The sequence below is a fragment of the Sminthopsis crassicaudata genome, chromosome 6 (assembly GCF_048593235.1).
Source record: "Sminthopsis crassicaudata isolate SCR6 chromosome 6, ASM4859323v1, whole genome shotgun sequence".
Lineage (NCBI taxonomy): Eukaryota > Metazoa > Chordata > Mammalia > Dasyuromorphia > Dasyuridae > Sminthopsis > Sminthopsis crassicaudata.
In genome coordinates this window covers 34,507,411-34,651,589 of record NC_133622.1, presented here as the reverse complement: position 1 = coordinate 34,651,589, position 144,179 = coordinate 34,507,411, and the positions used below count along the sequence as shown (strand labels likewise).

Here is a 144,179-nt window from a genome sequence, read left to right as displayed (position 1 = left end):
TCTCTTGAATAAAATGAAATAAAATGGTTTTGTTCAACTTTAAAAATCATTTCTATTTTGGCCCAATTAATTTCACCCTCATTTTATTTAATTTAAAGAATTTCCAGTGCAAACTAATTATCTTGCCATCATCTACAAATGACATTCTCTATTTTATCTTCTTGCCTTTGCATTGTCCATCCTCCATGTCTGTATTCTACTTTTTTTCATCTCTGCTTAGAATACTCCCTGTGTTCTTATTTATTCTATTACCATGTTTCTTTGTATTTTTCCAAATATTCTCATTTGATCTCAAAACATTGTGTGAGGCAGGTGATATTAGCTTTTTTTTTATTATCATGGAAATGCAGTAAACATTAAATGACTTGCCCAGAATAACACAGTTGGTAAGTGTCTCAATCTGTATTTGAATTCAGGTCTTCCTCATTCCAAGGTCAAGGCTCTATCCAGAGATCCCATGCTGAATTTGCTTAGAGTCAGAAAAGCAGGGACATACATTTATAACATCTCAGCAACTTCCCCATATTAGAGAAATTTGTACAACCATAGGAAACAACATATTTTTTGGCATAAGACTGAGATTTAGCCAGTCCTTTCAGGTCATTTTAAGGACATACAAAAAAAGTAGACTTCTGATGTACTGATAATTTATTGAATCTACAAGGAGTGAATTTTCAAGCACATTGAGTCAAAGTTAAGATGACAAAACCAAACATTCTTAATGAATGATGCTAAATTTTCCTAGTTATAAATAAAGCTTACTTTCAGCTCCTAGATCAGAATCCCTATCCCAGCACTACAGCTAGAAACAAGACTGGATAAAATGAATCGAATAAGTAATTTACATTTGTATGTACTTAAAAGCCAATTTCTTCTGACAATTCTGCACCTGTATGTGTGGGAGTAATCAGAAGAGGAATTTGAAGCAATATGGTCTATGTAGCTGACATTAGTGTCAATAATACTTAAATAGCTGACATATATTTCCTATTAAGCAATTAAAATAAAGTAAAATTATTTGATCATGAAAGGTTTGAAAGAGTCTTTCAATAATATATTATATAAAATCATCATCTCTTAGATTACATTAAAGATTATGGTGATTCTGAAGAAATAATCAGAATGTTCACAGTGTTAAAACTATTTTCCCAGGAGCCTTAAGCAACATGTTTCAGAAGATTGATTTGGGTACATAATTAGAGACTAGATGAGGTTCACTAGAAAAATTTAGTCACAAATTCAATCCATTCAATGTATTTTATTTTACGGAATCAAAACAGTCTCAGGGAAGAAACTACCAGATGCTGTTTGAATAATGTTCTACACAATTTTACGTTTATACAAAAGATATGGAACGAAGCTGATATTAGACAGGATCTGGAAATAACAAGTACAAAAACAAATCAATGATTCTGTCACTATACAATATCCTGAACCATGGAATTTGATAAGGCCCAATGAGCTTATCAGATAACTCAAGTGGAATTAACCAACCATGTCATACATCCTAGATATAAACATGTTCTTATCAGACTAGGAATTGTGGATGGAATTAATTTTTCTGTTTGTTAATTATTTAAATATTAACAACTTGATAAAAATGAAAATGGCTGCTGAATTAATATTTAAAATAATCTTAGTATTTTATAGCCTTCAAAACAATTTCGAGGACATCATAAGGCCCAATTACAAGAATATTCTAGTTCTGCCTCATTGATATGCAGTGGACCTAATCATCTTTCTCTTTTATTGTTTTATTCTTTTACAAGATTAAAAATGCATAAATAAGCTCACTGACATTTCCCCACAAACCTGATATTCCATAGGCCTGGGAGCTAGGAATTTCTATGTGAATGACAAGGATTGCCATATGAGATAAAGAAATAGACCAGATGACCTCTAAGTAGGAAAAAAGAAGCTAGAGAGAAGGGATATCATAACTATCAGAAAACTATAAGACTATATAAAACCATATCATAACTATAAAATGCAATAGCTACTTAATGAAAGAGACAGATTAGGCATGTTTTACCAGATCACAGATGGAAAAGTAAAGAGAAATGAATAGAAGATACAGCATCCTAACAATAAGGGTTATCTCAGTGTATGATGGGCTAAGTCTTCAGGTGGAGAATGAATGTCTTTTTATCAGGGAGACTAGATAGATTTTTTGCTTAATTATTGACTGTACTATCTCCTCTTTCAATTCTTACTGCTGATTTGTTAGATATGGTGGAGTATGTGATGATCCTCCTACTTTGCAGCTGCAACTCAAAGGAGCAACTCAAAAGACAGCTGATTCCCTTAAGACCTCTACTCAAAGTTACTAAGTTAAGAAGATGGAAAAGTCCCATGATTCTCTGGTTTACCAGTGTTATAAAGTGTGAAGGTGAGAGTTTATTGCAGTAAAAGCCAGATAATTTTTATAGTGATTTGTCCATTTGGCAAAACAATCACAAGACAGCATATATGTCAGGATTTAAGTATGAAAGGAAAGGTCAATAACAGGAATTTACATAGATAAGGATAAAATAATAGGGAGCTTTATGCCTTCCTTAATTTCTGGCTTCAGCTCCTATAGAAGTACCATGTAAAATTGCAACCACAATTAGTCATTTATTTTAATGAAACTATACTGGAAACAATAATGGCAGCAACAGAATACCTTCGCTCACTGGGACTGACAGAATAGAAGGGAAGGGAATTGAATTTTCTTATTGTCTTATTGAAATTGGATTGTAGTACCCACTTGGCTTTATTTCAATTTAACCATAATATGTATGTGAGGATGATTAGTATAGCAAAAGAATGCAAAAATAGAAAACATTGTGAAATATTTCATTGGAAAAACAACTGACCTGGAAAATACATTCAGGAGAGATAATTTAAAAGTTATTGGACTACCTAAAAGCCATGATCAAAAGAATAGCCTAGACATCAACTTTCAAAAAATTGTCAAGGAAAATTGCCCTGAGATTCTAGAACTAGATGGTAAAAATAGAAAATGAAATAATCTACTAATCACCTCCTGAATGATGTAACAATATGAAAACTCTTAGGAATATTATAACCAAATTTGAAAGCTCCTAGGTCAAGGAGAAACTATTGCAAAATAATGAAACAAGTTTCTCAAACATATAGGAAACTGAGGCAAATTTATAAAAATTTGAATCAATTGATGAAGGATCAAAATTTATGAATAGTCTTTTAAAGGAAGCTATTTCTAGCCATATTGAAAAAACAAAAACAACAACAACAAAAAACAGTGCTCCATTATTGGAGAAAAAAAAAATTCTACTTTATACCTATTGAATTGCGTAATAGAGCAGAGGAGAAAAATGGCAAATGTTGGAGGAAAAATTGTGTTATTAATGGAGTTGCAAACTTTTATCCAACCATTCTATAGAACAATTTGGAATTATGCCCAAAAGACTACAAAATCTATGCATGTCCCTTAACCTAGGTCAGATTCTCAAAAGAAAAAAAAAAAAACATCAAAAGGAAAAGGACCCATCGGGACAAAAATATTTACACCAGGTCTTTTCTGGGGTCAAAGAATTGGAAATTTATAGGATAGCCATCAAATAAGGAATTGCTAGACAATTAAGTATGTGATTAAGATGTGATATTATTGTGTTATAAGAAATGATGAACAAGATGCTCTCAGAGAAAGACTTCCATTAGTTTCTACAAAGTGAAATGTAATGTGTAAAAAAGTAATAGCAAATTGTAAGATTATTAGCTGTGAATGGTTTGACTGTTTTCACCAAAACAATGATCCAAGACAACTCTGAAGGATTTATGATGAAAAGTGCCATCCATGCTCAGAGAAAGAACTGATAGTGTCTGAATACAGATTGAAACATACATAATGTTTTAATTTTTAAAATTTTTCTTAAGGGCATTTTTTGATTGAGAAAGAGGTCGATATTTTCTTTCATAACATGACTTTTATTGATATGTTTTACATAAATACAAAGGTGTAGCCTATATAGAATTGCTTGCATTCTCAATAAGGGAGATGAGTAGGGCTGAAGGAAAAGAATCTAGAACTCAAAGTTTTAAAAACAAATATTTAGAATTGTTTTATCATGTAGCTAGGAGAATAAAATGCTAATTTAAAAAAAAATCACACAGCAGGTAAATAACTATTTGGTTATTTTGTAGTTTTGAAGGTTCATTCCCATTCTAAATCATTTCGTCTTGATCCAGCAGAATCACTATTAGGTCTGTATTCCAAAGGGATAATAAAATGCGAGAAAGGACTCACATGTACAAAAATATATGTAGGAGCCCTTTTTGTAGTGGCAAGGAACTGGGAATTGACTGGATGTCCATCAGTTGGGGAATGGCTGAATAAGCTATGATATGTGAAGATAATGGAATATTATTGTTCTATAAGAAATGATGAGCAGACTGATTTCAGAAAAGCCTATAAAGATCTACATGAACTGACGTTGAATGAAGTGAGTAGAACCAAGAGAATATTGTACATAGTAACAACAAGACTATGTAATTATGTGTGATGGACTTGGCTCTTCCCAACAACGTCATGATTCAAGGCAATTCCAATAAATATGTGATGAAAAATGTTAATCACATCCAGAGAAATAAATATGGAAACAGAATGTGGATCAAACCATAGTATTTTCACCATTTTTTTATTTCTCTTTTTCCTCCTTTTGGTCTTTTTTTTGTACATCACAATATGAAAATATGTTTAAAAGGATTACACACATTTGACTTATTTCAGATTGCTTACTGTTGTAGAAAGGGAGAGGTAAGGGAAGGAAGAAGAAAAATTTTAAATCAAAGATTTAAAAAATGAATGCTGAAAACCATTTTATATATATTTGGAAAAACAAAATACTATTGAAAATAAATAAATGAATTTATCATAATTTTATTTGGGCCAAATTATTCAATATATACCCTTAAAAAAACTCTAGCAGTAGTCAAGTGTTCAATATTTTATTTCTGTGGCATTACCATGACAATCAATAAATGTGTATAGGATATTCTTGCATCAGAGTTAACTATGTAGTTTTCAATTATATGCAAAAGAAATACAAATGACTGATAGAGTCATAAATGTTATTTTAGAATGAATGGACAAATGAAAAGCATTAAATAATTACTATGTTCCATAAAGTATGCAAAAACCAAGGGAAATAAGTACATAAAGAGGCTGTTCCTGCCTTCAAGGAGTTTGTATTCTACTGGAATTCATATGCATAATGAATAAGTACATACATATTTTACTGCTATCATAATTGTTGATAACTAACTGATAAGTCATTGTGAGGAATAAATCAATTAAAGATAAATGGCTGCAGATTTGCTCTGAGCATTTCTGAACATTCTGTTTAACTTCCTCAAAGCAAAAATGTCTTGTTTTGTAACTACAACAAAAGAATATTTTCTAATAAATCTCTCTCTCAGGGAAGCAACAACTCCAAAGCTGACCATGCTAGAAAACACTAAGGAAACAGTGCCCTTTACTAAGATGAGAGATTCACATCAGCTTGTCCCTGATGACTCAGAACATTCCAAATGGCAAAGAAAAATCCCAAGGCATTTTAGGAAAGAGGACAGAATTCCCAGGTCTATTGGCCCACATTTCTTCCTCAATATGATAAATTCTAACTTCAAAGAGTCTGTCAGCTCAGAATCTGGGTACCCTATTTTACTGTTCAGATGTGGGAATGTTGCCAGTACAATCAGAGTCTGCTCTGAGGCATGTGGGCACTGGATAATGTAATCTACAACTGAATGATGTATCTTCATCAGACATATGACTTCCCCCCCAAAATTCTGCTGAAAATATGGTTGTTCAAATATATACATACTCTGTCAAAGAATCTTTCTAATCAGTGTGTAGAGTTCAGCATCTTAGTCTATCATTCACCAATAACAATAATAAGAGTTGGGGTCTAAATAGCATTTTAAGATTTGCAAAGTTATTTATGTATGTTTTCTCATTTGATTCTCACCACAACCCTGTGATGGAATATGTTTTTACAGTTTTAAAAATAAAGAAACTGAAGTTGACAGTGATAAAGTATATTAATAAGAGTTATAGAAATTGTAAGTGGCTATGGTAGGATTTGAACTTAATTCTTCTTGATTCCAAATCCAGTACTATGCACTGCATCACCCAGCTGCTCTAAATCAGCATCAATTGAGCAAACACTACATGGAGAATGTTATACTAGGTTATAAGCAGAAATAAGAAATTGGAAACAAGAAGCTAATAAACCAACTGAAGTGAGAAAAGAAAAACTCAACTTGACCTAGAACTAGTAATAAAGAAACCTATTGAATATAAACAAATTTAGAAGCTACAGGTTTAACTAAATGCTGAGAAGTATCAAATTAAACTATAATAGTAGGCTTTATATAACTCTACATGTTGTAAAGAAATTTTACAGTCATTATCTCATTTGATCCTTTTAACAACAATCTAAAAAAGGTATCTTCTCTCCAATTAAAAGATGAGGGAACTGAAGATCAGAGAGATTATGTGATTTACTTATAGTCACATAGTTATTACTCATAAGAGGTAGAATTCAAATACATTTTGCTCCTGCTTCTAATTCCACTGTTCTTTCCAAGACCTTGCTGCCTATTTGGAATCTATCACATTATAAGGATTATATATTTCTCATTTATGAGAACATAGCGGCATTTGAAATTCATATTTGTCAATTTGGGCAGTATGTGATGAAATTTTTGGAGAATGGCATTTGGAGATGGTAGGAGGAATCTAAGCTATTATTTAGACACAATAATTATTATCATCCTGACAAATAATCTCAATAATATAAAGAATCACTATTACTCCACTAATAAGGGATAGGGATGGGGAAAGAATGAGAAGGAATAAGCATTTATATAGGGTCTACTATCTTCCAGGCTCTGGACTAAAAGCTTTACAAATATTATTTCATCTGATCCTCATAATAACTCATTGATATGCAGGTTATCTTTATCTACTCCATTTAATAATTGATAAAACTGAGATTAAGTGGCTTTCCTAAAGTAACACAGTGTTAGAAACTCAGATTTTCTTGACAACAGGGCCAGTGTTCTCTCTATTGTATCACCTAGCTGCTTTTCATTCAGAACAGCAACTGATAAATTCACAGTGTGAATTCCCTACCACACTGTGAGGTTGTCATAAGGAATCAAGCATGACTGTAAGGTTTCTTGAGTGGTACAATGGTTGTTTAATTCACAGGGACACTGAAGATAAGAAATGAAGGTTTTAGGTAAAGTGAATTAAAGGTGATAAAATGAGGTTCAAGGAGAAATATTTTATTGAGTTTTTTTTTCCTTAACAAAAGTACCAGGAATGAAAATGGAAATTTGGGAATCCATCCTTATAAAACTGAAGACATGACAGTGGAAAGGAACTCTGAAATATGTCATTCAACCCATCTTCTTAGAAGACAGGCTTTCCTGATTAACATGGAAATAAAACTTAATGGCAATAAAGTATTATTTTAAAATAGCATATTTTGAAAAGTCCAAAATGCTTATATTTTCAATATTTCAATATTTTTAATCTTTCATCTAAAGAACAGAGCAAAAAAAAATACTGGTAGTCTTCATACTTTTGTTCTGGTCCCTCATTTATTAGTAATTTGCCAGGTTATTTTGGATAAGTTACTTAAAATCTCCTTCTACATCTGATTTTTCATTCATTAGGCTTTGGAAAACTTGATCATATCAATACAAGAGCCAAACAAAATATTCACAACAGTATTGCTAAGAGCTTCCTATAACCAGTACTTTTCATGCAGAATTTTTGATTAGCAAACTTTTCTCTAAACACCTTTAAAGTGCTAACTGGATTATACCCAACAGTCTTCCATCACACTCTTTAAGATGAAATAGTTGCTGCTTCCAAGGTTTACTCCTATTTTTACTCCAGTCATCTTTCTTCTTGTATGATAGAAACAATTTCAGAACATAACAGAACTTGATAGTTGCTCCAATTTGGAAGGATAAAATTGAACACAAAGTGGTAATAATAATGATAACAATAATACATACATTGTTAGATGCTCAACATGTGAGAAAAAGCTCTGCTAGATAAACAAGTCAAGTCTTCCATCATCATTTTATCATGCTCCCTTATCAATTCCAAGAATGTGATTTCTGAACTTATCTATTTCTTTTAAGTATTATATAGTAAATTCTTGTAATATGACCATTTTTGTTTTGAATGCTATTGATTTTCACGTAAATTTACTGTTTTCATAAGTACATGATTTTTATAGATTATAATATACTCCATTCCTGTTTAATTTCTCTTTCTTTTGAATAAAGTATATTCTTAGAAACATTTCAAACATACTTCTTAACTTTATCAAGGATTGGTTCAAACTATAAAGTTAAGTTTGTCTTTTTGATTAAGGGTCACTACAATTTCTCGTCTTTATTTCCCACAGTTTTGGCACTTATGTAAGGTAACAAACTTTATTGTCTTGATTGTCTTCTTTCACTATGGATTTTCTTTCTGACATTAAATCAGGGCTAGAGCTAGGAAATTACCTATGATTTCATAGGTAGAGGGAATTCTCTGGTGTAGTAACTTTAACTCTGAAGATCAGAACTTCCCTATAATTTATAATCTTAACAGGGAAAGATAATGCAGAATGTTGGAGAGGATGGGGGAAAACTGGGACACTGATACATTGTTGGTGGAATTGTGAATACATCCAGCCATTCTGGAGAGCAATCTGGAACTATGCTCAAAAAGTTATCAAACTGTGTACACCCTTTGATCCAGCAGCATTACTCCTGGGCTTATATCCCAAAGAAATTTTAAAGAAGGGAAAGGGACCTGTATATATAAGAATGTTTGTGGCAGCCCTCTTTGTAATGGCCAGAAACTGGAAACTGAGTGGATGCCCATCAATTGAAGAATAGTTGAATAAATTGTGGTATATGAATATTATGGAATATTATGGTTCTGTAAGAAATGACAGCAGGATGATTTCAAAAAAGCCTGGAGAGACTTACATGAACTGATGCTGAGTGAAATGAGCAGGACTAGAAGATCATTATATATTTCAACAACAATACTACATGATGATCAACTCTGATGGATGTAGCCATCTTCAACAATGAGATGATCCAAATCAGTTCCAATAGAGCAGTAATGAACTGAACCAGCTACACCCAGCGAAAGAACACTGGGAGATGACGATAAATCACTACATAGAATTTCCAATCCCTCTTTTTGTCTGCCTGCATTTTTTATTTCCTTCACAGGCTAATTATACCATATTTCAAAATCCGATTCTTTTTGTACAACAAAATAACTGTTTGGACAAGTATAAATATATCGTATTTAACTTATACTTTAACATATTTAACATGTATTGGTCAACCTACCAAATGGGGGAAGGGGTGGAGGGAAAGAGGGGAAAAATTGGAACAAAAGGTTTTGCAATGGTCAATGCTGAAAAATTACCTATGCATATATCTTGTAAATAAAAAAGTATAATAAAAATGTCTAAAAATTTTATTGTCTAAAGTTGCCACGATAACTGAACTAAGTTAAGTGATTTAGCCAAGATCACTCAAATAGCATGTGTCTGAATCAAGATTCGAAACCTATTCTTTCTGATGTAAAGATTTGTTCTATAGCAAGCTGTCTCTTAGCATTTAACTTGATGAATATAGTTTCCTTATTTCCCTCTTTGAATTTTAAGATGTTGTGATAAATTTTTTAGGACTCTAAGTGGTTTTAAACTCACATTAGAAATGGGGGCCACTCTAGAAACTTGAAGATGAATGGATGTCCATCAATTGGAGAATGGTTGGGTAAATTATGGTATATGAAGGTTATGGAATATTATTGCTCTGTAAGAAATGACCAGCAGGAGGAATACAGAGAGGCTTGGAGAGACTTACATCAACTGATGCTGAGTGAAACGAGCAGAACCAGAAGATCACTATACACTTCAACAATGATACTGTATGAGGATGTATTCTGATGGAAGTGGAAATCTTCAACATAAAGAAGATCCAACTCACTTCCAGTTGATCAATGATGGACAGAAACAACTACACCCAGAGAAGGAACACTGGGAAGTGAATGTAAATTGTTAGCACTACTTTCTGTCTGCCCAGGTTACTTATACCTTCGGAATTTAATACTTAATGTACAACAAGAAAATGGGATTTACACACATATATTGTATCTAGGTTATACTGTAACACATGTAAAATGTATGGGATTACCTGTCATCTAGGGGAGGGAGTAGAGGGAGGGAGGGGATAATTTGGAAAAATGAATACAAGGGATAATGTTATTAAAAAAATTACTCATGCATATATACTGTCAAAAAATTTATAATTATAAAAGAAAAAAAAAAGAAAAAAAAAGAAATGGGGGCCACTAAAGTATGTTATAGGTACCCTTAGGGCCAACATTGACTTAGAAAAACACATATTAAAATATATGTTTTGTAATCATGTTAAATATTTTCTGATTACATTTAGGTCATTTAGACCTTAAATACATAAAAAATAAAGATAATATTTCCATGTACACTGCATTACCTAAAACTATTAATTTACATTTCATGCTGTTTAATTTTAATTATATAGTAAATACTACTTATCACCCTCAAAGCTAATCTGTTGTCCATGCTTTCTTTTATATAGTCTTTCATTCTTTGCCATGTACTTTTTTTTTTCCCCTGAGGCTGGGATTAAGTGACTTGCCCAGGGTCACACAGCTAGGAAGTGTTAAGTGTCTGAAACCAGATTTGAACTGGGGTACTCCTGAATTCAAGGCTGGTGCTCTATCCACTGCACCACCTAGCTGTCCCCTGCCATGTACTTTGTATATTTTCCTCTGCCTCCTTCCTACCCTAGAGATGTCTGCCTTTAGTCTGGGAGTGTGTGTATGTTTATGTGTGTGTGTATGAGTATGTGTGTATGTACATATATATGAGAAAGTGTGTGCACATATGCAAACACATGCCTATGGAAAATAATTTTATACATACCTCTATATGTGATTTTCTTTTCTGCATGCAGGTAGTGTTTTCCTTCATAGTTTCTATGAAATTAATATGATTATTTATAATAGTCAAATAATTTATTCCCTCAAAGTTATTCTTAAAACAATAATGCTGAGAATATAGTACTCTCTATATTCACTCATCTCACTCTTTATATCTTTCCATATTGCTTATAAACCAAGTAGGTCATAATTTCTTATAGAAATAGCATTCCATCATGTTCATATACTACAACTTGCTCGGCCATTCCCCAGTTGATGGGCATCCCTGCAAATTCCAGTTCTTTGCCACCACAAAGAGAGATATTTAAATGTTTTAGAAGACAGGTTCTTTGAATTTTTCTTTAAATCATCTTGGGTAATAATGGTACTATTAAGTCAAAGTGTATAGGTAGTTTAATCACACTTTGAGCATAATATAAATTGCTCTTCAAAATAATTTGGATTATTTAGGGAGTCATCATCATGGAGAAAAATCTGCAAGTTGTTTGAGCTCTCCTCAATTTTCCACAAAATACATTTAAATCAAGCCTTAAAATAAATTCTGAAATGACAGAATCCACAAAAAGACAGAATGAAACCAATTTCTAGCCCAAGACAAGTTATAAGGACTGCACAATAGGTTTATGTCACTTGGGTAAAGAGGGATAACAGCTCAAGGAAAGCATTGTCTAACAAGTCATCAGACAGCCCCTAGTCCCAGCAGAGATCAACAATGAGAACAAAAGTATCCTGACCATAGAAAGAAAAAAAAGAAAGAAAGAAAGAATTTTGGTTATTTTCAGGACAGGGTCTTTCAAGAAATTATCAAGGAAAATTGCTCTGATATCCTAGAAATCAGAGGGCAAAATATTAATTGAAAAAATCCAACAATTACCTGCTGAAAGAGATTCTCAGAACCATAAAAGGCAACTTCCAAAACTCTCAGGTTTAAGCAAAACTACTGCAAGGAACCAGAAAGAAACAATTTGAATGCTGAGGATTCAGTCAAAATTAGTATATAATATAGCAAATTCTACTTTAAAGGATAAAAGGGCTTGAATTATCATATTCTGGAAGGCAAAGGAATTTGGATTAAAACTAAGAAATCAACTGTCCAGCAAAGTTGAACACAATCTTTCTGGAGGGATAGGGATGAACCTTCAATAAAATTGGGAGACTTTCAAACATAAGTGATTTTTGAAAAGACCAGATTTGAATTGAAAAGTCAATTTTCAAATAAAACATGCAAGAGAAGCATTAAAAGATAAACAGGAAAATAAAATTATTCAATTAGTTAAACTGTTTACATCCCTACACAGGAAAATGGTTCTTGTATTTCTTAAGAACTGTATCTCTATTGGGGTAGATAGAAGTATAAATATTCAAAGAGTATGGGTATAAGTTGACTTTATTGAGGTGAAACAAAAAAAATCAAGGGATGAAAAATAGAATTGTAGTAGGAGAATAAGGAAGAGAGATAGACTGGGATAAATTATATCACATGAAGGGAAAAAAGACTAATTACAGTGAAGTGAACATTGTTTGAACTTTCAATAAAATTGACTCAAAGAAAGAATGATATACAGTATTGATTGGGTAGAGAAATCTATCTTACTACAGGGAGTAGGAGGGAAGGATAAAATGTCTGGATTACTTCACAGTTCTACCAAAAGAGAATTAGTGTCCTGATTTTTTAACATCTACTTCAAGATTTGTTACTTTCCTCTTCTATAATTTTGGTATCTCAAGGTTGTTTTAATTTATATTTCGATTTTTTCACATGACTATATATTTTTTTGGTTTCTTAATCGGAAAACTGCCAGTTTATATCCATTGACCATTTATCAATTGGGAAATGACTCACTGATTACATTTTAATATGGTTTGAGCACTCAGGAATGTTGTGTATATGTTAAATGTGGCTCATAGTCTGTGTGTTTAACACCTCTACACTAAAAAAAAAAAAAAATTCTTACTCCTCAACAGCACTACTTTTACATGTTATATTTTATTATATAGTTACTATATATTTTATTATATATCATATATTAGCTCTGGCTAATAAAAAAATCACTCCTGTATTTTAAATTATAGTAAAGAAAGCCAAAACTATTCTTTAGGTACCATCTTCTTAATCAATTAATGTTTTATAAATTACTTTTTTTTAAAATCCTTTGCTTTTTTTGAGAAATGAGGGAAACACCACCTCTGCATCTTTAGGTCCTAGTACTCCCAATAGTGTAATCTTTTGTAATTGCAGATAATATGAAAGAAATTAATAAAAATGGATTTGTAGTTAGTACATATATATATATATTTAAATGTAATTTAACACTTATATAGCATAAAAGAAATTGGAATTTCTGTTTATATGTATATATATAGCTTATGAACTTCCCCTCAAATTCTGTTTTCATTAGTAATTTACTTAGCAAATGCTGCTTCATAGATAATCAAACAAAAGTAAATTTGTGGCTAGGACCATTATGAATCATAAAGTCTAAATTAATACTATATTTATGTTTATATGTGTGTATCTAGCTACATTTTTCTCTAAAAGACTCTCCATGTTAATTAATAAAATATATAGAATGGCATCACAAATACAATTTAAAATAACTTGTTATTTGTTGATGCATATATATTCTAATTTTAAAATAACTTCTCAATACATTTCAAAAATTTTAATTTATTAGAAACTAGTTTGAAAACAAATAAATAGATATTATGAACTTTATATAAAGGTATTATTTGGAGAAATCTCTAAACTTTAAGGAAATTCAAAAATACTTTAGAAAGCGTATGATTTGCAGTAAATCTAACAAGAAGCATTACAGTTGGATTTGTAGATATCAAGAGGAGAAGTCTTCTGAGCAAAAGAAACCACATGGACAAAAAGGCCAAGAGTTGAGTTGGACTGAAGAAAAAGTTTTTTTTATTAGAAAGCTGTAAGAGATAATGGTATAAAAGTCATAAAATTTTAAAAGTTATTGGGACTTTTTTTTACAAAACCTTTTATATCCATTACCTCAAGAAATGGAAAAACTCATAAAAGTCACAAGTTGCTATAGCATATTACAAAAAATTGCATGTATATAAGATGTGGTATAAAGGTACCTTCTTGGACATTTACAATAGCAAAAGGGGATGGATTCAATCTACCATGAAAAGGCATCAACAGATAGACAAAAAATGTTATGCTAGTAATTTCAAGATATCAACAGCCCAATGAAAGTCTCTATAATGTTGGATGGATTGGAGTGTTTATGGAAATACACAGAAAAAAAACAAACAAACAAACAATCTATCAAAATTTTGGAATCTGCATTAGTGGAGAGACTATTTACTCCCATAAAATTATATATCCATAAATGCATAGAAAGAAGGGAAAACATTTAATAAAAGTTTCCAAAATTTTCAGCTTATAAATATTTACTTTCTTCTGTTATATTATTTAGGTTACAAATTTATAAATTAATAGTTTTCTGAGATATAATTTTCTATGACCTTAAAACTGTTCTATTCACATGCTCCATATCTGTAAAATGTTAGTAGAGAGGAGATAGAAGAATGTTTTTATCTACCTCAAAAGCTACTGTTTGACTCATGTATTCTTTTATTATATTGCTTCCCATTTCCTCTGATCTTTCCTCCTACAGACTGGGTTTTATTGACTGAAAAAAAATGAAGAAAAATATTCAATGGGTATGAAATATAATTGAGAGGATATGGTTACAATGAGACTTGAGAATCAAGGCCATGAACATTAAAGAAGAGATGCATTCAGTCGATCAATCCCAATAACCTTGATGTATACTTTCCTTCACTAATACTAACTTTGGTCCTAGATAAATTAATGAGCAGAGAGGACAGGAAAACCTTGCCATAAAATAATAATAATTTCCTGCAACACTGAAGTTTAGAAAGACAAAAAATTAACCAAAAATCCAGAGAGATTTCATTCCAAAGTATGATTCTCATTTTCTTTCCTTGGTGGAGTAGCACTACTACAAATGTTTTGGTGGAGAAAATTTCTCAAACCTCTGAAAACTTCCTGAAATGCAGGTAAAGTCAAAATGGTACAATTTTTAAACTGGAAAATATTTCCGTTTATCTCATCAAACCTATATAACACAAAATATGGATTCCACAATTAATCAAGGTTAGGATGAAGTGTTTGGGCATTCAGCTAAAAAGATCTTGACTTTTTAATACCTCAATTCAGATTATTTTGGGAAATATAAATGTCTACCCACATTTTGGAGGAAGATTTTTCCCTTTAAGTGTTTTCACATGAGGCAAAAATTTTACGTGATGTATAATTTACAGAGTCCCCAAAAAGTCAGGCTATATAAAAAATCCAAAGCATTATTAAAATCCCTTTTCAGAAATGCTTTCTATATAAACTATTGCTGAGTCATGTCCCAGAAAGAAAAACGCATCTCTATCTCTGCTGACAACTTACATGCTTTCAATTCAAAGCAATTTAAGCTGCCTGAAAAATAGGTTTATGGTTTATAATAGAAATGGAAAAATTCTATTCACGAGCATTCCTTAACCAACCATTAAAAGATGGTATCAAAAAACTGGAGGAAACATTTTGAAATCTGCTTTGGTATAAGCTGACTAATAATCTCTAATGAAATCACCAAGTTTATGTGATATGAAAGTACAATTTCAAGGAACATATGATTGCCATATGGAACCCTTATGAAAGGATAGTGATGAAAGATTTGGAGGTGCACCAATTTTCATTTGTTTCTAATTACGGTTTATGTTAAAGCCCTAGTACCAGCTGTTGATGAAAACAGAAGTGATTTCCTACATTGAGTAGAAAACTTTTTTCTGGTAAGAAGTGAGAAAATACTCTGTTCAATTTTGTACAAGGTACTGAGGGTCTAGAAAAACTCATTATTCATTTTTCATCCTTTTTAAAATATTAAAGTTGATAAAAACCAAATATTTTAAGTATTTCCATACATAATGTATACATAAAAGTAGACTTATTTATGAAGCTGGAAATCTATTTTTCATCCAGTTTGTTGTTCATTTTAAGTATATAAAAGTTCGACATTTTCTTTTCAAAGTTTTCTTGATTGTTTATCATTTTTATTACTCTTCATTCTCTTCTGTGGTCCAGATAGGCTTCAATGACTCCTTTTCTTACTTTTCTTTTTTTCCATTTTTGGGGGTAACTCTATTGCTATATAAATACATACTTACATAGAAAAGTTCTATAGAATTGCAATTGTTTTCAAATTTAATTTGAGCTCTGTATAATAATCTTTCTCTTTGCTAAATAAACTACATATTTAATTGAGCCATTCTTCAATGTTTCCAAAATGAAGTTTTTGATTCAGTGACTCTTGGGATTGAAAGGTGACTCGAATGTAGAATCCTAGGCCTGAAGTCAGGAAGAGTTGAGTTAAAATCCAGATTCAGACATTTGCTAATGAGCAGGGCATTTAACCTCTGTTTACCTTAATCCACTGGAGAAAGTAATGGCAAACCACTCCAGAGTCTTTGCCAAAAACAGACAAAGAAATATAAACAAAGAACACACATGTTTGAGAAGAGTCAGATTGACAGAACAACATATTCTTCTTCCACCTTCTTCATTTCATATTTACATTTAAGTGATGAGTAAGTTCCTTTAAATTCTTATTACAGATCCATAGATTTGACATTTTCAGGCTTTCCGGCAATAATGTTTGATTGCTAAGTAGTTGATTCATATTAAAATATTTATGAAAGTAATAAAGTAATTTAATAATCAGTCAAAATGATTATTTTGTAGTCCTAGAAAAACAGGACAAAATTGGGCAAAATTCAGTTGAGCCTCTGGGTCTTAAGGAGAAATATGGCGATGCAAAAAGAAAGTACAGTTTATGTTTCGGGAAATCTGGCCCTCCCTGACCCCAATGAGGTGGGTAGTACAATGATGGCCTGGGTTCCTTAGAATGGTGAGGGAGGGACAAGGTCATACCAATGACTAGCAGGAGACCATTAAGAAAGATTTGCTGAAGAATGCCCAAAAGATATTGGTGGGAAAAGCTTCATTCTTCCCAAGCTAGTTATATATCTGCAAAAATGGAATTTTAAACAACATATGTTATAAAAAAAAATCATGAACTAAATAATAGGTTGTTCCCCACAATTGCACCAAGGGCTCTAGACCTATGATTATCAAATATAGACTTCTAACTTATAACAAAATTATTACAACAACCTCTTGTTGGAAGGGGTCCCAACATAAAGTAAAATATCATATTCATGAAATTGTGAATTTTGTCCAAAATTCTCCATAGTTTCAAGATCATAATTTTTAAGACTTAATTAAATTACTTAGAAGCATGGGGAATCAACTCACATGTAAGGAATGCAGTATTCTATTTACTCCCAATTTTCAGAGTAAGAAAAACTTCTTGACTCTCCAGTTGGACATGGACACAAAGTTAAGGTGGAAGTTATCACTTATATCTGCCAGGGACTTATGCAACTACGTTTTTGGGGAATCCTGATAACCATCCTAGCAGAAAATAGATTAGGCTCAGTGCTGGGCTTCTCTATTAATGATGCTGGAAGATTAACAATCATCTGCTATGTCTGCAAATGAATATGAATGTCTCAAATCAGAGAAATCACTTTGTATTATCTGCTTACACATTAGCACAAATAGCTTTTGTCCATATTACATCAGTGATCAAATCTATTTTTGAGAGTATATGCTGTCAATTCTTTTCAGTTACATTTTCACTCAGTTCCAGCCACCCTTTCTCTAACCTTTTCTACTTCAACTCTATATAATATATTCATGTCCAGAACTTGCTTTACATACATTTCATACTTTATAGAGCATTACCAAGATAATATATTTTCTATATCATCAGTTTGATTAAAGAGGACAAAATCCATCCAAAAACAAGTACCAAATGTCTAAAAAATCATTCAATTATTCTTCACTAATATTGTCCTTTAATTTAAAAAAAGGAAATCAGGAGCAGCTAATTGGTACAATGAGTAGAGCACCAGCCCTGAAGTCAGGAAGATCTGAGTTCAAATTTGGCCTCAGACACTTAATACTTCCTGGATGTGTGGCCCGGGAAAGTCACGTGTTTTTGGTAATTTCAAGGTGATGTGATCTGTGAGAGATACGTCCACTACCCTTCTAGTTTGCACCCTAGTCTTTATTAAGGAAGCCCTTAGCTCTCTTGCAGCTGCAATTTCAAATGTCTTCTCTGCCTTGGAACTAAGACCCAGAATTGCATATGGATTCATTGTGGGCCAGAGATTTGGTTCAATGAGGGATGAACATTACTTTTGATCTTCTCTTTATGAAAAGAGAAAGAACCAATAGCAAGCCTCACCCCATACTGAGCTGGCAAATCCAGCCCGTATTCTACCAAAAATGACTAGCAATTATAAACATGAATGCCACATAATTATTTCTTTTACTTTTCTCAGTGACTCAATAGCAGCTACTACTTGATAAAGACCCTTGGTAAAGGCTAGGTGATAAAGGTGTCTTCCCCTGAAAAGTAGCTTCACTGGATTTAGCAAAAATCCTCACTACATTCACACCAGAATGAAGAATGTCTCATTTGTAATAATTCTCAAAAGTAAGATACAGTGAGGAAGGGAATGGAATTTGGAATTAGGGGACTTGGGTTTGCAAACTAACTTTGTTATTTATTGCCTATGTGACTTTGGTAAAGTCAGAATCTTTTTATTCCTAAGAATATTCTTTGTCCATAAAATAAAGGGATCAAACTTAATGACCTTTAAAATCCACTGAAGCTCTGCATCTATGAACATCTAATCATCATTGAAGATCATGACCTATGACATAGAGGGAAGATCCAAAGCAGATTTATAGATCCATAAAATATTAAAATATTAATGCATTAGTTTAATTCATCGGAGCAGTAATTCATTTTTGTCATGGAATGGACTTTATAAGTATCTCATTTAGATTCAAGAGCTTTTAAATAGTTTTTTTTTCCCCCAGTAGTTGGTCTATGCAAGCACCTATATGTTCATTCCTAGATATTTAATCAATAAAACTATCCAGAAGGCTAATACCACTTTAAATATTTAAGAAGGCTCTTTAAGGATGGTCTTATATACAGAAATTAGTTGTCCTACTTGTGGAAGAGTAGAAAGAACATTGGCTCTGGAACATATGAATCACGTTTATGTCCCAGGTCTGATGTTTATTTTATCTGGGTAATATTGGCTAAATCACTTAATTTCTATTAGTCTCAGTTTTCTTCTGTAATAAGAGGTTAAGATAAATGATTTCTAATGTCCCCTCTACTTCTAAATCTGTGAACTAGCAATTTAGGTTTTCTTCCTCTAATGCAGGACAAAGATCTTTGAGAACTTAGAAAGAAAAAAAATCTGTTAATCCATTATTATTAATAAATTTAGGTTTTTATTTTTAATTATATTCATATCTTTATTTTAGTATCACCTATATACCTCCTTGTCAATTTATATCATCTGCTCCATTTATAGCTACTTATAGATAAACTCTGTAGTGTATTTGTTTCAATACATGTTGAAGTATAGGTGACTGACATAATTCAATCACATTCTTTTCATGGTGCACAGACAGGTCAAATTCCTTTGAGTAATGGTGGATTATTTTTCAGTATTTGAGTAAGTTTTTTTTAATATTTTTTAAAATTAATTTTATAATTATAACTTTTTTGACAGTACATATGCATGGGTAATTTTTTTTACAATATTATCCCTTGCACTCCCTTCTATTCTGAATTTTCCCCTTCTTCCCTTGGTGGATTTTTTTAAAAGGTGCTATAATATCTATCAATGCAATCAAAATAATGTTATGTGGGAAAAGGAGCATCTAGGAAACTGTCATTAACAGGAACTTGTTCCTTGATCTGAATTCTATATGCAACCTCCTCTATCAGAGATTCGAATACTTTTGGTGAGCTTATATCTTCCTATTTTATCTAAGCTGATTTTAACATTAAATGGTGATTGAACTAAAAAAAAAATTACAGTTCAGCAAAAAATACACAATAGATCAATGAAGGCTGACATTATGTGCCATTTTATTGTATTACTACCTTTTTGCTAAGAAGAATAGTAGTGAATTTTTAAAATGCAAATGGCTGGGATATGATAACTGAGTGCTACATTTAAGGTAAATACCAATTCCTTACTTAGTCTGCTAAGTTGTACACAAGGGTTTTCTTCTACCAATGTAGATTTAGGTAGTGTTTTTTTCTAACTCACCCACTTTCTTTCCAGTATGGATTTAATGTCCAATTCGAGAAATGTAATTTAGGCATTCAGAAAGTTCTTCTGGTTTATAACTTTTGTTTCCTTATGGTTGTGTTTTTATTTTTTTCCTTCAACTTTGCGTGAATGTACAGTTAAATCCGCTTACACTAGGAACTGTATCTTTGAAAAAAAAGGTACCTGCTGGAGAGAGTTCCTTTTGGATAGTAGGACACAAGTAATTTTCTGTCTCCATCATAAGCTTTTTAAACTGGATTATATCTACCATAAATGTGATGTCCATAGCCAATCATAAAAAACACACAATAGACAATCGATATCCCTTTGGATATACTGCTATACATGTAAATTGACTGACTTTAAAATCATAAAAAAAATAATACTTTATTTTGGAACACAAATTTCTTCATCTTCTTAGCAAAGACAGTCTGAAGTAGGACTCTCACCTTTTCCTCATTACCTCTTTTTGATAGGCAAAAGCATAGTCAGCCAGCAGACTAGTCTTAGAGTTCAGGCTCCAGATCCTATATTAGCTGTATGACACTAGGTAAAATCCATTAATCCTTTGAACCTCAGTTTTTTCATCTATGAAATGGGGAAAATAACAGCTGTAGTCTCTACCAGAGAAGTCAATCATGAGACTTAAGTGACACAATTAATGCTTCCCAATTTTAGAGAATTATATAACTTGCTGTGATGATATCCTAAATGAGCTGTTTCCTCTGTCAGCATTGAATGCACATAAATGATCTCACACACACACACACACTCACACACACACACACACACATACACACACACACACACACACACACACACACACACACACACACACAAATTAGTTGATTAGTTTTTATTTGTTTTTAAGCTCTGTCTTGTCCAGACTGGAAGTACAAGGGCTTACTCATGAGTTCTTTCTTATTCTGGTCAGTCAGGGAGCTTTGATCAGTTCTGTTTATCCTTAAGCTTTTTCTCCCATCCATACACAACACAGTAGCTTTCTTTTGTCAGGGAATTATCACATAAATGTTGAACTCAGTAAATATAGAAGTCTCAATTTCCTCATCTGTGAAATAGAGATAATGGCAACTAATTGGGGAAATTTTGAGATGTTGAGGATCAAATTAGATAGGATACACAAAGGTCTTTGTAAGCCTTGAAGGGATGTATGCATGTAATATATATGGAATAGCAATGGGTATAGGTATAGTAGTATGTATATGAAAAAGTACAATGTGTTCGTTATTATATAGTTTCTTTGGTGCAGAGATTATTTCCACCTAACCCCAACTGAAATAATTATATGACAATAAATATTCTTTGAGGTTTACTGTGGCCAAGAATTACTTATTCCCAGGGCAAATATTACCATTAGTCTCTGTTTTCCTTCTGGGAAGAATCACAGGTAATGAGGGCACCATGATATGATGGTATACTCAAGTAAAGATCTAGAGCACTGATTGTGAATTGGGGCTCTGCCAACTTTAAAAAAAAATATTCAACAAAATGGATTTCTTCTTACACCATTCATATTTTATAGTATTACATTAATAAGTACTGAGAGAAAAGGGCCCCTTGGTCTCACTCTCACTGCAATACTAAAGGTATATTAAAGAAGCTAAGAACCCCTGGACTAATATTTGCCTTTGCCCTTATATCAATCTCAATAATGAGACCGTCTGAATGGAGCTGTACTTGTTCTCACACAAAGGATCTATATAGTCTGTGACCAAGACCAAACCTGACATCTACTAGGCTGGTAAGCCATGCCAGAATTTATGGCATGTTGGCGTAGCTTTAAAAAATCCAGAGAAGAATTAAAAAAAAAAATTAATGCCCCAAGAAGACATGATTTTGGTGTGTGAAGAATAGCTATTAAATGAAATATCCATTTGAAATATTAGTAGATTTTTGTCTAATATTATTCAATATACAGGAATAATAATTGAGCAGCTATGTTAAGGAGTTCATTTTTTTAAATTCTGGAAAATCTAATGAATTGAGTAAACCATTGTACAAATATAAACGTAAACAAAAACAAACATAAAGCACATGATTAAGACTGAATGCATGTATACACTTAAGTATATACATTATAGACAGTTGGTTGGCATAGTGGCTAGAAGATATATTCCTGAATTCAAATCTGTCTCAGACACCTAAAAGCTGGGGTGATCCTGAGCAAGTCCTTTATCCTTATTTAGCTCAATTTCCTCATTTGTAAATGAAATAGATAAGGAAAGGACAAATCACTTCAATAATTTTTTTTCATAGAAAATGGAACACAATTAATATATACATTACAGATGCACTTTTGTGGAAGATTTTGGGACACTCTCTGTGTGTATGCATACACATACACACACACACACAGGTGCTATTTGCCTATAGTTTGTATATACATTCATGTATACGCTTGTGTATAGTATAATACACACATACACTTTAAAACTTTATGGTTTGCAAAGCACTTTATAATTATTATCTCATTTGATTTTACAGCAATTCCATGAGGTAAAGCTATGCAATCTGCAGCTAAGGAAACTCTGGTTAAGAGAAATTAAATGCCATGCCCAAGGTCAAAAAAAGTAATTCTAGTTTGTGGGAAGACAGAGTCAAGGTAGGATGGCTGTGATCTTTTTCAACTATGTAGAACAGATAAATTTAGTTCAAGTATTGATTTTGTTTAGACTCTTACCTTCATTTCATCAAATAATTTCATTTTTTGCATATCTGAATTGAGAAAGGCATAGTAGTAGAGTGCTAGAGTCAGGAACACCTGGCTTGAATATTGACTCTAATGTTTTTTTTAGCTATGGAATACTAGCAAGTCTCCTACTCTCTCGTGTCTCATGGAACTTTTAGGATTCATTTAAGTCATTAATTAGTTCTGATCTCTATTATTCAGCTTGGTTAGTTTCTTCTTACACCATTTGCCTTTTCCCTTATAGCCATCTTACATAAGGAGACCCTCTGAATGAACCTGGACTTGTTCTCATACAAAGGATCTATAGTCTGTGACCAATACCAAATCTGACATCTTCTAGGCTGGTAAGCCATGCCAGAATTTATGCTTCTCATACTGATGAAATGAGAGGTCTTTCATATATTCTAGTACTTGAGATTATACTAAAAAATTTATTATTTTTATTATTTATTCTAATATCTTAATCAATACACAAAACAATCCCATAATTCCTTTAAGTGAATTATATTGAACGATTTAGGTTATTGAAAAATACCTTACACACACACACATACTATATATAGATATAAATATATGTGTATATATATGCATATATGTATACACATTAGTATATATACAAAGCAAATGATTAGTTTAATATGAAATAGATGAATGCTGGTTTGCCAAGGCTTAGCAGGCAGATTTCTGGGAATATCTGAAGTGCAGCTACAGTCTCTAATCACAAACCTCCAAACATTGATAATTTTATACCATAATAAAATAAGAAGTTTTACACATAGCATGAATTAAATGAATACTTGTTTAGGTAATTTTTCTAAAAAATTCATTTGTTTCACAATTGCATATAAAAACACTTGTTTGTATTCATTTTTAATTTTTTGTGTTCAAAATTCTCTATCTCCATTACCTTCCCTCTCACTGAAAAGGCAAGCAATTTGATATGTTATACATATGCAGTAAGGCAAAATATGTTTCCATATTAGTCATGTTGTGAAAGAAAAACATACAAAAAAAAAAAAACAAGAAAAAGGGAAATCTTAAAAAAAATTACGCTTTGATCTGCATTTCTATTAGTTCTTTCTCTGGAAGTGGAGAGCATTTTTCATAAATTCTTCAGCTCTGTCTTGGATCTCTGCACTGCTGAGCAAAGCTAAGTCACTTACAGATGATCATCATACAATAATGTGGTTACTATGTACAATGTTCCCTTTCACTTTGTATAAGATCATGTTTGAGACATATGGGATGTCTAGCACATCTGGTGTAAAGACTCTCTGGTTTATTTTTGGAATTACACATCCACCTTTGGCATCTACTTGATTCACCCAACTCTTAGCTATGACTCCAAGACATGGTAGGATGTAGAATGAACACACCTGTCAAAATTATCTTGGCACCCAGATTAAAGAAGGACCAGGATAATCAACAACCTCAAGCTTCTTGTGGAGTTAGAAAGATGTCCACCACAAGCAAATGAAGACTTCTTTGGTGGGATGGTCAGATGAGAACGATTTGTTCCAAAGGTTATAAATTAAATTAAAGAAAGTGCTATAGAATTTGCTTAGCACTTGGTCAGTTACTGATGATGCTAAGGTCTTCCACTGCATCCTGGACTATCCAAAGACATCTTGACTTTTGTCCTTTGGACTTGAGGACTTTGATAACTCAGAGAGAGTAAAACTGAGAAGTATGTGCAACATTACCTTATTTAAATCCAATTCACACACAAGTCAATGATATCTCTTTGATGTCTTAATCCTCTTTGAAAAGAAAGGACAACCAAGAAACCTGGGTAAGTCTTTCCCTATTATTTTTTTTTTCCTTAAATCAATTTCATTTTCATTTCTTAAAGCCAACAAGTATGCCATCATAATCATGTACCACAACTCGGTCAGTCATTCCCCAATTAATGGGGATCCCCTTAATTTCCAATTCTTTATCACAAAAAAGGGATAGTATAATATTTTGTACATATAAGTCATTTTCCTTTAAAAAAAAAAAACATCTTTGGGATATAGACCTAGTTGTGGTATTACTGGGACAAAAGGTATGCACAGTTTTATAGCCCTTTCAATATTTCCAAATTACTATGTCAAATGGTTGGATAAATTCACAGTTCCACCCAAAGTGTTTTGGGTTCAAATTTTCCCAAATCCCGTCCACAATTTGTCATGTTACTTTTGTGTCATATTAGTCAAACTTATAGATGTGAGTTGGGATTTCAGAGTTGCTTTAATTTTAATTTCTCCACTCAATAATGATTTAGGACATTTTTTCATGTGATACTAGACAGCTCACTTTTCTTTGAAAACTACCTATTCATATGCTTTGGACATTTTCAATTAGGGAATGACTTGTATTCCTACAATACAATTCTCTACACATTTTAGAATTGAGGCTTTATTAGATAAATTTGTTATAATTTTTTCCAATTATGATTACTATTTCCCCCAGCCTATTTTCCTCTTGTTTATATTTCTCGCTCTTTCTACTTTTATCTGTCCATGCGCATAAATGTTTTGTTCTGACTCTCACCTATACTAATCTATGCTCCTTTATATCAGTCTTCACCTTTCTTCTTAAATATTCCTTCCTTCTAAATTATCTTCAAGGTAAGTAAGGTTTCTGTATCCAACTGACTGTATAAGTTATTCTCTTTGAGTCAATTCCAATGAAAATAAGATTCAACTACTGTCCACCCCTCCTTCTTCCCTTCATTTGTAAAAATGCTATTATCTCTCTTTTATATGAGTGAATATACCCTATTCTAACTCCCCCTTTCCATTTACCCAAATGCATTCTTCTTTCTTATCTATCAATTTCATTTTTTAAAGATACCATTTCATAACAATCATCCTTCTTTCTCACAATTTACTTTTTTCTAGTCATTGGATATTATAATACTCATATAAAGTAAAAGAAGGGCTTTTATAAAAATAAATAGGTCCAAATCTAAAATCAAGGCAGAAAGATATTTTGAATCTGAGCAAGATCCAAATATCATTATCCTTTTCCATCATTCTATAAAGTAACCTTTTTCAAAAACAACCAAAGGTGTCAAGGACTGAAATACATGTTCTTCCATATGAAAAGAATGCACATTCCTATCAAAGTTTCATAGACAGCATTGAATGTCACCTCAATGTCAGCATTGAAAATCCATTTAGCATAAAGGTCATCTTCACCGAATGTATGTTGTAAAACTCTCTATTTTTATCTCCCCATGGTTCTAAGAACCAGAATGTTCAGTCTGGGTGATCATGTAAAAAAAATACCCAATTTTTTTTTTTAATTTTTCAGTTTGATAGACTGAACCAAAAATTGAACTTAATACATATATTTTTCATTAGTATATTAAAATTTATAAAATATAATTCTTTCTAAATTAAATTTTTAAAAAATAAAAAATCCAACTAATCCTTCATGACATGAAATTTCATGTTATTCAGTTAGTTACCATTAAAACTCAAATTTGAGCTCTTTTTAATTTTTTTTAAACTTTAGCAAGTATTTATGTGCTTTCTGCCACTTTGCCTACTCTCTTACAAAGAAAATATGCATAGCTAAACTTCTGAGACACATGAGCAATAAACTGATGAAATATTAGACTTTTTTCTAATACCCACAGATTTTCAAATATGGTCAAAACATAAATAAACCACGAAAGATAAGCAACTTCAGCTTTTTCCATTATTTATGGCACACAGAGCATACTATGTCCAGTTATATGTTAACCAAATGAGATTGCAAATAATAAAATAAAATAAAGGAATATCATTAGTTAAATTCTCTGAAAAGCAGATGAAAAATTTAAACCAATCTCAGAAAGGGAGACAATTTAGCTAGAAAGGAACTAATAATGAAAAATGTCCTGGGCTTAATTAATTCACAGGAGAATTCTATCAAACTTATAAAAAACAGTTAGTACTGATGCTCTCTTTTTATTTTCAAAAATTGAGAAGGGAAAAATACCCTCTTAGATTATTTTGTGAACTAATTATGATCCTAGTACCTATACCAGGTTAAAGATAAAGCAAGAAATAGAACTATAGGCCAATATCATTAATAAAATATATATATATATATATATATATATATATATATGTGTGTGTGTGTGTGTGTGTGTGTGTGTGTGTGTGTGTGTGTGTGTATACCACAAATATTTAAACAAAGTAATGATTCTTTTTTAATTCAGTTGTTTTTGTTTAAGTTGAATTTTACACCAAGGATGGTTTCAATAGTGGGAAAATAATCAGCAAAATTAATCATTTCTATTACCAAATAAGAAAGTGATAAATTAGAGAAAAAGAAAGTTTGCACCAATATCACTAACAAATTTTATCATAAAAAAGTTAAGCTAAAACATAGGAACAGTACAGTAATATTATTAAACTTTTTTTTTCTTATGACCTAGTTGCAATAATTCAGGAAAGAAATTAATTATTCAATGATGGAAAAAACATTAGCAAATTTAATATTATATCAGGAAGTATATTGGCTCTGGAGTCAGATTATCTAGGTTCAAATGTTACCTCTGACATTTAAATAGATATGTAACCACAGGTAAGTTCCTTAACTTCCCTTTTCCTCAGACTTCAATCTCCTTATCTGTAAAACACAGATATTAAACTAAATGGACTCTGAGATGCCTTCCAGCTAGAGATTTTTCCTCCTGCATTTAAATAGCCAAATAGTTCTATGATATTGTTGATGTCTATATTCATTCAAATCATGAAAATCAATTCATCCATGTCTTCACAACTATCATCCATATTTTGTATAAAACATAATTGTTTCTCTGATAAGAAGGTGAAAAATACCATCTTTCATGATAACTGCCACATCTTTACATTGAAAATAGACACTAGGTAACTAGATTTGCAGTTGGAATCTGTTCATGATCAATTGATTATGGAAAAGTGGTAGCCAAAATATGATTTTTTAAATGTTGGGGAAAGTGAAATTTCCCTTTTTCCTTGTTTTCTCTCTCCTTATTTTCCAACTTCCATATTGCCCATTAAGAAAATGAGGTATTTATCAAGAGGATATTTTTCCCATTTTATATGAAGAAATATATAAGGCATTTAAAGGGAGATGAATAATGGAAGTGAGTTAAAATAATTTTACTATGATAAAAGAAATGTCTTGCTTACACTTAGTGTAGGGTTTTATAATGGTATATTTTCACTTAGTGTAGTTAATATTCTTTTCTAATTTAATCATTTCAAAGAAAATTATATCATGCAGGATTTTTCTATGTCAATGACTAAAAGCAACCCTATTTTCTAATTTTTCTTAAAAATGAATTTCCCCAAAACTGAAAAAATATAATGAACAGTCAAATGGTTTCCGGGGTTTCAGTATTTATATGGAATCTCAGATACTAAGAAATAGATTAATGCTGAACTAAAAAGATTTGGTGATAAAACTCGTATCCCATGACAAGAAATTAGACTTAGAACTACAAGGGATTTTAGAAGGCATCAAGTCTGATTCTTTCATTTTGTAGATGAGAGACTAATATAGCAAAAGTTTGACTCTAAATTTTGAGCCTTTTCCACTGGAATAGATTAACTTCGTGAAGAAGTGCATCCCCTGTTAATTGGAAATAAATAAAGGCCTATCGTTTATATAGATTTACCAAAAAATTCAGAAGTTGACCCAATGATATTATTATAATACTTTAAAAGATGCATAATTTCATCACTAGTAATGCCCCATCCTCAATACCTATGTGATTCACAACCTTTGCAAGTCATATTTCCACATCATCAACCAATCAAGGGAAAGGAACTACTTAAGTCTTTATCTTTGTATCTTCACAGTTCCTAATACGTGATAGCCTTACACATAATATGAGGTTATTAAACATTTCTAGAATTATACTTATTAAGCTATTTTCCTAAATCACTGTATTTATTATCTGGTAGCAAACCATATGGCAATGAACCTTTCTATAATTACATAGGCTGATTCTCAAACAACAAATGCCTGCCATACATAAATCTTTGAAGGGCCAATAGGACTTCTCAGAGAATGTGACCCACATAAATAGTTTTCAGGATATCAGGGAAATCCACCCCCACCCCCTACTCCTTCCATGAAATATCAGAGTAGAACTTCAGTGAATGTTTAATAATATTAATATAGATCTATCAATATCAAAGATCAGCAGAAGAGAATCAAAGGCTTTAAACAATTATTTCTTCCTGAAGATAAAGCACCATTTTCTGGACTATGGGAACTGACTAAAGCTGTTGACTATTTGAATAAAAGCTACTAAAATAGGTTGATAAACTGTAATCCCAAAACCTTCAGATGTGTTGTCCATTCTTTCCTAAATATTTATCCTTCATGATTATAAAAAAATAGGAATTTAAGTAAACTATGCAATTTTTGTGTTGGTTTTATAAGAATAGTGTCAAGTGGGTAAATTCACTTGTATCTAAATCTACTGGATTAAATTGTGATTTAGCTGTTAGATCCAGTAATTTACTTCATCTGGAATCAAAAATATGCAATAAAAGTTTGGGGAAGAGTGGGAGTAGATTTTCCATTGGAGTGCTGACAAAAAGTCACTATAAACATACTTCACCAATCTTATAACTTCTAAAATAACTGTAACCAGTTACATAGCAAACAGAAGATTGACATGTCTAAAAAGCTTCTTAACTAAATTCTCTGAGAAAAGCTCATAGCAAAAACCCTTAATAATTATATACACAATTCCCCTATGTATTTAAATGAAGTAGCTAATTAAAGATATGTGATTTTTTTTCCAGTATGGATTATACCAGATGGACAGAGAGTATCTCCACCCTTATCTTTGTTCTTCCATTTTTGAGATTGTTACCTGACATTTAGACATATTAAAATGAAAACTAATTGCTTGCAGCAACTGGAAATGCTTCCTGCCCACTCTGTTTCTATGGAAACTGTTCAAATTTATTCTGAAAACCTCTGAATTATTTCAATTAAATTGAAAATAGTGTTATCTGTTCAAAAAATTCCATGCTTGATTTTGTATCTTATAAAAACAGTGCATTAGGAATAATGTCTGCTATGTTACTGATTTGTATGGAACCAATAACATCTGTATTTTTCCTAAAAAGGTTTCTCTTTATAGGTATTTACTGTGGCAGATGTTCATCTTTTCTGGTTGTTTAAATCAGTGATGTTTCTGTATGTATTATATCTCCCCCTGCTCAAACATTGAAGGTCATAAAATTGCTTTATAAAGAGCCTGCTAAAGTGTGGTTAAATAAATGAACTCTCAAGCAAAAATCTCAAGCCCCCAGGGTACCCTGGCAAAGTGCTCTCTGATTGGCAGTCACTTTGTGCTCACACTGACACTGCTCAGCCCCACCTCTGATTCTGGGGGCATGTACTGTGGATCATACCCTTATGCAGTTCTAGCTTTCAACTGAAATATCTCCTGTGAGTTTAAATAGAATTCCAACTGGGAACAATTTAGGGAACTTATCTGCTATTTCAGGTGGTATAATAGAAGTGGTACTGGGTTTAGAGTGTACAATACTGGCAGGAGTTAGCAAATCACTTAATATCCCTGATCATCAATTTCTTACTCTGTAAAATGGGTTTAATGATATTTGAATTATTGTTATAAATATTAAAACATTTAGATAACAGTTACTGCAAAGATTTTATTTTTATTTTTGATCCAGAACTAAAATTTCATCGTATGAGAAATTCCTGAAGTGGAAATCAGTATAACATTTATCAGTGCAATAAAAGGTTAAATGACTTGTTGAGAATCATAGGATCAGTACATATTCAAAGCAAAACAAATTCTGGAAATTCACTCCATGCAAGTAATATGAAAAGGCAAGGCACACTAGTGGCTAGGGAACCAGTGTAAGAGTCTGGAACTCCCTTTTATATATACTAGCAAAAAGCTTTCTCCTCAGTGCCCCAAGGAATGCTCTAAGACCTTAAGTGCAGTCCAATTACTGAATGAAAGGAATTTACTTTCAGAGAGTTCTCTATATGATTAAGCCACAAACACAAGATCCAAAAAAAAAAAAAAATCATCAATGATAATTATTATTTATATATTGGCAAGGTCAATGTCACAAAATCCTGTTCCTAAGTATAAATGTAGAAAAAGTCTTAGATTTCCATTTGATATTAAAATTTTAAGGTACATTTCCAATTCAAACTTTTTTAATAATGCCCAGTAATCTTTACATTAAGCACATTTCAAAATGTTCATACTTCTATTCTAAATATAGAAAATCATCTTGCCATTTATGACAAGCATAATCATTTGCAGTGCCAGAGTGGCTTGTTCAGTATAGACTTCAGAGGAACAATTCAGGTTAATGTATTCTGACAATTTCCCAGTTTAGGTATCTGAGTGCTTTTATTCCTATTGTGTCCAAATCACGACAAGGTTTTGCGAAGGTCCAAGATCAGGTTTAAATATCCTGAAAACATCAGCTCAAAACACTCCCATTCCCATGTTAGCATTTTTTCCCCTTTTCTGAGCAGAACTATGCTACATATTTCCTTTGTATTATGTTGGCACATCTGCATTCTACCTCAATTGGATTCAGAATACTTAGCAGCATAGCATACAAAGAAAAAAAAAAGCAATTACCTATTTAGTCAAGGTAAAATACAAATTTCAGTAACTGAAACCATAAAGCATGATTTTCTGACTCTAACTCATTTTCTCCTACCTACTGCTTGGTTTGATGATTAATTTTACAATCCTCAATTTCATGTCTTTTGCTTTTCTTTGGTCTTACAGAACTTTATCATCCATGCTAGGAAGTATAGTTATAGAGCAAAGAAACTCTTGTTGACATCATAGGATCACTGGAATTTTGCAATAAATTTTATTCTTATCTCTTTGCACATCGAATACTTTTCCCTCATCATAAAGGAAATTGATGAAATTTAACTTTTTTTAGAGGTGATCTTTTCATTTACATTGTTGTAGTTATGGTGGGTAGTATTTTTAAAAAGTCTTCCCATTCTTCTGTGAATTTTTATAGCTGTCATTTTTTATTATATATTTTTCCATTCTATTTCTAATTCTTACAAACTCTGAAGGCCTTATCCCAGCTCCCACACTTACTCATGAGTCACATATTTCCTTTTAAGGTTCTGGAGCTAGCATTGATGGCTTGGGACTGTTTCTCAAATGCTATTGACTTTAGTCCCCTACCTTAGAGGGTACTTGTCAGTCAGCCAGGATCAAGTAGCTTTCAGCAAAAGGTGATAATAAGGTGGTGTAGAAAGAACAATAAGTACACAATACCCCCCACAATCTGTAGCATGTTTTCCCACTAGTACATAGTCAATAAAGGGGAAAGCAGTAAAACATGTATTACTCATTGATTTTAGTTTCAGAAAGTATTTTTCTCTTCTACATGGAGTATTTTCAAAGTCCTCCTAAAACATAATGTAGTTTCTTGCATGGGATCCTTGTAGAGCTATAATCTACTTTTTTTATGCCCTTGGTTATAATGCAAAAAAATCATCAGCTGATTCTCAGAAAATGCTAGGACACGAATAGTATTGTAAATTCAAGGTAATCTTCTGGTGAAAAGATAACAGAGAAAAGAAGATCTAGACCAAGAACAAAAGTGAGACTTCTTCCCTGAGATGATTCCTCTTTCAGGATATTATCTGAGGGCTCCCTTTGTTCCACTGTCTTAAATGATTCTGGTTGTAAATAGCTTTATAATTTATAGATAATGTCTAGCATCATACCAAATTTCTTCAGCCTATCACACTTGCCACACTGTGGGTATGAGGTGACTGATTATGCAACATTATTCCAGTTCCAAATACTTGTCACCTTTAGTCTAAAGCTGATAAAGGACTTGAGTAACTGTTTTCACCTAATCAAGATATTAACTCATCTTCTTACTTTAAATGGAGTTGAGTTATCACTAAATCAATCAATAAACATATATTAAGCACCTACTATGTGCCAAACACTGTGCTAAGAATTAACAATACATACTGATACACCATGATTTGTTCAGTTATTCACCAATTGGAACATATTTGTGCTAGAGATTGTCTCATTCAATTTCTTTTCTATGCAGTAAAGAATGACAGACAGACTTAGAAACTATAAGTGGATGAATCATATAATGTATAGGAGATGAAAACCATGTTCTCTCTCTAAATCTGTTGCCCTTTTCATTATATCATCTTATTTTAATTACCGATTCTTTCTGCATTGTACCATTTCTAACACAAGATATAGAAATATAAAGAGATGATTCTTGCTTAATGAAACAAGATTAAAATGTCTAATAATTTTAAAAGACAGAATAATTTATTTCATAGTTGGACCTTTATGAGCTTTAAATTTTTTCACATATCAAGAACAGAATTTAGGTGAGAGTATAAACAATAAATTGTATACTAATTAAAATACTAGTACTAAAGTTTGTTGTAAATTAAAATTTTCATGGAAGCTAGGTGGCACAGTGGATAGAGAGCCAGCCCTGAAGTCGGGAGGACCTATGTTCAAATTTGACCTCATTTGAACTTAACATTTCCTAGGGGTGTGGCTCTGGGCAAGTCACTGAACCCCAATTACCTTGGCACAAACAAATAAATTAAAATTTTCCCAGGTGAATTCTAGTTACTGTCACTTGGATCAAACATCCTATTACCCGAGGATGGCCAGAGCTGAACAGAGAAGACTAGAGACAGGAGAATCAGCTCTGGAAAATAGGAAAATATCTTGATATTTGCTCTTTTAGCTAAAAAGAGAGGGATCTGAAAGATTCCTACCCTTATGGTCAATAAAGGACAGACATAAAAAAGCTAAGGTGCCACAAGAGGCCAATTGGATCTGAACAAGATGATATATGAGGAGTTATTTTTGTGAAGGGATCTAGGGGAACTGTCCCAAATATCTGCTAGCAATTATTTGCTTGCAAGCAAAAAAGAGATGGGATGGTGGTCAAGAATGTAGAGCAAGAAATTGCCAATATATGCTTAAATCAGAGCCTTGGTGGTTGGGTATTGATCTATTGTTTAATAGATTTAGTATTATACTTACAAATTTTTTATTTATATAAATTTGCTGTAAAAGGAAAAAGAGGGATTTGGTTATATGTCATATATCATAATAGTAAAGGGTGGAAGAAATGCATGGAAAACATCCTTAGTTTTTTGTTTTTGTTTTTTTGATCCAGGCATGAGTCATTGTTGAGAGTCATTATATAGTCACACGATACTGAAAAGCACCCAACCCTAAAACTGTAGCTGTTGGGGGACCAAGTCCTACATCTAGCATTTGCTTTGCCTTGCTATCAGGAATTAGCACCAATGGGATGGTCTTGGCCACAGCCACCTCAATCCCTGGGATTCCCCCTTCTACAGCCAAGTAACCTCTGCTGCATCCTCCCAAAGCCCAGTCAGTGTCAATGGAAAGCAACTACTTGGTTTGTGGACCTGCACTTTGTTCTTTCTTCCATTCCTCCTTTCATATATCAGGGAATATCATAGGCCTTATCAGGGCTAATTTTTCTGCCTAGATCTTGGATGCCATTTATTCTTATAGAATCGTACTTTCCTGCTTCTCTCTCATGAGACTTCAATCTTACCCCTTCTACTAGTTTCTGCTTCTCTGTCCACAAAGTTTCTCATCCTTCAAACAAATAAAAATTGATTCTATTTTATTAAACTAATATGATCCTATTTTCTTTCTTTCTCTATTTACTTTGCAAAATTGTCCACAACGAATGACTTCCTTTTGAATTATTACATGGGAAACTGCAAGCTTGTACAATCCAGCTATTACTGCCATGATTCTGCTGAAATTATTCGCTGACCATGAGTTTTCTCAACTGTAAAATGAGAGGTTGGTCTACACAGATTATAAGATCCCTTTTATCTGTAGATCTATTATCTTCCCTTAATTTAATTCTGATATCCTATCAACTAATGAATCCCATTGCTCACCCTCTATAAAGTCTCATTTTTGTTACTGCTCTATATATATTTTTTCCTGCTGAGGCAATTGGGGTTAAGTAACTTGCCCAGAGCCACACAGCTAGGAAGTGTTAAGTGTCTGAGGCCAGATTTAAATTCAGGTCCTCCTGACTTCAGGGCTGATGCTCTATCTATTGTGCCACCTAGCTGCCCCAACTGCCCTATATTCTTAATGCTATTCCTATTATATAGATCTATACCCCATACCCTTCCAACATATCCTTTATTTAACATTCAGCATAATCTTGCTTATAGATACATGTTCTCATATTGCTTCTTTGCTGTAAAATATTCAGTGTCTTCCTATTTTTAGTTCATCTTCCTTTGTGTGGCACATAAAGCTTTCCATTAAGTATTCTTACATTCTTTGAGTTTTATTTCATGCTATATATTCAAACTGATCTATTACCCCAGATATAAGTGAATTCGCTACCCTCTTATATCTAAACATTCTATATAGTCTTATTTTTATCTTACCATAAACAAAAATGGATCTTCCCAAATATATGGAGCCTTCTTTCATTTTCTCTTGACATCGTAAGGCTGACAAAATGACAACTGATTATCCCTCAGTCTTGACACAATATCATACCATTTTCTTTTTCAGCCAAACATTTCACTGATTTCACCTTTTATTTCTTTCATTTTGTCCTACCAAATTAATTTTTAATATTCAAAATGTAGTATTCAATATAAATTGAATTGTTTTATTGGAAAATATGCTTATTATGGAATATCAATTTTCAAAATTCTATTTCCCTCCTAATATTAGAATCAAAAATGTTTCTTATATATGAATCATTCTCATAAATATTTAATATAGGTGGAAAAGTAGGCATCAGTGTTTTGCAATATTCTATTTCATGTTTTTAAAAATTAATATTTGAGCCTTCTTGAAATTGTTTTACTTTAATATTATGAAAGTACACACGGATATAAAAACTTAAATGAAGTGATAAATGAAATAAGCAAAGTCGAGAAAATGTTCCATAATACTAGCAGTGTAAATTGGGGGGAAACCCATAAAACAATGAAAAATGAATATTGTAAACATGCATGTCTCAAAGAAGTGATTTCAGGAAAAACTCCATCATATATTACTTTGTAGATATGGGAGGCCCACTGGTGTGGAATGTATAAATATTTTTAGGGGTTTTTTCCAGTGTATTGATCAGGCTTTTTTTTGTACTCTTTGACTTTTTCTTTAGGAAAAAAAAATCTAAGACGTATATGAACTGATGCTAAGTGAAATGAGCAGAACCAGGAGATCATTGTACACAGCCACAAGAATATATGATGATCAATTCTGATGGACATGGCTCTCTTCAACAGTAAGATGATCCAGGCCAGTTCCAATGATCTTGTGATAAAGAGAGCCATTTACACCCAGAGACAGGACTGGGGAAATGAGTGTGGTTCACAACATAGAATTTTCACTCTTTTTGTTACTTGCTTGCATTTTATTTTCTTTCTTATTTTTTCCTGCTTGATTTGATTTTTCTTGTGCAACAAGATAATTGTATAAATATGTATGCATATATTGGATTTAACATATATTTCTGTCATGTTTTTAAAAATAGAAAAAATCTCAGTATATAAGATAATCCTTTAGGAGGAAGGGAGGAGAGGTACAGGGGGGAATTTATATGTCAATATATATTTACAACTTTTTAAAATTGTGTGTGTTCTGGTACAGTCTTGTTATGTACATGGACTATTATGTTGTCTTCCTATCTTTGTTGTCTTCAGAGCCTCTATAAGTATATTCAGGACTATGATGTTATTTGGGTCCCTGTATCGTCCCAATGTCCTAGATGAAAAATAGAGTTTTTTATAAAAATCTCTTTTGAATTTTTCAATCCTTCATGTCTGTTTGCCTTCTTTCATCCTTAAGTGGCCTTAGGATGGTGTTATTCAGTTTCTTCTTCTCTTCAGTTTTTCCCTTTACATGTTTTATAAATTAGCTTTTATTTAAAACTGGTATTGCCCTAGGTTGCCATATTTCTCTGCTTGTCAGCTAAATGTTTGCTTGATTAAGAAGGCTATGTTTAGGCACTTCTGTTCTCCTCAAAACAGTAACTGATTTGCATAATTTATACTGCTGTATGAAATTGTTATAATCATTACTGATGTCCTTTCATCCAGTTATTTGTTTCCTTGTATCTCATATAAATCCATTTCCCATCCACATCTCATGTTACTTCCCTCCAAACACAGTTTTAGGCAAAATGCTGCCTTCTGTCTATAAATACAATGTGTCCTCTGGTTTTTATGTTTTGCTTCAATATGTTCCTTATACATTCAATGTCTTCCTTACTCCTTTTTATATGAAAATCAGTCTCAAAAGCTACATTTTCAAAGAGATTATGATTGCTTAACCTTCTACCTTAAACCTCACTTAAAGTATTGTTCCTTACCTTCCTTATGAAACTAGCCTGTAAATAAAGTGACTTGTAGGTATCTGAATTTGTGTCTTATTACATTCTTAGATTATCAGCTACATTCTAGTAGGAATATTTCTCATCTAAACTTTATTCCTCCAATACTAGCTATTTACTGAATACTTGTTGAAAAAATAGTTTTGATATAATTATAGGTGTGAAACTCAACTGGAATAATATCAAATGCTCAGTGAATCATCAATGCATATATATTTTAGATGAGTAAACATGTGTAGCACCCTAACTCTATCTACTCTACTTTTAAGGCCTAACTTCTCACTATCAAGGTTATGAAATGTATAGCTTTAGAATTGTTCTGCTTTCCCCAGTTCTCAAACTGCTTATTCTTACAAAGAAAACAAAGAAGGGAAGAAATCATTGGAATCTTCCAAATTCATCTCCAAACAATTATAAGATAGTGCTTCTGTATGAATTCTACACTCACAGGACTAACAAAAGGAGGTGATAAAACAATTTTCTGGAGTTGAGACCCAGATCTCTTAGAATCAGCAGGAGTCAGGATAAGCAAGTCTTTATTGTTGGTCTTTTGCAGTGCCGTCAGGAGATTAGATCTAGCATTCTCCACACCTCCTTCCTCTCCCACCAAGAGAACTGAATCAATCTCTTCCTTCTACTCCACCTACTGATTTCACTTCCCCTTCTTTGTCCAAACCCACCTATGGAGCCAGCCCAGAATAGTTAAGTAGGGTCATCCTCCAAACATGTGGTAATAGAGAATTGTTCAATTGGTAATTAGCCTTAAGTGTCAGGTTACCTCGCATCTGCTAAGGTCTAACCCTCTACATTCTGGCCCAAGACAATTTTAAAGGTCATTGGAAGGAAAGATCTATCTCACTCAGAGAAGGGCACAGTGCAATCCAGTGCAGGTAATATCCAAACAAGATAGTAGCAGGCCCACAGTCAAACAATCCTACAGCAAGATCCTGAGATTCAACATAAGTCAGTCAAAGATTCAAGCCCTAGGATGGATCAGCAGCAAGGTCCCACAGTACAGCAGTCGGATGATGGGGACCCAGGGCTAAGCAAAGCAAGCCCATGTCTAGGTCCTGCAACCCTCATATCAGTAGCAAAGCTTTATACCTCCAAGCACAAGAAACATTTAACAGTGTCTTCTGCACCTCAGGAGCAAAGTTTAATTTTAACACAAAAATTAAAAGACATAATGTAGACTAGAAAATTTTTAAAAATGAACCCTGATTACAAAAAGTTACTATGGTGACAAGGTAGATTAAAACACAAACTCAGAAGAAGACACCAGTATCAAAATATATAAATGTGAAAACACAAAAGGAACATATGAATAGGTCTCAGATACCAAAAATGAAGATTCCTAGAAAATCTCAGAAAGAAAAAAATTAAAATTATGTGAGAGAAGCAAAAAAAAAAAAAAAAATGGGGAAAAGAAATGAAAGTCCATGAATGAGAATAATGGGGAAAGAGTCAACAGCTCAGCAAAAGAAAAACAAAAATATGGGGAAAGATTTGCAATCGTTCACTGGAGAAAACAGCAGAGAAAAACAGAAAACTGGAAAAAGAAAATTGACTAGAGGATTTATAAATATTCACTGAAGAAAATAATTACTTAAAAATAGAATTGGGCAAAAGGAATCTAATGACTTTATGAAAAAAGTATAAGAAAATGTAGACTATTTTATTGGGAAAAAAACATATCAGGAAAACAGATAAACAGATCCAAGAGAGAAATTTTGATAACTAATGGACTAGCTCAAAGAAAAATTTTTAAAAGGGTCTGAACATATTTCAAGAAACTATCAAGGAAAACTTTTCAGAAAGCCAAGAGCCAGTAAGTAAAATAGAAATTAAAAGAAAAAAAATTAAAAGAATAAAAAAGAAATTAAAAGTAAGTAAGAAAAATTAAAAGAATTTAAAAAAAATTCCAAAATGAAAACTTCCAGGAATGCTACAGCAAGGATTTAGAGCTTCCAAGTACTAGAGAAAACACTGCAATCATACAGAAAAAATAATTTAAAATATTGTGAAAACACAATCGTGATTAATGGGATTTATCGGTTATTATATTAAAGGATTATAGGGATTAGAATATAAAATGAAACCATATGATCTTTCTGGAGGAAAATGAACACTAAATAAAATAAAGGATTTTTATTCATTCCTGATGAAAAGACCAATAATGAACAGAAAATATGATTTTCAAATACAAGACTAAAGAGAAGAAACAATATTAGGACACCTAGGGATAGTTTACCTGTTAGGTTTATGGAGAAGGGCAGAATTTATTATCAAAAAGTAGATAGAGAGCATTATAAAATACCAATTATATAATTTGTATTATATAAAATTTAAAAACTTTTGTACAAACAAAATCCATGCAACCATTATCAGAAGCAAAACATTATCAGAAGAAAACTGGGGGGAAATATTTTCAACAAGTGTTTGTGATAAACACCACCTTTTTCAGATATATAGAGAAGTGAGTCAAATATATATGAATATCACTATCTACCTCCAGAGAAAGAACTGATAGAGTCACTGATTGCAAACTGAAGCATGTTATTTTTCATTTTCTGTGTGTGTCTGTATGTTTTTATATTTGTTTTCTTTCACAACATGTTTAATATAGGAATATATTTTTGCATTATTACATGTGTATAATTTATATCAAATCAATTACCATTCTGGAAGGGGATTAAAGGAAAGGAGGGGGAGAACTTGCAACTCATTTTTAAATGAATGTTAAGAATTTTTACATGCAATTGGAAAAAATGCTCAAAAAAGTAAATATACCATGTCCTATAAATTTATTTCTTTCCTTTTACCTCTTCAGACAAATTGGTGTTTTTGAAGACAAGGAAATTATATTAAGATAAAAAATGCAATTTTCAGCCCCACTTATCAATGGCAATCTGTGTTAATGACTAAAAATAATCAGAAAGTTATTTGATCTGTAATAACTATTCTGTTCCATCCCACTCTGAGCTTTTTATAATAGTTGAGGCCTTTGTTAGTTTATTGTGAATACATTAAAATGATGATGTTTAGATACAGGAAGTTCAAAATTTGTTATTTTCACTGGGAGAAATTGAGTAATGCATTGATATCATCTAAGATAAAGATGAAATAAAATGACAGCATTTGTTGTAACAAATTACCTTAAAATTTGGAGGTATGACACCATAAACTTGTTATCAACTTTATACAAGACTTGTCTTTGTGTTTCTAGAAAAAATAAGAAAACATCAATAATGCCTAGGATGATTGATCCATGATTTTGCCTCTTGTTCTCCATTCTGTTATCAATTCCTTTATAATAAATACTCATTTTAAATATGACAAAAATCAACTTACTTGACAAAACTTTTTATAAAATTATAGATGGCAAACATTTAAGATTTAGAGAGAACAAAAAGCTTCACAAGTTATGGGATAAAACAGCAAAGCATCAGAAGAAGAAAAAAGAAATAAAAAACACCTGGTCCTATTAATGTCAATTATTAGGAAAATAATAAAACTGGGTCCAAAAATCACTCCTTAAGTGTCTCAGTATACTAATTAAAGCTTAACTTGCAATCAGCTGACCACAGGTGTTTATCATGTATCCACACTTGGATCCATCTCCTTTTTGGGAGCATCAAAGTTCCCCTGATATTTTTTGTCTTGTACAATTTTCTCCTCTAATCATTCTTGAGTATCATTGTCCAAGTGAGAAAAACTTTGCTAATAAAAGAACACACATGCGTGTATATGTATGTACATGTGTATAAACACATATACATATATTTACATAACTAAACACATATGTAAATATATACATTCTACATATGTCTTAAATTTCTAACTCATGAATTTCTATTCATTCATCTATACTAAAGTTTAAATTTTCTGCTATAATAAGAAGTCTTACAAAACCTTAAAAAATTAACAGAATAACAAACATATTTCCAAACCATTTCTATCGCCAAATGGTTTTAAATATCACAACATTTTCAAATGCTAATTGCCATAATGGCAATCGATCTAAAAAGTAAAAAAGGCAGGTAATCTTATTGGATCTATTAACGAATCTTGGAAAAACCATGTAAACAACTCTTTTTTTAGAAGCATATGAAATGAGAGAGTAAAAATAGAAAACATTCAGTCCCTGTAGAACTATGTGCCATATAAGTCTTTGCCATAATGGATAAATATTGTGTGTGAGGAAGAATCAGCAGGCTGCACATGAGAAATGTATTAAAGTAAATCCACAGTTTCTAAAAGGTTACAACAGTGCTTGTTACTGACCTCAGAAGAAAGATCAATTTCCACTGATGGTTTTTTTAAGGTGGCTGGATATATAAATGAGAAAGTCAAAAAAACACACTTTTTTCTAGGCCTCTCATCCCCAATTATCTTGTATTCATTTTTGTACATAATTCACATTCATTGTACATATAGTATCTCCCCCTTATAGAAAGTAAGGTTTGGAAGGCAAGGGATGTTCTATATTTTGTCTTTATATCTCTAATACAATACATAATATTTGGCATGTAGGCAGTAGGACTTGGGTATAGGAAGATACCGAAAAGGAAATTCTTTTTAGCAATTTTTGTTGCCATCTTGTCTGCCCTGAGTCATCATCAAAAGAGATAATAACACATAATACTTTGTTAACCTTGAGATGTTGCATACATGGTAGTCATTCTAATTGTTGTTGCTGTTGCTTTTATTGGAGTGACCTACAGATTACTCATCTAGTATCACAAGGTCACTAAGTGCCAGAGAAAGAGCCTGAATCCAAGAACTCCAAGGCCAGCCGTCAGTTCATTATACCTGGCTAGCAAATGGGAGGTTCTTAAATAAAAACTTAGTGATTAAGTATTTTACTAAATACTCTCAAAAACATAACAAAAAAGGATCATATTTTCATAGATATGCTAGGACTATGGACATGCTACTAGCTATTATCAGAGAATACTTGTTGCCATGGAATGAGTTGGATGTTTTCAAAAAGCCCAAGTTTCATTTCAAAATACAAAATATTTTTTAAACAAGTCAGTGAACAAGCCCTACAAAATAAACTTAAAGGAATCAGAAATGTTTAGTGATAAGAAAGCTGACATGCAATCCATAGTTGTCTTTAAATATGAAACATACTCTGGTGTAGGAAAATGTTTTTCTTTAGTTTCTTAATTGACCAATCAAGAAACAGAGAGATTATGATTATTATTAATTATATATTAATTATATATTGAGATTACCAAGATGAATTCAAGAAAGTCAAGGAAAGAATTACCCAAAATCCCTATTTATTAGGGTGACCATGTTTGGGGATGGTGGGCTGATAGTTTGGTATGCTAGTACATTCACTCCTTACCACTGATTACCAGTATATCTTTAGGCAAGTAGTTATAAAAGGCCTATTATTTAGAATAAGAGATACCTCAGGGGATTTGTACTACTACAAGAAATAACTTTCTTACAGTGTTCTAATCAGGAAAAACCTGGTATATTTTCGGGAAAATGATCTGACATTTCAGTTTTCAAACCAGTTTCCTGTGGCCATGTCTCAAATGATCAATATAAAAGCAATTGCACAGAGGCTTTGGGGGAAAATATTGCAAACTATAGAATTGGTGGGCATGGTTCTGGCAGGGCTTCCTGTCCTAGGGTTTCTCATCAGGGGCTGTTTAATTGGCTGAATCAAATTGCCAGGATGAAGCCACACAGCACATTCCCACCACAGGACATTTGCAAATTGTGCCTTGTCACTCGAGGACAATCATATCACCAAGATTTGGAAATTCAGCTAAAAATGTCATTATAGAACTTGTCCTGAGTTCACTCACCTAAAAGAAAAGAAGCCAAACAAATATCAGCTCAATTTTAGTATATTTCAAGGATGTATTTTACAGTGAAAAATACCAATTTATCTTTAATCATATTTTAAATGTTTTATATATGAACACATATATGACATAGAGTGAAACTATAAAGGTACATAGTGTAACCCAAATTCTAATTCACTTATTATGACATAAATATTTTTCTTAAAATAAACCAGAAATCATTTAATATCAGCAAAGATTGTACAGAGTTAGAGACTTCAAGGTTTGCCAATTGCTTTACATTCCTAGTCTCAGTTGAACCATACAATGCTCCTGATCTGTGCTTTCAAGAAGCTTCCATTCTAAGAGGATATATCCCCTAAAGAATTAGTGGTCTCTATAATGGTAGATGAATATAGGGACTTTCGTGAATTTGACATAAAGATTGGAGTCGGTAATCACAAAGTAATTAAAATTCCTAAATAGTTTCAAATGCATTAACTTGTTTAACTTTTACAACTGTTCCATGAAACAGGTAGTGCGTTGTTATAGGAAACTAACTTAACAAGTGACTGACCCAGAGTATCACAGCAAATAAGTTGAGGGTCAACAATCAAATGCAGGTTCTTCTATTCCAAAGGTAGCACCATTTAATTTACCTGTCAATTAATCAATAAATATACCTCACAAATCACCTTTAAATCATACTTGATTTTTTTTTATTTCTAACCCTTTGAAAACAAGATATAAAGATGGAAATATTATATTTTAAAAGTCAGCTTATTTACTTCTTTGAACTTTAAAATAGGTTTGATTCAAAAGTCACGCTCTCCCCTTTATTTACGCTGTACTATTTTTATGGATTTAAAAAGGAAATATTGTCTAGAAACATTATAAATCTTTTCCTGAGATGATGTTAGGGGGAAGCAAAGTATATCTTGTGAGCATAAAAAGAATGAGTTGACAGGTGCATGGGAAATGACTTTCACTAATTGCATCCTTTTATATTGATCTCAGAAGCAAATTTAGAGGGGATTCAAAATCCAATTGCATTTTGCAGTTTTGTTTGTATGTCTATGATGACATAATAAGCTAAAAGAATTGCTATGATTTGGGGAACTCAAAGAATTTTAAGGCACAATTATGCCTACAACTCCTGACTGAAAATAAAACACTGCAAAAGCTTGTGGTGGTTGACAAGTCAATCTATACATTTCAATCCAGATAACAGAGTCCAGCATGACAGCTTTATTCTCTAAGAGGTCTTACATCAATGAGAATCCATTCTTTTTTTTTTTTTAATTATATATATATATATATATATATATATATATATATATATATATATATTTTATAATATTATCCCTTGTATTCATTTTTCCAAATTACCCCCCTCCTTCTATTCCCTCCCCCCGACGACAGGCAATACCATACATTTTACATGTGTTACAATATAGTCTAGGTACAATACATGTGTGCGAATATCATTTTCTTGTTGCACAATAAACATTAGAATCCGAAGGTACATGCAACCTGGGCAGACAGATTGTAGTGCTAACAATTTTGATTCCCCTCCCAGTGTTTCTTCTCTGGGTGCAGCTACCCCTGTCCATCATTGATCAACTGGAAGTGAGTTGGATCTTCTTTATGTTGAAGATTTCCACTTCCATCAGAATACATCCCCATACATTATTGTTGTTGAAGTATACAGTGATCTTCTGGTTCTGCTCATTTCACTCAGCATCAGTTGATTTAAGTCTCTCCAGGCCTCTCTATATTCCTCCTGCTGGTCATTTCTTACCGAGCAATAATATTCCATAACCTTCATATATCACAATTTACCCAACCATTCTCCAACTGATGGACATCCATTCATCTTCCAGTTTCTAGCCACAACAAAAAGAGCTGCCACAAACATTTTGGCACATATATGTCTCTTTCCGCTCTTTAGTATTTCTTTGGGATATAATCCCAGTAGTAGCGCTGCTAGGTCAAAGGGTATGCACAGTTTGATAACTTTTTGGGCATAATTCCAGATTGCTCTCCAGAATGGCTGGATTCTTTCACAACTCCACCAGCAATGTATTAGTGTCCCAATTTCCCCACATCCCCTCCAACATTTGTCATTATTTGTTCCTGTCATCTTAGCCAATCTGACAGGTGTGTAGTGGTATCTCAGAGTGGTCTTAATTTGCATTTCTCTGATCAGTAGTGATTTGGAACACTCTTTCATGTGAGTGGATATAGTTTCAATTTCTTCCTCTGAGAATTGTCTGTTCATATCCTTTGACCATTTATCAATTGGAGAATGGTTCGGTTTCTTATAAATTATGGTCAGTTCTCTATATATTTTGGAAATGAGACCTTTGTCAGAACCTTTGTTTTTTAAAATATTTTCCCAATTTGTTACTTCCCTTCTAATCTTGTTTGCATTAGTATTATTTGTACAGAAACTTTTTAGTTTGATGTAATCAAAATCTTCTATTTTGTGATCAATAATGATCTCTAGTTCTCCTCTGGTCATAAATTCCTTCCTCCTCCACAAGTCTGAGAGGTAGATTATCCTCTGTTCCTCTAATCTATTTATTATCTCCCTCTTTATGCCTAAATCATGGACCCATTTTGATCTTATCTTGGTATATGGTGTTAAGTGTGGATCCATATCTAATTTCTGCCATACTAATTTCCAGTTTTCCCAACAGTTTTTTCCAAATAATGAATTTTTATCCCTAATGTTGGAATCTTTGGGTTTGTCGAGAATCCATTCTTGATTTGTTTTGGGTAAGGTATTTGATAACATATACACTCACATTGAAAGGGAAGAGTAGATTTCTCTAATTGCTATTTCATAATTTCATTTTTTCTTGTTCTATTAGTATAAGTAGAAAAACTGTTAGGCATACAGTCAGAAAACCTAGATTCAAATCCTGACTCTGATGTTTTCAAATTATTTTAGGTGAGACTTTTCAGTATTCTGTTTCCATATCCTCATCTACCAAATTACACTCCCTTTTATGTTTATTGTCTCTAAAGTGCTTTACATACTTCAAGAATTGAGTAAATGTGAATTCTTATTATCTCGGTAATTTTGAAAAGCATGAATTGATCTCCTCATAACAATTAAGAAACAGGCTTATGTTCAGTCTTCCCCCCCCTACATTTTTGAAATTGGTAAAAATTCAAAGGAAATATAGTCACTTTGCGAATAAAAAATAAAGGTGTGATGTGGTTTGCCACTACAAACTGAAAATATGGAAATCCTGAAATTCTTTCTTTTCTTGGTTCCAAAGTAGAAATTTGAGAATTTTATAGACCATAATCTTCATATAATTATAATGTGAAGGGATTTGAAAGAACATCTATATCAACCCTCATTTTACAGATGAGGAAATAGTGTCCAAAGAAGCTAAGTGACTTGGTTAAGTTCACCTAAGTGGTCAGATGTAAGGTCAGAATCAAAACTCTGTTAATGAAGCTCCAGATTTAGTGTTCTTTTCAGTGTATTACTTCTAAATTTTGATCATTCTTTCCTCCAAATAATAAGCAAATTTGAGACAACAAAATTGTATTTCCCATTACTCACTGTTCTTACTAAATGCTAATGAGATAATGAGATATTAGGTTCTTACTAAGTGCTAAGTCGGTACTTGACAATTCTCTAGTTTCGCCATGACTGGGAGTTTTACTTGTGAATTCCTGGGGAAGAGCTTGCATGCTTAGGAGGAGCAAGTTCATTGGTTGAAGTAATTTTCCCCAGAAGCCCTTGTTTTATCCCATGCCCATTCTCTGGGAGGATAAAAGAGGGCAGCTCTGGAGGAAAGGGAGAGTTATGTCTGGACGAGACTTGAGGCTGCTCTCTGCAGGAAGGGAAGTCGGCTCTCTACAAGAAGAAGAATCTGTCTGAGAGATTTGAGTTGACACAGCAGATCTCCTCCCAGAGAGCAATCAGCAGCTTCTGGAGACGACAGCACGTTACAACTCACCATCAGATAAATTAAAAGGTATTTTCATGACATGATTTTATTTATTCTTTAAGAGAAGAAACCACATTTACAATACCACTGAGTTCATTGGGTTCCTTGGGCCTTTCCTCCTTGCCCAACTGTAGCCTTTCCTGCCACACCAAAATTTTCTGTTCTCCTTCTTTCAAAGCAAATGAAAAAAGGAAAAAGAAATAATAATAATAATACTAATAATAATAATAAAAATCCTCTTCACAGTCAATAGTTCCCAATAGAAGTAAAGCAATGCAGATCAGAGCTACAGATCTGTAACCCAAGTAATTATGGGATGCTAGTGCAGGAGAATGAAGGGAACATTCTGAAAGGATAAATCAGCAGTGGTGAATAGTGTATGGCAACTTTAGAATTTCAACTGATCAATTAATCATCAATTTCCTTTTCATCCTATCATACAAGTCTTCTGTCCTGACAGATTTCTCCTGGGATTCCCTTTTCAAGTCAGCATAATGAAGAGGAATCAAATGGATTGTCTCTCAGAATCTTATCTTGAGATTTTCTAAGAATCTGAATGCAAAGGTTTAGTGAAATCATTTGTTTTTAGCCAAATTCTTGCATGATTTAATGGCTCTATGCTTAAACTTTAATAGACAAGGTTATCCAAAGAGATAAGTTCTTTTCCCATTGCCTTACATTTGAATCAATATTTCTATGCTGGGGCACAGACAAAAACTTAATCACTTCTTTACTTCTTCAAATATTTACAAAGACCTGGCTAATTAAGACTCTTCAATGATTTTTGCCTGAGTAATTCAGCCTTTGAAACCCCTGTCATCTATGAGTGTGCTAATATCACAGAGTTTCCTGTTTCATTTTTCTCTAATTGTATCTTATACTGATTGCACATAAAAACTATCTTTCCCTCTACTAGATTGTAAGAGTTTAATACATCTTAATGTCTTCCATAGATGTAGGAGCCAGATGTGTAAACTCAGTAATCATAGATAGCTAGGTAGGACAGTGCATAAAGCATTGCTTACTAGCAACGTGGCCTTGGATAAGCCATTTACTTGTTTGCCTCAGTTTCCTCAATTGCAAAATGGAAATAAGAACAACTACTTAGCAAAGTTGAGGGTTGAAATTTGTAAAGTGGTTTAACATAGATTCTGTCACATAGAATGTATATAGAAATATTCCCTTCCCAATAAGAACACCCACTCTATTAGTGCAATTCAGTCCTCCTTTTGCAATTTATTGCTTTAGAGATTTGCATAGGACATTTAAAACTAAAGTGATTCCCCAAGTCATACAATCACAATGTGTATCAGAGTCTACACTTGAGCTTAGAACTTCCTCACTTTGAAGCCAATTCTGAGATACTAAATAATGTAATGTCTAATAAAGTAGATATTACAAGAGCTCATGGGAGAGCCTTGGGTTATAGCCATCATTAGTGCATAGAACATAGTAATGAATAAGCTAGTAATTATTGAATTAAATAAAAATATTTGATATTACTACATGGTATGGTTATAATGTATTAAAGAAATCATATTTTTAAAATGTGTGTGACTTCATTGTATAAGGAATGTTCCTGTATGTTTATAGAGTCTGTAATGTAGCAGGACAAAATGAGTGGCAGGAAAATATTAAAACTAATTTTAGAAGGAAAAAGAGATTCTTGATTCTTTTTCAGACATCCAGCAAAAAGAAATCTTTCGTCCCTCAGGTTCTGACACAAGAATATCACTTTATCTCTTAAAATATTCAACCTGAGAAGGGAAATGAATATTTTTGATGATAATATTACAAGAGAATCCAGAATGGACCTAACAGTGTAATACTAGGTATCCATTTCAAATAGCATTGCTCATTTCACCAGTCCACACATACCACTGACACAGCTCCAAGAGGGAGACTCATCTATTCCTTCATTCGGAAGGTAGTAATGATTACTACAGGCTAAACTGGGAATACACAGATAGGAAATATTTGCTTTTTCTTATAAGACAACAACAATATTCCAAACAGCTCATTCAATGGCTTTGAATCTATATGAAAATTATTCATCCCCACAGAGCTCATTTTTATATCATTCTTTGTATTGCTTTTGCTTCCTACTATTTTTATTTTTATTACTATCACTTTGATCAATCTAGGAGCTTGAAAGCATACTAAAAATTCAAGGGATTTTGCTTCTATCCTGAACTCATTTGAGTTAGTTCATTTTATTGGTCTCCATGCCCATAAAATATGACACTGGTATCTAGTCTCAACCTATCTCAGAGGAAAAATCTGATAATCCTGAGCAACAATGTGAGGGGCAGCAGTAATGGAGAAAAAGGGTAGATCAAGAAAGTTCTTGTTTAATCAGTCCCAAGAGAACAGTAATGAACTGAACCAGCTACACCCAACGAAAGAACTCTGGGAGATGACTATGAACCACTACATAGAATTCCCAATCCCTCTAATTTTGTCCACCTGCATTTTGGATTTCCTTCATAGGCTAATTGTACACTATTTCAAAGTCCAATTCTTTTTGTACAGCAAAATAACTGTTTAGACATGTATACATATATTGCATTTAACTTATACTTTAACATATTTAACATGTATTGATCAACCTGCCATCTGGGGGAGGGGATGGGGGAAAGAGGAAAATGTTAAAACAAAAGGTATTTCAATTGTCAATGCTGGAAAATTATCTATGCATAAATTTTTTGTAGAAAATAAATAAATAAATAAAAAGAAAGTTCTTATTTCAATAAAAAGCAGAAGAGAGGAAGCAAAAAAAGCTGTATCACACTCTAACATCTTAAAGAGTAAGTACATTGCCATTCACTGCCACTAAGCATTTATTAAATGCCTACTATTTGCCAGGTACTGTATTAAGCCCTAAGGATACAAAGAAAGGCAAAGGACAGCCCTATCCTCAAAGATCAAATAACCTAATGAGGAAGGTAAATGCAAACAACTATGTGCAAACATATAAGAAAAATATACACATATGATAAACTGGAGGTAAGCAGAGGAAAGTCACTAGAATTAAGAGTATTAGGAATGGCTTCTGGGAGGTTGATTATTAGTTGGGACTTTAAAGAATCCAGGAAATCCACAAGACAGAGATGAGGAAAGAAAGCAGCCCAGACATAAGAACTAGCCAGAGAAATGCTTGAAATTTCTACTTAAATGAACTATAAGGACATATAATGAAAGAAACTATCTTCATTCAGAAAAAAGAACTAAGTAAAAGTATATACAAAGTAATTTAACATACATATAACTCTTTGTATCTAATAGTAGCCATTTCCAGATTGGGGGAAAAAGGGGAGAGAAATAAAAATAGTAATACATTTACATGATGATTGTATTATATATTTTAAAGGAAAAGCAAGTTGTACATAAAAGATGTACAGTTTCATGTGTAATCATTTTTTATTATACTGTTATGGAAATTTTGGGGGTTTTTTCCATAAATTAAAAATAAGTATTTTTTAAAATAGGAAATGTCTAATATTGGAAAATAGAGAATTGCACGATAATCACTGGGAATGATTATAACAACTCAAAATGTTTTAAGGATGGAGAAGACATGAGCATCCCAGAGAAAGGAAGAGATTAAAGATTAGAGAATGACAATGACATTGGAGATAATAGACTAGAGAAGAGAGTGTGTAGGAGTGAGATCAAAGCTTTATTTTCAGGTGTTTCTTTGACAAGAGGCATGGTCTCCTCTTCATGGGAGGGAAAGGAAGAAATAGCCAATGAAGATGTCTAAGGGTTACAAGGAAAAGTGAAATGAAAATGAAGGGCTTGATGAATGATCACTATTTTTTTTCCAGTAAAACATGAAGAAAGGTTCTCAGCTGAAATGTTTAAAGTTGAAGGTGTTATGGAAGACTGAAGGAGATAAGAAATAAGAAGCTATGAAAAAAATACAATATAGGGAATCAGGCTAAATCAGCACAAATTGGCAAAATGGCATGAAACAAGTATATAAGGCAAGGTCAAGATCAGAATTTAGAACTCCAGTCAGAACAGAGATAGGACAAGAGTATTTATAGCGTCTCCTATTCTAGTACATACAGGTGGATCCAAAAGAATACTTCAGCCATGATATGTTTGGAGAAAAAAATTCTAATTCAAATTTCAATTCAACAAATATTTATTATGTATCCACTGTGTGCCGGGCACTGAGCTTATAACTAAGGATACAAAGGCAAAAATGAAAGTCTCTACCTTCTCAGAGCTCATATTTTATAAGGTCAAAAATTTGTTGAAGACATATTTAAGTTCATAACATAATCTACAAAAGAAGATTGCTTCTAGACAATCAATCAACATTTATTAAGCACCTTTTACGTGTCAGATACAGTGCTAAATGGTGGGGATAGGAAAAGAAACAAAAGACAATCATTGTTTTCAAGAGGCAGTGACTTTTAATGTGTCTGAATTTGTGTATTTGATGCATTCTTTTGGAAATCTGGCAAAGTCTATGAATGCCTTCTCAGAATAATGTTTTTCAATGCATGAAATGAAATAAGTTTAATTACACAGGAAACCAGTTATATTGAAATGTTATCAAAATATATATTTTTTTTAAATTCAGGCACTTGAGGTTAAGAAACTCTTAATTCAGCTTTAAATCCATGATTTTATGATCCTCAGGTGCTTACAATTAGTAATTACAATACAAACAAAAGCTGGAGACTTTTTTTTAATATACCATAACCAAGTTAGATTTATGTTATGGATTCAAAGTTGGTTCAATATTAGGAGGATTGAAAACATAATAGATATTAACAAATTTTAAAAAGTTATCAATAGATATGTATAAAAGCTTTTTTTGACAAAATACAATATGGAAATGTTATATGGGGAAAAAAAACAATGCCTAAAAGCATAAATGAATCTCTTTTTTTTTAAATTATACCTTTTTTTATTTTCAAAATATATACATGGAGAGGCAGCTAAGTGGTGCAGTGGATCGAGACCAGCCCTGAAGTCAGGAGGAACTGAGTTCAAATCTGATTTGCTCACTTAACACTTCCTAGCTGTGTGACCTTGGGCAAGTCATAAACCCCAATTGCCTCAGCAATATATAATATGACTGTGAATGGATATGAGAATGTATAATGCAACAGAATCCTGTCCTTTGTGCCATCAATAGGACTCCAGTAATCTTTTGACCAATTGTCCAATCCACTTACCATCTATAGGCTGCAAGCTAAGGAAATCACACTGCTGCCACTAATTCAGTCAGGCAGTAGATCTGCTACTGTTTTGCTGGGGCTCATTTTTGTGCTGATAAAACCTGTGCTAGATTGAGCTCCACTATAATAATGGTTTGGCAGACCTTTCCTGCTGAGCTTCTAAGTTGTCTTGGACTGGAAAACTATCCTTTTGATGAGTTCTGTGTTCCAGAATTTATATTGAGGTACTACTTAAAGTTATTTGAAAGGGAATTTTGGGAGAGCTCAGTCAGATCTTTTCCTTTTCTCTGCCATCTTGGCTCACCCTCCAAATTCAGTTACTTTTCATTCTGTATTCGTTGTTCCTACTTTTTCCCTTTGTAGCTAAGCAGAAAAAGACAAATCCCTCTTTATGGCAATAGTACTCAAATATTTGACAATAATTATTATGTTTTATTAGAATTTCCCCAAAGATCCCCACCATTCTCTTCTCTAGATTTAACATCCCCAGTCTATGTTATTGATGCCTAAAGTGAATGATTTTGATGTCTCTTTCAATCATGATCAACTTTCATTTGATTCCTTCCATCATTCTTAAAATATTGAATGAAAATTGAAGGTAATACTTAAGCTGTGTGTGAAACTTTGGATAGAGAAGGAAACAAGTTTTCATTAAGCATTATATATGCTAATCACATTACAAATATAATCTCATTTGGTCCCCACAACAACCCTTGGAAATATGAGATGTTATTATCTTCATTTTACAATTAAAGACACCAAGGCAGACAGGTGAAGTGATTTGTCCAGAATCACACGACTAGTAAGTATCTAAGAGAATATTAGAACTTAATTCTTGTTAACTCCAGGCCCAGCACTCTATCCACCTTGCCAAATTAGCTTCTCTGGGCCTGATTTTTTCAATCTAAAAAATGAGACACTTGGATTGGACAATTTCTAAGATCCTTTTCCATGCAAAAGCTCCCAATCTTATGAACTTGGAATGAGAGTGACAACAGAGCAATCCTTTCCTTCAAGGAGCTCATCTTAGTTACTGTCCTCATAAACAAAGCAGACTACTCCTATTTCCCTTAAGTCTTTCAGTACATTGAATTTTCTCAAGTTTCCCCAGAAACAGACTTGAATAATGAATTCTGGGAAACTTGGGTTTTAAGATTTTCAGACAAGCTGGCCTAGCAAGAAGCTTCCAAACCTTCTGGGGGAGGATGACTCACCTGGAATTCAATGTAAGAAACAGACCCTGAGGGAAGAATCTATCAAGTGAGGAATCTGTAAGGCAGGTGGAAGGGAGAAAAGAATAGAATGTGAAGCATAAGGAAATGTGGAATGGATAGAACAGGTCGAAAGCTTACTGATGTTGGGGAATAAATGGAACAGAAAATTGATTGCCTTGAGTAGAGAGAATATTGAGATTGAAAAAAGTATTATTATGCAGAAAAACTGTTGAAATAGAAGTAGAGGGGGTTTTTTGGGGGTGGGAACAAATGCTCAGTGGAAGAAAATTTTAAAAAGGCTTTTGGATATTTTTAAAACCTAATGTAGGAAAAGGTTAGACTCCAACAGGAAATGCATATTTCTAATTCATTAGAAAAAGTCCTAACAATCCACGTAGAAAAAAAGGATGATTTAACATATTCATATGCCTATGTTCCTAAGAATATGAAACTAAGTGTGTATGTGTTGTGTTTGTATGTATGTGTGTGTACAGAGAGCAAGAAAGAGATATAAAGAATCAAAAAGACAGATCAATATTGTGAATGTATGTGTGTGTATACACACACATATTGTGCTTCACTACTAGAACACTTTGTAAATTTTAAAGTGATACTTTTAAGAGTTTTTATTATATCATCTAAAATGGAAAATAACAGGGCATGTCTATTATATACATATACACATAGATACACATAGATATAATACACACAAAGAACATATATACATGTATGTTTTATTTTCCATCTTAATTCACATGTATATATATATATGTATATATATACTATTTTATTATGTGTGAGCTTTCTGTTCTCTTCCATATTAAATCATTTATATAATACCTTACAGTTAAAATACCATTTTGAAGTTTAAAAAGCTCTTTTTCACAGCAAAACACAGGAAATGAACATTATGTTTCCCATTTCACAGGAAAGAAAACTTAGGCACAGAGATGTTAAACTATTTGCTACATGGCTATACAATGAACAAGAGGAGTAGTAGTGGTAGCAATGTGACTCATAATTTTTGTTATATGGAATGATAGTGTGGATTATATATTTATCCATCATGAATCCTATCAAGAGGAAGCAAATAGTGTTGGTCTTAGAGTCAGGAAAATGCAGGTTCGAAACTTGCCTCTGAAATTTCACCAATTCTGGAACCACAGGAAAGCCACTTAACCTTTCAGAATCATACACATTAATAAGCCTTAGATGGACTATGAGATGCATCGGTGAGAGAGTTTTCATACTGATGGGATCACAGGGGTTTTACATATGAATTGTTTTTTTTTAATTCTTTTGAGATCTATAGTTGCATCTTATAATGACTCCTATCATGGGATTAGCCAAGAGTAATTTTCATAGAAAGCGGACTGCCATTTTCATCTCATTTTTCGTTGCCTGGTAAATGATAAGGGAAACATATGAATTGCTCATTCAGAATCTCAAAATTTTTTCTAGTTTAGGAAAAATTAACAAAAAGCCTTTAAATTGATGGGTAGAACCAAGATGGTGTCAAAGAGAAAATACTGCAAGTAGTCAGAAAGAAGCAATTCAAATATTGAGAAGGCACAATCAAGATTACTCAGAACTTAGCAGCTTCCACATTAAAAGATCAAATTACCAGGAATATGATATTTCAGAACACAAGAAATGTGGACCAAAACCAAGAATAAAGTACCCAGCAAAATTGAACATTATCTTTCAGGAGAAAAGATGGATGATCAATGAAATAGAGGATTTTCAATCATTTTTAATGAAAAGACTAGAATTCAACAGAAAATTTGATCTTCAAATTCAAGATTCAAGAGAAGAATAAAAAGGAAATATGAAATAAAAATGTTATTTAAAGGTTAAACCATTTACATGGGGAAATAAGGAAGCAAAACTATCACTTTGCAGATGATTTGATGGTATATTTAGAGAATACTAGAATAATCAACTAAAAATATTGCTTGAAGCAATTAAAGTAAGCACATCTAAGTCATTAGCATTTCTATATATTTCCAACAGATAATCCACAAGAATTAAAAAGAAAAATCCCAATTAAAATAACTGTAGACAATATAAAATATGTGAGAGTCTACCTGCCAAGACAAAGCCAGGAACTAAATAGACACAATTACAAAACACCTTTTTACAGAAATAAAGTCAAATCTAAACAACTGGAAAATATATTAATTGCTCATGGGTAGACTAAGCTAATATAATAAAAATGAAAATCCTACCTAAATTAATCTATCATAATTTGCAAATCAAGTTGCCAAAACACTATTTTATAGAGCTAGAAAAACTAAAAACAAAGTTTATATGAAAGAACAAAAAGTCTAATATATGAATCAGACTAATAGGGAAAAAATGCAAAGGAAGGTAGCCTAGCACTACCAGACCTAAAACTGTATTTTAAAGTGGCAGAAATCAAAACCATTTTGTATTACCTAAAAAATAAAGTGGTGGATCAGCAGAATAGGTTAATTACACAAGACACAATATTCAATGACTATTGTAATCTACTGTTTGATAAACCTGTAGTCTCCAGCTTCTAGGATGAGAACCTACCATTTCACAAAAATTGGTAGGAAAACTGGAAAATAATGTCAGAAATTAGGCATAAACAACATTTCACACCATTTAGCAAGATAAGGTCTAAGTGGGCTCATGATTTAGGTGTACAAAGTGATATCATAAGCAAATTAGGAGAGCAAGGGATAGTTTTCATGTCCATATTATTGGAGAAAGGAGGAAATCATGGTCAAAGAAGAACTAGATAAAATTATGAAATGAAAAATGGGATAATTTTATTAAATTAAATTAAAAAGCTTTTACACAAACAAAATCAATACAGTCCAAATTAGAAAGGAAGCAAAAATTTGGTAAACATTTTTTTTACAATTATTGTTTTTTGATAAAGACCTCTTTTTTAAAATATCTGGAACACTGAGTAAAATTTTTAAGGAAACTAGTTATTCCCCAATTGATGAATGATTAAAGTATATGAACAGACAGCTTTCAGATTAAGAAATTTAACAGAGTTAAAAATCAATCAATTGGCTAAAAATATGAACAAACAATAGAAAGTTGCTATGTTGACAAGGTTAAACACACATTCAGAAGATGATAATAATGATAAGTCCTCCAAGAAAAAAATATTTGTCATAAGTCATGGACAAAAATGGAATGTTAAAAATCAAGAAAGAGAAGCAGAGGAAAAACTGAGGAAAGAAATGAGATGGATACATGAAAAACACACACACACACAGAGTTACTGAAGGAATCAACACCTAAAAATAGACTAAGCCAAATGGTGAAAGAAGTACAAAAATTCAATGGGAACTAAAATAACTTAGAAAGCATAATTGCCCAAAGGGAAAGAAAGGCCAAAAATTTCTCTGAAAAATATTCCTTGAAAAGTAGAATTGGTCAAATAGAAAAGGAGTTGCAAAAACTCACTGAATAAAATAGTTTCTTAAAAATTAGAATTGAGAAAATGAATGTTAATGGCTTTATGGGAAATTAAGAAACAACAAAATAAATCCAAAATAACAAGAAAAAAAAAAGAAGACATTTTGAAATAATTAATTAGAGTAAAACAAAGGATCTGGAAAATATACATAGGAGAGAGAATTTTAAAATTATTGGGCTACTTGAAAGTCATGAGCAATTAAAAAACTTAGACATGATCTTTCAAGAAATTAGCCATCAAAACTGCACTCATATTCCAGAAATATAGGGTAAAATAGAAATTTAAAGAATCTTCCAATGATATCTTTTTTAAAAATTTTATTATACTTTTTTTATATACAAAACATATGCATGGGTAATTTTTCAACATTGACCCTTGCAAAAACTTATGTTTCAACTTTTCCCCTCCTTCCTCCACACCCTCCCCAAGATAGCAGATAGTCCCATACGTGTTCCAACAACCTCTTAAAAGAGATCCCAAAATTAAAATGGTATTTTAACTGTAAGGTATTATATAAATGATTTAATATGGAAGAGAACAGAGAGCACACACTTAATAAAATAGTATATATACATGTGAATTAAAATGGAAAATAAAACATACATGTACATATGTTCTTTATGTGTATTATATCTATGTGTATCTATCTATGTGTATATGTATATAATAGACATGCCCTGTTATTTTCCATTTTAAATGACATAATAAAAACTCTTAAAAGGGAGGGAGTAGCATACACACTCAATTAAGTAAATAATTCTATCTTACCTCCTATTGTAAAGTAGAAGAAGAAGGGCATAAGAGAAGGGAAGGAGTAGTTAAAGGGAGGATCGTTTGGGGGAGGATTAGAAACAAAAGACTTTTGAGAAGGGACAGTGTAAAAGGAGAGAGAGTAAAATAAATGAGGAGTGGAAGGATATAGTTAGCAATAGTAATTGTGAAAAAATAGTGCAAATTTCTCTGATAAAAGCTTCATTTCTCAGACACATAAAAATATTAGAGTCAGATTTATACAAATAATAGCCATTCTCCAACTGATCAAAAGATACAGTTTCAAAATGAAGTAATCAAAGTTATCTATAGCCATATGGAAAAATGCTCTAGCTCAATATTGATTGTAGATGTTCAAATCAAAACAATTCTGAAGTAATCACTCATAAATCTATTAGATTGATTAATATAGGACAAAAAAGGAAAATGACAAGTGCTGGAGGGAATGTGGGGGAAATTACACATTATTAATTCACTATTTTTGAAGTTGTAAACTAATCAAAACATTCTACAAGCATAGTTTGAAATTATGCCCAGAAGACTATAAAAATCATGTAAAATATTTGTCCTAGCAATATAAATATTAAGCTTATTACACAAAAAAGAATAAAAAACAAAAATGAACTACATGCACAAAAATATTTAAAGAACATTTTTTTCTGGAGGCAAAGTATTGGAAATTGAGGAGATCCTTATCAATTGAGAAATGATTGAACAAATTGTAGGATATGATGGAATACTATTGTGCTATAAAAATTAAATAAAAATTATATATATATATATATAATATATAAATAAAAAAATAAAAATAAATAAAAAAATACACAGTAACATCAATAATATAAGATGATCAGCTGCAAATGATTTAGCTCTTTTCAACAATACAAAGATCCAAGACAACTGTGAAGGTCTTGTGGTTAAAAAAATATTATCCATACCCAGAGAAAGAACTGATGGTGTTTAAATACAGACTGAAGCACACTTTTTAAATTTTATTTTTAAAGTTTTTTTCCTTTTTTTTTTTTTTTTTTTTTTTTTTTTTTGGTTTGGTCTATCTTTTGTTTTACAACATGACTAACAAAAATGTTTTGAATGACTACATATGGAATTGTTGCCTTCTCAAGTGGATGGGGAAAGAAGTAAAGAATTTAGAACTCCAAGTTTTTTAAATGAGTCTTAAAATTATTTTATATGTATTTATATTTATATATATGGAAAGTATAATACTAAATTTTAAAAATTTTAAACGAAGCTGAACTTCCCCAAACATAACCTGAGGCTAGGCTCTGTCCCATTCATTACTAGTTAAACAAACCCATGGATTTAAAAAAAAAAAAATCATGAATAATGAATAGCAAATAAAATTGTTTATCCAAGTAGATGCAAACACAAATCAGAGTAATTTTATAAATTAAATCATGCCAAGTATACATAGGAGAAATGAACTTTCCTACTGAAAAATTGTAGGGAAAAGGGACAAAAAGACAGGAGAGAGAGAGAGAGAGAGACAGAATACTTGAGAGACAAAGACAGAAAGGTAGAGAGAGAGATAGAATGTTACAGAGACACCAACATAAAGAGAGGGTGAGACAAAGAGAGATAAAGATAGAGAGGTAGAAATAGACAGAAACAAAAGAAACAGAGACAGAATAGAAAACAGAATGACCTCAGCCAATCTCATTCAAAGAGAATTTCTTTAAAGATTCTAAAAGAGATAAAATGTAAATCAGAGACATGTTGAGTTGCCTGCTTTCGCCTATATATATCTTCTAAAATCTTTTTTTTTTTTTTTTTTTTCTCTCTCTCCTTGAAGTTCCTTCTGAAGAAATCTGGAATTCTATCTGTCTTCTGTCTAAACAGGAAGATAAAGGAAGTTCTCTTCTCTACTAAGCTCTCCAGCCAACCATCGTCCCTCACTCAGGTATGAAAAGTCAAGTTATAATGGACAGCCAAGGCCTCCACCAATGAAGAGAGAATGGTAAGCAAATACTACACACCTGAACTTGGGTTTCATAAATGAACAAAATCCAAGCTGAAAGGCAACCTAAAGTTCATTTAGTCTAATAATCTTTTTGTAAAAATTGAAAATTAAGTGCTGAAGTAGTGACATGTCTAGCCCAAAATTTCAGACTGACAAAGAATTTAAACCCAAATTTTCCAACTACAATTCTGATCTTATTTCTACTATATTATGTAGCCTCATCTGGAAGTCTCTCACCTAGGAAGTGCTAGAAAAGGTAATATATCATTCAACATCATTGCTGACAAACATGAAAGAGACACCCATTGTCATGTCATAATTACAGAAATCAAGGTATAACCAGCTCAGTTTACATGGGCATTGTAATTTCATGATAACAGTGTTTCCTCCATTGCCATGCAGCTCTAGTAGCAGCCAAGGCTGCCACATTTCATGCTTCTAATAAAATAACACTCCTGTCAGAAGTCTGTCTGTGCTAGATTCTGCTTACCCTGAAGGCTATTTTTCTTTTTTCCTTTTCTTTTCCCTTTTTTTGAGGGAAGGGGGAGTAGAAGGAGGCAAGGGATAAACTTAGTAATCTAGCATCAGTGTCTACTGTGTTTTATTAACTTAATTATCAGCTATTTATGAAAAAAGTTCCAAACAATAAGAAGGGAAATCTCTTAATTCACAAAATAGAGAATATGTCTCCTGTCAACTGTAATGGTCAACTGGAAAAGCTGAGATAGGACATATATATATATATATATATATATATGCCGTAGGCAAGATTTGAAATTGGGACTCTTGTGAGCCTGTCCACTGGGGGAGGAGGGAGGTTGAACCTTCACCATAACAAAGAGTACTTGATTTATCACAAAATCAGTGCCTAAACGCTTTAGAGTACATTGAAAGTATGTGAACCAATAAAAAGTAATATTAAAAAATGCTCTTCATGGCACATGTTTTTATAACATACTCCAGGTGACTGTAACTTCACCCACTCAGGCTACCTGATGATCTACCAGTATGGCTTAAGATATTCTAACCATGGGCACTTGAAAGAGAAATAACAAGTAGAATATTAGGTAAAAATTTAGAGAATAAAAAGTTGGCATTCTAAAAGGGGAAATAAAGTCAATCTCTGTATCAAAAATAAAAATAAATGCAAAAAAAATCCTTATCAAGGTTGACTATGTAGCCTAAATTGTAGGAAATGGTCCCTTTAAAATAATTAACTAAAAAAGAAAAATGTAAAATACTACCTTCCTCAATACTTTCAAGTCATAAATAAATCACTTACATCTTGCCAAAAGGTCAACTTCTATAGTATGTTAATTATTTTACCTTCAACATGTTAATAAATTCCTTTATTTTTAGACTCCCCAAAGCTTATTAATATTAAAAAACTCTTTAATTATCACTATGTGATAAAAGGCAATATATACTCCTATGGAAAGAAGGAAGAAAAGAAAAAAGGGAAGGGAAGGGAAGGAAACAAAGGAAGGGAAGAAGGAAGGAAGGAAGGAAGGAAGGAAGGAAGGAAGGAAGGAAGGAAGGAAGGAAGGAAGGAAGGAAGGAAGGAAGGAAGGAAGGAAGGAAGGAAGGAAGGAAGGAAGGAAGGAAGGAAAGAAGGAAGGAAGGAAGGAAGGAAGGAAGGAAGGAAGGGAAGGAGGGAGGGAGGAAGGAAGGAAGGAAGGAAGGAAGGAAGGAAGGAAGGAAGGAAGGAAGGAAGGGAAGGAGGGAGGGAGGAAGGAAGGAAGGAAGGAAGGAAGGAAGGAAGGGAGGGAGGGAGGGAGGGAGGGAGGGAGGAAGGAAGGAAGGAAGGAAGGGAGGGAGGGAGGGAGGAAGGAAGGAAGGAAGGAAGGAAGGAAGGAAGGAAGGAAGGAAGGAAGGAAGGAAGGAAGGAAGGAAGGAAGGAAGGAAGGAAGGAAGGGAGAGAGGAAGGGAGGGAGGAATCTGTCACAATGTATGTCCCATATGAATATTACCTATTAAAGATTGATGATGATGATGATAGGAAGAATGGAATGAAATGAAAGATAAAAGAAAGGAAGAAGAGATGGGAGATGCAGGAAATAAGTGTGGGATGAAAAAAGGGTCAATCAGGAGGGTAGGGAGAAAACCCAAAAAGAGATCATTAAAGGTAGATACTGACAGATGATTTAGCAAACTTTCACAATGTACTAGGTATTGTGTTAAGAATCAAAGTATACAAGTACATTACAGAAAGACAGTCTCTTCATTTGAGGATTCTTGCATTTTACTGGAAGTGAAAAAACACATAAAGAAGCATTTAGAAGGGAATAGATCGGTTAAAGAATATGAGATTTGTGCCATGGCATGGAAATGACTAGAAAGTGATGTAGAAGTTTGAAAGTAGGCAAGATGAGGAGAAAACATTTCTATTCTGAGTCCAGAAGTGATTCCAAGGTCAAGGTCCAATGTTTCCATGGAAATGTAGGGGTGATGGCTTGGGTGGAGAAGGCATGCTAGAGATGAAATAAGAAAAAAACTGAGATCAAATCCCAAATGACATTTCCTAACTGGGTGACCATTGGAAAGTCATTTAACTATGTGGTACAGAAGAGAGTTTGGATTCAGAGTCAAGGAATCTCAATGTAAATCTTGGCGTCCTTGTTACACACGTGGTTTTTGCAAATCACTTAATCTCTCAGTTTGAAATTACTTATATGAAAAATAACAGGATCTTTTTCAGTTCTAAATCTATGACTATGGATTTCTCCATGCTTTAGGCAAATCTCAGCCATTAGGTTATACATAAGCTACTGATCTGTGTAAATTGTTTATCCATCAGGAGATCCCTATGCCAATGAAATCACAGTCCCAGATTAGCTATCATATTTTATCCTCCCCTGCCCCATATCTGCCTGTCCCCCAAAAAAATCCATACAAGAAAACAGCATAAAATAATGTATATATTATTTTCAGTCTCTAGAGGCAATTTGGACTGCAGTACATTCAGTACAATCGATCCAGGGTCAGTGCTGCCCATCATAGCAATGTGATCAAAATGACTGATACTTCAGGTCCCTGCTGAGCAGGCCACTACAAAGAAATACCACACTGCTTGTTTTGATTGAAAAGCATAGTTAGAATAGCTCCCAGAAACAATAAGGGTTTGGGTTTGTTAAACTCGAGAATGGACTGGCTATCCAGACCTCTCATGAACTAAATGACCTTTCAAGGTCTTTTCTAACCTAAGAGCCTATAGCCCCTACTTTAAGTCTTTTCTTACTAAAATTCAATTTAATTTTGGATTCTTTAAAACAATGCAAAATCCCTTTTTTGTAATATAGTAATGGATTTTTCTGCAATGTGTTCATTGCTCAAACATATGCTCAAGATATATTTATCCCATCATAATCATTCTGAGCACTGAATGATTTTTTGTTTGACCCTAGAATATCAGCCTTCCTCTGCATTAAAAACGGGAATAGGGATCTATTCGGGTTTTTTTCTTTTTAATATTTTATTTTTACCACTTACATGAAATATAATTTTAACGTTCTTTTATTAACTTTTTGAGCTCCAAACTTTCTCCTTCCATTCCCCCTCCTTGAGAAGATCAACAATTTGATCTAGGTTAAACATGTATAAGCATAAAAATAAATTTCCAAATAAGTCAGATTGTGAATAAAACATAGATAAAAGCAAACAAAAAAGAAAAGAAAAAGTATTCTTGATTTATATTCAATCTTCACCTTTCATCATAAGTCTTTCAGAAGTGTCTTGAATCATTGTATTGTAGAGAATAGCTAAAATATTCATAGTAGCTCATCATACAATATTATTCTCCATGTCTATAATGTTCTCCTGATTCTTATTTCACTTTGCATCAGTTCATGTAAATGTTTCCAGGTTTTTCTGAGAGCATCCTCACCATTTTCCATAGGACAATAATATTCTATTATAATCACATATAATAATTTATTCTCCAATTGATGGCCATCTCCTCAATTTCCAATTCTTTGCAACCACTAAAAACTGCCATAAATATTTTTGTACACATAAATCATTTGCCTTTTTCTTTTTATCTTTTTGGGATACAGAACTAGTAAGTGATATTGCTTAGTTAAGTGTGTATGCTTGATTTTATAGCCTATTGGGTTTAGTTTCAAACCTCTCTAGAATGGTTGAATCAGTGTACTTCTCACTGCATCAACAGTTCATTACTATTTTAATTTTCCCACATCACCAGCAACATTTTTCATTTTCCTTTTCTTAAATATTAGCCAATCTGATAAGTGTATAGTGGTAATTTAAATTTTTTTTAATTCATATATCTCTAATCAATAGTGACTTAGAGAATTTTTCATATGACCTTAGATAGTTTTGATTACTTTATCTAAAAACTGGTTGTTTATATCATGTGACTATCAATTGACGAAGGGTTTTTATTTCTATATAGTTTTTTATGTTTCAGAAATGAAATCTTTACCAGAGAAACCTGTCTGGTTTTTTTTCACAATAATATTACCAACTATATATTTCCCTCTATCCTATTTCTCTATCTTTCCTCTCTCTCTGTCTCTGTCTCATCTCTCTGTCTCCTCTCTTATTCCTCTGTCTCTTTCCTCCATTCTTAAAAATGTTTCATTTCTGACTTTTTCTTCTCCCAGTCTACCATCCCTTCTATCAGCACCTCTTTTATTTTATCTGGTTTCCCTCCTACTTTCCTGTATGGTAAGATAGATTTTAATTCCCAACTGAGTCAGTATATAATTGTCTTTTTGAACTGATACTGATAACAATAGGTTTGCATTCTTCCTTTCCCCCACCTTCTTGTCCCAGATCTCTTCTTCTGACTTCCTAAGTTATTGTGGACTAGAAAATGGTCTTACCCAACTTTTGGTGTCTCTGTTATTGCAGAATTTAATTTGAGGAATTATTATTAAGTTCTTTGAAAGTGAGTGTCGGAAAAGCTCAGTTGTTTCCTCTACTCTTCCCTCTTGTTTCAACCCCCAGAAACACCAATCCTAATTTTCAAAAAAAAAAAAAAAAAAAAAAAAAAAAACAGAAAAATGAAGTCTGAAATGACCAAATCATCAAACTTGACTAGCAGTCCTCTATTTGTGCTAGAACACTAGCAGTACTCTGGACTGGGTACATAGATAGATAGATAGATAGATAGATAGATAGATAGATAGATAGATAAAAATGGGTAGTAAATATTTCAGAAACTGCAAGAACATTAAAAGTCAATGTGGCTTTATTTTTAATATCCATATCACACCAACTTCATTTTCATTTTTGAAAGGCTTACTATGCTAAAAGATGAGAGGACAGTGTACTGAAGAGACAGTTCACATAGAGTTAACAAAATCATTTGGCCAAATTTCCACAGCTAAACTGGTGGACAACATGGGGCTAAGTGTGTGAGATAATTGAAAAGTTGTCTTTAATGGCTCAATGTTGACTTGTAGAACATCTCTTGTTAAATGCCCAAGGAATCTATATTTGTTTCTGTGCAGTTTTATATGGATGTCACTTAGCTGAATGATGGCATGCTTATCATATTAACAATTAACACCAACACATTGGATTGAAAGAGTCAGAAAAAATATCAGCAACAGATTGGGACTCAATACAAAATTTAATAGGGATAAATATAAAATCCTGTTTTTTTCCTCCTCCCCAAAATCAAAAGTACAAGATGAGAAGATCCAGGGCTCTTGTTTCAGGTGAGAGGGGAAATTGGGAATTTTACTGTTTAAGTTCACTAGAAGTCAACAGTATGTTGTGGCAATCAAAAAAGGGGGAAAAAACAGGTTCTTTGGTGGAATTTTTAAGTATAATATGCAGAATGAGATATATACTTGAAATAAAATGGAAAAATTATATTCCATGATGACTTCATTTAAAATACTATATTCGGGTCTGGGCACCATGTTTTCCAATGGCAATGTGAAGTTAGAGAATGCAGAAGAAAATGACTTTATTGTCAAACCCAAGACAAGTATGAATAATTTGAAAGAGACTTGAGATGCTTGGTCATCAGAAAAGAAGAGGAGAGACCTTTTAAGGGATTTCATATGAAAAGTAATTAGGCTTGCTTTGCTTAGCCTTGGATCAATGAGAGCAGTTGAAAAGAGTCAGCTTTCTGTCCCACTATTAAAGAATATCCAAATGATTAAAGCTGTCCAAAAATGGAATGGGCTGCACCAGGATATGATAATTTCCCCCCCCCAATAAAGGATTTCAAGTAGAGAGTGAATGACCACTAAGTTGGAGATGTCCCAGGTAGGGGTTCTTAACCTCAGGTCTGAGAATTTATTATTTTTCTATATTTTAGTAACATTTCAATTTCATTGCTTTTTTATAATCCAACATGTTTTGTCTTATGGACCTAAAAAAATTTTGGCGAAAAAACCATAGATTTTGCCAGATTTCCAAAGGAATCCATGATACAAAAAATTGTTAAGAACTACTGGCTTAAATCTGGAATTATGCCCAAAAAGTTATCAAAATGTGCATACCCTTTGACCCAGCCATACTGGGCTTATACCCCAAGGAAATACTAAAGAAGGGAAAGGGACCTGTATGTGCCAAAATGTTTGTGGCAGCCCTTTTCATAGTGGCTAGAAGCTGGAAGATGAATGGATGTCCATCAATTGGAGAATGGTTGGATAAATTGTGGTATATGAAGGTTATGGAATGTTGTTGTTCTATAAGAAATGACCAACAGGTGAAATACAGAGAGGCCTGGAGAGACTTACATCAACTGATGCTGAGTGAAATGAGCAGAACAAGGAGATCATTATACACTTCAACAATGATACTGTACGAGGATGTATACTGATGGAAGTGGATTTCTTCAACATAGAGAAGAGCTAATCCAATTCCAATTGATTAATGATGGACAGAACCAGCTACATCCAGAAAAGGAACACTGGGAAATGAATGTAAACTGTTATTTTTACCTTCTGAATCCAATTCTTCCTGTGCAACAAAAAATTCGGTTCTACATATATATATTGTATCTAGAATATACTGTAATATATTTAACATATATAAGACTGCTTGCCATCTGGGGGAGGGGGTTGGGGGAGGAAGGGAAAAAAAAAGAACTACTGGCTTAGAGGAAATTTATTTTGCTATTCACCTTGAACTAGATTGCCTCTCAAGACCTTTCAAATCCTGAAATTCTGTGATTCTGTAACCATGCTTCTGACAATGAAATAAGGTACTTCTTTGAAGAAATTAAAACCTCAGAATTGGTTTTAGGTCAAAATGTGATTTGACATTAAACAGATACACCCAGGTACTCTCTTTAAAATTATATTTTAAATTAATTATTTTACTGTGAAAATGATCTAAAATATGCAGGGGTTTAAGATTTAAGGTTTTAAGATATCAGAGATGTTTTCTGTTAAGTTATCATTCATCTCAATGATTTTCTGTTTTTGAGTTAACATTTTATCTGTACCCTAAGACTCCTGATAGATGTCTATTAATCAAGATTTGCTCTAATTATTCACAAGTAAGAAAACACAGGCAAAGTGAAGGCTGCATACATTAAGTTAAAAGTTAGAACTCTCTCTGTTGCAATTCACTTTACTGTTTTACCTAGAAATTCTCCCTTTGACAAGAAAGTGTTTTTATAGGAAAATATAACATAGTCCAAAATATTTGCCCCCTCTCCTAAACATTGTTTTTTTTTTTATTCTCAATATAACTGAAGCTAGGAAAAATAGAATTCTTACTAAATTTGTAGCAAGCAAATCATTAAAAGTTAAACTACTCCTGGGAATTTACCTGCAACCCAGGTCCTGCAGGAGATTCAAATATCACGATAAACTTTCTTGAAACTGGTTCAGGATTTCTTCTTTGTTTCTGCTCTAGTCCTTTGGATAGCCATGGGTTCATTTTTCCATGTGAAATATAGTGACTACCTGAGGCTCTTTCATTGCTATTGATCGAATAATACCTTGTCTAACTTATGCTCCCTTAAGGAACTAAAGGGAAAGAAAATTCATTGTAACATATTTTCCCACTTTAAAAGGAAAAGCAAAATGACTTGTCATAAATATTACATAAAAAGGAACTGTGTTGTTCTAACTCAAAAATATATACTTAAATTTGAAACAAAAATAGATTACTTCAACTGAACCAAGTGATGATTCTCTAAAGTAAAACTTTAGATTGATGGAACCCCTGGAGCAATTGTTCTGGAGAGCTGAAAATTTCTGGAAAGCTCCCTCTTGAGCATGAATTTCATAGTTCAATGATAAAAAGTATGAAACTCAGTCAAAGAGATATTTATATCAACCCAATACTTGATTTAATTCAGGCAAAAATCTGGATCACAGTATTTCCCCTATTCCTCAAAGGAAAATATATCTGCATGTCTACTATATGTTCAGATGCCCTTCAATTGTAGCATGCTTATTTAATTTCTACAAATAACAACAAAATATTCTGTTCAATTATCTTGCTGCCAGAAATTATACTTTTAGGAATCCTAACATAGCTAAAGCCCTTTAAAAACTGAGCCACAAAACCTTTGAACTATTTTAATCTTTTTCATGAACAGTCCTAATCATCAAAACGTGGTCAATTGTATGGTATTCTTCATTGATCTTTTCAGGTGCTTGTATTATTTTGAAATATTGTTAAGTCACAAACAGATGCTTTTTTATTAACAATTTTTGTTTCAATTTTCTCCAAAAATAAAGAGGTCATATTATTAAAATGAAGTTCTAGAATCTGGGTTACTTCTTGTAATAAAGCCCTGAACCCCAAATATAACCTAACCTGCTATGTATGAGGATAAGGATCAGTGGGAATATGTGAGTAACAAAAAATGAGGAAAATAAAAGTGAAAAAGGTAATGGGAAAAAGGAAGAAGACAAACAGAAAAGATAATAAGGAACTGATGACTCATAGCAGGAAGAAAGAGTTCAGAACAGGGCAACCTAACTCCTTCGGAAATTTCTAAAACAGCAATTTCAATTAGATACGTTTTACACTTAGATGTTATCAGTCGGTACCTGACAGATAAAACTTAATTCACATTATTGAACTCTATTTAATTGTAGTATAGCAATCAAGGCCCTATTACTCTAATGATAATTGGTGATGTGTTCCATGAAAAATGGTAGGTGAGAGATTCTAGGTATCAAGATATCCAGCTATATTTTAAGATGAGTTTCTCCTTCTGCAGAATTGTAAAAAAGATGTCTCTTTGGGATAATTTGATCCTGCTGGTAGTGGGAGACAAGGGAGGACTGCCTCTCTAGATTATTCCCATCCTATGCCCCTTACACTATACGACCATGGCAGAGATTGTTGGTCAGTCAACCTTGTCACTAGTAGAGGGAGATAAAGGTGGAATCATACCCTTGGAGACCAGGAATAGTTATACCTCCCTTCCATGGGCAGATAATTCTTTGTAATTCTTGGATCCCATATCCTTGTAGGAAGGCAGGGGGAGAGCCTCACTACTTTTCATCATACATACGTCCACTCCCTCCAAAAAAATTAACAAAGGATCCAATTACAAATAAACTTGTGTGATTCTCCCTTTAAAAAACAAATGTAAACAGAGCCTGAAATTCATTGAATTTCACCATTGACCCACAAACTCTTTAAAAATGAGAACCTCAAGTATTTTGTTTCTTATTGTTAATATGAATAAGAAATAGCAAGATAGCTCATCAATTTGTCTGACCCACATTCATCCTAATTTATGGAAGAGTACCCCAAATATACCCTACTGTTTCTCAGCATAATAGGAGGATTGCCAAGAGCTGGAGGATTGACATTTATGTATATATTCAATTATTCAGTTGCATGAGCCAATGAACTATAGAACACTCAGTTTTTTGTCTTTCTATATGTTCTCTAATAACATGGCTAGTTCATCTCTTTGTATAATAACATGGTAAAGTACTTTTCTGTCTGACTAGTTTTTTGCTTACTTTATATTTATTTTAACTGATCTTTGGATTTTTAAGAGAAATGAAGAAATTCTAGGACAAAGAGATAAATGTAGCTTCATATACATATCACTAAGATTTCATGGCATGGAAACCAAAACTTGATTATGGCTATAACTTAATATAAAGAAACAGAATTAGTAAAGGGAAAGTGAGAAGTATAGTACAATAAAAACTCATTTATACTCCCATAGGAAATTCTGAAACTGGAAGAAAGAGAAATGATAGAATATCTGGGTAAAGGAAGATAAAACAGACATGATTTGGACAAAGGAAAATACCATAGATGATTTGGACAGAAGAGGAAATAAATGAGTTTGAGGAATAAACTGTAAATGTGAAATGGAAGCATGATAACAGTGATAGAGAACTTCAATTAACAAACAATTTACCAGAGTTCTTTCTGTGCCAAAACTATAACATCTAATAACTTCTTGACTCGTCCTAGCAGTGATTTCAATCCTACAAAAGGTAAAGGAATTAAGAAAGATGACTTCTATTTGGGGTTTAATTGAACTAACAAATATTTGTTTTTGGTTTATGAGATTCTACATATTAAACAATTTTACTTGTTTAATATGTAGAACCTCATAAACTAAAACTACAGGAAAAATCAACCAACAAGAGATGGGAAAACATCCATAATGCAAATTTTAAAATATTTGTTTAATATGTAGAACCCCATAAACCAAAAACTACAGGAAAAATCAACCAACAAAAGATGAGAAAGCATCCATAATGCAATTCTGAAGACAAAAGAGAGAGAATTCTAGTGAAGAAGAAAAATAGGATTTGTCTAAGAAGATCAATGTGAACACAGAGATAATTATCCAATAATATCCAATAATTATCAAATTATATTTGAAAAATGCAGTGTGTAAAGTATGGAAAGCTAGCTAACAATAAAACAAAAATATGGTAAAATCATAAAAAATAGTTTGAAGGGGGATAGCATGAGTTCAAAATGAGCTCAGACTGGTAAGGAACGTGAAGAAGGACAAAAAATGTGTTTTTTTTGAGGGGGAGTTTAGCTATTGTAAGAGGGAAAAATTAAATCAAAAAGATGAGATAGGACTTTTATGGTGAGTGACATAATAACTGACAAGAGAGGTAGGCAATGTTCTGTTTTCTCTACCAAGGAGAATGATCTTTTTTTTTTTTTTTTTTTTTTTTTTTTTTTTTTTTTTTTTGGGAAATGGCAGAACTACAATCATTAACAGGAAGTGGATACACAGGAAAATAGAGAGTATCTAAATGTCCTTAAATTAATTCAAGTTTCCTGGAGTAGAAGAAATATATTTTAGATGCTAAGATAACATGGAGATACAATCACCAATGTCACAGATACATGGAAGATTAAAGAATATGAAAGATGTACCAAAAGATTGAAGAAAGGAAATGTTTCTACTTTCAACCTAAAACATAAAAGGAAGAGGACCTGCAAACTATATATAAATGACCTTGAATGTGTTTCCTGTGAAAATTCTAGAAAGAATCATGAAAAAAGACATTTGGCAAAGAGAAGCATCAATTACAAAGAGCCAGCATGGCTTCATCAAGAATAAGCCATGCGTAACTAATTTCATTTGCTTTTTTTAATAGGATTACTAAACTGGTAGGTGAGGGGAATGCTTTGGATAAATTCTACTGAGATTTTAATCAAAGCTTTTGATAAAGTGACTCATATGCTTCTCATGCATAAGATGGAGACGTATATTAGATCATAATCTAATTGGACGGATTCATGTCTAACTCCGTGGTCAAACTCAAATTATGCTGAAAACCAACTCGACAATGGGTCTCTGGTTGAGTTTCACAGGGATGTGTGCTTTTTAACATTTTTGTCCATTATTGGGACACTGGAGATGACATGTGATCAAATTTACATGTGATAAAACTTGGAGAAATAGCTAACATACTACATGTCAGAGTTGGAATAAAAAAAGAATCATGACAATCTAGATCATTGAACTGGTTGTAGTAAGATGAAATACAATAGGGGCAAATGTAAAAATTTTATTTGGGTTCAAAGAAATCAACAAATATAAAAATGAGAAAAGCACGGTTTATACAATGTGGTTCTGAAAAAAAATCTCAAATATATATTAGACTTCAAGCTCAATATGAGGCAGGCGTGTGATATGAAAAAAGTTAGCTCAATCTTGGGTTGTATTGAGAAGAGTCATACTATTCTATTCTCACCAGATCTCATTCAGGTCTTCCAAAGGATAGCAACTGATACAGAGTGGTGTAAGGAAAGCTAGATTATAACCTGCAGAAGTGAACACATGAAGAGGTATATAATAATTGTTTTCAGTGGTTTAATGATTTCCATAATCTTTATGTGAAAGCAGGATTAGGTTTATTCTGTTTAGCCCCAGGAAGCAAAAACCAAGAACATATGAAAGCTGACAAGAGGTATACTTAGGCTTTAAGTTAGGAAAACCTCCTAATAATTAAAGCTGTCAAAGAGTGGAATGGGCTGCCTCAGGAGATGATAGATTTTTCCTTTCATGAATGCCTTGTAGCAGAGGCTAGACAATCATTCATTTAGTACATTATATCAAGGATTCCTTTAGTATAGAAGTTGGACAAGTTGGTGATTTCCCTTTCAACTGATTTTTTTGTTGTAATGTGATAGATTTCAGTTAACCTTCTATGTCATTTCAATATCTGATTCTTATGTACATATGTAGAACAGCTTAATATTGGTAAAACAGATTGGAACTGAATTATATCAAATATCTTATGTTTCCTTCTTAGACTAAATCATAATTCAATCCCTAAAGGAAAAATTAACGCTTGCCCATTTTCAGGTTAAGGCTTTAGGTAAAATTAATCTGTATTGGAGAATGAGAGTATAATTTAAAAAATGTTGATATTTATGATCAAATCTTCTATTTGTGAATGTGTCAAATGTTAGATGACTAAGAGTCCTTCTACTCATTTTAATAACATAAGCAATAAAAATAATAACTTCTCTATTGATCTTTAAAGTTACAAAATAGCTTTATATATCATATCATATGAGCCTCATTACAACCTCATAGGATTGGTCCAATTATTATCTCCACTATACAGATATAGAAACTGAAGTTGAAAAAGATCAAGATACCCAGGTTTGTAAAACTAATAAGTATCAGGGGCAGCAGGTTTTCTTGTCCACAAGTCCAAAGTTCTATCCATTATGCAAAACTACTTCTTGGGTAAATTTTTTCATATGCTACTGAACATGTTTGCTTACCTATAAAATAAATAGAGTGAAGTAGATTACTTTTAAGGTCTTATGTTTCTCTACTTCTAAATGTATATTTTCTCTGATAGAAGTATCATAATTCCTGTGAATACATCCAGCCATTCTGGAGAGCAATTTTTAACTATGCTCAAAAAGTTATCAAACTGTGCATACCCTTTGACCCAGATACGTTACTACTGAGCTTATATCCAAAAGAGATTTTAAAGAAGGGAAAGGGACCTGTATGTGCAGAAATGTTTGTGGCAGCCCTTTTCATAGTGGCTAGAAAGTGGAAACTACGTGGATGCCCATCAATTGGAAATTGCTGAATAAATTGTGGTTTATGAATGTTATGGAATATCATTGTTCTGCAAGAAATGACCAACAGGACGATTTCAGAAAGGCCTGGAGAGACTTACATGAGCTGATGCTGAGTGAAGTGAGCAGAACCAGGAGATCGTTGTATATTTCAACAACAATACTATATGATGATCAATTCTGATGGACGTGGCTCTTCAACAATGAGATGAAACAAATCAGTTCCAATAGAGCAGTAATGAACTGAACCAGCTACACCCAGCGAAAGAACTCTGGGAGATGACTATGAACCACTACATGGAATTCCTAATCCCTCTATTCTTGTCCGCCTCATTTTAGATTTCCTTCACAGGCTAATTGTACACTGTTTCAAGGTCCAATTCTGTTTTGTACAGCAAAACAACTGTTAGGACATGTATACATATATTGTATTTAACATATACTTTAACAGGGGGCAGCTAGGTGGCGCAGTGGATAGAACACCAGCCCTGAATTCAGGAGGACCCGAGTTCAAATCTGGCCTCAGACACTTAACACTTCCTAGCTGTGTGACCCTGGGCAAGTCACTTAACCCCAGCCTCAGGGGGGGGGGGGGGAAACATATATTTTAACATATTTAACATGTATTGGTCAACCTGCCATCTGGGGTAAGGGGGAGGAGGGGAAATATTAGAGCAAAAGCTTTGGCAATTGTCAGTATTGTAAAATTACCCATGCCTATATCTGGTAAATAAAAACTATTATTAAAAAAGAGGAAAAAAAGAAGTATCATGATTCCTAATCATCAATTATATATCAAATTCAGTGTCTATTAAATATACAGTATTCAGGTAGACTTGCAGTTTTATATTATATATCATTTATCCAAAATCTAGATTTATTAAAACAGAGAAGATATCAAAGATCATTCATTCCATGCATAAAAAAACAAATGTGCATATTTATTCTACTAAACGTATTCCTCCATGTTCAAATTTCTCTAGTTTGGGCATTATAATGCTGAGGCTGAAATGTGATCTCACTGGAGACTGAGGATATCTGCATTCTGCAATGTTTGTTTACTCTTATGTAAGCCAGTCATCCCTCTGCACTAGATAAGTTGTTCCTGCGGTGAAACCATGGCAGCTCCAGGAGCTAGTCAGAACAATTTTAAAAGAGAGATTGCAAATGTGCTGGCGTGAGTGCTGGGTTTGTCTGACTCAGCCACAGCTTGTCTGGGTCCACCTCTTTGCCTCAGTTGACATGAATAAACTATGAAGAGGTTCTGTTCTTTAAACCAAGAATTTCTATAAATCCCAATGAATGCTGAGAAGCATCCAGCAACATTTCAGGACAGAAAGGAAGAAACGTGGTCAATGAAAATAAACCACGTTTTCTGAACTAGAATTAACACAAAAATAATCTGTTCTCATTTAAAATAAGAAGTTACATAAGGGCAGGCTCAGATGAAGGGATCAGAGTATCCTTAAAATTGACTTTGTGCCATGATTTCATGTTATGGGAAAATTTTTCACAAAGAATTGAATAAAATAGATTATGACCAATGTTTACAGTCTCCTTTACCCCTACTGACCTCTGAAACGGGTAACTCAAGAAGCTAGCTACAGCATTTACTATACCTTAAAAATAGAATGGTTTTATTTTTATGTTGTTTTTGTTTGCTTTAGAAAGTGGGTCTTTCTTTCATATTTTCCTTCACTTAGGTGGCCTTTATAGAAATCAGACCATTTATACTTATGAGGTCTTGAAAAATAGTGTGTCAGGGACACATCTATCTGAAGAATGTGATTAGATATTTCTTGCCCACTGATGTTACAAACATCTGTCAAGCTTTTTACAACAGAGACTAGTCCTATATCCCCAACTGTTTCTGGAGTTCCAAACAGTCTTCTTATAACCTCAATTAAGCAGAGATATGTCTGTCTTCTTGAGCCATATCTACTTTGTCACCATATTAATGAATAATAACACAATGCCCTTTATACAATCATTAATAATACATTGAAATAATATCAATACATGTATAAATAGATTGAAGGCATGAATTATTAAATAACATAATTAGCAGAAGTTACAGAAGAGGATGATGAGGGCTAAATCTTAGCAAAATTATGACCTAAGTAATACTGTATTCTTGAGTGGCCAGAATCATTTTCTCTCTTCGGCTTCTCTTCTTCTTCTACTATAACCAAAGATTCAAAGCATTTGTGTTCTTCCCATCATTTTCCTGGACCCTATCACTCTTTGTCGTGAGTAAAATCTATATCAAATTTACTCAGAGTAAGGTTGGAAAGCCCATGAATACTTAAAATATTTTCAACTTTATCAGCAAGATTTCCATCTTTTTCTTTTAAGAAAACAAGAAACCTTATCAAAAGCAAAGAATATTCACCAGTAGGATTGTATGCACCAGTAAGCAAATGAAGGAAGAGTTTTGCTTTAGTGGGAGAAAGTATTTTTATCAAATGATATTATGTGTTTAGTAATGATCAAGGACAAAGTTGATAGCTTCAGTTACCCAATTGGGAGAGACATTGATGGCAATAAGGTCTTTGGGGAGTTTAGGTCTTTAGAAATCAATGAGATCAAATGGGAAATAAAGATTATGGCTCATGATAATTGCCCACATTTTGAAAGATTGAAAGATGATTGAAAGAGACCAGTTTATGAAGAGCTTGGCTATGTCTGCAGAGCAGTAAGTTAATTTAAACTGGAAAATAAATCTGTCTTTTGTCTCCTTTTTGTTTCACTTCTCTCCCTGAAACCCATCTTCTATGCTAATTCTGTCTTGGCTCTATTTTCCATTGAGGCTAATATCATTAAGTTAATTAGAACTAAGGAGTAAATGGCTTATAATGGTTTCCAATGCTCACCTCTTGAAATAACATGCTAATTTTCAAAACTACCTTCAATTCCTTAACCTAAAGAAGTGGGTATAATGAGAATTTTCCACTCTTCCCTGAGAATCATTTCCTAATCCCCATCTATATTGGTGCTCTCTTCCTCTGGTTATCACGTGGATATTTGCATATTTATATGTTACATTATCCAATAGAATGTAAAGACTCTAATGGCAAGGAATCGGGTTTGATTTGACTTTATGTTTAGAGTGCTAGACATCAGACATCATACAATGGAGGTATTTAACAAATGCTTCATGAAATTTATTGAGGGCAGAAATTGTCTTTTATCCCCACAGCATTTAGCACAATGTCTAGCACAATGGTAGTGGCCACCAAAATGTTTATTAACTTATTTATTAGATTGTCTTTAATAACACGAAAGAAAGTATTTATGATCAAAAGCTTCTTTCCATGAATCTCTCAAACCATTACAGGCAGAATTCTACATATGAGGATAAAGGCGGGACCCAGTTTCTAAGAATATGATTCATAGTTTGTAGTTTGAACATCTTCCCACGTGTATCAAGCTTCATTCTGATTGTTGTCTGTCTGTACTCAATAGAGCATTGTTGGTGGTGGTGGGAGCTCTAAATCTTGGTTTTATTCTTGTGGGAAAATCTAAGTTGAAAAATGTCAGCTTGTCAATAACTTATAAGAGAGTTGCTTAGAGGTCCCATTAATGACTTGCCCCTGGTTACACAGACAGTATATGAGAAAAGGATATGAAATCTCGATTTTCTGACTCTAAGAGTAGCCTTCTATTAAAGATAGAGATGGAGCAAGAGTGAAGGACAGAGAGGAGGTGTGAGGGGAGGGAATAGGGATAAGGATGTGGTTAGAACATAGGGACTGTATTGGTGATTACATGGGCACAGGCAACTCTAGCAGGCTCCTTAATACGAGTCAACAATTTCTTTGCCACTTAAAGTCTTGGAAAGTTGCCTGGGACACTGGCATTTTACATGATTTGTCCATGATCACAGAGACCACATTTATAAGAAGCGGGGCTTCAGTTCAGTTCTTCATGATTCCCAGGTCAGTTCACAGTCCACTACACCAAATGTATATGGATATAATAGATAACTTCTTGGAGGGGGAGGAGGAAATTTGTGATCTAGATAGAGGATAGAACCTCTCTTCACTTCTGAGAGGTTCAACACCAGGCAGAAGGGCCACATGCTCACATCTATTAAATATCAGAGACAGGTCATAAACCAAGATCTTAACTTAAAGGCCTTCTATCCACATTGGAGTTCCACTTGCATCTAAGTAAAGGTTTTGCATACATTAATATGATATGAACTCCAAATCGCTGATGAATGTTTTAAAATAAATTATTTTCCTATATACTCATTATTATTCCTAGTAATTTTCATTGTAAAGAAGAAAGGTTCTGACCTGAATTAAATTAATACAAATGAGCACTTCTAAGAAAAGTGCCCATACTATATTGTCATTTCCCATAAGAATATTATCAAGTAAATATTTTATTGTGAGAATATACAAAATGATTCGTTCTCTTGTGACATGATTTTAGTGAGGGGATGGATGAATATTTAGTTAAAATAATAAATAGAAATTAAACAAGTTACCTTCAGGCCCTGAAAAAAAAAATCCACCAGTGAACAGGATTATACAATCACTTCCAAATTTCAACGTTTGATTTCAATGCATGAGTAGTTTGCCTGAATCTCAAAACCCTGGTATTCATCCCATATTAGAAAAAGCTGTTAAATAGTCAGCTTAAAACTAAGAAGCACATTTAGAATGCAATCTAAGCAGCTGTTATGTTATGCTGATTACATGCAATGTACTTTTAAGTAATACCTAAGGAGGATATTTTCAGAGCGGTGTACTGAGATTGAACTCCATACTATTAGTGTTAAAACATTTCTGTGACTATTTGAGAAAGTCTTCATTCTCCTCTCTTCTATCAAAGATGCCTTATAATGTAGAAAGGAAAGGGAAAAAAAACAGAAAATATCATTCAAAGCAGACAGAAGGAAGGGAGGGGAAGTACAGGAGACAGGTAGTTGGGAGGCATGGACTCCAGATCTGACTTTTCTATTGATTAGCTTTGTAATGCCAGAAATCTCCTTCCATCTCACTGAATCTCAATTTCCTCACCTACTGAGCTCTGTGACTGCCATTCTACACATATATGTGTAATTTACTGGATTACCTTGGAGATCATCTGGGCAATAAGAGAGAGAGAGAGAGAGAGAGAGAGAGAGAGAGAGAGAGAGAGAGAGAGAGAGAGAGAGAGAGAGCACTCTGAAAAGAATACTAAGGTTTAAATCAGAAAATCTCAGTTCTAATTATGGTTCTGCCATTTTCAAAGTATTAGATTTTGAGCAATTCACATTTTATAGTTTCCTCTTTTCCACAATTGTGCATAACAGTTGCCATAAAAGACTTTTTTTCATTAAATTAAGGGTAAGTCCCCTTGCTGTTGTTTAAGCATTTTCAGTTATGTCCAACTCTGACCCCATTTGGGGATTTTCTTGACAAAAAATACTGGAATGGTTGGCCAATTCTTTCTCCAGTTCATTTTGCAGATGAAGACACTGGTTCAAGACATGATTAATTGTCTTGCCCGGGGTCCCACAGCTAGATAAGTGTTTGAGGCTAGCTTTGAACTAAGAAAGATATCTTTCTGACTCCAGCCCTCCTATCCACTGCACCATCTAGCTGTCCAAATCTTCTCTACTGAATCAATGTAATGATTTTGACTAGCTATAAAGGAAACATATCAGAAGTGAATCAAGATCCTGGTCATACTCTATAGGATGTGGACAAAACAGCAACATCAGTTCATATTAAAGCATGTGAATTCTGACAGCTATAAGCAGAGAACAATGGTCCTCAATCTCCTAAGAAAGAATCCTCTTATAGAGAAAGAAAGAAAAATAATGTTACAGTGAGTCAATAGATGAGACTCTGGAGATGCCCTGAAAAATCTTTGGTTCTACTTACTGTGACTAAAAAGGGTCACAATAGGGAAGCTGGAAAAGGAAGAGTTTAATTTGTTTTGTGGAACAAGAGTCTTCAAAGAATCAGCATGTAATTCTACTATATTAATTTGGGGATTTTTGTAATATTTTATATTATCTTTAAAATTTTATTGGAATTTACCTTGACATTTAAGAAAGTCCCCTGTGTCTATACATACTCAATGACTTAAATTATTTTACTTTTCACAACAAATTATCAGATACATGCTGACAGGCTCAGTATTTGTGGTTTGTGCACTTTTCTAAATATTCAAAGTTCACCATCTGCTTATAGGAAATTTATAAATATAAATAGAATTCTAGGACATGAAGGTTAGACCATAAATAATAGCTAAAAAACTAAGAAAGTAGAAATAGCCCAATTTTAAGAAGATGTTCAGCCTCTTGAAAAGTATGTTTATACCAAGAGCCAGTATTCTTACTACCCTACAAAGTTTAGTCAAGTTGGAAAAGGTACAAGCCACCAAGAAAATATATGAAATATCATGATCCAAGATGGTTCCATAAATATCAATGGCAAGAAAATATTTAGGGCAGATATGGTAGCTTTCAGAGAGTGTTAGAACTGGCAGCAAATATTGTAACAATCCTAAAGACTAAAATACCATTTTCTCAATAAGTATATTTAGACTTAATGGGTAGCTAAGTGGTGAAGTGTATAGAATTCCATACCTGAAGTCAACAAGACTCATTTTCATAAGTTCAAATCTGGCCTTATGACAGGAAAAGATAATGATAAATGTTAGAGGGGTTATGGGAAAACTGCAACACTAATAGTTAGTTGGTGAAGTTGTGAACTAATCCAATCATTGTAGAGAGCAATAGGGAATTATACCCAAAGGGCTATCAAACTATGAATACCCTTTGTTCTAGCAATGTAGCCACTGGATCTATATCCCAAGGAGATCATTTAAAAAAAGGAAAAGGATCCATGTGTGCAAAAATGTTTGTAGCAGCAATTTTTGTGATGGCAAGAAACTGGAAACTGAGTAGATGCCCAGAAATTGGCTGAATAAGTTATGGTATATTAATGTTGTAGGATATTATTGCTCTATAAGAAACAATCAACAGAATGATTACAGAGAGGCCTGAAGAGACTTACATCAGCTGATGCTGAGTGAAATTAGCAGAACCAAGAGAACATTGTACACAGAAAGAATAATGAATAAAAGAATACAATAATTAATCATGGCTCTTTTCTACAATGAGATAATTCAGGCAAGTTCCAATGGTCTTGTCATGGAGAGAGCCATCTGCATCCAGAGAGAGGATTGTGGAAACTGAATGTGGTTCACAACATAGAATTTTTCATTTTTTTGTTATTGTTGTTTGCTTGCATTTTGTTTTCTTTCTCATTTTTTTTTCTTTTTGATCTGATTTTTCTTGTGCAGCATGGTAATTGTGGAAAAATGTATACAAGTATTTTAACATATATTGGAGTATTTTATATATAGGGGAGAGGATGGAAAGAAGGGAGGGAGAAAAAAAATTTGGAACACAAGATTTTGAAAGGGTGTATGTTGAAAAGTATCTATCCATGTGTTTTGAAAATAAAAAGCTTTATTTAAAATATCTGTCCTCATAAACTTGCTATTTTTGTGACCCTGGGCAAGTAACTTAACTCTGCCTCAGATTCCTCATCTATAAAAATGAGCTGGGGAAGGAAATGACAGATCACTTCAGTATCTTTCCAAAAAAATTTCCAAATGGAATCATGAAGAATTGAACACAATTAAAACATGTCAGAAAAAAAAAATAAACATTTGGACTTTCCTTGATTTTGCTAGAAATGATATTTAAAGAGGCAGGATCTTCCGTCCTTTAGTGTCATTTGGATATTTTAAGCAATGGAATTCCCTTGTAAGATATGAATTTAAAATAGCAAGGTATTGGTTTCTCAGGTCTTGGATTTATGAGTTCTCCCACAGTATTAATCTGGAGTTGAATTTCAAACAGATTGAGAATCAAAATTCCTTTTCTATATTCACAAGGACAGCAACTTTCAAACCCAGAAGGGAACAGATTACTCATTCATTAGAATGTCACTTCACTACCTTGTTTCTATTCACTGAAACAGACTGAACAGCATAGTTCATTATTGTTGAACTCTTCATTTTCAAGTATGGTAGTGCTAGCATTATCTAGTGATAAGTGAGATTATAAAAATGTTTAGACATCTCATGTTCCTTTCCATGGAAATGAAGTAATTAAAAACTTACCCACCTCCAGTTTGGGAAAATATTTTTTTCAGGATCAAAATAGCACTAAATTAAGTGTCCTGAGAAACATAACCCATAGTTAGCATTAAACAGCAGGATAAGTTATGTGGCACAATGGTAAAGTGCCAAATCTGGAATCAGGAAAACTTCTTGAGTTCAAATATGTTCCTAAGTATGGGACTCTGAGCAAATCACTTAACCTTGTTTGTTCACATTTCCTCATCTGTAAAATAAGTTGGAGAAAGAAATGGCAAGTTAGTCCAGTATCTTTGTCAAGAAAACTCCAAAATGAGGTCACCAAAAGTCAGACATGAATGAAAAATAACTGAAAAAGAACAACTAATAATGGCCTACAGTAGGACTGCCCAAACTTTTATCTTAAACTTTATCTTAAAAGTAAAAGATAGACTCTATGAGTAGAAAGTAGTTTGAAAATAATAATGATATTTTTAAGTGAGGTTCATGGGGAATAGTAGTTGTAAATTCACTAAGTAACCAAAGAAAGAGAAATATTGGAATTTCCATTAATTGTGGGAAAATCAGTAACTCAATCAACAACCATTTATTAATAATCTACTTGCCAGGGACTGTATTAGGAGCTGGGAGTAAAAAAGATAAAAATGAAACAATCCTTTCAAAGATTTTCTGTTCCCTTTGGGGAGGAAGGAAAGGAATAGATAATTGTCTTCTACTTTATGATCAACTAAGTGATATTTTTGAGATTAACTATTTGATTGCTACTATATCATAGAATTAACTCTAACTTAAACACCTAGCCTCAGTGGATCACCAAAGAATTGATTTGTTTTAAGCATCAGAATCACAGGCTTTTAGCTTGGGGCGTGTCATTCACCTTGCTTTGCTACAATTCCTCCTTTTTAAAAAGAAGAATTTGAGATCCAAAAAAGTGATTTGCCCAGCCCCAAACACCTGGTTTCTGTCAGAGCTAGTTTTTGAGTCTCAATGACCTTGCTCCCAGTACAATGTGCTTTCCAACATAACCCTCCACCTGTCAGCTCAATAAAGTGACTAAAATAACCCGAGTGTGAAACTATTTTTAAAAGGTCCCACATTTATGCACATGCCATGAGGTCAATTTACCACCTCCAATTAAATAGAAAGGAGGGCCCCAAGACATAGCATTCAGCTACAGGAGATAAGGTCCATTGAATTAAGCTATAGCTGAAAATAACCTATATCTAAAAACTGAAAGCCATTTATACCACAAACCTATGAATCCATTATTAAGCAAATTATTTAATCGATCAATATTTTCTATTGTTTGTTATGGATTTGAAAAGATTTATTTCCTTTGACCATAGAATAATGAAGGTCCAATTCCATTTAGTAGGAAGAGAAGTAGTAATAGTAATAATCAGTAGAAGAAGCAGTAGAATTATAGTACTAATTCACATTGGCTTGGTCTTTTTCAGATTATAAAGTACTCCTTCCTAATATTTTCATGAGGTTAGCAGTCCAAGTATTGCATTATCACTTCCAGACAAAGAAATGAAAGTATAAAAGATATGGGACTGATTTGAGGACATACATAAGAAGTAGAAAAAGGGGAATTAAAATCTGGGCTCCTGTCCCCATAGTCTCTCTCTAACAAAAGTCATTTTAATAAGCTGTAAGATTATAAGAAGAAAAAGAAAGAAAGATGAAGATTTCCTATGAGGTGTTGAGTGAGGGGAGGAAGAAAGAAAAGTTATTTATTTTCTTATTTATTATATATTCTTTTTATTTTGTTATTTATTTATTTTTTATTCTTCATATTAAGAAAAATCAATAATTCATACCCATGCAGGACTTTGAAATTTATAATTATTTTTCCCTTTAAAACAGTATTGATTCAGATAAGAATATGGCTGATGGAGTAAGCAAGAGGAATCTGTTGTCTACTACTAGTCATATGGATTCTGGATACTTTTTAACATTTAAGCTCAATGAAAAAATATTATACATGTATCCAAAACATCCACACGCCTTCTAAGTGGAAGGAGTTTTTAGAAAATAATTGGAGTGCTCCTAGACTAAAGATGTTAACACCTGATAGGAAATTTAGTGAAATAGCATATAAGCTGCCAAAATAGGAAAGGAAAAGAGAGTAGGGGAGAAAGAAGTTGGAAAGAGAAGAAGAGGAGAGGAGAGAAAAGAAAAATAGAGGAGCAAAAGGACAAGAGAGGAGAAAAAATAAGAGGAAAGAAAGGGAGAGGAGAAGAAAGGAAGAAACTGAAAGGGATAAAAGGAGAAAGGGGGAGAGGAAGGGAGGAAAAAGACCTATAACAAGGGAAGAACAAAATTGTTCACTGAAGTTCCAGTACTAGATTTGTTATATAAATAAAATGGAAGCATTGGCCTTTCAATCTATAAAGCATGATTTACAAAATCATTCAGAACCATAAGCTACCTTAATGATTTCAAACACCATATTATTTATGGAGAAAATTTTGCTTTCCCTTCCCCTATCTCCCAATCAATCTACATGAAAATCATCTTTTCTCTCAATGACACTTTCATAACTAGAACTAAAACTAGAACTAAATCTAGAGAGAGCAACATATATAGATGGAAATGCAGGGGGCTTAATAGAAGCCTAAGTTCCTCTCCTAAGGAAGGTAGAATGATATAAAGGAAAGATTCTTAACCCAGAGACTTGGATACCACACTCAGTGGTATTACAGCTTTGTGACTTTGAGAAAGTCACTGACACTATGTAGGTCTTGTCTCATTCTTAAAATGAAGGGATTCATCTGTAATATCTGTTCTACTTCTACCATCCTCAAGAGAAAGGAAATTGATTTTGTAGTGGAGAGAAGACCAGCTTTGAAGCCAGAAGATTAGCAATCATGCTCTGCCTGCCAGAGAAAGAATGTCTCTGAGTTCATCAAGTCCAACCAATAATTGAATATGAACAACTTCTCCAATATCCATCTTCAGTGAGAGAGAAAAAAAACAGTCATTTTGTTTCATTTCATTTAGGAACAGATATCATCTTTAGGAAGTTTTCTTTAATAAACTAATTTTTTTCTAAAACTGCCAATGATTACTTTTCTTTCTGTCTTCTCCAAGGATCATTCAGAAGTGTAGTCCCCTTTGACACGATCAGTTTCCAAATAATTAAAGATAAACATGTCAACTCCTCCCCGTCCTCTGCCACAGTTCCATTACTTCCATGTTTTCTCATCTCCAGGCCAAACAGTTCTAGTTTATTTTAAAATTATTTTTACATAACCTGATCTTAAGACCCTTTCTCTATTCTGGTTACTCTCCACTGAACATCTTTAAGATTATCAAAGTCCTTCCTAAAAAGTGCTGCAAAAAGTAGAGCATTATATTACAGATATGGTCCTTCTAAAGCAACCATCCAAAGTCTACTTATTATTCTTTAATTGTTTGTTAGTCATATCTGACTCTTTGTGATTCCATTTAGGGTTTTCTTGGCATAGATACTAGAGTGAGAGTGATTTGTCATTTCCTTTTCCAGCTCATTTTGCAGATGAGGAAACTGAGGTAAAGCAGGCTTACGTGAGTTGCCTGGGGTTACACAAATAGCAAGTGTCTAAAACATATTTGACTCCAGACATGGGAACTCTATCCTCTGACCTGTTTAGCTCCCAAAGTCCAGAGAAACTTTCATTTCCTGAGTCCCAAACACCATGACTCCTCATTCATTTTAAAGCTGCTATATAATCCTATTGATTCACAACAAGGTGACAAACCACCAAAAATAAAATAAATAAATCTTTTTTCCACATGAATCACTTTTTAGTCACATTGTCGTCATCTCAGACTTTTGGAGCCATATAAAATGTTATTTATATTTGAACTTATAAAAGTGTATTTCAGTAGATTTAATTCAATATGTTGGCTTATCAAAGTCATTTTGCACTCTAATTTTAGCACATGATGCATCATTAATACGTCCCTGGCTTGGGTCACCTGAGTATTTGATAGACATGATATCTATGGTATTAGTCTGGTTATTGATAAAAAACAGTAAGTAGATGTGGGTCAGGGAGAAATGCTGGGACTCTCCTTGAAACTCAACCTTTTCCAAGGTGACATTGAGCATAATAATGGCTCTGTCCAGCTATTCAACCACTTACAATATGAGGCTTACAGAAATCCTTACATACAGGTTAGTGGCCCCCATTTCAACTTGTGTTTGACACCACTGGACCACGTCACCATATTTTCACAAGAATGGAATAAGAAATAAGAGGTAAGATCACAACTGATTCTAGATGAAGCAATTAAGACTCCCTGTGATCGAACCTGGAAGTTTTGGGAAGCAGCCGAGGCAGCGTCATGGCGCCGGACCCATGGTTGTCTACATATGATTCCACTTGTTATATTGCACAAGAAATTGCTGAGAAAATTCAACAGCGCAACCAGTGTGAAAGAAATGGAGAAAGTATAACCAAGCTTACTGTTGCAATCTGAACTTTGTTGCAGAATTTAAAGGAAAAGATCACCCTTTTGAAGGACTTATTGCTAAGAGCTGTATCAACACATCAGATAACACAGCTTGAAGGGGATCGAAGACAGAACTTATTGGATGACCTTGTTACCCGTGAAAGACTACTGCAAGCATCCTATAAGAATAATAGTACAGAACCAGATCTGATCAGGTCCAGTCTGATGGCGAAAACTACTAATCGAATTGCGTCTAATCCATGGCTTTTTGAGGAGCCAGAGGAGACGAGGGGTCTGGGCTTTGATGATCTTCAACAACAGCAGCAGAAAATTATTCAAGAGCAAGATGCTGGCCTTGATGCTCTTTCCTCAATTATAAATCGGCAGAAACAAATGGGGCAAGAGATTGGGAATGAACTCGATGAGCAAAATGAGATAATTGATGATCTTGCTAACCTGGTAGAGAAGACAGATGAAAGACTATGTAATCAAACCAGACAAGTGACAATTGTAGACAAAAAATCATCATCTTGTGGAATGATGGTGGTAATTGGACTGCTGCTCATTGCAATTGTGGTAGTTGCTGTCTGGCCAACCAGTTAACATGGTTTAAAAAGCAATTGCAGATGGACCCTCTAAATGATGGAATCAAATCCCAGAAATGCCTTTAATAATGAAGCAATGCTGTAAATAAATGGAACAATATTATGTTGATGCTGTGGTCTTTTAATGATCATTGGGTGCTAACCAAATTTATAATGTGGACTATATACATTAAAGAGATGACAATTCCTAGTAGTTTTATTGTAAATAATGTACACATAGTATTACTTTCACATATAAATCAACATGAAAGGATTAGATTTCTCAGTGTGTACATTTGTGAAACTACTAGTGAATCAAATTGGGGCAACATCTAAGTATGAAATGGTATATATGGGCTATATATGTCTTAGCAAGAATTTATAATTCAGTGGAAATATTATTTAGGACTAGAGTTATTCTAAAAAAGCTTCATGAAGAAAGTATATATGGAATTGGATCTCACAGTTGATCTGAGTGGCAGAAGATGGAGGGGGGGGTCATACTAAGTAGGAGAAACAGAATGAAATGGTGCATTTGGAGTACTTGAGTTCAAATCCTGGCCCAAATCACTTTTCTCATCTTAAAAAAAATAAAAAATAAAAAAGAGTTGAACTACATGACCTCTAAAGATCCATGTAGCTCCAAATTTTATAGTTCTCTAAACAGTGTAAACAAGCAACTATAGGAATGAATGAGCAAGAAAAGACACATATTAAGAAGATCAGCTTAATTGACAAAAAGACTTCTTGTTTCATGGAATTGAACAACTGAATAAAAAGATTCAATAAGTACTTGCAAAAAAAAAAAAAGACTCCCTGTGATCAACCTTTTTTCTTTTTCTTGATATTCACTGTCTTTTTAATAATAATTTCTAGAATTTTTTTCAAAAATCAAAATCAAAGAAACTGGCTATTTCCTCTCCACTTTTTTGAAAATTATAAACTTGAAACTTCTCCAATACTGTGTTTGCTCTCTGTTATTCTTTCAGTACTCTGTGATATATAGATATATCATTATGATTTTAAATAATCACTTAACTTAGAAGGCATGAATGACCTTTTCTGATCTGTAAAGTAAAAGGATTGGGTTAGATGACTCGATTTGTTCTTCCACAATTAGATCAATGGTTTTATAATAAATTAGGCTCCTGGGACTAGTGATTTGAACTTAGCATGCAAGTATTCTCTTCCTAACTACTAACTTAAAGGGGAAGAGTTATTTGGAACCTGTATTCATATACAGCATGACTGTACAGCTTCCTTGCTACTTCTCTTCATCTCTGCACAGTCTATTTGGGTTTCCTGAGATAATCAATTAAGCAAATCATGGAGTGAGTCTTAACATTCTTTGTACACAGATTATGCAAAATAAGCAAATAACAAAGTATTTGTTTAAGACAAAATTGTAAGACAACTCATCCAGAAAAATGAAATAACCCAGCAGCAGCATCTTTCTAAATACTGCTAGGTCAGTCCCTTTCCCATTATTATCCTCCACCCCCAGCACATACACTTGCTCATATGCCATACACACATAGACATAATCTCCTATGCCTTCAGAGGGATTAGATAGGAGAAAACATTTCTAGGGTCAATTTATCTAGGAAGTGGGAAAAACAATTCACCCTATATATGAATAATCAGGGTAAAGAAACAATCCCATAGTCCTCATCTTCTCTCAGCATGCTCTTTTAAACCATCAGGGAGATCTACTATAGCCCACTGAGGCTGGATTCAATTGTACTCTTATTCTTGACTATAATTCCATAAATATTTACTGAATATCCTAGGGTCCTGTTTTAAAGTGTCTGGAGCAAAAAGGTATCACACATGAACTACAGCAACAGCGTTTCACATTGATCTTATAATATCTCATTATTCCATATCAGGTCTTTCCCAGCCTTCCAAGACTCTCTTTTCCAAAGATTTCCCAATCTGCCTACTTCTAAAAGATAAACTTTCCTCAAATCAATGTTAGGTGGACTATCTCTCCATTCTGGTCACTACAAGTCAGGATGTAGAACTCTATTAGGGCTAATCACAATATCTGCTCATGTTACATTTATTGTGAGCATTAATTGAATATTATTCATTTATTTACTGACCTTTCACATCTAAATTCCAGTGCTCTTATATTTCTGCAATATTCTTTATGTCTCTAATTCTCTAATTCTTGCTAAGCTTATCTTTTTAGTCTCTTCTCTTTTTCTAAGCATTAGTGTTATCACTAATCTTATAGGATTATGCCATATATGTATTGATCTTCCACTACCTGCTAATTCTCCTATATTTTTAAAATGATAAATTGGCCAATAACTTCTGTATCCTTCAAAAAACTTTTCTAAATAATTCCCACTTTTCTGACTCCTCAGAAGTGATTCCCTTTATAAATTTTGACTTTCTTTGAAATCTTTCCTATATAGAGGAGTTACTGCATAAATTACGGTATGTTAATATAATTAAATATTTGTGAAGTTCGGGTTAGCCCCCAGGAAGCCCCAGAATCAGCCGGAGTCAGGATAAGCAAAAGCCTTTGGTCTTTAGAGAGAGAAGTGAAGGGGATTGACAAACTGCCACACACTCTCCAAAGATCTACCTCCCTTCTCATTGTCCTTCTTCAAAGTGACTCTGGCTTGTCTTACTCCTCCCCCTAATCCCTCCTACTATTATCTATATACACCAAAAGATTGAGCCATCACAGAAGAGTGAGAAGGGCGATTTCCCAAGCTAATAGAGTATTGTCCAATAGATAATTAGCCTTAAGTGCCCGGTTGTCTGATTCCAGTGCACCTATTCAGAGTTTCAGCCCTTTATAAATATTAGCATGCCATAAGCAATACAAAAGTGGATAATTTCATTAAAAATCTGTCTAAATTTATATAGAGAGAAGCCAGCAGAATCAGAAAATATATAATGATAACATTATTAAAAAGCAACTTTGAAATATTTGAGAAGTCTTATCAAATCCAATTACAAACCACATTTTCAGAGAATGAAGGATATCTACACCTTGATAGATTCAAAACGCTGGATGTGATGAATATTTTGGGGCATCATTATCTTGAAAATTTCTTTTGTTTGACTATATATTTTATGAGGATTTTATTTTTTTCTTATTTCTTGTTCGATTGTTGGAAGGAAGTTAGAGAGAGAGAAACAGAGACAGAGATAAAGACAAAGACAGAGACAAAGAAACACACAAAAAGAGAAGAGAGAGAGAGAGAAAGAGAGAGAGAGAGATGCTTCTTGTTTTGCTTTTTTATTGATTTTATAAGAAGAAGAGGGAAGGAAGATAAAGAGGAAAAAATATAAAGAAATCTTTCCAATCCTCTTTGGGCAATTTTCTTTGTAGGGTTTTAGTTCATGAACATTTGACTACTACAATTTTTACCCCTCTGAAATGGATTCTACCTATGTCTAGATTACAGGTCATATTGTTCCTTGTTTCCTCCTCTATTATATAATTTATGCATCATTTCTCATTCCTCCAAACTTGCAATCATTTCAACCACTGAAAATACTCTCTCCATGGCAGACACAATCAGGTTTCACTCACAGGTTTTTCCATCTTTTAAGGATAAAATTATTATTTAATCAAAACATTATTTCTCTGTCTTTAACAAGGAAATATAGAGGGCCAGAACTCTGAAAAGTTGTACTTGAATCAAGGACAGAGGGTACTTACAGTTAAGCACCTACTTGTAAAGGGCTAGAACTGAGCAAATGTACTTGGATAATGGAGCACATGAGACTAATTGCCAATTGGACAATTCTCTATTAACATGTTTGAAGGTTGACCCTCCCCAACTATTCTGTGCTGGCTTGGAAGTGACTTGTGTGGGTGGAGTAGGAGGAGGAAATTGAGGCATTCTCTTGGCGGTGGAGAGAGAGGAAGGTGGTGTGGAGATTGCTAGATTTAATCCTCTGACAGCGACCCCAAAAGACCAAGAATAAAGATTTTAGGTGATCCTGACTCTGGCTGATTTCTGGGAAGACAGAGTTCCAGCACCTACTCATTGTGAGATAATGGTTCTCTAAACATATACTTAATGTGATTTGATGCTGTAATGGTTGCACATGCTCAGTTGCTGTAGTGATGTAATTGTACTGAAGTTATTTAAAGGATGGGAAAACTGGGAAGGACACTCTCAGCCACAGACACAGAGGACTCTCAGATAGACACAGACATAGACACAAAGAAGACTCTGGACTTCATCTTTGACTATCCATCCTTGTGAGTCTCCTGCCTGCTTCACTGCTCCACTAAGACCAAGGACTCAGGCTGATCCTGAGGTCCTCCAGAGAGCTAGTCCAGACATTACATTTTGGTGCCCAACATGGGGCACTGAAAGAAGCACACTACATTTTGAGGCTCTGGATATAAGGACTTAACACTCAGCAGTTCAACTGACTCGATTGGCTGAGTTCAGTGGAGAAGTTCCTGTGACCCATAGATAGTGTGAGTATAAAAATAGACAAGCAGGAAACATTGGTAAGAGCTAAACTAGTCATATTTGTTTTTCACTTGAAATGGAGCAAATACTAAGACAAGAGGCTCTCTCACTCCAAAGGATGTAGAATGCATAGTTAGGTTAAAAACAGAAGCAAGGTTTGTTGGTAACTTGGAAGCAGATCACTGGACTCCTAAATATAGAAAAATTAGAGCCAGATATATGGGAAATAGTTGGAGAGCAAATTGAATATTACAAAGCTATGAATTTTATTTGGGTTGTGGCAATTCTTTGTATCACACCTACTGAATAGGCCAAATCAGTTATTATATTTATATCTTCTGAATAATAAGTAAGAGCTAAAATGATTGCATACAATTCATTTGGACTGAAAAGGAGTTCTTACTACTCTCTTTATAATTAAGTCATGTGAGTATACACCACAAATGTTATGTTTGGATGCATAATAGTTGGTCCTTTAAGAGGAATCTTAGAAAACTTTTCTTCAAAAATCCATTGCCAATTATGTATTAGCTGGGTTATAATTAGCGGAGACCTGTGTGTAAAATTTGGAGCCATGGCCAATAAAATTTGCCATTCTGGGATGGTTTCACAGCATACATGAATTTGTGCATTAGGATAAAAGGTGTATCTTACCAGGTCTTATCCCAGATAATTGTACTAATCACTTAATGGCCTTTAATAAAATTTTAGCCACAAGCACTGGGTAAGGAGTAAGGCTTTGTTCTGATTGTGCTGGAAGGTTCACCCACTCTATCACACTGTCTCCTTGATGAAGGACTGCTGTGGGTGCCTCTTTTGTAGCAAAAACTGATATTTCCAAGGGTTTTTGAATGACTCTTTCAGTCACACTGGATAAAGTCAGTTCAACTTCTCTTGAGCTTCTTTTGTAAGCTGACTTGGAGAGTTTAAAGCAGTGTCATATACTGTCATATACTGATTGCAATTGATAGGTAGTTAAGCTTAACACTGGACACAACCATTGGATATCTCCTATCAATTTTTGAAAGTCATTTAAGGTGTCCAACTTCTCTCTTCTTAAAGAAAGTTTTTGTATTGTAAGCACCTTAGAATATATTTCATTTCCTAAATATTGAAAAGGAGCATATCTTTGAATTTTTTTCTGGAGCTATATGCAATTTGTAGTTCCTGAATATTTCTATGGTCTTTTGTAGAAATGTTTCTAAAATTTGCTCCTCAGGTGCACACCCCAAGATATCATCCATGTAATGTAACAGCATAACTTTTGGAAATGCTTGTCTTACTGAAGTAAGAGCAGCAGCAACATACATTTGCCACATAGTAGGGCTATTTTTCATTCCCTGTGGCAAAGTCTATCCATATATTTTATAAGGTTTGGCTAAATTAACACTGGGCACTGAAAAAGCAAATCTTTTTCATGGCCTCCTTATCTAAAGGGATACACTAGAAACAATTACATTCTGTAAGCAGTGGAGTAGGATCTGAAAGTCCAGACTGAAGAGTTCCCATAGTTTCCATCTGTTCATTTACTTTTCTGAAATCAGTCAACATCCTCCATTTTCCAGATTTTTTTTCTTACAACAAATACAAGGGAATTCCAAGGACTTAGAGAGGGTTGTAAGTGTCCTTGGTCAAGTTGCTCCTGTACTATATCTAATAAGGCCTGAATTTTATCGCTACCTAAGGGCCACTCTTCTATCCACACTGGTGTATCAGGTTTCCATTGGATAGAAACAGGTGAAAGTGTTGGCAGGCCTTCAACAGCAGCCCTGTCTAAGAAACCAAAGTACTCAATTGTAATCCTAACTGCTGTAGAATGTCTCTTCCCCATTGGGGAATTGATGGGGATTTTTTTCATCTATAAAAGGAGTAAAAACTCCTGTTTCATCTTCAAATGTCCATATCATAGGGGCAGCACTAATTTCAACTACTATTGATCCTCGCCAGACATATAGATGTCTGCCTTAACCTTTGGCACTGACTGCGCCCACTAGCACTTCTAATGACTGTACAATTTGCACCTTTGTCTACCAATCCTTCTAGTGGTATGCCATTTATATAGATAGTTAACATAGGACAGTCAGCTATAACAGCTGCTGTCCAAGGCTGGAACTCTGAAAAGGTATACATGAATCAAGGATAGCAGGGTGCTTATAATTAAATTGTGAGATAATGGTTCTGTAAACATATATTTAATGTGATATGATGATGGGATGGTTGCACATGCTCAGTTGCTATAGTGATGTAATCGTAATGAAGTATTTAAGGGCTGGAAGACTGGGAATGACCATCTCAGGCACAGAGACAGAGGACTCTCTCAGACAAAGACACAGACACAAAGAAGACTCTGGATTTCTTCTTTGATCATCCTTGTGCATCTCCTGCCTCCTTCACTCCTCCACTAAGATCAAGGACTCAGGCTGATCCCAAGGTCCTCCAGAGAGCTTGTCCAGACATTACAGAGAAAGAGCTCTAGTGAATATCTAGTATTCCATGACTATATTTTGTCATTACGCCAAATTTGTGATTTATTTCCCAAACTTTCCACCTTTTTCTCTTTCTGGTCAATAGTATTGAAGTGTTTCTATAGCTTCTCTTTCTTTCCACTAAGATTTTCAATAGAATTATCTTTTCCATTCTCTACCCTACTTCAACCATATTATTTTGGCTCTAATCCCTCTCCTCTCATAACAATACTGTTTCTTTAAAATAAGATTTACTCATTCAGAGTAATTTTCCAATCACTGAACTTATGGTCTTAACATCTCAAAAATATTTTTTAAATTATAGAACTCTCTAGTTTCTTATATTTGTTACCTTCATTGTGTATTTTTCATATAGATCTTTGAAGACCGCAATGTAAAAGAAACTGAAATTGGAATCATGGGACCTGAAATCTAATTCCAGTTCTTACTCTTTTTGTATGTCTTTGAGCAAGTCACAATACTTTTCTTGGCCTCTTTCTTATATGAAAAATGAGAAAGTTGAACCTTTATGATCCATTCTAACTGTAGAACAATTTCCCATAAATTTTATTGCTGGGGTAGTGGGAGGTTTTCCTATGAATTTGAGTGTCTTCATTTTTATTTTGTCTAATTAAATCATAGATTTAAAACAAGAAAAGACCTACAAAAAATAGGACATCTAGTTTAACTTCATTATTTTGCACATGAGCTGTGTTAAATTACTGGACAAGGTCAAACATATGGCAGATCCAAATTACTTTGTAGGATTTGGGGACTTGATAAACAGACTGCTTTTGCTCTTAATTTAGATTTGCAAGCCTCCAAGCAAAAACATATTTTCCAGATATTGTATTATCAATCTTGATAAAGAATTGTTCATTCTTACATTTTAAGCCTTGATTAAAAAATATTATTGTTTTTCATCATGTTGGGCCCAGATCCCTCTCCTTTTATTTTATAGGACTTTGTTGTGTAGAAAGAACTGATAACTGGTCATTCTCTTTATTCCTTGTGTTGTATTCTTCACTCACTAACTTATTGGCAATGGTCTGGCTTCCCATTTGCTCTTTTCACTTTTTTTTTCATTTCCTTCTTCTGTATTTTTAAAAGAACTCTTCATTTTCATTTAAAACCACAAAAGTATATAGATATTTTCAAAGTAAATGTACCTTATCTTTAGGGAACAGACTAGTGAATATTTGGAGTCACATGATTATATAACTTTATAAAGGTCACTAAAAATTTCTCTACACTCCATCCTTGATAGAATTCTTGTTGCAGTTATTGATCTTCATTGTTATCATCGTCTTAATCTTCATTACCTGCTTCAACTTCTTCCTCTTCCTCCTCCTCTTCCTCTTCTTCTTTCTCCTCCTCCTCTATCTTTTCTTCCTCTTCTTAGAAGCTTCATTAAAGAATTATTATAGAAAACATTGGAATTTGATCATTATGTGGCTATTTTCTAAATTTCTGCTGTAACTCTCCTTTGTGTGTCCATGTGAAGCACGAAAAGAGCTCAGTAATTATCATGGTTTTTTTAAGACTTGAGAGGTACTCACTATGTTCTGGTTATATGCTCTGGTTACAACAGACATTGTTATCGCTTATTCCCTTTCCCAATTGTTCCATGTTCTCTGTACAAATCACTACTGAAGTGAACTCATTTTTCTCATCTATAAAATATGGATATTAAGAATTATAAGGCACTATAGTTTAGAGACTACAAGGCTACCAAGAAGACATAGATTCCTTTCTTCACTATGAAACATATTAGCTGTCTAACCTTGGACATGTCACTTGAATGCTCAATAAATCTAGAAAATTATATAATGCTCTATATAAAACATAGTGATTTGTTATAGAAGCAATTTCTACTGTTTTACAGTAAAAATTTATATAGCAAGAGTTCCCTATATTGATAAAATTACATATCCTAAAAACTTTTATACTTCTTTACTAATAAAATTTTTAGAATCCAATAAGATAAGTATTTTCATATGTAGGCACTCTAAAGTATTTTTATAAAGACATATATTTTACACTGGTCCTAACATTTCCTCAGAGAGTTTTTCTACATCTCAAAGTCAGGACACAGGAAAAAAGGTGCTTTTTGTGTGGTGTTTAACTCAAAAAAAAAAAAAAGATTTCTGTGATACCCAGAATATGTTTGAACCTCAGCCAAAACCTGGGCATAAACCCAATAGTCTTGGCAAGGGCAAATGTGATTGCCTTCAATCTCTCACCTTTTGAAGCATTATATATCTTTTATTTAGATCAATATTCACAAAATATTTCCTTCATCATACAACTCCCTTACAAAATTATGTTTTTCTCCTTTCTGCCCAGTGTCTGCAAATATAATTCACGACCTGTGAGCCAAGAACCCCAAGATTGGTATTGAAAAAGATCCTCAGATTTTATGTTGTGTCAATCATTGTACTTTTTATTTTTATTTTGTGATAAAATTTCTATAACAATATAATGAGCAAGCCAATATAGCTTCTTACTAATGGACTAAATAACTTCCCACATAAAAATGTGTACATATAAATATCTGTGTATGTCTTAACCACTTTTCAAATATAACCTGATATTGTGACTAATGAAATTTATATTATCTCTATATTTATATTTTTATATATTATATATACATATTATATATATATATATATATATATTATATTTTAAATATATATTTATGTATATATAAACTTATATATATTCATTTAAAATCATTACTAAATTCATGATGATTCTTATCATAAACTTTCTGAATCAATATATACTAAAAGGGGTATATCAATGTTTATTATTAAAAGATGGTTATAATATTTTAAAAGTTTGGAACCTATGTCCAGTTAAAAATGTTGTAATTAAAAAAAATCATGACTTGAAACTCAAATAATTTGTATTCAAAGACTTCTACCATTCTCCCTTATTTCCCAGTCTTCCTTAATATTTGATTTCTACTACATCCAACTATTCACTGTCTCTCAAACATTCTTTGCGCAATGCAGTCCTGCTCTTACTATTCTTATCTTCAATAACTTATTACTTTGCCATATATCAAAATCCTACCAGTTACTAAAATTTTAGTCAGTCTTTTTTTATATAATATTCTCTCCACTGGCATTTTACTTATCTCTTCCACTTTCTATCTGATAGCAAAGATTTTCTGTGACAATGTTTTGTGATTTTTTCCATATTAATATATTATTATTAAACTCATTCTTATTATGCAATGTTTCATAGGTTTATTATCTTAGTTTGGTTCTTGTCTTTCAGTGCAGATACTATGATATTTTGTGATTATTTTGAAGAAAGCAATGAGAGAGAGAGAGAACAGAAAAGGAGAAAAAAGGAATGAAAGAAATATTTGACTTCAGTAAAAGTTAAAATTAGTCATGTTACATGGAGATCGCACTCCTATTAAATCCTATCTTCCAATTAAAAAATAAACAAAATAACAATCAGAAGAATTTTCAGAGTTTTCATGAATTAAAATAAAAACTGAAGATGAAATTCATATGCTCAATCAACTGACAAACTACAAATTAAGTTATTTAAAATTTTAAAATTACAGGAAATTTATCAGTTCTGACAAGGAATAACTGAAAAGATGGATTTACTTTTGCCATGACTGTGTTCTATTTAATGGTAACAAGTACAATAAGTGAAACTTGTATTTTTTTCATCACAACAAGAAACTACTAATAAATTCTATCCCTTGATGAAAAATGTAAAATTGATGAATTCCTTACTTCTATGCCAATATTCAAACTACAATTGGCAACTAAACCCTCTCCTACAAAGATAAAAGTTTAGAGTTTTTGAAACTATTTTTCAATACTCACCTCATTAAAATATTTCAAAAAATTATTTTCAATGCTTGTATGACATTCACAGGAGAAATGGATTATTTTACCTTTCCTATTGCTGCTGATTATTTTGCAGAAAGACTTGTCTATATTAAGAAAAGCATGGTGTGCATTATAGGTTCAAAAATTTCAATTTACAGCTATCTTTCCTATATAATGAGAACCATCTGGAATGACTGATGTAGAGATTAAAAGTAATTGATCCTGCAACTGTAAAAGCTTTTATTAAACATGTAATTAGATGAGATGATATTGAGAAGTCTAGAGTTCATTAAAACCCCACAAACAATGCATTAATGGTTGTTTGGTTTATTTCTTATTTGTGCATGAAGTCTCAATTAGTATGGATATGGATACTGATATGAAGTTTATGTCTTGTCTTTTATCAAAAGGATAGAAATAATTCTCAAACCTAGGATAAATTCTTATTAGTCTTCATGCTGTTAGATAATATCCAGATTAAAAATTGTTCCTACAAGGCTGAACATTGCTAAAGAAACAGAATTTCCCAATGGTCTAGTGTCCTCACCTATGAGCCCCAAACCTTTCAGATTAGTCATATTCTAGGACAACAGATGGCTTTCTCTCTATTAAACTTGGAAATCCCAACTTAGCTGTTGTAACCTAAATAAAAAAGCAATTGCTCCAGAGAAAGCTTGCATCACACTATTCAACTATCTCAGCCTAGCAGGCACCAATGAGGGGTTTCCAGCAGCTAACATAGCGTCTAACCAATATGACTCACACCAGCAGTTTACAAATTTTCATGCCACATGCTGAAGCTTTTGCTCGCAATGCTGGATGAAAAGCACTATCCTGAAACCAGCAGACAGTGGAAAGAAAGGACTCCATGTTAAAATAAACAACCACTTCCTGATGGGAACTGAGATCTTAAAGAGAATCAATGGCATCTACTGAAATAGAAAAGTTCAGTTTCCAAATCATCAGCCTTTGCCAACAGATCATAAATTTTGTGCACCAACTGTTGGTTATATAAGGATGCCGTTCAATATTCAGATTACTAGCCAAGTATGGGCACTACCAATCTTACTAGGCTGGTAAAGGGATCTTTAGCAATTCATATCTTCCAATGTGAAAAGGAGAAGAAAGATGCTTTACATTTGCCACAAAGCAAGATAAATCCAAAGCTCTATTCCTTTAACATTTGTCTGTTTTTGATGGTAGAAAGTAGCTTCATCTTATATAGGGAAAGTTTTAAATTTTACTTTCACAAGAGGATCTTGGAATAGTCTTGTCACTTCTCTGGGGCTGAATTCCCTAAACTATAAAATGAAGGATTTGGAAGACTTGATGTAAATAGGATCCTAGAAAGTTGGACAGGACTAAAATGATTCAACCACAATGTTCCACTCCAAAGCTACATCTCTGATTCATCAGTTTTGTTATTGATTTCCTTTCCTTTATTTTTTTCTTCCCATGAATTCCTGGGTGCTCCCACCATTATATGATTGTTTTATCCTATAAATGGACTTTATACATTATTATGAATGTCAACAATCACAAGAATTTAGGTAAAATATCTGATAATTAGAAACAAGGTCACTTGTATTCCTTAATGGGGCTGACTGGAACAATTCTGAGAACAATATGAAAATAACTGTTCCCTCCTTTGAACTTATGTATTGAATTTCCATGTATAGCTTACATATCAAAGTGATAGCTTTCATCCAAATAAATCAAAATGCTCTTAAATACATTTCTCATCATCCAAGAGTACTCTTCTATTTTGACATTCTTAGGTTAAAGCATAAAATAAGTAGCCCTTGTTCTCTTAGAATTTATAATTATAACCAATGCTAACAGAGATGAATGTGAAAAGGTCATAGAGATAATTGAAAAATGAAATGGGTAATAACAAATATTTATATTTAGCTTAAATTATCTGTAAATACAATTATGAAATTGTATAAAAAATAGGAATCAGAAATGCATTTGTTAAAATTAATTAAATCTTTTGAGCTTCTGTTTACTCATTTGTACAATAAGATAATACATCAATCTTTTGAGGCAGGTAGTACATCAAATTAGATGCATTATACAAATAATTTTATACTCTGTAAAGTACCATATAAATCTTTATCCTGCTACTACTATTGCTCAGAACTCAAAAAAAAAAAAAAAAAAAAAAAAAAAAGTTCCAAGAACACATAAGCCACTCGTTTTCCAGGGAGTTTATCCTCTTGGAACTATTCCTCATCTTAACCACTGGCACTACCTTCTTTCTTTTTCTTTTGCCCTCTTTTCTGAGAACTATAATAAAATCATTTACAACATTCCTGACAAGTAATTACTGAATTATTCATATTAATACAAAGCTGCTTTGGAAGCTAGATGGTACAATGTATAAAGTGCTGTACCTAGAATCAGAAATAAAGACTTATAAATATATTATAAATATATAATAATATAATAATATATATAATAACATATATTATAATAATATATAATAAAATAATAATAAAGACTCTTATAAATATATTATAAATAAAGACTCTTTGTAAGTTTAAAACTGGCCTCAGACACTTGATGACTGTATGATCCCTGGCAAGTCACTTAGCTCTGTTTCCTTCAGTTTCCTCATCTATAAAATGAACTAAAGAAAGAAATAGCAAATTACTCCAACATCTTTGCCTAGAAAATCCTAAATGCAATCATGAAGTTGGACATGACTGAAAAATCCCTGAACAATAAAAGTGTTTTATGGTTCATAAAGTACTCTCTTCCTGATTACACTATGAGGCAGAAAATAAAAATATTATTATTTTCATTTTGTAGTACAGACAACTGTGGGTTAAGCTTTATAACTTTCCCAAGATTATATATCTTGATGTTTGAGTCAATTGAGGTCATGTGTGATAAGAATAGGGCATTTTCTACCTCACCATATACTTTATCATTTGTCACACTTGTTCATTGTCCCTGTGTTTGCTTTTTGATGAGGTACTGTTATTTTCTCCTTAATGGGGTGTTCAAAGGATAATAGAAAAAGGAAAAGAAATTTACATGTGTAGTGCTTTCTTGTGTTAGCATTTATGATAAAAGTTTTGGTGGTGAGTACATTCAAACTATTATCTAAAATTTGATTTTGAAATTACTTTTAAAAATCAGTCTTTTGTGCTGTTCAGATTTACCAGAGGTAAGTTACAATCCCATGTGTTTCAAATTCCAAACTTTGCCTATGTTGTTTACAAAACAAATCTGATAGGATTAGCTAAAGTAAAATGAATTTCACTTGTTAAATTTAAATTAGAAAATGTTTCTCTATCTCCAAAAAATCATTTCATATTATTATACACCAGATGACAAAAATATAAGATAATGTTGTTTGGGGGGAATTGAAGGATACGGGAAAATAGACCATATCTGAGAGCAATCACATTGCTTTAATATATAAAAAGACAAATTCTAAAAGAAAAATAGGTACACTCTATAAGATCAAGCTAATTCAGGTATTGAAAGGAACTGGAATCTAAAGATCTGCTTCACTCTAAGTAGCCTGTAAGATCACTTAGGTTTTTGAGTGAAATCACAGCACTCTGAAGGGCTCCTAACAACATGAGTCCATAGACTATACTTGAGGACTAATATAACTCTCAAAATTGGGTTATATAAAATGGTTTCAGTATTTTTAGTTTTACTTGTTTCTAAAATGAAAAATTCTGAGTACTATCTCCCACTGGTACACTAAAATGTTGCACCTAGTTACAAAAAAGACATGTAAATTATTTAGAGTACAGTAGCTAGATGGGGAATAGTATAGTTTACTATTGGAGAAGCACCATAGATGGATTACAAGTTTTCAAAGTTTAGTAATTTAGGCAATATCAATTAAAGACTTCAAATATTCCAGGTAATGTGTTAAATACAGGGATTACCTGGAAAGGAAAATACATGGACTGTCCCCTCAAGGAACTCATATTATAATAGGGAGAAAGTACAAATAACTATATTCATACAAGCTATATTTGCAGTGCAAATGAAAAGTAATCTCAGAGAGAAAGCATTTGCAACTAGAGTACTATAAGAAAGGTCTCTTGAGCTGAGGTTCAAAGAAAACCAAAGCCTGTAGACTATGATGAGGAGGGATGGCATTAAAGAGACACAGTCAGTGAGAAGGCACAGTCAGACCACGGGTATCATGTTTACATCAAGTGAACAACATAGCTGAATTATAGAGTTTATGGAATGTTGTAATATTTAGAAAAAAACTGGGAAGATTGGAAGAGTTAAGATTATGAAGACTTTAAAAAGCAAATGGGTAATTTTATATTTGATTCTGGAGGCAAAGAAAAGCCAAAAAAGTTTATTGAATAGGGGGATGAATAGGGGGATGAAATGGTCATCTCTTTTCCACTTTGGCAGCTAACTGGAGGGTAAAACTAGAGCAGGAAAATATTTGTGACTGGGAGATAAAACCCAAAAGACTATTGCAATGGGGCAAGCATGAATATGTAAAAACTTGCCCAAGGGCAAGTACTATATAAGTGAAGAGAAAGGAACATATAAAAAAGACACAATGGTAGATGTGACAAAATTTGGCATTAGAATATATGTAATGGTCACATTTAAAGTTTGAGGATGAATCTGTGATTGCAAACCCAAGTGATCTACAGAATGATAGCATCCTAGATAGTAGTAGAGAAACTGAGAAAAGGAGAGATCTTTTTGTGGGAGAAATGGAATTAGTTGTGCTTTGACTAAAGATTGAGTGAGAGGTTAAGGTTGGATAACTCTCTATTAGAATCATTATTGAATGCATAGGAAATGATGGGATCGTTAAACAAAATAATATAGAAAAGAGATAAAAGTCAGAGAATGGAAAAAGAGCCAGAATCTTGGAAAATAGCAATCATCAGTAGTTTTGCTGGATGAAGATTCAGCAAAGGAAATTGAGAAAGGAATGTTCAAAAAGGTTGGCTAAAAACCAAGAGAAACTAATGTCATAAAAAGAGAAAAAAAAGTGTCATGGTCTCCAAATCTGTAGATAGATCAAGAAACAAAGAATTTGAGAAGATCGTCAGAATGGAGTATTAAAAAGTGAACAGAAACTTTGGAAAAAACAGTTTCAGTTGAATAACAAAATTGGAAACCACACTACAGGTTTAGAAAAGAGATGAGAGGAGTAGAGGGGACCAATTGTAAAGGGTCTTCTCAATGAATTTAGCCAAGAGAGAAAATAGGTAGGATGAGAGATAGCAGGAATGATAGGAGAAACTAAGAACATTTTTTATGAATGTGGAAGATATTGAGATATTTGTAGGCCAAAAGGAAACATTTGGCAGATAGGGAAAGGTTCAATATCAGCAAAAGATTGAGGGTGACAAGAGGAGAATTCTCCTTGATGGTAAAGGAGTGAATGAGATTTAAGAATATGTGTCCAAGGGATTCACCCTGTCAAAGAGAAAGTAAATCAGGTAAGACATAAATAAAGAAGGTTTGCTGTTCTCCATACTACCCCACATTTCCTCTTAGGAATAAGGATACTAGATTGACATTATAAAATGTCTTGGTATTCTGTTTTGTAAAATGCTATAGTTTTGGTTTTAAGGTTAAAATATCAAAATTGAGGACTTTGAGTTTATAAATCAATTGTCCTAATCTCTATCTTGAAGATCAGAAAATCTTGGTTCAGTAATATTCTTTGACTTGTCCAAGTTTAGATATTCTAAGAGAGTTGGGATTAGAAACAGGATCTCTTAAATCCAGCATTTTCCTTCAAAGAACATATACTTTCATAGAGATATACTCTTTCATCCCCCAGGTGATGAATGGCTAAAGGATATGAATAGGCAATTTTCAGATGAAGAAATCAATTATCTATAGTCATATAAAAAATGCTTTAAATCATTGTTGATTAAAAATGCACATTAAACAACTCTGTGATACCACCTTGCATTTATTAGATTGGCTAATACGACAGAAAAAATAAATTGACAAATGTTATAGAGGATGTGGAAAAACAAGGAACTAATGAGCTTTTGGTGGAGTTGTGAACTGGTCCAACCATTCTGGAGAGGAATTTGGAACTATGCCCAAGTGACTATAAATCTGTACATATATCATTTGACCCATAAATATCATTATCAAGTCTATAGGCTAAAGATATTTTTAAAAGGAAAAATTATTTATAAATACAAAAATGTTTACAACAACTTTTTGTGGTGACAAAGAATTAGAAAATGAGAATTTGCCCATTAAATGATTTTGCTATAATACTATCACATTATAAGAAAATCAGGATGTGTTCAAAAACACCTGGAAACATTCATATGAGCTGATGCAAAGTGAAGGGAACAGAATGAGGGGAACATTGTACATGGTAACAACAATATTATATAATGATCAATTCTGAATGACTGGACTATTCTCAAAAATACAGTGATCTGAGACAAATTCCATAGCACCTATGAAAAATACCACCTACATCTAGAAAAATAATAGATGGAATCTGAATGCCAATCAAAACATACTTTTTAAAAAAACTTCATTCTTTTGTAGTCTGTGTTTTCATTTGTAACATATCTAATATGGAAATATGTTAGGATTACTAAGTGAGAACTGAGGTTTTCTGGACAATTACAAGGTGAGAACTCAGGTTGACTTGATAGAGGGGGCAAGCTCATTGGCTGGGGTGGTTCTTCCCAGAAGCCCTTGCATTATCCCATGCCCATTCTCTGGGAGGATAAAAAGAGACAGCACTGGGCGCAGAGGGCAGATCGGCCTGGAGAAGGATAAGAGCTGGAGGAGATTCAGAGCCAGGATTCAAGAAGAAAGACTCTGAATTGCATCAGGCTTGACGGGGCTCTCTGCAGGAAGGGAAGTCACTTCTTTGGACAAGAGTTAACAGCAACTGCCTGGAGACAACGGTTCATTACAGGAAGAAGAATCTGTCGGAGAGATTTGAGTAGAAGACACAGCAGATCTCTTCCCAGAGAGCGATCCAGCAGCTTCTAGAGACGACAGCACGCTACAATTGGCGTCCACACGTGGGGCAAGGACTTTTGCTTATCCTGACAAGAGGAGCTAGACCAGACCTTTGCAATTTGGCGCCCGAACAGGGACAGATACAGTCCTGATTCCAGTGGAAAAGCTTCCGATCTAGATCTCAGTCTCTCTGACCCAGAACCGTGAGTAAGGAGGAAACTTTGTTAAAGATTAAGTGAGCGTGCTAATAGATAAATAAGGAACTTAACTTGTTAAGGGCTAAACCAGGAATCTCTTATAGCTGAAATGGGGCAGATGTTAGCTATATTCAATCCCTGGACCTCAGCCGACTCAACCCCAGCCCCAGAAGCAACCTCAGCTCCATTCAGGAGTGGTACTATAGAGAGTATAATCAACATAATTGAGGAGCAGAGTTTACTTGTAACCTGGGTACAGATTGCTAAACTCTTGGCTGCATTAAGACGCACATCCCCTTGGTTCTTAGAGGAAGAAAAGATAGATGTAGATAAATGGAAGCTAGTGGGATATGAAATGAAAGAATTTCAAGCAAAAAATGGGCCTCGTTCAATTTCTGCAGAAGTATTTTATATCTACAACATAGTTCAATTAGCCTTAAACTATCAAGCAAGTTGTAGGAGAAGGAAAAGTTCTAAAAATGAACAGAGGAGGAAGTGTGAGGAAAAAAGGAAAGATCAAGATCTTTCCCTAGAGCAAGAGGATTTAAATGAGGAATTATGGTATGATTCTCTTGAAGAAGCTTCAACCCTGCCTAGAGAACAGATTATTGACAGGCCCACATCAACCCCACCTTCAGAGATGGAGGAAGAAAGAGGGGAAGAGGCAGAAACACAAACAGAATTGCCTGTGAAGAAGCCTAAGCCTATGACAAGATTAGAAAAAGCATTGGTTAAAGCTAAGAGAGAAGGACAGGATATAAGTGATTTTATACATGCATATCCTGTGATTGAAAATACTGACTCTGTAGGTAAAAAAAGGAGAAGATATGCACCTTTAGATTTGAATAAAATTAAGGATTTGAAAAAAGGTTGTACCCTTTATGGGGCTACATCAGCTTATGTCAAAATGTTACTAGATGGTTTGTCTTATGAAGTCCTAACCCCGAATGATTGGAAATCCATAGCAAGGATATGCCTGGAACCTGGAGAAAATTTATTATGGCTTGCGGAATTTCATGAATTATGTAAAATTCAAGTCAGATGCAATTTGGAAATAGGAGTTAACACACAATTCACTTTTGAGCACTTAGCTGGTGAAGGTCAGTATGGAGAGAATTCGGAACAGATTAATTATACCATGACAATATATGAACAAATTGCTAAGGCTGCAATAAAAGCTTGGGGTGTCCTCCCTGGACAGAAAGATCGCGGAGAGGCTTTCACTAAAATACAGCAAGGTCCCAATGAACCTTTTGCAGATTTTGTGGGACGTTTGCAAACTGCTGTCAAAAGAACTATTGGAGAAAATTCAGCTACAGAAACAATGACCAGACATCTGGCTAAGGAAAATGCTAATGAGATTTGCAAAAGAATTATATGGGGATTAGACAAAGATGCTCCTTTAGAGGAGATCATAAGACGCTGTGCTACAGTGGGAACAAATGCTTTTTACACCCGGACAATGATGAATGTGGAAAGGCAGGGTCCCTCCTGGCAAGGGACTTCTAGAGAAACTCGGCGATGTTTTCAATGTGGAAAAATTGGGCATCTAAGAGCTCAGTGTAGATTTGGAGATACAGTGAAAAGACAGGGTGAGAGAAGACCTAAAACCCCATGTCCAAAATGCAACAGAGGATTCCATTGGGCATCAGAGTGTAGAATAATTCAGGGAAATGGGATGAGGGGCCCAGGTTCAGGGCCCCAGGCAAAAAAGACTTGGGGCATGATGGCAGCTGATGTTATACCCAAAGAACCTTTAGAAGGCCAGGACTCTGATTTAATCAACCAGCAGAAAAGCAATCACATGGCAGAAAGGGATTACCTGATAAGTGAGCCAAAAGGCAATCAGATTGTAAAAATGGATTACACTTGGGGAGAATACAGGCCTTTTAAACCAACAGGGCTGTGTCCAGTGCAAACAACTCCAATGTAATTGCCAGATGATGAGAAGAGATTTAGAAAGTGGTAAATAGAAGGTAATTAGATAGGTTAACTGCCTGGGAGAGAGGGTTTGCTTGTATTTCTTCAGCAGGAGAAGGAATCAGATGGGTGCCAACAAGTCATATTCGCCTTGTCCATCAGAGAAAGACAGAAAAAGAGAAAGGCCTCAAAATAAAGGAGAAGATCTAAGAAACATCTGACACTGAAAGAGCATGGATAATAAGAAGACTGTTAAAGAACTTTAAAAACCAGCAGGAATCATTGGACTTCCTCACACAAGATGAGACTAATGGACAATGGACTTATGGACATTTATAAATTTTCAATTTATGATTATGTTATATACTTCTAGCATGTGTTACGTTACTATGTTACTATGTGCTTATGTAATTTATGTAATTATCTGTAATACTTCCCATATTGATGGATTTATGTTTCAAGGTCATTTATGTAATTATCTGTAATACTTCCCATATTGATGGATTTATGTTTCAAGGTCATGACTGTCCTATGTTCTAAATCAAAAGAAAGGGGGAGATGTTAGGATTACTAAGTGAGAACTGAGGTTTTCTGGACAATTACAAGGTGAGAACTCAGGTTGACTTGATAGAGGGGGCAAGCTCATTGGCTGGGGTGGTTCTTCCCAGAAGCCCTTGCATTATCCCATGCCCATTCTCTGGGAGGATAAAAAGAGACAGCACTGGGCGCAGAGGGCAGATCGGCCTGGAGAAGGATAAGAGCTGGAGGAGATTCAGAGCCAGGATTCAAGAAGAAAGACTCTGAATTGCATCAGGCTTGACGGGGCTCTCTGCAGGAAGGGAAGTCACTTCTTTGGACAAGAGTTAACAGCAACTGCCTGGAGACAACGGTTCATTACAGGAAGAAGAATCTGTCGGAGAGATTTGAGTAGAAGACACAGCAGATCTCTTCCCAGAGAGCGATCCAGCAGCTTCTAGAGACGACAGCACGCTACAATTGGCGTCCACACGTGGGGCAAGGACTTTTGCTTATCCTGACAAGAGGAGCTAGACCAGACCTTCGCAGAAATATGTTTTGCATGACTGTATATGTATAATCTGTATCAAATTACTTGTCTTTACAGAGAATGAAAAGGAGAGAGAGGGAGGGAGAGAATTCAGAACCCAATTTTAAAAAATGAATGTTAAAATTATTAAATTGAAAAATATATTAACATTTTAAAAATAAAAAGCTGCAGACAATATAAATAAATAATAGTATACTATTTTCTAGTATTTATGTGTTTATGGGGAAAAAAAGTGCTGCAATTTTAGGGGAAATATCTTATTATGACTCTCTATGTGTTAATACTTTAATTATCTTTTGTTATGAATTTAGTCTTGGGGCATATTCTGCGCTCCCTAACAAACCATAATCTGAAAAGGATTCTGATCTATGAACAAGAGTTATGACATATGCACATATTATATATACATAAATAAATATGCATATTTTGCATCTATATTTTTTCAATCCCAAATGCTGGGAGGTATTTTCTGAGTTATAATAATCCATCATCCATTCAGTTATTATTACAAAAAGATAACATTTATATAAGGTAGAATAAAAAAGAAGCAAATGAGAGATTAGGATGAGGATGGGGGGGAGAGGTTAGGAAAGAATTCAATAAGAAAAAGTTTGAGAATTTTATCTCAAGGGAAAAATCTTATAATAAACATTATATGCCTTCCTCTAATGAAGCATTGCACAACTTTAAATTCTTCATAGACTAAAGCATGTTGAAACTTTATTTTTCCCAGTTTTGTGCCTACTTTCTGGAAAATAGTTAATATATATTTAATGTTGCATGAGCCTACTGAGTATGTTACCCAAACCTAATGATTAGCAAACAACAAAGAAGGTTGAGCTCTGGTTTACTCTGAACTTAATTAGTAGAGCTTGAATCTTTGTTTGAAACCATTATTTTAATGTAATTGCAAATATTTTCCCACATGCATGCTAACTTAATTTAATAAAGGTTTGAGGTTCCGCTCTAAATCAAGGGAGGGAAAGCATTTTTTCCTTAATGTAAATGGAGTTTCTAAACTCCCTCTATTATGAAAATCAGACTAGTTTCTAGATAATGTAGCTTATTCTTTCTGATGTCATTATTTATTTTCAAAAAGAAATTGATTTTTAGAATTACAGCAATTTGTGGTTATTTTATTGTCTAAAATATTGATGAAGGGAGAGGGTTGGTCAACTTAATGAGGTTGAACGAATAAGGGCAATTTGGGGAATTTGATTGCCTATCCCTATGTAATCTGTGGGAATTCTCATTGACAAAACTTGTTGAGAACATTTCATTTATCTTTTGGTCCAGGGTATTTGCCAACCCTTTCACACATTATTGCAATAGAAATCACATTGAGAATTGCATACACTTAAAACTGGAAGGGACTTTTGAAGCCATATTAGCCCAATCATTTCATTTTATTGATGAGGAAACTGAGGTCTAAATAGGCTAGTAATTCACCCAGTAACAGAAATAGTAAATTGTACTGCAATTTGAGCCCATGCTTTGGATTACAAATTCAATATACTTCACACTATTATACTCTCCTCATGAACCATTATTTTTAAAGAATACTTAAGAGGTGAAATCTAACAAATTTCTCTTTTTTTGGAATAGTCTCTCCTGTGACTTACTTTTCATGTCTATAAGCTTAGCCTTAAATAGTTGGTAAGCTTCCCTTTATGATCTTCCAAACAGACAAAAACAGAAAGAGAAAAAAAAATCAGTATGTCCTATAGTACTGAGAAATCTTGTCCGATCCTTATTCATAGGAGCACAGAATTTTCAGAATTAGAAAGGATCTTAGCAGGCAACTAATCTAATTGTTACTCAAAAACATACCTTCACTAAAGCCTACTTGACAGGTGGTCAATTGGCTTCTTATGAAACACCTGCAAAAATGGAAAACTCATTAATTCTTAAGGCAGCTTCCTTCTCTCTTGTACACTTTTCCTGTTAGCCTTATTCTTCATTCCATCAAGCCTAAATTGGCCTTTTCCATAATCTCACCCATGGTTCCTAATTCTGGCCTCCAGGAGTAAAAAAAATAGCTCTTATTCTCTTTCAAATAACTCAATTACCCAATACTAAATTAAGCAGAAATTGGTATGATTTGTTCAATTCCTTCTAATATTACCACTTGAAACTTATCAATGCTTTCTCATCCTAGGCATCTCTTGTCATTGTATGTATATAAGTATGACATAAGGGAATCACAGGCTTTCCTCCTTTTTGACCAGTAATATTAGAATAATTTGACTTTTCAACTATCCAACTACCTTCCCTTGTCCATACCACATTTCCAGTATATCTTACCTTTCATGATAAAATTTCCTTAAAATCATTTAGTCTTTAAAAAAAAATCTTTATTGACTATATGTAGCAACATACTCATATCTATCATGTGCTTCTCCATGCACATGCAGGGATAGTTATTTTTAATGCTTTAGAGATTTTTTTGGCCTTCCTTTGCCTCCAGAATCAAATATAAAATTACTCATTTTCCAAAGTGGAAAAGAGATGACCGTTTCATTCCCCTATTCATCCCCCTATCCAATAAACTTTTTTGGCCTTTCTTTGCCTCCAGAATCAAATATAAAATTACCCATTTGCCTTTTAAAGGCAATCTTACCTCTTCCAACCTCCTCAGTTTTTTTCTAAATTTAACAGCATTCCATAAACTCTATAATTCAGCTATTATATTATAATACGTATTATATTATAATATATTATAATAATATCAATAGAGTGTTGGAATTAAAAAAATATAGGCCTTTACTTTTATAGGAAACTAGAAATTATTAAAGCAACTTTGCAGGTTCTCAAAGGCAATCTAAATATACATACATCAATCCTTTAATACTTCTCAAAATTATATTGTGCTCATGGAAACAACAAAATGATCACAACTAGATAGAATGGAGTTACTAAACACAATACATAGTTACTGAAGTAGATGATGTATATATTCCATTGCTTGCATTTCTTCCCATAAAAATAATTCTCCCTCTCTTTCACAGAAATGTTTTGCTACCAAGATTCCAAACATATGGCTTCCTTGTAGGGGGAAAAAGAGAGGAGAATTAAAATTGGAATTGTTTGATAGCTACTATGATTGCCTAAGAGTATTTGTTATTCTTATTGAAAAAACAAAAGCAACCAGATGGCAAAGGTTTTGAAACAGGCATAATCAATTTTCCCTAATTTCTAACTGATAAATGTGTCGTGTAATACTAACACTGCTGCTAACTTCAGCACATTACAGGTAGCTATTTTCTATGTACAAAAGTTTTGCTTTGCAGTTATCTCATAAACATATGTTTTGTCTTTGAAACTAATAAAGCCTTTGAAGGAAGGCACAACATCTGCAATTTCCTCTTCGTTTTCTTCCCATTCCCAGGCATTCCTATTGCCTTTATTCCTTCCACAGCAGGCCCTCAAAGTTTTATTTCTTAACCATCCACATAAATAATAATACAAAAAAGAAATACATACTGACTTTCTAGCTTATTTAGAATAAATTCTGAGCTTAGATACATATAGGTCTGTAGTTTAAAGTGAAATGTTGTAAATAGAAACATTAAAGGAGAAGCCTTTTGCTGTACACAAAAGTATAGCATTAGGTAAACAAGTCCTGAACTGTGAGTCTGGAAAACTGAGCTCTAATCTAAGTTCTGCCAGTTAGTCAATAGCTGTCTGATCTTTGGCAAGTACTTTTCTTTGGCATCAAGCTCAATTCCCTCATCTATAAAATTAGAAAATTAGACCATAGTATCTCTAAGGACTTTTCTTAAATATTCCATATTTCATTTGTCTCTGTGATATTTATTCAGAATGCATTTTCAAAGGGGCAATCATACCCATAACTTCCTCTCACCTTCCTACATTCCTGTCCTCCAGGACAGGCTCCATGGATTATGAACTTTGTTGTACAACCAAAGTCACAGGTACCTTGAATTAAGCTATTTATTTGTTTGATATGTCACATACACACAACTAAGCTTATACTGCCCACTTATTTTGACTACCTGCAGATATATGGGTATAAACAGTCTATATCTTATTTATATTATTCTTTCTTTCCCATCCTCACACATTAAACTGTAAGCCTCTCTAGGGCTGTGATCATATTCATTTTTATTTTTTTTTTATTCTGAGTGCTTTTCATATAATAATTGTTAAGAAATATTGAATGCAAATGAATCTGTGATAGATTAAAACTAATATAGGCATCTATCTCTATTGTGGAAGCAGGATCTTTCTGCCAATAGAGGATGATTTATTGTCAGACCACCCATATTCGAGATCATAGTTTCAGACATGGCAGTGTTCTAAGAAATTACATTGGCCATCCTTACTTTATTGGTTAGTGAATCAAGGCCTATCAAGACTGTGGGCTTACTTATAGACACACAGGTAGTACAATCTTTTAAAACAGACCCATCTATATCAACATGTTCCTTCCACCAAAAGATCTATGCCTACTATGACTCTTGTTCATGAAGTCTACAAAGCATATTAAATCCCATTCTTAGTGCTACTGTCAATTTTGTATAATCAATATTTTCTCAAAAAGGGAAGGAAAAGTGTCATATTAACATATATAACCAAATAGAAATATCACACTCATAAGAAATAAAATGGACTATCATACTTAATGAAGTTATAGTCCCAGAATTCCTGTGGCAAAGTCATGTACTATTTCAATATGAAAAAGATACTACAAGTAGCATTTACCAGATGAAAGAGCAGACCACTCTAGAACATCCTCTCTTTTTTAAAGTGCTAGGATTGTGAATGGAATGGCTAGTCTTGTGTTACAGAAGCTTAGGACATTGGTTGAGGTACTTAAGATTGTGAAGGGGAGCTTAGGATCATTAAATATAGGTAATCAGGAAGTTTCTATTTTTCTTCCCAAAAATGCTTTCCAGCAATTTAGTATTATAGTCAAGAAGACCTTGGAATATTTATTCTTTCCAACTTGTTAATACAGGGGAAAAAGCTTTAAAAAGTTTAAATCAATTTTTCAGTGATTTTCTAGGCCACAGAATGAAAACTTGTCAGAAGTAGGACATCAGTCTATTGACCCTTATTCTTTTGGTATTATTGAAGCCTAGGAAAGAAGGGCAAAAGATGGAAAAAGGCTAGGAGAGCCTTCTACTGAAAGATAAAAGCTTTAAAGATTTTGCCCAGAAGTGTTTTATTTGATTTAACAAGCTCTTCTGTAAACATAAACTTTGTTTTAAAAAAAAATCACATTGGTCTTACCCCCACCTCCACACACCACTTACCCCATACATTCCATTTTGGCAAGTGGAAATGTGATTGAGAAGGTGTGTAAATAATATATGTAATTTTGGAGCATGAAATGCATGAGGGAAATTTGTTGAGATAGAATAATGTTAGGTTAGAGGCTCAGGGTAGATTAAAAAAATTCCCATTTGTGTCACAAGTCTGCCTCAGGATTACTGTATAGCATATTATCTGTTTAAGATAGTAATCCACTTATATAGAGAAATTTAGAGGTGAGAAAGATGAAGAAAAGTAGTATTTTTATAAGGGCAAAAAAAGAGTTCTATCAATAATTAAAGGATTTAAGACGTTACTACTGATGCTTAAAATGATTAGGAAAAATGATTGTTTCAATAAAAAAAATTTGAAAAATTATGTATAAAGAAATGAGTTTCAATCAGATAAGCAGTTTTGGACAGAAAACGAACTCTGATATAAACATAACAACTCATATTATTTTGTGAACACTATTGAATGATGCCTCAGTTTTATGTGAACAATTTTATATTTTAAAGAAGCAAAGTAACAATTACTAAAAGTAATGGAAAGACACAAGTCTAAAGAAACCATTCCAACAACACAAAATGAGATGTTATATTCTATATGTTCTAAAATATTTATAGCAGCTCTCTTTGTGATAGCAAAGAATTGGAAAGCTTATAAAATTAGGAAATAGTTCTACAAGTTGTGGTATATGTCTGTGATATAAAATTACTATGCTGTAGTAAATGATTAACTCAATGACCTCGGAAAAATATAAATAAAATTACAGGAAATATTGAAAATCCAAATGAGCAGAACCAAGAGAATATTGAATATGGCAATAGAAATAATATTTTAAGGATAACTTGGAATGAATAAATCATATTGACTATTATAAAAACTTAACTGCAAAGGACCTGTGAAGAAAGATACTATCTGAATCCAGAGAAAGAATGTAAAAATAGAAGTATGTATAGGATGATTCTACATATATACTAACTAGTGGAACAGTCTTCTATCTTACCATCCTGCTCTCTACTGAGGATATTCTAGCTTGTCTGTGTTCTTCATGGAATGTGACACCAAAAATTAAAAGTGGTCATCCAAATGTGGTAAGACCAAAAAAAAACTTTTATATAATTATTCTTAACCAGTTCTATAAAAGAAAGGTTTGATCCCGCATCCATAATTTTGTACTTTTTTACATTAAAATTCATCATATTCGATTGGGCTAATTATTGTTTTTTAAAGCCTGTTTAAGGATGTCTTCAAACAACATCAGTTCTTTCTATGGAGGCAGAGAGTATGCTTCATCATTATTCCTTTGGCATTGTTTTGGATCATTGTATTGTTGAGGATAGCTGTCATTCTTGGTTCTTCACCATACAAAACTCTCTATTGTCATTGTGTATAAAATTTTCCTGTTTTTGTTCACTTCACTTTTCATCAGTTCATGTACATCTTTCCAAGATTATTTTTGCTGAAATCATCTTGCTTATAATTTACTATAGTACAATAATATTCCATCACAATCATATACCACAGTTCATTTAGCCATTCTCGCAATTGATAGGCATCCTACAGAGTGCCAATTTTATTAATTATTATTAATTATATCCTCATTTTTTATCCATTGTATTATACTTTATTTCCTCAGTTTGGTGACATTTTAAAATTGTATAACCCTGCTTCTTATAATTTTATCTAACTTATTGATAAATATGCCAAACAGCACAGGACCAAGTAAATACATTTCCTTAATACAGTCCATTAGAAAACATTTTCCCATGTTACCATTGTCCTGTGAATGACAGCTCTTTGGCTCTGTTCATTTAATCAATGCTCAATCCATCTAATTCATGTCTTTGTGTTTGTCTATTGGAATTGCATGAGTTTGCAAATATTTTGGAGAAATATAAGCATTGTCTCTAAATTTCCCTGATTTACCTACTCTTATAGTCAGAAAGATTCATTTTCCTGAATTCAAAGACACTTACTCCATTTGTCTGATTCCTCATTTGTAAAAAAGAGAAGGAAATGGGAAACCACTCCAAGGTCTTTCCCAAGAGAAATCCCAAGTGAAGTCATGAAGATTTATACATAACAGAAATGACTAAATGGCCAAAATGTGCTAAATGCTTTGGAAACATTATCTCATCTGATTTTTACAACACTGGGAGGTGAATACTATTATTATACTCAGGACCTTGAGGCTGACAATGGTTAAATCACTTGCCCAGAGTCATCCAGCTTAAATATGAAGATATATTTGAACTTACTTTCTGACTCCAGACCTAACACTATGTTTTCATTCCATTGCAGGTCAATATGTATACACATAAATCAAGACAAAATGCATATTGGGAAGATATATACCATTAACAATTAGGGGAATCAGGAAAGCCCTCATATAAAGGTGGCAAATGAGCTATACTTTATGGATATCTAGGGATTTTAGGAGTTAATAGTGAAGGGAGAGAACTTACCAGGTGTGAGAGATAGCTTGAGTTAAGGGAAGAGAGACAAAAACAGGAATATCACATATAAGGGCTATTAAATAAATAAGTTTGGCTGAAATATAGAGTGTGAGAAGGGGATTCATGTATAATAAGCCTGGCAGGATAGGCTGCAATCAGATTGTGATCACTATTTCCCTTTTGGAATGTTCACAAACCATCCCTTTAATAATATGGTCTAGAATTTTGCCAAGAACCTAGAGAATTTCACAAGCGTATATTTAGTACATAGTGAAGCTGGGATGTTCAATCCAGATTTTCGGTCTACCAATCTACTGCTCTTTCTATCACTACACTGCCTCCCCAAAAGAACTAAGAAAGTGTCAGGTTATATAATGACAAATGCAGGATAGCTTAAAATAAAATTTAACAAAAATATTGGAAGCTGCCACATCTGTTGACGCTCTGGTCCTGAATTATGCCAGATCATACCTGACAGGTTTCAAAATACATTTTCACAGCAAGGTACAGAACTAAAAAATGCCATGACCACCCTTTATACTTTGAGACTATGGGTATGTCAAGGCTTATTAGAAACCTAATAGAATTTTCCACCAATGTGCAATCTTAGCATATCTGCACTGGTTTGCTTTGCCTGTGAGCCAACATTAACTGTCTCTAAAATCCCAAGTGCAGCAAAGCATCAGGGAAGAACCTGACTTACAAAAACTATCTATTTTTAGACTATGTTGTGCCCTGGTATGGCTATAATAACCATGGTCTGACACTACATGTAGAATTCCCGGTTTAGTAAACAATGTCAACATGTAGGATTTCTTCCTGCTCTGTGAAATTCACTTTTCTTGAATTCATAAAATAATTGACATAAGGTATAAGTCAGATATGATGAGAGAAGAATTTGCGTATTTTACAAACTCTCAAAGAATTTTGGTAGAAGGGAGAAAACTAAGAAATGAGTAGTAGATAAGGAGGGCTAGAAATATGCATATCTATAGGTATAATGTTAAGAAAAGGACACCTTTCATGACATTCATCTTCAGAAATTCAAATCTCATTAGGATCTATCAAAAGGCAAATGCCACTTGGAAAGTCCTGAAATTGAGCCTTCTCAATTGGCAATCAGCCAAGTGGATATCAAAAGCATTTATTAACATTTATGTCCTGAGAACTAAAGATGTCATAAATCAGGAATCAGAGAACCTTCATTTCAGTTACAACTTTATAACTTGTTACCCATGTGTGGCAAGAGCAATATCTTTACCTATTCTACAAGGCAAATTAAACTAGTTTTGGGTTTTTGGGGTTTTTTTTGTTTGTTTGTTTGTTTGTTTGTTTGTTTGTTTTCTGAAACAAAGATGTTCCTGGGACTTGATCATGCTAGAAGTTGATGGTTCAATCTGTACTTCTCTTAATTCAGCTTTCTGATAGTCTTTTGCCATATTAACTTAGCTTTCTAGTCATTAAAGGGCATAAAAAATGCTACTCATTTAAAGTTAGGATCGCTTCAGATTTGGTTAATATTTCATAATTAAAATAGTCACCACACTATGCCCTGCTAAAGCTAAGTAAACTTTCTTTTTATAACTTGTTAAATTACCTGTGAGTGGCTCAATTAATTTTAATATTAAATCTAAATTAAGAGGTTTCTGGCCTTAGGCCCACCCTTCATAACCTATGACCTTGGACAAATCACATTTAGCAGTTCTAGACTTAAGATGCCACATTAACTAAGTGGGTTAGACTCAACACCTTTTAAAATTCCTTCCAGTTTAGCATCCATATTATTCTCCTTAATGAGGGAAAATTGTCAACTATTTTCCATATAGGTTGGTTAATTATCAGAAATTTTAATTGGAAAAGGGGAGAAATTGCAAAGCTATTGAGCACTTTGGAACAAAGTGAACCAAAAGAGAAAGTGAACAAGAAATGGAGGACTAATTTTATTTTATCATATTGCTAAAAAGGTCTTAGAAAAAGAGTATCTTGTGATAAATCACTAATACACTACCCAGATACTTTGCCGGAATGGTATGACTGTGATTCCTGCTTGGACCACATTTGAATTATAGTGGGACCTGTTTGAAGAGGAAGAAGAGAACTCAGCTACCATAGAGGCTACATCATCAGCCCAATCCTAGAGATGATATGAAATTCCATGTACTTAGAAGCTCTTCAAAGGATCTACAGGTGTTTAAAGGAAGCAGATAACATCATACTATGGCATATATTGCCTAAAGTAAAGTTTTTCTACTCTTCAGTAAAAACTAAAGTTAATATCTAGCTATCATGTTGCTGAATCAGTTGGCAATACCTAAGGGACTGTTCCCTGGGAGAGAATTGGAATTCCTGACCTTTGGACCAGAAAAAAAGCATTATTATTACTTTCTAGACAGAAAAGAAAGAGTTGAATTCATTAGACATGATCTGGCCACCAAGGGAACTACTTCTAGGGAGTACGTGCAGGTATTTTCAAAGGGCATGAATTGTTTTGAAAAAAAAATTTTTTTCAAAACCTTAAGGTACTGCTTTGACTTACTATTACTACTGCTTAGCCCGTAGATCTGGACTCTGCAAGAATTAATGGAAATGCTTGTTTTATTCCATAAATTAAAAGCAAAAATAAAATAGTTAATGAATCTTGTGGAAGAAAATATGAATGACTGGTAAGAGAAAACTTATAAATGGAGGGACTCAGTATAAAAACATGTATACATACATTATATATATATATATACATACATTAATATATATATATATCTGCTTAAGTATAAAATAAGTATAAAAATATATATTTTGTGTTCACAGACATGAACGTTTTCAACAATGATCAAAAATTGTAAAGAGAATATTTTCAATTTCTTATCTGATCTTTTTCCTCACAAAGCAAAAGATTTCTACTTGTATTGTTAAGCTTTCACCTAGATGAGCATTTAGAATAAGAGACAGTCTACAACCTTTCCTACTTATAAACATCTCCTGGCCAATTATGTCTTTTCTAAAGTTTTCCCAAATAAGACTTATTTTTTTCCTTACCTGGAAGTTAAAAGACACAAAAGAAGGAAGATTTTGTAATTTGTGCAGTCCAGTGGGTTAATTTGTATTAAGGTAGATTGATCCAGAGAAACCAGGTTTGTGTGTGTGCATGCATTTATTTAATAGAGCATGCACATTTTTCCTAGATTTAACAATGATAAAATCTTTGGGATCTGCTTTTGGCTGAAGGATATAGAAGTAGGAGCAATTTCCCCAACCACTTGATCCTCCTACAATAGAAGCGAGGGTTAATTGTGCAAGGATATTATATGTGATAAAGTGGTTTTAAAACAGATGCCTGAACTTGTGGCATGGGAGTCAAAAGGCAAGACTCCATATTTTCCTTTGCAGCTGGGTCAGAGGAGCACTTTATATATCGCCATGAACTGGCCTTTTGGAGATTTCCTCTGGAGTATACTCTGCCTGTGACAGCCTTTTCTCTCAAGACTTCTGGTCAGTAACAGAGAAGCTACCAGAAAGAGCGTACTTATATGTAAGAATGGATAGGAAACCAGCTGAGATATAATATTGCAATGTTTTGGGATATTTCCCTAAAGGGCAATGTGTCATTAACCTTTGTATCAGAGTTCACCTGGTGTTGGAAGAAGGAGCCTCAAGTGGGAATTAGAGTATGACCTGTGATTCCACGGTAAATGAACCAGCATGTTGTATCATTTGGTTGCTATGGTATTGGTATTAGTGGTAGGAGAGAAATGATTGATAGCTCACCTTTACTAAGGGCTCCAAGTTATAGTAGAAAGGTGAAAACTTATTGAAAGTGATTGATTGTGAATTGCTTAGGATTTATTTTTCACTAACTCTTTTTGATTAAAATTCAATAAATATTTTAGGAGGGAGGATTCTGAGAAGATGACAGAGTAAATTGGTAAATTTCAAGCTCTCCAGATTTCCTGCACAGAGCAAATTTGCTTCTCAAGGAGAAAGAACACAGATTGGTGAAAAATCAAGATTTGGAAGAAGATCTGGTACAACTCAAGAACATCCAAAAGATCTCAAACCCTGATTAACCCACATAAAGTGCAAACACATTTGGGCTAGCTCTGCAAAGACCAAGTTGGGGAGCCCTGGGGCTAGTTGGGTTTAACTGGAGCCTCAGTGGTAAGCACAGAGAATTTCACTTCTTGGACAATATGGGGAGTCAGATTTGAGTCGCAGAAGACTGAAGGAACCTCAGCTAATTAGGAACACCCAACTGTGCTACTGAGACACGGCCTTGGGCAAAAAGGAACCAGCACTCTGGGAGTATAGAGGCAATGGGGCAGGGATGCTGCTGGCTGCAGGCATTTGCAAAAGGGGGGATGTTTTGGTTTGGTGTTTTAGGTCAGAGGAGAGAGCTCACAGGAATCAAGAGGCACCATCCCTCCATTCCATATTAAAGGTGCTTACACTAATACTTCTAATTTTTAAAAAATAATAAACCAGAAAAGAAGAAAGAATATAACTATAGAAACTTATTATGGGAACAGGAAAAACTGGGGTCCATCTTCAGCAGAGGGTACTGAAGTAAAAAGAGCTTCTTCTATCCCAAAGAGTAATGGTAAATTACTGCCCAGAGAGAATTTATATAAAAACTCAAAAAAAAATCAAAATCAAATGAGAAACATTAAAGAAAAATAAAAATAAAAACCACCCAAGGAAAACAAGAAGATTATGAAAAAAAAAAAAGTTGTCCAACTAGAAAAGTAGACACAAAGATGAAAATAAGTCTTTGAAAAATAGTTTTGGACAACAGGAAGTCAATAAAACTATACGAGACTAAGAAATAACAAAACAGAATATAGCAAATGAAAAAAATAGCACAGAATACAAGACATCTTGTAAGAACAAAAAATCTCTGGAACAGATTAAGAAGAGAAAATTCACTACAAAATAGGCTTAGTGAAATGGAAAAAGCATATAACTCATTAAAAGATAGATTTGATAAAAAAGCAACTGCCTCCCCAAAAAACTGTGGAACAGAAAGAGAAAACAAGTCCTTAAAAAACAGAATTTGTGAAATGGAAAAAGAAAACAACTCCTTAAAAAACAGAATTTGTGAAATGGAAAAAAAAAGTTCCATAGAACAAAACAAATCATTTAAAAATTCAATTGGGAAAATACAAAAAGAAGTAAAAAAAGTAAATGAAGAAAATAATTCACTAAAATTCAGAGTTGAACAAATGGAAATAAATGACTTAATGATACAAGAATCAATGAAGCAAAACAAAAAAAGAAAGAAAAAGAAAGAAAAAGTAAAAGAAAAGAAAATTGTAAAATACCTAAATGGGAAAACAACCAACCTGGAAAATAGATGTAGGAGAGACAATCTAAGGATTATTGGACTCCCTAAAATAAATAAAGAAAAAAAGAGCTTAGACACTATCTTTCAGGAAATCATTAAAAAGAATTGCCCAGATATCATAGAATCAGAAAGTAAAATGACCATTGAAAGAATTCACAAAATGCCTCCTGAAAGAGACCTGAAAAATAAACCCCCAAGGAATATTGTGGCTAAATTTGAGAACTATCAGACCAAAGAAAAAATATTACAAGTGTAATGATCTGTTTTCTCTAAATTGTGATCGTTCTCTGGGAGCAAATCCCTTGGGGAGCTTCTGGAGCCATCCTTAGTTTCAGTTTAGTTCAATAATCCCAAAATGTAGCCAGGAGTTAAAGTCCTTACTGTCTCTTTCCAAGTGCTTGTTGCCAGATCCTTTATTTTTTCCTTCAAGTCTTGTCTCCTTCACTTGGGGCTTGGCTAACTTTCTTAGAGGCCTCTCTCTCTCTTTGGTTCCCAAGAGCTCTTCCCAATGTCTCCAGCCAGCACAGAAGTCAAAGTGGGAATTAATCAGACTCCTCCTCCCCGAGAGTGGGCTTGTGGGTACTCCCTGGGCTTGTGGGAGCTCCTTAAATGTTTGCTCTTTTAAAGGTGTGAATCTCATGGAATTCTAGTAAATACATTATTGAAGTAGAGAACTGTTAAGTACCATGCTAAATTAGATAATTATATCCATTCCAGTGACATAGCACCTTGTAAGAATCCTAACATACAAGCACACAGAAAAAAAAAAGAAAAAAATCAAATACAGAGGAGCCATAATAAGGATTACTCAGGACCTAGCAGCTTCCATTTTAAAGGATCAAAGGGCTTGGAATCTGATATTCTGAAAGGCAAAGGAACTTGGAATGCAGCCAAAAATAAATTATCCTGCTAAACTGAGCATTTTTTTTTCAGGGAAGAAGATAGACATTCAACAAAACTGGTAAGTTCCATGTATTTCTGAAGAAAAAAAAAAAAAACAGTGCTAAACAAAAAAATTTTACTTGCAAATATAGAACTCAAGAGAAGCATAAAAATGTAAAAAGAAAAAAAAAACTTGAGAATTGTATTTCTGTTATGGTTGAAAGTACGTGTATAATCTGATTTTACTATTATAATATGGATTGCAACAGGAAAACAAAGGGGAAAGTGGAAGTAAAATGAGGGAAATTACATCTCAGGAAGAGGCAAAGAAAACATTATAATCGAAGGAAAGAAGAAAGGGTGACAAATATTGTGTAAATTTTAATCTCATCATATTTGGTCCGAGAAAGAATATTAGATAGATTTGGTTTCACCAAGAAACATCTCTCATCTTATAGAAAAGTGGAAGGGGAAAGGAGAAAGAGGAAGGGGTCACCTAAATAGAAGAGAAAAGAGAAATACTAGGGCTAAAGTATAAGAAAGGGGGAGGATCTCTAAAGGGGGAGGACTGCTTGAGGCAAGTAGTGCTCATAAGTAAAATACTGGGGAGGAGGGAAAGGGGAAAAGGAAAGAGAAAGTATAATTTGGGGTTAATAAAATGTCAAGAAATACAGAATTAGTAGTTTTAACTGTAAATATGAATGGGGTAAACTCTCCCATAAAACCTAAGTAGATAGTAGACTGAATTAAAAGCCAGAATCCTACAATATCTTTTTTACAAGAAACACTTTTAAAGCAGAGTGATAAATACATAAAGGTAAAAGGCTGGAGTAGAATCTATTATGCTTCAGATGAAGCATTAAAAACCAGGGGTAGCTATCCTTATCTCAGATCAAGCAAAAGCAAAAATTGATCTAATTAAAACAGATAAGGAAGGAAACTATATCTTGCTAAAGGGTACCATAGGTAATGAAGCAAAATCAGTATTAAATGTATATGCACCAAGTGGTTCATCTAAATTCCTAAAGGAGAAGTTAAGAGAGTTGCAAGAAGAGATAGACAGCAAAACTATAATAGTGGGAGATCTCAACCCAGCTCTCTCAGAACTAGATAAATCAAACCACAAAATAAATAAGTAAAGGTAAAAGGCTGGAGCAGAATCTATTATGCTTCAGGTGAAGTAAAAAAAAAACAGAGGTAGCCATCTAGGGGAGGGGATGGGGGGAAGGAGAGGAAAATTTGGAACAAAAGGTTATGCAAGGGTCAATTTTGGAAAAAAATTATCCATGCATAGGCTTTGTAAAATAAAAAGCTTTTAATAATAAAAAATTATAAAAAGAAGAGAAAAATAAGAGTAATTGGACTATCTGAAATTTGTGTCCAAATAAAAAAGAAACTTCTTTCAATAATGGAAGAAATAATCAAAGAAAATTATCCTGAAGTGACAAATTATGAGAGGAAAAGAAGAAATAGAAAAAAAAAAAATTCACTAATCACTACCTCAAAGAGATCCTTTGTGGAAAACACATAGGAATATTATTGCCAAATTTCCAGATCAAAGAGAAAAGCAAATTCAAGAAAAAAGCAATTCAAATCCATTTCAAGTTATGATTAGAATTGTACAGCGCTTAGCAGCATTCACAATAAAAGACTGCAGTTCCTGGAATCACATATAAAGATAATCAAAAATGAGGCCTATGGTCAAAAATGTCATATGTAGCAACAGAGGAATAGAAAAAAGGATAAGAAAAGGGGAGGGAAACTAAGGCAAGCCAAGCCAAGGCAAGCAATGAAGGAAGAAGGAGAATGGAAAGAAGAAATAAAGAAGGAAGGGAAGAAGAAAGGAAGAAAAGAAGAAAAACTTTCTTCTCTCATCAGCTACCCATACTGAGTACTTTTTATTGCTCCTTTGAAAGAAAAATTCCTATAGGATTAAATATGCATATTTAACAAAAACTTTGTATTTAATATATCCTTTTCCCCTTCTATTGGCCACAAACATCTAGGCTTCTTGATTGCCCATAAAACTTGAATGGAAGATAAATTCTTTTCAGCTAGAAGGAGCATCCAATACCCTCCCTCTATACCCTGACACTTTCATCAGATCCATTGGGCTAATATAAAGCTTTTGAACCTTGCTATTGGTTCCTTTAGGACTTCTGGGTTTTTCTATATAATCTACCTCTGAATTTCTTTCATTTATTATCTTTCACAACCAGAGTGTGAACTTCTTGAGAGAAAAATGTGGCTTTATTTTTCTCCATATTCCTAGAACTTAAAGCAGCATTTCCTTGGTACAAAGTAAGCACTTAACACATGGCTTTAAATCCATCCATCCATTCATTCATTCCTATAACATTTCAGCTCCTTCTACCTAAAGATAGGTGGGAAATGGGTGGAACACCTGTTTTGATATTATTAGCTATATTCATCTCACACTTATAGCACAGAAAAGCAAATAATATTCCCTCTTAACAAAATTCCCATCTGTTTTTAGTTTAGAAATGCAAGGAAAATTGCTAGTTTCTGAGTGACTTAGAGCTATAAGTCCCTGGTGCCCTTACTCATGTTTACTTGGCTAGCTTATTAGAACTGAGGACCACTTATTATTCTGCAGCAATCTCATCACTAATGAAAACTAAATTACAATGCAATGTAGCCACATGAAGTTACTTGATGATTTCCCAATTTTTACATTCTGTAGGGTAATCACAAATGTTGTTCTCATTTCAAAAATTCCCTAATGCCAATCTTACTATTCATGTCATGGTTGGCATTAATGTGCAACATTTTCATTAACAGACACAAGACTAATCACACTCTGGTCTTTAACAAAATGGGTAATTGATGTTCCAAACAGACTAACAACTGCTTGGTCAACTATTTGACTCTTTCAGAATGAAAGTGCACTGACTAGCAAGCTAGGTCAGGACAGGGTGGAAACAAAAATTAGTCAGTCTTTTATGACTGGAAATTCATGAGATGGCTAAAGAGTGGGCCAGCTTTATAGGTGTGAATTGTTTATAATGAATAGCTAATAAGCATTAAGATAGAAAAGCTCAAGATAAATGAGACATAGCTAAATTGTGAATAGCAATCCTGTGGCTAGAATCAAGGACAACAGATGGGTATTCTCAATACATATTATTGATGTAGTAGTCTGGACACTCAGTCAAGCCTTTAGGGACCTCAGTTGAATAGTAACCTCAACAATTGAAAAACAAATTAACTGCTTCATGAAGATCATAGAACACAGGATTCAAAGCTGGGAGGAACCTTAAGCAGTCTCTTTTACAATTGAGGAAAACAAGATCTAGAGATGATAAACGCAAACACAGGTACAGGAAACATACCCTACTACACAATCCTTATTGTCCCCTCTCAGAACTTTGGAAAAAAAAATTGGGCTTTAGCATTGGGAGGAATGAGTGGGGAAGAAAAGTGGGAATCCACTATATATCTATTACAAGTCTTTTATGTCATTTTATGATATGGCACAAATGGCATTCATTAAAAATGACTGGATAGGTCCTCTAAGAAGTCACACAAATATATATATAAAAGCAGAATCTTGAAAAATTGCATCAGGATTAAATAATGTATATATACCAGGGGAAAAACCGAGAGATTATCAATAAAAAACAATGCTTGGATAGCAAACCAATGGCCTAATAAAAACATTTTATCTGTACTTCCAGAATTTGCTATAACTGGATCCCCAAATTACAAATCCTAAAGTCAACAGCACATGGAAGGATGGATGAGGATAAGAACAACATAAGGCTTTGGTGAGATCTTCACTCGGAGTATTTACTTTCATAAAATCATGAATTAAGTTTTAGAGTGTCCCTAAGGATTCAAATATATATATATGTGTGATATCATTTTGGGATATTCCCTGTAAGCCATCATTATCTTCTTATCCTATACAACTCCTAATAGCACTTCAACACAAGGATTTACCCAATGAGATGAAGGCTTCTCTCATTTTCTTACATTTTTGAGGATACCCCTAGAACTCCCTGACTGTCCATTTTTGTCCCTATTCATTGTATTTTCTTTTCACCAGACTGTTTTCCTGATGATATATTTCATTCTTGTTATTTCAAAATTCTCATTGATTACATGCAGGGGTATCTGGAGCCATCCTGACTTTATGAAAGCCCCTTGTTAAATTTTCACTTATGAGGATTTCCACCTCAGAAATTATTGATGCTATAAATTATCATTAAATTAATTATTTTATTGACCTCTTTGATTTAAGAAAGAGTTGATAATACAAACAAAACTTTAAAGAGTGCTATCATATTTTTTCAGAGAACCTGAGTGTTAAGTATCCCCCAGCGCACACTTATATTACTCAATAAACATTGCTTGTGATCAGGAGGAATGAAAGAGAAGGCTCAGGAAATTAAGTCATTATCAGATTGGAGGCCTGGTGATCAGAAATTCATCATCATCATCATCATCATCGTCGTCGTCGTCATTATTACCTTCATCATCAACAACAATGGGCATTTATAAATGCTTTAAGCTTTTCAAGTGACTTACATATATTATTTTATTTGAGCCTCACAAGACCTCTGGTTTTATCTTATAGCTCGCTCATTGGCAAAATGTACCACTACACTGCCCTCTGTGATACTTGTTTTTAATTCTTTGGAGAATGTTGTATTTCATGCTTCACTGCTGTAAAGCAGCAGTGGTACAATATTGGTTTTAAAAAGATAGGCTTCTATTTTCAGAGGAAACTTAAGGTAATTAGAGGAATTTCAGTTTCCCAAATGTAATCATTCTGTGGACCTGAATGCTATGAGTTTGTGAGAGAAAAAATGAATCTGTGATAAGAAATGACACAGGTCTCTCACATTGGTATTCCTGTTCACAGTCTCAAAAGAAGTCATAGCAAAATATGTGGGGGTGAGCGAGCAGCTCAATACTCTGCAATTTCTACTCATGTCTCAGAAAACTGGTGGAGAACAGGCCCTGAATCCATAACCAAATTCCTCCAGCTGATTTTCTTTTTTTCTTTCCTGCTGCTCTGCTCTGGCCATCCACTTCTCCCCTTTCTGCCTCACTGAGAGTATAATGAACTCACTTCTGATCGGAAGCACAGTCACAAGTGACATTGCTCCTGAACCAGAATGGGCTTCCTTATTTCCATTAACCAACTTGCCTTCTTTCTCTCGTTTGTGTTCTTGAAAAAAATACCAATCTACCATGAAGGATTCTTATTGTTTAAAATGGAATTGGGATCAAAATGGTCAGTTCCTTTTTTGAAAGCATGTAATGAATAAAGGAAATGATTCATCTATATTCTAAATACCATTGTGGTTATTTCTTTAATATAAAGTTTGTACTAATATAAACTAATGCCTTTGCATTTCATTTTGTTTCTTCTATATGGCCCTTTGCTTTTGTGTCTAGCTTGTGTGTGTGTGTGTGTGTGTGTGTTTTTTTTACCAAGTTACTTTTTTCTAGCTTCCTAGGTAATTTAGAGTAATGATTGAATGTTGTATTCAACTCTGCACAGTGCCAGTCAGGAACTCTAAGAAGGAAAACTAACAGTAAAATGTGATAAATACAACCAATACTGGCTTTGTCTATGTGCTTAACATTAAGAATATTTGATATATACCCCATATCTCATAGCTCTTTTTTAAGCTGCATTTACACAACACCATAAATTTGGGTATTTGCCAAAATAAGATGATTGATTGAAGTCTTTACTTTTCATGTGGATATCTGCTGCCTTCTAGGCCCAGTTGTAATTCTGTGGGCAGTATTGAACATATGCCCCTGGTTCTAGCTGGGTGCCTTCATTGTGAAGATGAGCTGGGGCAGACCAAGTAATTCAGGGTAACAATGCAATGCAGTCTGCTGTCTTGTAATAGAAGCAGACACCAGGGAAAAAGATTTACTTTTTTGAAAAACAAAAATGAAAAGAATACTTTTAACTCTTAGGGCTTAATACTTTCCCTATGGCTCCTGCTTAATGCATGTATTCTGAGGGTGAATTAACTGAATCAGGTATGCAATAAAAAATGCATTAGACAATATCAGGTGACTTGTTTTTTAACTATTGGTTTGTTTTATATACCTCAGAAGACCCACAACCAGCAGGTTATGGAAGGCATTAAATATATCTTTTTTTATAAAGCTTTTTATTTTCAAAACACATGCATAGATAATTTTCAACATATATCCTTGCAAAACTTTGTGCTCCAAATTTTTTTCTTCCATTCCCCCTTCCCCCTCCCTTAGACAACAAGTAATCCAATATATGTTAAACATGTACAACTCTTCTATACATATTTCCACAATTATTATGATGCACAAGAAAAATTAGAACAAAAAGGGAAAAAATGAGAAAGAAAATAAAACACAAACAAACAACAACAAGAAAGGTAAAAATACTATGTTGTGATTTACACTCAGTCCCCACAGTGTTCTTTCTGGGTACAAATGGCTATCTCCATCATAAGACCATTTGAACTGGCCTGAATCACCTTGCTGTTAAAAAGAGTCACATCCACTGATCATGGTATAATCTTCTTGTTGTCATGTACAGTGCTCTCAATTCTATTCACTTCACTTAGCGCCAGTTCATATAAGTCTCTCCAGGTCTTTCTGAAATCATCTTGCTGAGCATTTCTTATAGAACAATAATATTCCATAACATTCATAACCATAATTTATTCAGCCATTTTCCAACTGAAGGGCATCCATTCAGTTTCCAAGAACTACATATCTTTTTAAAAAAATTGTACTGTCATCATAATAAGAATTTAAATACCACTTTCTAAAAAATAGAATTCTTTATAAAAGAATCAGTTATTAAATTAGTCATTATATTAGACATTGTCCTAAGTCCCCTTTTAAAGGTAAAACTGAAAGAGGCTGCAAATTTCTGTAAGGAAATTTATATTCCAAGGAGAGGACAATATTATATTTAACTGAGAATTTATATGTAATCAAGTCACTTCCATGCAGTTAGAGTGAGGGATATTAGATATTTTTATAACTAGAAATTCTATAAACTATATGTAAAATGATTTATGATTATTGTTACCATTTTTTGTCTTAGATAAACTCCTAAAAAGCTAAGTAATCTAGAAGAATTGGATTCAGCTTTAAATCAAGATTAAAATATGACCTCTTTGCTATAGCCAGACCAGCAAAATCATAGCTTCAGGTGGGAAAAAGAAAGAACATGATTAGAGACAGATATAACCTTGGACGACCAAAGTGGGAAAAGAAAGACATGATTTAAAAAGAATCAGTTCTACCATTTTTTTCTGTTGGTAGAAAGACAAAAATAAAGAGTACCAAACAAACTTTATATATCCAATGACATCTGCTGACTGCACAAAAATATATGTATACCAAAAATTAATAATATATATAATATATGTGCATATATACATATATATGTTAATTGGGAAGAAAGAACACTTGAAAATGGGAGTGATAAGGAAGAATTCATGTTGAAGGTGGTACTTGGGGTGATTTTTGAAGGGAAGTAAGAATTTCAAGAAGTTAAGGTGAGGACAGAGAGCCTTCTCATTATGGGAGTGACTAATCCAAAGACAAAGAGATAAGAAATGGAATATTCTTTGTAAGTAACAACAGGATGACTGTACTGAAGAGTTTATCAATAAAACATTTTGAAAGAAGGCTAGAATGATAGCAAGAGGCTAGGTTATAGAAAGCTTTAAGTGTAAGATTGAGAAGTTTGTATAGGATTTTATGTAACAGAGAGCCACTGATCTTTATTTGGAAGAGTGCAACTTGCATTTCATGAAAATCACTTTGCTTGATTCACAGATAAAGTACAGAGAAAAACTAAGGTTGTGGAGAAGCTTAAAGAATGGAACCAAATAAGACTCAATCACAATAGTTCAGGTGAAGGAGATAAAGTTCTGATCTATGGCAGTATAGCATGAGTGGTGAGCAGTAATATGCAAGAATCATAAAATCTAGGAAAAGGATAGGGATTTCAATAAATCTAGCCAAATTCATGCAGAAAAGGAATGCTCATTATAATACAGATGATGAGTGATTATCCAGCGACTTCCTGAAGACCTCCAAAGAAGAGAATCCAACTTATCACGACAGTTCATTTTGCTGCATGACTCAAATTGTTAAAAATATTTCCTTGATATCCAACCAAAAATGTACTCTTTCTACACTCATGGCTTCAAATTCTGCTCTTTGATTAATTGCTCCTCTACTCTTCAAGTTCCTGAAGAGAACTCTATGATGTTCTCAATGGAATCTTCTTTTCTCTGAGATAATCATACCTGCTCCCCTCAGTTATAATCTACTGCCTTGAACTAAAGGTGTTTCACCATTCTGAGTTCCATTATCTGGGCATTCTTCGGGTAATCAACAATCACCTAAATCATTTCACGTAGAACTAAACAATTTTTGTCTACCCATGAACTTCTTAATCTGATACTTGTGAAGTCAGTTTTTTTTTTAATCCAAGTGTAAATTTTTATATTAATTCTTGTTAAATTTCATCTTGGTAGATCAACTCAAAGGTTTAGCCTGTTCAAGAGCTTTTTGTATACTGACTTTGTTATCCAATATGTTAACTATATTTTCTTCTTTGCATTATCTACAAATATGATTTTGATATTTGTCTTCATCCAAGTCATTACTTAAATCATTAAATAGTACAGTACCAAGCAAATATTGATGGTGTTTTCTTCTTGAAACCTAGTGCTACATAATATTGAACAATATTAGGCATAGCCTAAACTCTGGAGGTATTCTGGAAATAGAAATAGAAACATTTGGCAACTAATTGGAATGCATATATGAAAACAATATGTCAGTCAACAAATATTTGTTGTGTTTCAAGCATTATGAAAAAACATTATGCTCTCATGGTGTTTATATGTAAATTGACAAGATCACTATATATGTATATAAGATGGACACATAAGACCATTGATGTTATGGCTGATCTATTTCCTTGTCTCCCCAATGTTACAAGACAAGTGTGTTATAGTTGGCTCTAAATACTACCATGAACACAATGGAATATAAATCACTCCACAATATCACATTTGGGGTCCCACACATGGAAGCTGAAACATCTCACTTCTCTATGGATTTCTAGCTCATTCAACCTGTCTTCAAACTGGTAGATCAGATTCTCAGTGAGAGATCTATATCACCCAACTATATTGTAATATTCTTAGAGTCATAGGGTGTTACCCTGTTGAAGGAAAATAAACTTCCCTCCCTCAAATTCTAGCTCTTGAGGTCTATACAATATGTTTCCTATTTATATAATCAGCCATTCACTAAAAGACACTTTTAGATTATAAACATAACCATAAAATACAAAATAAAGTATATCACATAATAAATATTAAAGCCAATACAAATATAATAATAGACATAACAATGTATAAAAACCCATATCACATTTTCCCACCAATGTACTCCATAGTTGTGGTGTAGTGAGCCCAGACTTATAGGGATCTGGCAAGGAAAGCCATGAGGAAGGGAAATTTGTATTGTTTGGGAAATACTCCTTTCGACTGTGGGTTTTGACATTATCATTCCCTTCATGAATATCTGGACAGTAAAAAACTGTTTCTCTGCTTATTGCTTGAGTATTGATCTTCATGGCTACTCATCTACAGAAATTCTCTTCTTTCCCCTACTTAAACATAGCTTTTATAAGCACTCTCGATTAACTATCATTCTTTAAAGGGCATTTAAAAAGTGTTAGCATTAAATGTGAATTGTAATTCTATTTGACTTAGACAACTTCCAGGCTCACAAAAGAGACTATGGCTGATCTATTCAGATCAAACCATCCTCTTATTAATTCACCTGGATTCTGCTGTGTCCAATCAGAATGAACCACACAGAAATAGGATAATTCACTCTTTAAGCCAGCTCATCATGATCATATAGCCATTAAAAATCCCCTTCTCCTTTCACTTCCCTAGTCAGCTATGGCAGCAAAGGGCAAGAAGCCCTTATAAAAAGTTTTACCTTTCATAAAATCCAGCTGTTGATAGGCAATAGCTGTCACTGGCTCTTCAGATGAAGTAAATCAGTTCCCTTCACTCCATATCCAATGAGGAATCCCTCATCTAAAGCCATCTCTCAACTTAACTACTCCACCTCCAGCTTAAACACTTTTCAGGTCTCCTGCTTTGCCTCCAATTCTTCTCCAGTTCTTCTTCTTACCCTGCTGCTGCTGCTACTGCTGCTGCTTCAGTGATGTATTTCTTTTTTTCTTGCTGTATTCAGTGGCTTAATTGAGAACCTCCTGGCTCTGAGTCATGTTTTACTTAAAATGTTAGATCTCCTTAAATTTCTCCTATCAAATCTATAATTCTTTTAAAAGTATTCCTTAGTTTCCAAGAGTTTATATTATTTCATATTTTATTATTAGTAGTTTGGTTTTTTTTTTGTTTTTTGTTTTTAGTTAACAAATATACCCATGCCATTTAGGTGACATACCATCATGCTTTGCAGCACTCTGAAATTCTCAATATAGTTGTTTCTTGTTTTGGTGCCCTTGAAGCTTTGTTCTTCCACATTCACATTTTTATATGTTTTAAGTAAATAAAAGATCTTTCCCAATTAGTCTTTTAATAACCTTTAACTGTCCCCATATAAGTGAATAATCATTATACAATGTTAAGTTCTAAGTCCTCACTTATATAATACGATTATTTCCCCCCAAATCTCTAAATTCCATTTAAAAGTTGTTTCTAGATATAGACATATTAGTGTGTGCTTCAGCATTTTATAGTAAACCAAAATTCTTTTTCTACTTAATAGGTATCAAAATGTCAATATCTGTAGAAATAGCCTACCATCAATTTCCAAGGTATAAATATTAACACAAACAATTGATTTGAACTGGCTTCAGTACACCCCTGTCTCATCCTAATTAATAATGATCCCCCACATATACACATTCTCCCTCTGGACCTATTTTCCTCAAGTTCCCATTACTAAGCCTGGAGGAATAAGTTTTATCAATCTCTGTATTTATTTATATAGAGATATCTGCATTTCTATTTTACTGTCTGTTCTTAAGTGGTCCTTTGTCTGATCTGGCTCTGGTTTGTGATACTGTCAGTTCTCTTCACAGTATAAAGATAAAATCTCTCGTTGACCATAATTGTGACCTAAACCTGCCTAGTTGATAAAGATTTTCTCCTGTGAATTTTGACAGAGTCCAGACAACTTCCTAGAATCAGTGGAAATCAATTCTCCAGAATGCTGTAGAAATATTAGGAACACTATAAATCATTCACTAATCCTGAAAAAATATATGGCAATAAGGAAATTAATAATTCCATCAGCTTCCATATTATCTTATCTGTTAAGCTAATTAATGCAGAGCTCAAAGATTTTACATAAAAGATTTAAAGGGAATGTGGTTATATTGTAGTGTTTTCAGGATTATTGGGGATGGTTTCCACAGATACCAAAATAGGATATCTTTATAGTCACAGTTATCACCTGAATAACCCATATAATGCTTGTGACAAGACAAATAGGATTTTCATTCAGAATGATTGTGGCAGAAGGGAATGGAGAGTACTTATTGACCAAAAGGATGATGTTTGTTATTATCATCAAAAGAAGGTTTAATCCTTACACATTGATCACAACAATGTCACAAACTCAAGTCAGGTAATTCTAGGAACCATCTAACCATGATAAATAAAAAGGAAACATAAAAAGGATTATTGGGATTTCCTAGTGTCAGTGAAATATATTTGGTAAAGTTAAAGGTTAAAGGCATGAACTTACATATCAATTATTCAGAGAAAGAAAGTTTCTGTTTCAGTTTTAGATTTAGATTTTTGTTTTTTTTTTTGTGTGTGTTTAATATGGTATATAATGTTCAAAAAAAGAAGTATTTGGTCTGTATCATGTGACAGAAGATAGTAAAGTGAGCTAGACCTCCCAGAACTCCCAGAATACAACATTCTAGGGCAACAACTAATGTGATAGATATGAAAATATTAACATTTCACTGGGAATAAAAGTCAATGAGAATGACTCTATACAATGTTATTCACATAAACCAGGGTGCCATAATACAGCATGCATTATTGGGGGAAACTCCAGGATACCCCATTCTCTGAGAAAGGATCAAGCTTCCCAGGAATATTTTCACCATAAGAAAGGGAAAGTTCAACTCCAAATGTGATGAGAGAAATTGATGATGAAGATAATAATAGCATTTATACAACACTTTAAGGTTTATAGAACACTTTTTTAAACAATAGCTTTTTTTTATTTTCAGAACATATGCAAAGATTATTTTCAAAATCTATGCAAATGTAATTTTCAACATTCACTCTTGCAAAAACTTGCATTCCAAACTTTTTCTCTTTTCCTTCCCCTCACTCCTTCTCCTAGAGAGCAAGTAATCCAATGTATGTTAAATGGGCTATTTTTCTGTACATATTTCCACATTTATGCTGCACAAAAAAAAATCAGATCAAAAAGGGAAAAATAAGAAAGAAAACAAAAAGCAAGCAAACAATAACAGATGAAAAGACTATATTGTGATCCATATTCACTCCCCAAATCCTCTCTGAATGCAAATGGCTCTCTTCATCACAAGATCTGGCCTGAACTGGTCTGAATCACATACATCAGAATTGATCATCATATAATCTTGCTGTTGATGGGTACAATGATCTCCTGGTTGTCTCACTTCTCTTAGCATCAGTGCATTTAAATCTCTCCAGGTCTCTTTGAAATCATCCTCTTGATCATTTCTTATAGAACAATAATATCCCATAACATTCATATACCACAACTTATTCAACCATTCCCCAACTTATGGGCATCCCCTCAATTTCCATGTGGATATTTTCCCCTTTTTATGATATCTTTGTGATAGAGACCCAGTAGGGGCACAGCTAGATCAAAGGGTTTACACAGCATATATTGTTTCATTTGATCCTCACAAAAATCCTGTGAGTTAGATACTATTATTCCCATTTTACAGATGAGGAAAGTGAAGCTAAGAGAAGTTAAATATCTTCCCCAAGATCATGTAGCTAATAACTGTCTGAAGCAAGATTTCATCAAAGTTCCAAGGCTGGTGCTTTATCCATTCTATTACCTACCTGCCATTCTGTTATAACACAAGATAGAGGGAGATATATACATTCTTTAAAAAGGAAACTGATGAATATAAAGATAAATTGTAAAATTATAACATATGTTACAGAAAATCATGTATTCCACCACACTACACTGTCTCTTTCATGAACTGTAATCCAAAGAATAGGATCCATAGAAAAAACATATTCCCTTAAAAAAGAAAAAGAAAAATAACCAAAAAAGTGCAGTGAAGGACAAGAATTGCTTCTGATTATAATGTGAACTATGGGACAGAAGAAAAACCAAAAGTTTTATTTCCCAGATTTATATCTTGAAGGAGGTAAACAGAGATTTCAGGGGAAAAAATGTATAAGCATATAAAACTTTAATGGAAATCTACATTTCAGAATTTACTTAGAGAGAGAAACAATGGGATGAAGAATTCAAATAACACTTCTCATAAAATGATGCCACAAATTAAAGTTAGTAAAAAGTTTTTTAACCTTCTAAAAAGATAAATTAAGAAGGAACAGGGAGAATTTGAAACCATACCCCAAATTAGATTAGGAACAAAGAAATAATATACAGTAACTTCCTGACATTATTCACACACACACTCATACATATGATATAATTTTGCCCCCTAAATTCCAAGTAAAAATGTACATTATATAACTGTAGCTCTAATTATGTGATATATGTATACTTTATTTTTTATTATTTTCTTTTAATTTTATGATTATAAAAATTTTTGACAGTATATATGTATGAGTAATTTTTTATAACATTATCCCTTGTATTTATTTTTCCAAATTTTCCCCTTTCTTCCTCTACTCCCTCCCCTAGATGACAGGCAATCCTATACATTTTATATGTATACTTTATGATATATAAAATCCATTTCTTCCTAAAATTATAACTAAATACAAAATTATAAAGCACTCACTATAAAATAATTATGAATCTTTTATGTGAGACATTCCTAAAAATGAAAAGAAGTAAATCAGGGAGAAAAAAAAAAGTTACACCAAGTTTCTTTGAAAAAAGGTCTCATGTCTCAAATATACAGAGAATTAAGTAAAAATGAGAATACAAGACATTCTCCAATAAATGGTCAAAGGATATGAACAGACAATTTTCAGGCAAAGAAATTAAAGATATCCATAGCAACATTTTAGAATGTTCTAAATCAGTATTGATTAACAATTAATTAAAAGAATCCTAATGTAGCATTTCAACACCTATCAGATTGTCTAATATTACAGAAAAGTTAAATGGAATATGTTGGAGGGAATGTAGAAAATTTGAGACATCCATGCATTGTTGATGGAGTTGTGAACTGATCCAGCAATTCTAGAGAGCAATTTGGAACTATGTTCAAAGTGCTATAATACTAACTAGATCCTTTGACTGATAAGCCTGACTACTAGATCTATATGCCAAAGAGATTTTTAAAAAGATAATATGACTCATACACACAAATTTTTATAGCAGTCTTTTCTGGTGTTAGAGAATTGGAAACTAAGAGGATACCAATCAAATGGGAATGGACTGAACAAGCTGCGGTATATGATTTTGATGGAATACTACTGTGCTATAAGAAATGACAAGCAGAATGCTTTCAGAAAAACCTAGAGAATAGTATACTAATTGTTGCAAAATGAAGTAAAAAGAACCAGGCAAATATTGTACATAGTAACAGCTATATGGAGAAATATCAAGTTGGTAATTTTTTTAAATTAACAAGGTGGATTAATATGAATATTCTTGTATGAGCAAAGAGGAATTAAAAAATTACTTAAAACCATCATATACATTTGTGAGAATTTAGGGAAAAGAAATATAAACTAAATATAAGAAGCATAGATTATACTTCCCATTTTTCAAAAGGAAAAATATCCAGCAATCTATAAAAGAACTTCCAACAAAAGAAAGTTTTGGTGTACATGGATTTAGAATTTGTTTCTAACACTCAAGGAACTATTAATGCCTACATTAGAAAAAATAAAAGGTACCCTACCAACTACTTTTATAAGATAAATGTGATTTTGATATAAAAAGCAGGGGTGAATAAAACAAAGATTTATACAGATCAATTCTATTGAGGGATATTGATATGTAGAAGCCAGTGCATCAGTAGACTAGCTGTGAGACTTCCAACACAAATACAGAAAGCAAATAGCAAGCGCCTGACCTCCAGCAATTCAAGTGAGACTTGGCCAAGCCCATCAACATGAAAAGGAAGTTTGTAACACCAGCTCCAGGATAGCATGAAGCTACTGTCACTTGCAGAAGAAGGTTGGGACAATCTTCCCTTTTCCCTAAGAGCAGACCACAACCTTTTAAAATGAGCAAAAAAGCAAAAAGAATTCTTTATGGATATATGAATGAACAGATCTCAAACCTTAAGGACAGTAAAAGCAAAACATCTCCACACAAAGCCTCAAAGGGCTTTTGATTTTGTCTCTAATTCAAAAGGCTCTCTTGGAAGAATTCAAAAAGGATCTCAAAAAAAGAGAGTTAGAAGGAAACAAAATGAGAGCTTTGCAGGATAGTTTGGGAAATGAAACAGAAATTATCCGAAGGAAACTTCTTAAAAATAGATTTGATTACGCTTTTTGTTGTTTCTTGCATTTTGCTTCTTTCTTTACTGGTTTGATTTGATTTTTCTTGTTGAGCACAATGATTGTATAAACATGCATGCATACTTTATATTTAACATATATTTCTAACATATTGGTACATAGTAACAGCTATATGGAGAAATATCAAGTTGGTTAACATATATCGGACTACTGCCATCCACAGGAGAGTGTGGCAGAAAGGAGGGAAAATTGGAATACAAGGTTTTTCAAGGGCTAATGCTGAAGAATTGTCCATGCATATGTTTTGAAAAATGAAAAGCTTTAATAAAAAATAGATTTGATAAAATGGGAAAAGAATACAACTCCTTAAAATACATTTGGCAAAATAAAAAAGAGAACAATTCATTCAAAAACAGAATTGGCAAAATGTAAAAGGAGAACAGCTCCCTAAAATAATACAAATAATGAAATGGGGGAAAAATCCAATGAACAAAACAACTCATTTAAACATTAAATTGGCCAAGTAGAAAAGGAATTTTAAAAATCTAATTGAGAATATAATTTACTAAAAATTATAATTGAACAAATGGAAATGAATGACTCAATGAGACACAAGAATTAGTCAAACAAAATCCCTCAAGAATTAAAAAAAAAAACAAGAAAATATAAAATATCTCAGTGGAAAAAACATCCTTATGTGGTAAGATGATATGCTATATCTTTGTTAGGGGTATACTCAAAGGGTGTAGATAAAATTTGACTTTATGGTTATGAGATAAAAATGAAATAAGGGTGAAAAAGAGATTATACTGAAAGAAGAGGAAAGGAAGATAAAATAGGGTAAATTGTATCATATGAAGATGCAAAAAAGATCTATCACAATTGAGGGAAGGAAGGGAGGAGTGTGAATACTGTGTGAACTTTAATCTCATTGGATTTTGTTCAAAGAATGAATATCAAAAAATATTTATCTTGATAGAGAAATTTGTCTCACATTATAAGGAAGGAAGAGAGGAAAGGGGAAAGGAAAGAGGAAGACACAGAATGGAGAACAGAAGTAGAAGTGGAAAAGGATAAGAAAGGGCCGAGGGTGTGAAAGGAGAGGACTGATTAGAAGAGGTAATGGTCAAAAGCAAAACATTGGTGAAGAGGAAAGGGGGGAAAGCAAAGATAAAAAAATAACTTGGGGAAAATAAGATGGTGAGAAATATAGAGGTAGTAATTTTAATTGTGAATGTGAATGGTATGAATTCTCCCATAAAATGGAAGCAGATAGCAGACTGGATTAAAGACAGAATCCTACAATATGTTGTTTACCAAAGGGAAAAAAAAAACATTTAAAGCAGAGTGCTACATACAGAATAAAGGTAAAAGGCTGGATCAGAATATATTATGCTTCAGCTAAAGTTTAAAAAAAAAAAAAAGCAGAGATAGCAATACTGATCTCAGATCAAGGAAAAGGAAATTAGATAAATGTATAAGAATAGAAGCCACTCTCTAATTGATATATGGTCAAAGGGTATGAATAGACAATTTTCAGATGAAGAAATTCAAATCATTTCTAGTTGTAGCAAGCTGTCGTCTCTAGAAGCTGCTGGATCGCTCTCTGGGAAGAGATCTGCTGTGTCTACTCAAATCTCTCAGACAGATTCTTCTTCCTGTAGTGAACCGTTGTCTCCAGGTAGTTGCTGTTAACTCTTGTCCTTAGAAGTGACTTCCCTTCCTGCAGAGAGCCCCGTCAAGCCTGATGCAATGCAGAGTCTTTCTCTTGAATCCTGGCTCTGAATCTCCTCCAGCTCTTATCCTTCTCCAGGCCGATCTGCTCTCTGGGCCCAGTGCTATCTCTTTTATCCTCCCAGAGAATGGGCATGGGATAATGCAAGGGCTTCTGGGAAGAGCCACCCCAGCCAATGAGCTTGCCCCCTCTATCAAGTCAACCTGAGTTCTCACCTTGTAATTGTCCAGAAAACCTGAGTTCTCACTTAGTAATCCTAACATCTCCCCCTTTCTTTTGATTTAGAACATAGGACAGTCATGACCTTGAAACATAAATCCATCAATATGGGAAGTATTACAGATAATTACATAAATGACCTTGAAACATAAATCCATCAATATGGGAAGTATTACAGATAATTACATAAATTACATAAGCATATAGTAACATAGTAACATAACACATGCTAGAAGTATATAACATAATCATAAATTGAAAATTTATAAATGTCCATAAGTCCATTGTCCATTAGTCTCATCTTGTGTGAGGAAGTCCAATGATTCCTGCTAGTTTTTAAAGTTCTTTAACAGTCTTCTTATTATTCATGCTCTTTCAGTGTCAGATGTTTCTTAGATCTTCTCCTTTATTTTGAGGTCTTTCTCTTTTTCTGTCTCTCTCTGATGGACAAGGCGAATATGACTCGTTGGCACCCATCTGATTCCTTCTCCTGCTGAAGAAATACAAGCAAACCCTCTCCCCCAGGCAGTTAACCTATCTGGTCCCTTCCATTCACCACTTTCTGGATCTCTCCACATCACCTGGCGATTATCTAAGGACAGTGGAGATGCTCTCACTGGACACTGCCCTTCTGGTGGGTTATAAAACCTGTCTGCTGGAGCCAGTGCATCTTTGTCAAAAATTAGAAAATTAATGGTATAGAGAACTAAATTTAGAAGTTCCCTAGGGCTACCTGTGGCTCCCCCTTTCTTTTGTTTTTGGAGGAGTGTCTTAATATCTCTGTTTCTTCTCTCTACTATTGCCTGCCCTTGAGGATTAAAGGGTATGCCCGTGGTATGTAAAATCTTATACTGTGCACAAAAGTGTGTAAAATGTTTGGATGTATATGCAGGTCCATTGCTCTAAATCACTATTGATCCATCATTAAGCATCTTATGCAATAGAGATAAACTAGAACCATTTCCAATAACATCAGAAGTGAAATCAGGTTGCCCACTGTTACCATTACTATTCAATATTGTATTAGAAATGTTAGCTTTAGCAATAAGAGAAGAAAAAATTAAAAGAATTAAAATAGGTAATAAGGAAACAAAATTATCGTTCTTTGCAAATGATATGATGGCATACTAAAAGAATCAACTAAAAACCTACTAGAAACAATTAATAACTTTTTCTAAGTTTCAGGATATAAAATAAATCTACATAAATCATCAGCATTTCTATATGTTACCAACAAAGTCTAGCAGCAAGAGATACAAAGAGAAATTCCATTTAAAAATCATTGTGAATAATATAAAATACTTGGGAGTTTACCTGCCAATATAGTCAGGACCTATCTGAACACAATTACAAAACACTTTCCACACAAAGAAAATCAGATCTAAGCAAATGGAATCATATCAAGTGTTCATGGGTAATCTGAGCCAATATAATAAAAGGACAATTCTACTTAAATTAATCTACTTAATCAGTGCTATGCCAAACAAAATGCCAAGAAATTATTTTACAAAGCTAGAAAAAAAATAATAACAAAGTTCATTAGAAGAACAAATGGTCAAGAATTTCAAAAAAAAAAATTAATGAAAAAAGTGTGAATGAAGGTATCAGATTTAAAACTATATTATAAAGCAATGTTCATCAAAACTATTTGGTACTGGCTAAGAAATAGAGTAATTCAACAGAATTAGTTAGATTCACAAAACACAATAGTCAATGATTATAGTTATCTAGTGTTTGATAAATGCAAAGATCCAAAATTCTGGGACAAGAACTCACTATCAAAAATTTCTGGGAAAATTGGAAAATAGTTTGGCAGGAACTAGGCACTGACTAACATTTAACACACTGTACTAAGATAAGGTTGAAATGGGTTCAAGATTTATACATAAAGAATGATACTATAAGCAATTTAGAAAAACAAAGGATAGTTTGCCTCTCAGATCTGTGGAGAAGAAAGGAATTTGTGGCCAATGAAGAACTAAGTATATTATGAAATGCAAAAGAATAATTTGGATTATATTAAGTTTAAAAGGTTTTGTAGAAACAAAACCAATGCAGACAAAATTAGAAAAATACACCTAAGTGTTCTGATAAAGGTCTCATTTCTAGTAATATGAAAAATGCTCTAAATCACTATTGATCAGGGAAATGCAAATTAAACAACTCTGAGGTACCACTACACACCTCTCAGATTGACCAAGATGACAAGAAAAGATGATTATAAATGTTGAAGAGGATGTGGGAAAACTGGGACACTAATACATTATTGGTGGAGTTGAGAACTGATCCAACCATTCTGGAGCATAGTACGGAACTATACCCAAGGTGCTATCCAACTGTGCACACCCTTTAATCCAGCAGTCTATCTACTAGGTGTATATCCCAAAGAGATGATAAAAATATCTTTTCTGTGTCACTAGAATTTCTCCAAATATTGTCCTCTCATAAAGAGTCATTTCATAGAAAGAATATTTATAAAAGATAATAATGAGAAGAAAGAAATTATCAAAATCAATCAATTTATTGAAAATACATACCTTTTATCACATCCGTTGACCTCCTACATCTGCAAAGAAATCAGATGAGTGATATATATGTATATATGCATATATGTATATATATATATATATATATCTTCTTTGAGACAATGTTTTTCTTCCAATTTTGTATCATTTATTTTTATTGCTTTGTAATTGTCATTTATATTAATGTGTAGTTATTGTGAATATTTTTGTGGTTCTGCTTACTTTACCCTGTTCCCTTGAATGAACTTGATTGAACTGAAATCTCATTTCATTAACATTTAAATATTTCTTGTGTTTCCTGATATATTCTAATGTGTAGAACTCCAAATTCTTTTTCATTTGTTCAGATAAATGGGTGATGTACTAACTCTTTGTTATTATATACTCTTTTGTGTCACTAACAGAGTAGGGGGGCAGCTAGATGGCGCAGTGGATAGAGCACCAGCCTTGAATTCAGGAGAACCGGAGTTCAAATCTGGTCTCAGGAACTTAACACTTCCTAGCTGTGTGACCCTGGGCAAGTCACTTAACCCCAGCCTCAGAAAAATAAATAAATAAATAAATAAAAATTTTTAAAAATTAAATAACAGAGTAGGAAAAGATTATGTTTTCCAGTGTAATCCTGGTGTTAACCCTCCCCATTTTAAATTTTAAGAAAGGGATTTGCTTTGAATCAATTACATTCCTTGTCCTAAATATTGCCAGCAATATTTAGGGATCATGGAGAGACAGATATAACTTTTGTCTGATATTCCCTAAAAACCTAGAAAAAGAATGCTAGTCTGAGTAGTATTAGGATTTGCTTCCTATCCACCCAGTTTTTGTTGCTATTTACTTTCCTTTCCTCGGAGAATGTTCCAACTCTCAAATCGTATTTATCTATACCTCCAATACAAGTCTTTTGGAAAACCTATGTAGAATAATATATGGACATACACATATGCACGCATACACCACAGACTCACACAGATACACACACACACACATCCTACCTTATCAAAATTATGCCTCTCAATCTCAAAACTTGTATTAACTGCAACAGAAAGACACTGGAAGCTTTTCTAGCAAGTATAGAGATAAAGCAAAGATGCATTCTCTCCCTATTACTATCTAATACAAATTGTACGTATATCTCATGCAGGATTGAATTGTTAAGGCAATGTGTTATGCAAAAACCACATTTTCCCTGAAAATCTCTTAAATAACTATAAAGTCCAATATAAGATTTTTAAATACTTGTGTCTAGACATGGTCATGGGTCTCTTTAAAAGAAGACTATATCAGAGAGCAGATGGATCTCATATAGTTACCATGGAGACAATTTAATGTAAGTTTTATTTCTCACAATACCCAGCTAAATTTTTGGTCAAAATGGTAGGAGAAACCAGAACATCTACTCAAATAGAATAAAACAAAAACAGGAAGATTTAGTCGTGAGGCAGACTGATTAATACAAGAAAAAGTAATTTAAAATGTAGTACAAATAGCTGTGTAATTATAGTGGGATATGATTATATTAACACATAGTTATCTTTTCTTCTTCACTCTGAAGCAAGTACAGTCTTGAGTAAGTTAAATAGATAGGGCTGTTAGTTGGCTAAGACTGCTAGGAAGGTCAGTTAAACCTGACCCCTTTATTACCTCTATCCACTTAAGTACAATGAATGGACTATCAATGATTATGATGAAAAGATTTTAGAATCACATTCAACAAACCCAAATCATGAGCATGGCAACTGAGACTAACCAAGAAAACAGAAGATTTATATCTCCCATCTTTTGTTCATCCTTAGCTATATACTCTTTAGTAAAATGTTAAGTAATATCATCTGGACTATATAAAATGCTCTTTGAACAGGTAGAGTTAAGTTCATATAAGCTAAATATGCTTACAAACACTGTAGACCTAGAAAAGTTAGTTATAAATTAAAGCTATAAGGCAAAAGCAAAGCAAAACCCTATCTGTGGGTGATATGATTAATTCCTTAAGAAAAAAAAAAGAAACACAGAAAATCAATGAAAAAGCTAATAAAATTGCCTACATAAAGTAATTGAATATAAACCTACTTTTTTAAAAATTCAGCATTTTATATAGTAATAATAAAAAAAGGAAAGGAATAGTTAAAATGTCTAAAAATGAATTTTTTAAACTATGAATCAACATACCACAAAACATTCAGAACCTATATACATACAACTACAAAAAACATGCTTTACATAAAAAAGGTTAAACCATTGGATAAAGATTCATAACTTATAGTTAAATTTTGACAATATAAAAAACCGAACTCAATTCGCAAATTAATTCTATTCTAATAAAACTACCAAAGGGTACTTCAATTAATACAAATTAATAATAAAATGTATTCAAGGAACAAAATGTCTGAAATGTCAAGAAAAATAATGGAAAAAACTAAAGGGGTCATAGCATTATTAAATTTTAAACTATTTTAAAATAGTGATTATCAGAATTTTTGATACTCCTCAAAATTTTTAAAAGAAGACCAGTAAACTAGAGCAGGTAAAATGGAATCAGAAATAAATTAATATAGTGAATACTGAATCATGGGTCTAGATCTAGAAGGGGTCTTAGAGGCCATTTAATTCAGCTCCTTCATTTTATAGCAGAGAAAATGGAAGCTCAAGGGAAT

General features: G+C 33.3%; 1 long non-coding RNA gene and 1 pseudogene across 2 annotated transcripts; both read left to right on the top strand.

Annotated features, from left to right (window-relative positions):
- Window positions 1–47,050: 47,050 nt before the first annotated feature.
- Window positions 47,051–126,562, top strand: LOC141546919 (uncharacterized). Of its 2 annotated transcripts, XR_012483463.1 has the most exons (5): window positions 47,051–47,237; window positions 59,670–59,834; window positions 121,403–121,430; window positions 125,050–125,139; window positions 125,669–126,562. It is a non-coding gene; the product is annotated as an uncharacterized LOC141546919 (long non-coding RNA). The 2 variants fall into 2 exon arrangements; XR_012483462.1 differs by lacking the exon at window positions 121,403–121,430.
- Window positions 85,758–86,594, top strand: LOC141545910 (syntaxin-8 pseudogene; annotated as a pseudogene).
- Window positions 126,563–144,179: the final 17,617 nt, after the last annotated feature.